The 144,179-nt window shown below is 38.9% G+C and overlaps 1 protein-coding gene, 1 long non-coding RNA gene and 1 pseudogene across 2 annotated transcripts; 2 read left to right on the plus strand and 1 right to left on the minus strand.

Moving 5' to 3' along the window:
• Positions 1–1,479: 1,479 nt before the first annotated feature.
• Positions 1,480–71,142, minus strand: APPBP2 (amyloid beta precursor protein binding protein 2). The gene is made up of 13 exons (XM_037026850.2): positions 70,740–71,142; positions 47,104–47,192; positions 38,989–39,140; positions 35,668–35,791; positions 16,978–17,146; positions 14,079–14,168; positions 12,824–12,891; positions 12,639–12,744; positions 11,836–11,960; positions 9,306–9,391; positions 7,498–7,688; positions 6,386–6,551; positions 1,480–6,027 (listed from the first exon to the last, which is right to left on the minus strand). Exons 1-13 carry the CDS (start codon positions 70,875–70,877, stop codon positions 5,774–5,776), a joined length of 1,758 nt encoding a protein of 585 aa, XP_036882745.1. The 5' UTR covers positions 70,878–71,142; the 3' UTR covers positions 1,480–5,773.
• LOC108410210 (uncharacterized) lies at positions 71,129–73,892 on the plus strand. The gene is made up of 3 exons (XR_012130633.1): positions 71,129–71,255; positions 71,503–71,582; positions 73,461–73,892. It is a non-coding gene; the product is annotated as an uncharacterized lncRNA (long non-coding RNA).
• A 63,020-nt stretch (positions 73,893–136,912) lies between these two features.
• The window catches only part of LOC140849088 (protein phosphatase 1D-like), a 107,257-nt pseudogene continuing 99,990 nt past the window's right edge, over positions 136,913–144,179 (plus strand).

Below are 144,179 nucleotides of genomic sequence, written 5' to 3' on the forward strand. Positions count from 1 at the left end.
TCCATATATAATAGTGTGGGAAATGGTCATGATAGGAATTAAAATTGGGTATCAGAACATATGTAAGTGGCATCGGATGGTATTTACTCTCTCCCCTCCCTTTTGTGCCTGGCTTGGATCACTTAGCATAATGCCCTCAAGGTGTCAGAAATTCTTTTTAAGGTTTAACAAGTCAATTGTATGTTATGTATCACACTGTTTTATCCATTCACACATGGATGACATGTGGATTACATCCGCCTTTTGGTTGTGAATAATGCTGTTATGAACATGGGTGTACAAGTATGTTTGAGACCCTGCTTTCAATTCTTTTGGATATATACCCAGAAGAGGGACTGCTGGATCATATGGCAATTCTGTTTTTAATTTTTTGAGGACCACCTTACTATTTTCCTTAGCAGAGGCACTATTTTATATATCCATCCATAATGTACAAGGGCTTCAATTTCTCTACATCCTTGCCAACACTTACTTTAATAGCCATTCAAATGTGGGGAGTTTATCTTAAATTTTCAAACTATAAAAATAAATGTATATAAAGCAAATGGATATGGTTTGCTAACAGTGGTGTTACAGAATAAACAGGTCAAATTTGTTAAATGCACAAATCAGCAAAATTTATGAGTTGGAAATGGCTTAAATCTGGTAAGCAATATGATCAAATGGTAATAGCTTTAGCAGAGCTTTAAATAAAATGCTGCTTAAGTACTAAGAAGCAACTCAACCTTTAAGGGAAGGCTTTTCTTGACCTTTGAGCTTGACAGATGAGTAAAACTCTAGAAATGACATTTCATACAAAGGAGGGAACAGCATGTTCTAAGTCATGGAGATGTAGAAGGAAAAAATCTGAAAACTCAGTGTCACTCAAGGTGGCAGGTGATGAAGCCAATGCTATTCCAAGTGAACATGGTTTTGTCTACATGTTAACTTTTTTAATAATCTTTTTAAAATTCGGTTTCACTTTCTGTAAACTGTTTTAACTGAAACAAACTGTTTAAGATTCATGATGTTTCACGGTGGACTTTTAAAAAGACCTCATTTGATCCTATTCCTGTGAGGAAATGAAAAACAAAGATGCTTCTAATGACTTATCTCAAATTCCTACTGTTGAGAGGCAGAGGTGGAACTGGGCCAAACCCAGAGTTTTCTGTGCTATTGCCAGCAGAACTTCCACCAGGTATCATCACCCATTTGCGGCCTTTTAGAGTCAGAAGACTAGGGAAGAGAATGGTGTAGTTACTTTATAATACAGACTACAAAGTCCCTTACAGTAATGCAGTACTTTGTCTTTTCCAAAATATTTTCATGAGTACCACCTCCCAATGTTAAGTGTACTTCCTCTGCCATCTTAACCTTTCCTGAACAAGAGTACTTCTGTTCTTGTTCTAAGTTTCTCCTATACTGTTCTCTAATAAAAAGTCTGCAATGTTTAAATAATCCCAGCTGGTCACACTAAATTGGAAACAGATACACCAGGAATGCAGGAACACTGTATTTATTAGGTCAATGACTCATTTTTAGCAATACAAGTACAGAATATATCACAATGCTGGTTACAAACATACTTAGTATGATTTAATGGTTACAAATAATGGTGGGCACTACAAGTTTGTGATATGAATGATACGAAAGGTCATTCTGACACAATCAAGAACTGTCTTAAAAAATCTATCAGTGACCTTAGATTATAGCTATATAAATTACTGTGGCACTATTAGTGGGGATTTTCATGTAAAGAACTGTTTGCTTTGTTTTATTAAGAGCTTTTTATTTTGAGTCTATTAAACTAAAATCCCCTGTTGCTTAATAAAGTACAAAAATAGTACTGACCTGGTAATATTTAATAAAATGTTGCATTCATTCACATCATAAAAGTAAAATTAAATTGAAAAGTTTTTAGTTACCATGACAACATATCTTTCCATAAATGAGTAATGTTACACACATGGTACCTGCAACAGTTATTTAGTGATCCAACACTTGTGTACCACAAACTGAGTTTTCTAGATATCTATATATAGCGTATATTTTTAATCTTAAATTTTACTTTTGAAAAAAATGTGCACTTCAACAAACTCACTAAGGCCACTCATGCTATAGATACCTAGGATTGCAATTAAAGAATAGTATTATTTCATAAATCCTAAAGCACACTCCTTCAGATCACCAACAGGGTAAAACCAGTTTTCTGCCTAAAACATTCCTGAGATTTATGGACAATACAACTATTAGTGTACAAGCTGGAGGTTAATCCAAATGCAGATTTAAGAAAAAGAAAAACAAAGAATATTCTAGCAAGAACAGAAGTCCTCCAAAAAGCCAAGAGGTGAAATATATATATTTTAAAGCAAGAATAAAACTCGTAAAAATGTCTGTACTTATATTTATTTTACCAGTAGTAACTTTGCCACCCAGAAAAAAAACAGGTTGGAAGCAGCAAGGTTACAAATTCTGGGAAAAAATGAAACCGAGTGGTGGTTAACAATACCTGCTACTTAGCAAATCGCTTTCAATTTGTAAAATATGGACTAAGTAAATCACATTTTAGGCATGTGTTTACTGTTCAGCATTGTTTGCACTATAAAGAGCAGTCAAGTGGCACTCTCATTATTTTTAAGATTGCAACCTCTGTACTTACTTTTCACAATATTATGAACTGTTCTCAAAACAGGATAGGAACAAAGGTCTTTGTCAAATCTTTTATTTTAAAAAATGAAAGAAAGCATAATTGCACAGGGGTTACTATAAAGCAACAGTGAGTTAATTTTTACCAAGCAGAGACAAAACCTTTGATGCTAATAAGGGTCATAATGCGTGGGCAAAGTCATTTGAGGACCCATAAAAATTACAGTCTAAAAAACCCAGTTGGCTCTATTAAAATGAATGCAGGAGTGACTGACCACCTGTGTGGCAAGTGAGCGTCACAGAGCTCCCTGCTGCACCCAACTTGAGTAGCACCAAACTTTAGGAAAGAGACTGGGTAAGAGAAGAAACCAAAGTCAGGGAAGGATGTGACCAAAGGCCCCTTATTTAACACTATTTTGCTGAACTGCGAGAAAAATCTTTAAGTTAGTCTAGGCTTCCTACACACAATTCCACCGCATGTGAAAAGTTTGTGCAAGCTACTGGTTATTTATTGTGAGGTAAATTTTATTCTTCAAGATTAAAAAAAACACACACCATAAATCATGGTGACATTCACCTCTCTGATGTATTTTAAACATCTCTATGAAAAGGACAAATCTCTCACACTTAAAATTATTAAGGTATTATTCTTCATTAGAACCACAAATAATAGCATATTGTTACATCACTAACAGAAACTGGCAATCTCTTTTCTCAACCTAGAGCATTTGCATTAAATCAAAGTATATGGATTTACAGAATACTACCTTAAAGCAATAGCAATAAGGGGAGACTATCAATAGTGATTTTTTTTTTTAGAAAAACTGGCTGCCACTTAACATTATCACCCTGTAATCCTAGGCTTCTAAATACCATGTTACTTTATCACTTAGTAAGAGCTATGTTCAGTTCAAACTGAATAGAGAGGATTAGGCCTTAAGTCATTTGCTTGATTTTTATCCTAGAAATGCTATATATGTGCACAAAACCAAAAAATATAGGTTAAAAAAAAAACTTCATATGGAAACATAAGTTTCAAAATATTTATTGAAAAACAATTTACCATGACATTCCTATTCCACAAACATACCACAGGACTCTAAATGACCAACAAAAGTACACAAAAGCCTATCCTGAAAACATCTTTGGAGGTATTAAGTATATAGACCCATAAGGATAGAGCTGCGTAACTTAAAAAATATTAGTCCTTGGTCACACAGACTATTTGGTAATTTAATAAAGAGATGCCTCTTGGCATTAGACTGCAGTTAACTGATAGGGAGAGGTGCATGTATGCCAATGTATTTTCTGCTACATTAAAAATAAAGTGATTCTGTTTGAGGAATAAATTCAGGTTTTAAAATCGCATGGTTATAATCTTAGGCTTTGGGCTTGCTTCATCTCTTTAGGTACCTCCCCCAGTCAATCCCACATTGGGGACTTAAAAATACTGACTCAACTAACAAGACAGCAAATAAGCTTTAGACAAAGTTATATTTGGGAAGTTCAAAAAAGTGTTGAAAATCAAGTTTGTCTGAAATTTCCAATTACTTTTTCTGCATTCAATGTGGTGTTCAGTTTAGACTTTTTCACCCTCTGACCCTAACAAGCATGTTAAAAGAAAACCAAAATTCAACATCCATCCATTCATACCCATAGACTACTCCAAGCATTAGTCAGGAGCAATAGCTCTAACAGGTGAGTCATGAACCCCTGAAAATAGGGGGTAAAACCCTGATTCTTAACTATAGAGGCACCAACTAGGCCACTATAATAAGAACTGAGGTAACAGCAAAAGACCTTTTTTGTTTCTTGAATTGCTACATGTCACAATTTCTCAAATTTGAATTAATACCTCAACATTAAATAAACTGACTGGCTTAAAAAAAAAAACCAAAACCCAATAAAGAGATTTATGAAATAGATAAATCATTAGGGGATCTTTGCATTTGACTCTTGAATTTCAAATAAACATTACCTAACTGTACTAGTTTTTATCATACAAATGAATAATTTCTAAGAAGACTTGCTTATTTTGGGCATTCATTTTTACATTAATCCCCACAAACAATATGTGAGTCACTTCATGACTCTCAACCAAAATAGTTGTAAATTGCATTACTAGGGTAATATTTAAAATGAGGGGGATGGATGTGGCAGTATTTGTAGACTTGCTTATGACAATGCCATCTGTGTACCTTTACTAAAGCTATGCCACTAAAATTGCAAACATTCCCTAGTTTGGTGTCTATTAAATGAATATAAATTTTGCATTACCACTTTTCATTATACATCTAAATGCAATCATTTTACTGATAAAAGTATATGCAGGGGCTAAAATAATAACCTAAAGCCTCTGGTCCAAACAACCCCTTTCTACATTAGACTGGTCCTTTTAGATCTTCCTGGTCCTGCTAGCAAACACTATCTGAGCATCTTGCACTGTTGTACCAAAAACAAAAACAAAACACAACCAGAGAGTTAGCCAAAGAGTTAAAATAGCAACTGCTGGTCTATCAGCTTTTCTACTACTTACAGATCAACACTGGTCCAGTTCAGATGAATCTGACAGTCTTTCCCTTGTAATAGCGCTCTGGGGGGCTTATATCCACTTCTCTGGGTAAGGCAGCCAAACCTAAGCCAGAATGTCCCTCTTCTATTGGTATTTGAGTTAACTTTTCTATACTGCATATAAAGATTTTCCCCATTAAAATTTCTTTACAATACAGTATTGAATACCTCCACAAGGAAGAATTATATGTTAAAAAGTTGTTAAAATCATCCTTACATAATAAGAATGCAACTCTTTTAAACTCTGAAATAGTTTTATTAGGGTTTTTTTCCTTTCAGACTTTCTGCAAAATTAGTTATTTTTTAAAAAGAAAAACAAAACAAAACATTTCTTATTGTTCTACTAGGTTGAAAGTATGGGCCAGACTACTTATACATGCGGTACATGCTAAATATAACTGAATATATGCTTATTCCTACAGAGACTCTGCAAGATAGGGATCACCCAAATAGGGTCAATGGACTGGACCAGTGTTTCAATGCAAATTCCAGCCCCAAAAAACAACATGGTTTTGATTTCACAGTATGAATTCCCTGGAATCTGGGAAAAGGTAAATTAGTTAACTGAGGTCCTCCCTCAGCAGCTCGGTCCTTCAACATTCTGAGAAATCAGGAACGACTGCACCACTTCTTCAGTGGACTGGGGGCTGGTGCTGACATCTTCAAGAGCATCGGTCACTGAATACTGCCGATCTCGCAACCGGTTCCAGTTAGACAGAACATTGTGATATTCAAACACTTTCTCGTAATTTCCAATGGAGTTGTAAAGTTTAATGAGACCTCGGTAGTCATATTCTAGTCCACTATAGCCTTCACCAAAAAGTTTCTTCCCTGAAATAACCAAAGTAAAAAAAAGAAAGCAAGCTCAAATAATGAAATAACAACAGGTTTTTACAAGGCAATACAAGATCAATACTTTAAATAGGGTGGCTTGGTTTTATTCCCTTGAAAGAGATTCAATTCTTGTATCAGCACTCCCCCCAACTCGGCCATATCCATAAGCTATCTCTTAAGACTTTAAAAATATTTTTCTCTTATCTAAAGTATAAAATTATGAAATTTTACAGTTTGAAGGGACTTATTTAAAGAGATCTAAAAGTAAAGAATGACAGCACCTCCAATAATAGAAAAGACATGCTGAGATGATGATCTCTAATCAAATGACTAGGATAATTTTAAAATAACATACCAATTGCTATAGATCGCAAATAAAGTTTCTCAGCATTTTCAAACTGATTCATGTCATAATTATATAAAGAAGCCAGATGTCCCACTGAAAGGGCTACTTCATAATCTTCTTGACCAAGAAGTTGTTCTTTAATCTGAATTGCTTTGATGTGCATTTCTTCAGCTTCCTGAAAAATAATTAAGCTGTATTAACCACTGGATCATACTTTTTCTTATTTCAACAATTCTTACCCAATAAGCAAGGGTCTTCTAAATGCTACAGCTATCTCATGGATGGCATAAGGTAATCATATCAGAGAACATACTATGCTATTCCAAAAGATGACTATGGGTTTGGAAAACTATGCACATAAAATGATAACAGTAATGGCGTCCTATGCCAGAAATGACAAGAGAAAACTTGTTGGGCTGATACAAAATTGTGAGAAGAAATTAACATCAAAACATTCTAAAATGAAAATTATTTCTTTCAGTGAACACACTCCAAAATTTAACTGAACCTCCTTAAAAAACTCCGTCCTATAGTATGTTCATTTACACAGAAGTACACTTTATTTTTTTGCAGTTTTGATAATTTCTACTCCAATAAACTAAACTCAGGGTATTTGAGGGATATACAGATTGATTTTCAGGTAAGAATGAATGTCTTAGGCAGTGACTGTCATCCTTTCCTATTCCGATCCTAAAATGGACAATACCAAGAATTCATAAACCAGAATTCTAAGAGAGAACTAATTCGGTACATTTTTATCATTACAATTAATAATACCTGCAATATCTGACATTTCTTGCATACCCACTATGTGCCAGGCATTCTGCTAAGTTAATTAATTAATTAAGGAGCTATGTTTTAAGTCTAACTGTAGTAACTGTGTTAGTCTTTATGGTTTGATATCTGTTTTTCCCATAGTCTGGATTTCTTAATTTTACTTACATTTTAACTATTTTGTTTTATATTAGCTATTTTCCCAGTTTTCCTATGGAATAAGGTAGAGTATAATAAATGTATACTTTATTATTTAAGATTACTGAAGATGTATTATTTAAGATTTATTAACAATTTAAGATTGCCTAAAACTATTTAGAGAAAAATATAGTAAAACATGCTTCTACCTTAAACTTTCTCATTGACTGATAAAGTCTTCCAAGGTTTCCATAGTGTTTTGCAGTCTGTACATTAAATTCCCCAAAAGCTTTTTTAGCTAGTTGAAGTGAAGACAGGTGCAAATCATGAGCTTCTTGAAGCAGCCTCTGTTCAGTTTCTTTATTATGACAGTCAATTGCAATCTCCTCTAAAATAAGTGCTGAATAAGAAAGCAATAAAATTAGTGCACCTCCAAATCATCTATCAAAGCTAATCAGAGCATATAATTTATACTTATATTCTATACATGTCTGTAGTACGTATTTATATATGGCTATGGTTTAGAACTGGTAAAGATAAAAGCATTCTACTTTAAAAAATACAAAGGAATCATTCTATTTTGCATAGTATAATGAATTTCAAATTTAAGAAAAACAATGTTATTCATCAAATTATTCTGCAGAATTTCTATTTTACTAGATGATTTCACTGAAGTGAATTTGTTTCTTCAAGCAAATGTAAGAAAGGAAGAAGGCAAAATTTTTAACATTATGCAATTGTACCAAGGAATACTTAAGCACTGCTGAAAATTTGAAACTATACTTTATAAAATATAACCTATAACCAAATAGAATGAAAAAAAATGGTTTCTTTCTACTCACTTGACCAACCAAAGACAGTTCTATTTCAAAGTCATACTCAAGACTTTCAAATTCCACTTAAATTCTTACAAATATTCTTTAACTGATTTTATTTCTAGGATGATGTCCATGAGCACAAAAGTAAAAGAGATTTTGTTCACTTTAGCATTTTTTAAAGAACAAAAGGTTAAAAACCATACAAAGGTCCACTAATAGAAGTGAGGTTAAATCATTAGAAAAAGGATATATACCTACATGTATTGAAATGTAAAAAATGTTCATTCATATATTAAGTGAAAAAAGCTGATTATAAAGCTAAAAAAAAATTCATTCATTTAATTATTTGAATAAAGAAAAGTCTAAAAAATATTTATTAAAATGTTGATTCTGTATTGGTGGGATTTCAAGTGACTTTATTTTTTTCTCTTTTTTATCTCACCTTTAGTTTTCAACATTAATCATGTGTTACTTTTATAGCCTTAAAAATGTAAACCTAGAGGCAAGGAACCTGACTTCCAGAATCAAGGTCCAACATAAGTAAAACTCATGCATGGCATTAACATATGGAAGCCCCAATCACACTGAAAAATAAATACCTCAAATGAAAAAGCCTTGATAGTGATTAGAACAAAAGTTAAAACAAAGAAGGAAATGGCATTTGGTAGGAACCTTACAACATTAAGGGTAACCTGCTATGAAGCTGAGTTTCAGAATACTGCTCTATAGAGCTGAAGGTGTGTGCAAAACCTATCTTCAGTTTGCTATTCACATTACTGTACAAAAACCATGTGTGCTGTTGTTCCATCTTCCCTTCAAAAGAAATGAATGATACATGAAAGAAAGAAGACAGGGAAAGGAGAGAGAAAGTAACAGAAGATATTCTGGTTTATTAACAAAGTTATATAAGAAAAGTGAACAACCTTTCATTGTGAAACACAGGAAATTCTTAAGCAGAGTTGCAAGTTCTTTAGATCAGTGAACTGGCTACTTTTGTAATGTGTAGATACAGTCTATAATCCTATGCTACTACTCCTGAGGAAACAAGTATCCCTATTTTCATATTATCAACAATTAAAAAACATCAGAAACTACAGATATCTATTATAACTGACAGCTAAAGAAATCTAAATAAATGTGTGTGTGTGTGTATTACATATATGTGTATATATATGTACAGACTAGAATACAAAGGGTACCTTTCACCCTCTTTGAAGAAGCCAAAAGAAGATGATCTTCAGGGAGGATGTGGGTAATGATACCAATAGCTCTTTCTGCATGAAATCTGCAATACAGATAGATACATTCTGGCATTTCTGTTTAGTTACAAATAATATAAGCATTTTTAAAAAATCACCATTTATAATACTGGTAGAATTTCTAAAACTATCTGTGGTAAACGGCCAGTTTTTTGTTTGCTTTCAATTTCCAATCTGTTGTGAACTGAGCTTTCAACATGCAATGGATTCCAATCATCCTCAGAATTAACTGTGAAGTTGTTATTACAGCCTACAGGACTTGAGGTAATCTTTCACTTGGTTACATCTCTGACCTAAACTCCTACCATTCTCAGAAACAATCCCCTTTCCCCTCCTCCAGCCACACAGGTCTGTTTTCTGAACATGCAAAGAAATGTCTTCACTTAGGACTCTTACATTATTTGCTTTACTGTCTCTCTGTAATGCTCTTCCCCTGAATACCTACATGGCTCACTCTTCACTGAAAAGCCTTTATAGCCTATACAGAAGTTGCCAAAATATCTATCATCACCCTCTAAACTCTTAGCCTACTTTATTGTTCTTCATAGCATGTATTCTCACCTGATGGGTTTAGTTATTTGTTTATGGCCCATCTCACCAAAAAGAAGGTGATCTATCTGCCAATTCCTCTCAAACAACTCCAAGCCTTCTATAGCCCCATCTTCCAGGTAATCATTAGGTTTTCTCAGATCTGTCTTCCAGTTCACTAATTGTCTCTTTAGTTCTTTATTTAATCTGCCGTTTAACTTATTTACTGAGTTTTAAAGTCAACAACTATTTTCCAATTCTAGCTTTTATATTTTATAACAGCTCTTACTAAGATGTATTTCATACCAAACAATTCACCCATTTAAAGTGTACAATTCAATGGTTTTTAGTATATTTATATTCAGAGTTATGTACCCATCACCACAATCAATTTCAGAATATTTTCACGATCCCAAAAAGAAACCCTGTACCCATTATCAGCCACTATCCATTTTCCTCCAACTCCCCTGCCCCCAACACCAATTTACTTTCTGTTTCTATGGATCTGCCTATTCTGGACATTCCATATAAATGGAATCATACAGTACGTGGTCCTTTATGACTAGCTTCTTTCCCCTAGCACATTGTTTCCAGGGTTTATCCAGGTTGAAGCATGTGTTTATTTTTAAATCTGCCTTTAAAATTTTTCCCTCTGAAATATGACTGATGCCTTCTTTTATGTCAGAATCTGTAAGTTTTTTTCTATAAAGGATCAGACAGTAAATGTTTTAAGTTGTGTGGGCCACACACTGTCCTAACTAGTCAAGAATGTGCTGTAGAATGAAAGCAGCTACACAGTAAATAAGCATTGCTATGTCCCAATAAAACTCATCTGCAGGCCACAGCTTGTTAATTCATTTTATAGCTTTAATAATTTAAGAATACTTAAAGTATCAACCAAAAGGGTCTGTTAATTGACATTTTTAGGGTTCTAATCCTGTTCATTATGTCTGCTGGCTATCACTCATGCAGGCAATATTTACTTACTTATTTTTAAATTTTTTATGGTAAGTTCATCTTAAGTAGAGTTGAATCTATGGGAAGTCTGTATGGTTTGGGTTCAAGGTTAACTATTTCCAAGAGTTTTATATTTTCACTGGAAAGGCATCCCAGGAAAACTAGTTGTCCCAAAGTGCTTTTTAATGTGCTTAGTTTGGGGGTTCCTGCTAGCATGATGTCCAAGCACAAGAACAGTAAAGGTCTACAGCTGTAAATTCCCATGAGGCTCCTTTTTTGTTCAACTGAGAGCCCAGCCTGAGATGACAGGTTTCCTTGTCATCTCTCTTGACAGTGGTCAGACGCTTTTTTCCCCCTAGTTTACCTGTCTCTTGAGGGTGTAGCCTGTGTCTTGGCTTCATATGAGGGTTCTAGTTCTAACTCGCAGCTGCTTGTGGGTTAAATGCCTTTTCTCTTAAGCCTAAGTTGTTCAAGTTAAGGTTACAGAAATTTTCATGCCTTCCCTGCCACCCAGAACAGTTGTACCATAATTCATGCCTACCCTTTGGGACTTAGTCCATTACTGGTTCTTGGGGATTTCTTTTCTCTCTTGCAAGCTCAGTTATGCATTTAAAAAGAAGACTGTTATATTTTATTCAGTATTTCTACAGGTTTTGAGCAAGAATTTTTTAGATTAGGTCTGCTATTAAACCAGAGGGTACTGTATTACTCAAAGAAAAACTATTGAAGGGAATATTTAAAAGATGTTATATTCTATACTATGAAGATAAACAAATCTCAGTACTATACCACATGAGATTTAAATGAATGGTTTATAAAATGGTATGGTTTTAAGACTTCAAGAACATTTTAGGCATCTTGTTAAAAGGTTCAGGAAGACAAATTTAATCCACAAAGTACATTAATATTATTATATCAAGAAAAACAAAAATAAAACAATAGCAACAGCATTTAATCCCTCACTAAAGAGGAACATGGAACTTACAATGCATTGTCAAACTTCCCAGAGCTATACTGGTGAACGTAAGAAGAATAAGCCAAGTCTTCATGAGCTGTTGCCACGTGGATATTTTTGCCACCGAACACTGACTGCCGAATGTCAAGGGCTGCCTGAAAGAGTCATGAATATAACTGATAATACCGTAAATCCTTAGTTTATTTAAGCATCTGAGTAATTTAAACATATATTCTACATACTCAATCCCATCAGTTTTGAAGAAAAGTTCTGCTATATTTAAATCACAATAGAACACAAAGGTCATCTTATAATGCCTGATTTTCTGAAGATTAAATGTGACTTAAAAGGCAATGGCTTAATAATAAAAATCATTATCACAATCAGTGTTTTTCTTTAGGTCCTCCTTTGGAAATGAACTATAACATCAAGGTTATCTGTGTCCTGGACAATGGCATAAAACATCATTTATCTGAGAATAACTAAGATAAAAGCCTAAAATAATTGCTGTCAACCCTCCTTGATATTACAAAGACAGCCAGTCAATTTGTTGTCAAGTCAACAACAAAGACAGGCCATCATTGGGCAAATGAAAAATGGAAAAGTACTCTTATATATGAACCCACAACTTAACGACTCTTTGCTTGATGATTCTTTTTAATTCCTAAAACATCAACTTTTAAGCCTTCTGGGTATTATTTAGTAAAATAATGTGGTGTGTCATATAAGGAGAGACTCACAGTTATTTTTAGAGAGTGGTTTATATACTACAAACAAATACAGGTCAGCAGTCAATTTACATGGAAAGAAAAAAGGTGTAACTATTAACATACCTGATAAATTGCAACCGATTGACAGATATTATCTACATTGAGTAGGTAGAACCCATAATCTAGCAGAGTATCAGAATATTTTGGGTGTTTGGATCCAAAATGATCCCTATAAAAAGATACAAAACTATTAGAATATAAAGTAGAGAAAGACAATCTGAAATGTTATTTTTCATACAATCACCTACCGTGCCAAATACACTGCATGTTTAATTAACTGTTCTGCCTTCTTAAATTCACGTTTTACAACACAAGCCTAAGGATAAAGTGGAAAACTGTTAAATAACTCTCAAATAGTTAATTAGTGTGCTAAAATAAGTACAGTTTACATATTCAGACTATAATGGTTGAGAAGAAAAGCAGCTCCCCAAATAGAAGTATTCTATTTGTAATTTCTTGCTTTCCACGTACTTGAAATTCTATTATAAACAAATCTGTACATATCCTGGGAAATTTGAAGTTTAAAATTTTGACAGCCACACCCAGTACAAACCTGCTATAACGGTTATTTTACAAAGTTTGTATACTCTCATCCTTCCATATTATTAAAATAAAATAGTGGAGGGTTTACCATTTTTATTTTCTACGGTACTTATTTATAGTTCAGTTTTAGAGTGGCTTACAACTATCTTAGAAGTTTTCATCTGATGATTTTTAAACACACTGAACTTCAAGAGTCTCTACTGCCTCTTAAAATATTTTGATTCACAAAATGAACAGTAGTTTTGAAACTCAAATATCACTTGCATACAGAAATATAAATCTTGCATATATTAACTGTCTTTATATTAAATGTATAGCCAATGTTTTAAATTCATTGCAAACATTTTAATATCCCTTCTGTAACTCTGACATTAACCTAAATACTTATGCTATTCACCTGTACTAAAATGGCTTATTTGGAATGTATATCAATGCTGTTAAGACTCAGTGCACCAAAGCCACAATTTTTAAATACTTGTAACTGGCTTCAAAGAGTTAATGCATTTATTATGGAGTAAGAAAAAACTAGAGGAAAAATCAAATATGCATTGTTCAAAAGGTCAAGTACAGAAAGCTGTCATACTGTGAGACTGCAATACTATGACTAAAAGATTTTATACTAGGCCCCTTTAGAAGAAAAGTGACCAAAGCCCATACAATTGCGGCATCAGCAATTCAGGTTGCTATAAAGGTTTAAGAAACCCAAGCCAAAATAGCACCAAAATAATACTTTGGTCTGTACTTTAGTTAGCTGAATTATCAAAATGAATTTTTTCACAGGTTTTCTGAGCACAAGAAAATTAGCCAAAGTCTGTATGTGAGACAGTTTTAGAAATCTTAGAAAATAGACCCTCTTAGTCCATGGAGTCCACCTAATTTGTTAGATAACAGGTTAATTAAAACAATTTTAAAGCTTGCTAAATCCTACAATTCATTTAATAATTTTATCATTATATTCACCTTAGAAGCTTGTCTTAAAACATCCACCACGACTTTGACTGGTAAGCCCACTGTGATTTCTTTCATTGCCTCAATGCACCATTTGTATGCCTAAAAATGTATTTACAGAAGAGCAAAAACTGATAAATCAAATGGACACCACTTAATAAAATGACTGATTTTTTTCTGCAGGTTTTCAAATACCTGAATAAGAACACACACAAAATACTTACACTTAATTTTCTAAGTTTTCTTGAAATTATGTTTGTTACATTTTCCTTTGGATATGTGACAGACACTCAGGAAATCAGAGCCACGTTCTCTTTTGCCCAGAAGCCTTTGTACAGAATATATTCCTCCTCTTCCTCTAATCCCTTAACCCACCTCCCCTGTCTTTCAGGTTTCAGTCCTAGGACAGGTTTCCTATGCCTTCCACCCCTGCTGTAATGCTTATTATTTTGTATCCTAATTGCCTCTTTAGTTGAGTGCCTACTTTGCACCAGTTATTGTTCTAAGCACTTTATGCGTACAAACACATTTCAATTGACACAACAGCCCTATGAGGTATGTACTATTATCACGAGAAACTAGGGTACAAAGAGGTTAAGTGCCAGGCAGCGTGCTAGCATTTAGGTATCTGGTGGGGAACAAAACACAAAATGTCCTAGTGTTTAGTGGGGGGAAAAAAAATTGGATACTAAAAACTGCTTCAAAGAAACAAAACAGTATTATGAAGGGATCACAAGGAAAATATTGGTTTTCCTCTGCAAGGTTCCTTCTCTTCCATCCCACCAAAAAGATGTAGTTATTCAGGAGCAATTTTGATACAAAAATATTTTATTTAAGCCAAAAAACCTGGTTAGTTTTTAAGATACTAAATAAACTGATTTTGTCCCAAAGTAAAAACATTTTAAAATCTTTAGAACTGTGGTAGACTGTAATGCTGCTTTAAAGTACTCACTGCACATCCTTCAGGAAGGCTATACTTCCACTCCACATTAAAGATGAGAGTGGTCATGTGATTTCCTTTGGCCAGTGAAAACAGAAGCATAAGTGAGATGTGCCATTTCTGAGGAAAAAGCTCTAAGAGCCAGGAGTACTTCTCCAACAAAGTTTTTGCCTCTGCTCCAAGGCTGGCACTGTTCTAGGTAGAGGATGCTCCACGACATGGTGTTTTGATCAAAGTATAGGCGGGCTGTTAAGCAGACACAGACATTCTGAGATAGGAAGGATGTAGCATGAGCAAGTAATGAACTTTTATTGTTCTGTGTCACTGTTATTTTAGGGTTGGTATTACCTCAGCATAGTCTTGTCCACACTGACTAGTATCAGAATATGGTGGTAATTCATCAAACTACATTCTCAAGAATTGTGTACTTTTCTGTAGATACCAACAAATTAATTTATATTTTAAAATAATTATAAAAATTATCCAAGAAACATCTAGTCTTTGCCATTCCTCATGAACGTGCTGAGAACTGCAGACCATGAATAAGATACAGTACGAACCCCCAATCCAAATGCAGAAAGAAAATAACTATCAAGTAAATAGTAACTCCCTAGTAAAGAAGTGGAAACTGGTACATAAAAGGCACTTTTGACCCACTGAATACACTGGTGGATCTGGACATATTAAGTTTAAGATGTCCTGGAGCTGAGTTGGATGGAATAAAGAATGGCAAGTTATGAATCACTCTATGTAACAAAAAGAAGAGTACTGCGTTCCAGAGGCAGTATGAGAAACAGGGATGAAAAGAAATGATAGAAGAGGAACCAGAGATGGCTAAGATGAGTTCTTATACAGAGATAAAAAAGACAGCGGGGTGCCCGAGAAGCTTTTAAGACAGGCATTTCTAATACTCAAACTGTTGTTATTTACCTAACCCTCAATTCTAGTGACGTCAGCTCTCCACACAAAGGCCTTCTGTGAATGGGATTCTTTGTTTTGGTATATGAAAATCACAGAAAGGGGCCAAGTTCTGTATCTGTGTGGATAAGCTAAGGAACATGCACACAAATGGTGGCAAAACAATCTGAAAGAACTAATTCAGCAGACATACAAATTCTGCATCAAAAATAACCAGAACATTCACGAATCTTTTGAGAATTGCAGGCTTGCTGATAAGGAGCTTAGACTTTTACACACAGGTACTAGAAGCAGGATGATCCTAGCATTGGGATTATACAATATTACTTTATAATTATGTAGAATTTTCTAGTTTCACTTCTAATTATAATTTTCCTTTCAATATGGAATATATGTATTACGTAATAATATATGTAAATATGTAATATATATTAGTATACATGTATGGCAAAAGTCAAGAATATTTTAGAATACGGAAGGTAAATGACATTATCTCACAGCATGAAATGATTATGATATTCGTCCATAAACAAAGCAAGCAAGTAAAGGAGTTAAGCATAATCACTTCTCAACTATGTGTTTATTAGCACCAAAGCATTAATTTAAGGGTCTATAAAGCCAGGAGTGAAGCTATCCTTTTCCTAAGGCAGAGGAAGGCTCAAATCAATGCAACGAAGTACAAATAATATTTAGCTTCCCATAAAATGAATGTCTTAAAGTTATGAGAATTCACCCAGAGCTACATATCCACTAAAAAGCATCTATTTAAGCTAATGAACTAAAAAGCTCATTTAACAGAGCATGCCATCAAAACAATTTAGGCAGAAATACATTTGGTCAAATTGAAAACAAAAATTGGACCTAAATCATGTATGTTTAAAATCCAGCTCAAAGAATACTCCTTTTGGCTGACATTAACTTTTTCATTATATATGTGCACTTTAAGTATATGTAGTATGTGAAAATGAGATTTAGAAATACAATATAAGATGATTTACCCTCTGTTTTACAGGTCCTTACTGTTCACAATGGAATGCACTTCAAAACACTCACCTCATCATAGTGACTTTTTGCAAATAGGAGTGCACACAATTCCCCATAGAGTGCAGCTTTGTTTGCTTGCTGGCCATGTTTTGAGAGTTTATCCATATACGTCTGAGCTAATTTAAACGTTTCTTCACCCAAATGATATTTGCAGTTTCCATTTCGCACATGAAGCAACCTGCAAAAGCACAAATAACATTCCTCTCTTTTTGATATTTCCAGCGAGGCAGACATGGTAACTTCTTACAGATCACTAGGTGGCCCCCAAATGAGCTAACTAAATGCTAGAAATGGGGCAGCACTGGAAACAACTGTCTAACCCAAACAAGGATTGACTAATGCACATAAAGCAGTATATGCTCTTCCTAGAAAACTACCCATGACTCATCTCATCTAACTTGGATTTCTTATCTTCTCTGAATATTTTGTATACATTGTGCACTTAGCGTATGCTACATCTAGCTACATCTAACACGTAACTCTTTTTGTTCCAAATCCAAAAATAATGCAGCCTCATAAAAAATTTGGATAACAATAAAGAAAATTAAAATCAACATGAAATACTATTACCTACCATTACTTTCCATTCTTTTTTCTAGTATATTTGTGCAACACTTGATCAGTGATCATTCATTTCATGTTGCTTCATAAATGCTCATTTTTTGCTTATCTTTCCAGTAAGATAAATTCACTGAAAATAGTGGTATTGTCAGCTGTTTCTTTTAAAATCTTTATCCTCTATGGTGGAAAAATACAGAGTTCTTTACACAAAGTTACTGTAATACCATGCTGATGATATACAAGATTAGTAAATGCTGTAGATTAGATTGAGGTCTAGATAGCAACTGACTATATATTTGTATAGACTGTACAAGACAGGAAAATAGTGTGAGATCTAGACATACATTTATGTATCTGTTATAATGCTGGCTAGAACAGTATGTCTATGTATGATGCCAATACAATTTTCTAAAAATGCTTAGCACCAACAGGGAGCAAGATAGAAAAATCATTTATAAAACAAAGTATGGAGAGGTTAGGAAGCATTCTTCAGGAGTATTAAAAAAACCGGACACTTAACATTTATCTTTCTACCTACACCAAAAATATTAAAAGATCAATGACCCAGGATGAGAAACATTCTAATAGTTTTCTAATCTCTATCATCCTTTTGTAAAGTTAGGAAAAACAGTAACTTCAAATGAACTACAACTATTTAGAGTGGCAAATATTACACAATACCAGCATTCATCTTCCCAACACCTGCAGTTTTCTGCTTTCGAAAAGAACCAAACCCTCAGGCAAAATAATATACTAAGGTTAATAAAAAATTTCGAATGGAATACCAAATTCCAACTTAAAGCAGAAATAAACATAGTAATTTATCAGGCTACTCTAGAATGGTGAGTTAACTAGATTTGTATCTTTAAATTTAAATATAAAAGTAGGAAAAAATATTTTGTTAAATAGACTACTTTTCATAAAAGTGTACTGATACAGAGTAAAGAGACAATGTCCCTTGACTGTCAAATCGCTGATCTAATGACCAAGCAGTTTGTAAAGACCTCTGTCACAGTGGAGACCATTCACAGGAAAACAGAATCGAAATTTAGTAAAAGATTACAGTAAAAAGAAGTATGGTAGTTCAGATGGTAACATTTTGAGAGACTTTGAGTCAAGTACTGACTCAGCACCAATTACATAATTTTTCTAGGGGCAAGGGAGGTAGGGGTAAATAAGTGAAAGAATCCACGACCACATGAAGCTTCATTCTGTGGGGAGAAGTATGTTAGGGTGGCAGACAGATAAACCAATGAGTAAGATTTTCATTTAAAGATAAATGCTATGGGGTATTGAAAAACAGGGTGGTATGATCAAGAGCTTTCTCTTGAGGTGACACTTGAGTTGACATCTAAACGCTGAAGAGGCAATCATGTGAAGGTCTGGAGAAAGACATGTTCCAAACAGAAGAAATAACTAGTGCAAAGGCACTGAGAGAGGGAAAAAAACTGTGGCATAATCATAGAACAGAAAGAAGGCCAATGTGTCTGGAGTATTATGAAAAAAAGGATTACACAGAGAGATGAAAGAGCATATAAGATTTTGTATGGCCTTGTTGGCCAATGGTTACAATAGCAAATGCGATTATTTGACCTATGCTCTAGAGCAACACTACCTAATGCCACTTGCAATGTTCTGCACCTGCTCTGTCCAGTGTGGTAGGCCACAGGCCACAAGCAGCTACCAAGTATCTAAAATGTGCCTGGTGTGACTGAGGACTGGTCTTTAATTTTAATTTTAATTAAATAAAACAGTTAAAGGTGGTTAATGGCTACCATACTAGACAGTACAACTTGAAAAAAGATTGCTCTGGCTGCAGAGTAGAAAACGGATTATAGTAAAGCCAATAATGGAAGTAAGTTAACCAGGACAGAAGACAGTGCAGCATCCAGAAACAAACAAACAAAACACTCAAGAAAAAAAGGACTGGTATTAGAAATTCAGAATTGATAGTTATACAATGGTTGAATGAGAAAAAGGTTAAACTCAGGCAAAGGTTGTAAATTTAGAAGATGAAAAGAACAGTGCTCTCATTTCTATAATACTAATTAAGAATTGCATTTCCAACATGTTCACTGTAGGAACTCCCCCTAAAAGTTAGTTTCTGGAAATTATTTAATGTTTGCATATAATGGGGGTAGCAACTAAATATGTTAAGCTAAAAAAAGTATAGCTTGATAGTTTCTCCATTCCCTTGCTGGTTGTCTATTAAAACAAAAGGGCAAATTAAACACGTGGAGACTCTTCAGTGTCTGTGTGTCTATCTGGGCTGACACTAAGCAGAATGCAGGACCCAAGGAACTTTTTAGTCCAAAGAAACCAAGAACTGAGGATTTATTTTTGACCCAATATCAGTTCATTGAAAAGGCAGGTTCTCCAAAGGTGGCTCTACCATGTAAAAAAGTATTTTACTTTATGCTTGTTCAGAGCAGATTTAGGTTCATAGTAAAACTGAGGAGAAGGTATAGAGATTTCCCATATACCTTCTACCCTGTAGTATTTTATTTTATTTTTTTTCATATTCATTGCAATTTATGCAAGCTCATATTTACAGTGCCAACAATAGTACCTGATGCATTGACATTAATATTTCTTAAATGAGATAAAAATAGTGACATAGGGCGGATGAAGTCTAAACTGTATTCAAGGACAATTAGCCAGCAATTAAAGAGTATTTTAAGGTTTAGCATGGTTGTCCTGTATTAAGAAAAGGACATTTGTCTTGTGTTTTTTCTCTACCTGGGGCACCAGATAGATTAAAATTGCCATTTTTATTTGGACTTGAGAATGGCACTTTGAGATATCTGATAGCAGTTGCCAATTTTGTGATTCACTGTTCTCTCTCTCTTTTTTTTTTGATGGGTATATCTTGATTTTTTTTTTTGAGAGGGCATCTCTCATATTTATTGATCAAATGGTTGTTAACAATAAAATTCTGTATAGGGGACTCAATGCACAGTCATTAATCAACCCCAAGCCTATATCTCAACAGTCTCCAATCTTCTGAAGCATAACGAACAAGTTCTTACATGGTGAACAAAGTCTTACATAGTGAATAAGTTCTTACATGCTGAACAGTGCAAGGGCAGTCATATCACAGACACTTTCGGTTTTGATCACGCATCATGAACTATAAACAATCAAGTCAGATATGATTATTTGTTTGATTTTTATACTTGATTTATATGTGAATCCCACATTTCTCCCTTATTATTTTTTTAAATAAAATGCTGAAGTGGTAGGTAGATGCAAGATAAAGGTAGAAAACATAATTTAGTGCTGTAAGAGGGCAAATGTAGATGATCAGGTCTGTGCCTATAGACTAAGTATTAATCCAAGCTAGACAAGGGCAACAAAACATCCACGGATGCAGAAGATTTCTCTCAAAACAGGGGGGGTGAGGTTCTAAGTCTCTCCTCTGTTGGTCCCCAATTTCTCTCCTGATGGCTCCCCTGCGACTGTGCCTGTCTTAGGTTGTTCCTCCCTTGAGGAATCTTACCCGTCTCTGGCTAACCAGTCATCTTCCAGGGCCATACAGGGAAATGTAACGTTGTTAAGTGAGAGAGAAGCAATATTCTTTGAAAAGGTTAGCTTTTTACTTTTTTGCAGATTTATGCCCTGTGGCTTCTATGCCCATTTGTCTTGAGGTATCTTTACCACTTGGAAGAATTACGATACTCGGTGATTTTCGATATGAGGCACTAATTCTACTAAAAAGTTGTAATTAGGAAGGAAGAAGAAAAGCTATAGAAGTAGCAGATGGAAAAAAACATGGGAAGATTGATTATTTCTTTGACATAACTTCTTGTAGAGTAACATAAGCATGTATAGGTTTTAAACTACTAATTAAATTGCACACATACATTAACATAATAGGAATACAGCTACATAACAAAAGCAGACCTACAATTACCAGCCATATCCAGTGAAACCAAGAAAACCAGTTAGGCACCCTAGGCATTTGTGAAAACTTAACAGTGATATGATGGATATTGTCTAACTGAATTTGAATAGTTTGAGAAAAATCAGACAAATTAAAACAACACATTCCTGGGAACTGTTCACATCCCGTGTGTTCTTTTAACAGTAGATAGTCTATAGTTGCACGATTTTGGAGCACTGCAACTCGCACTTCTCCTAATTCTTGGTTGAGTTCCGATAGTACAGATCCAGTCAAATTTGTTGTTTTTACTGTATGCACAGGCCAGCTTAGATATCTCCTTCTTCAATTCCAATGGCAAGTCCAGGAACCAGTGGGATGACTGCAGCTACAACCGCAGCAGCGCCAGGATCTTTGTGAAGTTTTTTGATGTTCATCTTCTTGACTGACTCTTCCAGAGGATGTTGACGTTGGAAGTTCTTCTTCATATCGTATCTTAATTCGTTTTCTGTGTAGTATTTTATTTTTATGACAACATAAAATCACATCTACTTGGCCAACAGCTATTGTCAAAAGCAATTACTATTTAATTGGTTAAACATTGTCTGAAACGGAAAATACATAAATTTAGAAGCCATTGGCTTATGAATATATTTACTATCAGAATGAACAAGAAGACTAGTTAGATCTTCATTAGATAGATACGACAAAAATAAAACAGTGAAAGGAAGTAAACCTAAAGGAAAACCATCTTTCTTTTGTTTACAACTGTATTTTTCCAAGGACTACTTAACAATTTTGGAAATAAATGACAGACTGAAAGGGGAGGGCTGGATAATAAAAATAAAGACTGATATGAGATTTTTTGTGAAATACATAACAAAATCTGCTATTATTAACCATTTTTAACTGTACAAGTCAGTAGTATTAATCATATTCACCAACTGTGCAACCATCACCACCATTCATTTCCAAAACCTTTTCATCATCCCAAACAGAACTATAACAAGCTTCCCATTCCCTCACAACTCCTGGTAACCTTTAAGCTACTTTTTTGTCTTTATAAATTTGCCTCTTCTAGATATATTTCATATACGTGGAATCACATAGCATTTGTTCTTTTACATGTAGGTCACTTCACTTAGGATATTATTTTCAAGGTTCATCTGTGTTGCAGCTGGTTGAATGATATTCCACTTTAAACATATGCCATATTTTGTTTATCCATCTGTTGAAAGATACTTGGGTTGTTTCCACCTTTTGGCTACTTTGAAAAATTCTGCAATGAACATTGGCATATAGGTTATCTGTTTATGTCCATTTTCAATTCTTTGGAGTATATATACCTAGGAGTGAAACTTCTGTGGATCATATAGTAATTTTCTGTTTAGCTTTTTAAGGAACCACCAATCTGAATCCCACAGCAGCTGCAGCATTTTACCTTCCCACTAGCAATGACAAGAATTCCAATTTCTCTATATTTTTGCTAGCAGCTAATTTTTTTTTAAGGTGTGAAGTGATATTTCATTGTGTTTGACTTGCACTTCCCTAATGGCAAATGATACTGAGCATCTTTTCATGTGCTTATCAGCTATTTAAATATCCTCTTTGGAGAAATGTCTATTCAAGTCTTTCACCCATTTTTTAAATTGCACTGCTTGTGGTTGCTGAATTGTAGTTCTTGATATATTCTTGATAATACCCTTATTTGATATATTATTTGCCAATATTTTCTCCTATAGGTTGTCTTTTCACTTTCTTAAAAATGTCCTTTGATACACAGAAGTCCTTAATTCTGATGTAAGATCAATTCACTTGTGAGCAAAGACAGTTCAACTTCTTTCTTTCCAATACAGATACATTTTCTTTTCTTTTCTTGTCAAACTGCTTTGGCTAGAACTTTTAGGACAACGTTAAATAACAGTAGTGAAAGTGAGCATCCTTGTCTTGTTCTAGAAAGCCTTCAGCCTTTCACCATTGAGTATGATGTTACCTGTGGGTTTTTCATAAATGCCCTTTATCATATTGAGGAAGTTTCCTCCTAGTCCTAGTTTTCTGAATGTTTTTATCATGAAAAGGTGCTGGATTTTGTCAAATGCCTTTTATGTTAACTGAGATGATCATACATTTTTCTTCATTCTATTAATTTGGCATTGCATTCCTTGATTTTGTTGTTTAATCACCTCTGCATTCCTGGAGTAAGTCCCAGTTAATCATGGTCTATAATTCTTTTATATGCTAATTGGATTTGATTTGCTAGTGTTTTGTTGAGAAGATTTGCCTCTATATTTATAAGGGACATTGTAATTTTCATTTGTGTTTTTTTTTTCTTGTTGAGATATCTAATACTGATCTCATAAAATGGATTAGGAAGTATTCCTTCCTCTTCAATTTTTTGGAAGACTTTGAGAAGGATTGGTGTTAATTCTTTAAATGTTTGGTAGACTTCACACTGGTGAAGTTTTCTGGTCTTGGGATTTTTCTTTGTTAGAACGTTTTTGATTACTGATTCAATCTCTTTACTTGGTTATAGGTTTGTTGAGATTTCCTGTTTTTTCTTGGGTCAGTTTAAGTAATTTGCATGTTTCTCAAAATGTGTCCATTTCATCTATATTATCTAATTTGCTGGCATACAACTGTTCACAGGATTCTCTTATGACTCTACTTTGGGAAGGTTGGTAGTAATGCCCTCATATTTCAGATTTTAGGTATCTGTATCTTCTTTTTCCTATGTCAGTCTAGTGTGGTTTTAATTTTAAGTGGGGGAGCAAAGTATTGTGAAATGTAGCAGATACTGTTGGCTTCCTAACAGTCATTTTATGCACCTCATGCTATTTGGCAGAACCCTGATTTTGTTTAGGCACTGACCCCTTTTCTCATAGGACTTTGGAGTAAATCAAGATTAGTTTAAGCCAATTATAGTAGTGATCCCATTCCATGCCAGTGATTGATTCAGAAGTCACCAAATAACCTAGCTCTGACTAATGAGACTCAGTGGTTAGGTTAGGTGGTTTCTGAGACAGGTTCCCTGTCATTAAAGGTAAATACTGTGGTTGGGAAGGAAGTCTTTCTTCTGCTGGGTAATGTGGAATCTGCATGTGATACTTCAAATCATAGCAGCATTCTTAAAACACTGGTGAGCAAGCCACAGATGAAACAGCACACAGAGGATAGAGCATCAGACACATGGAAAAAAATATAGCTCCTTTATAACCTCAATGAATTATGAATCAATCTACCCTGGAGGCACCTTGACATGTACTGATTACCTTTTTTATAAAATTCTTTGTATTTTTAGGGTGCAATGCTTATATAAATGGGTGCTATCTTATTTGCTATAGATGAGTTTATGACCTTTTTATGGACTGCACATTTTATCAATATTCTTTTTTAATTTTTCTTATTAAGGTATCATTGATATACACTCTTATGAAGGTTTCACATGAAAAACAATATGGTTATTGTTAAACATATTATCAAGTCCCCCCTATACCCCATTGAAGTCCCTGTCCATCAGTGTAGTAAAGTTGCCATAGAGTCATTACTTGTCTTATCTATGCTACAGTCTTCCCCAAGATCCCCGCTACACCATAATACTAATCATAATACTCCTCAAGCCCCTTCTCCCTCCCCCACCCTTTCCCTTTGATAACCACTAGTCCCTTCTTGGAGTTTGTGAGTCTGCTACTGTTCTGTTCCTTCAGTTTTGCTTCACTGTTATACTCCACAAATGAGAAATCATTTGGTATTTGTCTTTCTCTGCCTGGCTTATTTCACTGAGCATAATACCCTCTAGCTCCATCCATGTTGTTGCAAATGGTAGGATGTTTCTTTCTTGTGGCTGAATAGTATTCCATTGTGTATATGTACCACTTCTTCTTTATCCATTCATCTACTGATAGACACTTAGGTTGCTTCCATATCTTGGCTATCTGTAAATAGTGCTGCGATAAACATAGGGGTGGCATATGTCTTTCTGAATCTGAGAACTTGTTTTCTTTGGATAAATTCTAGGAGTGGAATTCCTGGGTCAAATGGTATGTCTATTTTGAGCTTTTTGAGGAACCTCCATACTGCTTTCCACAATGATTCAACTAATTCACATTCCCACCAGCAGTGTAGAATGGTTCCTCTTTCTCCGCATCCTCCCCAGCATTTGTTGTTCCTAGTCTTTTCAATGTATAACTGGTGTGAGGTGATTTCTCACTGTGGTTTTAATTTGCATGTCCCTGATGATTAGCAACGTGGAGTACCTTTTCATGTGCCATCTGAATTTCCTCTTTGGAGAAGTGTCTGTTCATATCCTCTGCCCATATTTTAATTGGCTTATTTCCTTTTTGGGTGTTGAGACATTTGAGTTCTTTATATATTTTGGATGTTAGCCCCTTGTTGGATATGTCATTCTCCAACTGTGGATGCCTTCTTGTTCTACTGATGGTATCCTTTGCTGTACAGAAGCTTTTTAGCTTGATGTAGTTCCATTTGTACATTTTTTATTTTCTTTCCCTTGCCTGAGGAGATGCGTTCAGGAAAAAGTTGCTCTTGTTTATATTCAAGAGATTTTTACCTATGTTTTCTTCTAAGAGTTTTATGGTTTCATGACTTACATTCAGGTATTTGATCCATTTCGAGTTTACTTTTGTGTATGAGGTTAGGTAATAATCCAGTTTCATTCTCTTACATGTAGCTGTCCAGTTTTGCCCACACCAGTTGTTTAAGAGATCAACATCCCTTTTGTATCAACTAATGTTTTTTATCCTGAATTCTGCTTTGTTGTTAGTATTATCATTAGGGAGTACTTTAATAATATATAGGGCCAAATTTCATTTTTTAACTCTCTCGGCAGTTGCTATCTTTAGATATAGGAATTGAGCCCACTTACATGTACTATGATGACAGCTATGTTTGGTTTTAATCTTTTCATATTATCTTTCACTTATCATTACTTAGCTGTTCTTCATTTATTATATTTAGTCATTTCCTCTACTCTCTTTGCTTATACCTAGCTTGGACAGGTTTCCAACCATTTTTACCTACTTCCACTTCCCTAATTTGGAATGTCTACCATATTCTTCCATTATACAAGTCATTATATATTGACTCTTAGCATTGATGATGTTTGAACATTTAATGACAGCCATTCCTACTCCACTCACCAAAATGAGACCTTTGCCACACTTTTGTGTCTTACTACTTTCCACAAATATGTATTTTAAAAATAAGCTATCAAATATGACCAATAAAAAGCAACCTGAACATAATAAGAGCCTCCATTTTCCATCCAAAAAACTTTCTGGCCAACTTGATTACTTCAAGTTGAAAGGATGCATGTGATAACATTTTTAAACTTATGATATTTAAATACTCTTTGTTATACATATATATTTAATATCTTAATTAAACTTCCCAACACTGTTTTTTCCTCCTCAGAAAAATGAAACAATTTTATCCAAACTATTCACATGTACCTTAGAATATTTATCTCCCATCATCACCATAACTACTTTTTGGGTCATTTAAGAGTTTTTCAGACTAAAAACATTCCTTTTTTTTAAATTGAGCATTTCTTGAGTATGATATCATCTGAAATTTTATCCAAAGATACCACCAGCAACCATTTGCAAAAAGCATTAGGACTGTTGGGCTTTTCCATTCCACAAGAAGACATCTATAATCTCCACAACCAAACCACATACTATATCACATTTAAAACAGTATTTTAAAAGCTGGTCAATAAAGACATGTAACACAACTATAAGGTTATAACTTCCAGAATAATTCTGAATGTGTTAAATTCCTTTACCTCCTTAAAAAGAAAATTCTGCCATGTAGTCTTTATGAGCTTTTCAGACATTGGCACTGGCTGAGTTTTCAGGTTAACATTTCTTCCCTAAATACTACTTCGCTGTTCAAAGTAATAGACTTAAGAGAAAAATCACATAACACATGAGGGACTTTATAAGGCAACTGTCTTTACTGAAGGATAAATTAAGGGCGGGAAAAACTCTTACCTTACATTTAATGGTATGTGGTAACTGAGGATTTGTTTAGGTTACTTCAAAATTCCTTTCATTTCCAGTTTGTAAAATATTCTTAAGACATATTTCTTTCTTTTTTAATCCATTTACATATAACGACATATCTTTGTTATACATACATATTCATTGCTTACCATCATTTGTGTATCATCTACCATTTTGAGATTTGTTGTTACTGTACTTTTATTTGGTTAGAGAAATTGCTTCTTGAGTATTTTCCTCAGATAAAGTACATGGAGGTAAACTGAATCTTTGTATATTCTTTATGTTAGAATAAAAGTTGGTAAGGCATACTACTTCTCTCAATAACTGAGCTACTGGGTTTTTTTTTAGCTTCTAATTTCTACTTATTCTTGGATTTCAGCCAATTCAATTGCCTAGCGCTCAGGGTTCTTTTTCAATCTAGATGCAAGTCTTCTCCCACAAGTTTAGGAAGTTACTCTTCTCACTTAAAATTCTCAAAATACTCCAATATAGTGATTATAGTTATTTCTGGGCAGCAGGGTTATAGATATTATTATTATTATTATTTTTTGTTTGGCAATAGACAGATAAACAAAAATACTAAGTTACTAAACAGAATATGAGTATTTAGAAATAGCAGGGTCTTCAAGGAATACAGTAAGGGTTGAGAATGGTACCAGGTTTAACAAGAAGATTTTCCAACATTCACTCTATATTGCTTCTATGCTAGCCCCAGATTAGCCAAAGAATTTCATGAGTATCTGTTCTGCAAAACACTTATTTTCAAATTCAATTAAACACATGGTCAATTAATCCCCCTAATTTTTCTGGCTTAAAAAAAAAGCTTAGAAAAATTCTATCTTTTTTCAAATAATACTAAACAGATAATAAAACGATATAGTATATATAAATTATGTTAAATACATCTGTGATGACCATGACCAAGAATTTGGCAAGTGTAGCTGTGCAGAAACAAATTTTATTGTGAAACTTCAAATTCATTAAGAACAAAATGTCTTGGTATACAGGTAGTAAGTTGGTATTATAAACTGTTTTGTTTTTGGTCCAGACATTTTTCTAATTTCATCTGTGCCTTTTCTGAAGACAGCCCAAACAGTCACTGTATTGTTAGTTACCTATCCAATATTACCTCCCTCCCCACCTTCCTTAACTTAGACCATGAGTTCATTCAGGGCAGAAATATGCACAATTAAAAATGTTTTGTTCCCCAGACCACTTTACATGGGTTGGAGAGTATGAAAAACGTGTCCTAGTTTCTCAGTTTCAAATAAAAGTAAGCAAACAGAACTAGGGTTAGACTTCTCAGAAAGCTTTTTTTTTTCTGAATGGAAAAAAAGAAAAATAAAAGGCAGACTCATGAACCTCTTGCCCTTCTCCCTGCCTACAACACTTACAAACACTATGATGTGAACTACATACTAAAGATGACAAAATAGGAATGAGAGAGAAAGCCTTGCCCCTGTGAAAAAACTAAACCTTTTGGTTACAGTAAAGCAACATGTACACAGGAGGCTTAAAATCTGAAGAAATGCTATCTGGGTGAAATAAATTTTCTGATTCTATAAATAAAAAGCACATGTAAGAAGAAAATATTTTACCTTTTGGTCAAAAAGACTGCTAAAAAGAGGAATCTAAAAGAGAAATCATACAAAATATCTTTTCTGTTCCAAATTAACTATTTCACATGCACAGAAACATTCAACTAGTCCCTGAAATTCCATGAGATAGTCTAGTCTATTCTTACAGACAGAATAGGCGGAAAATGAGAGGGAAAATGACACAGATTTATTTTTATCAATACTGTAATTTATAGACCCAACTACAGATACTACTCTCTTTATAGTTTCTGCACACAAGTATTTCTACAATTTATAACATACTTCTAAAATATCTGTAGGGAATTATCATAAGCTTCTAAAATATTATTTATAATGAAGTTCACATTACAAAATTAACTTCAGGATTTGTATGTTTGTCTAACAAAAGGTAAAGCCCTGTATGAAACAGGATGACAACCTCAAAAGACTGAACATCAACTGATTAAAAAAAAAATTTGAAAGGTTAACTTAATATTAGCTTCAATCAACAATGGTTTTACATAAAAAAGTCTATGTCTTAGCTCTGAAGGGATTCAGTTTTAATTAACTCACCTCTAAGGTACCAAAGAAATATGACCCTTTTTTCAATAAAAATAGAAAACTATAAATTTAACAAATAGACCAGACTTCACTTAACTTGGACAAGGAATATCTGCTTCTTTTTTTTTTAACTTTATTTTGATTTCCCTTAAGTTTCCCTCAAATAATTATTTTTAAGAAAACTTATTTTAAGAAGCCTCAAATCAAACTTGGGTAAGAAAACCCCTAAAACTAAACGTTACAAATGCAGAAAAAATAAGGACAATCAAATCACAGTTACGTATAGATTTGTGCTCCTTCCCTTTAAGTACATCTATTAAAAAATGTATTTTTTTAAAATTTTATTTTGGTATCATTAATCTACAGTTACATGGAGGACATTATGTTCACTAGGCTACCCCCTCACCAAGTTCCCTCCACATACCCATTCACAGTCACTGTCAATCAACACAGTAAGATGCTGTAAAATCACTACTTGTCTTCTCTGTGTTGCACAGCCCTCCCCATGCCCCCCCCAACACTATACATGTTAATCGTTATGCCCCCTTTCTTTTTTCCCGTCCTCATCCGTCCCTTCCCACCCATCCTCCCCAGTCCGTTTCCCTTTAGTAACTGTTAGTCCATTTTTGGGTTCTGTGCTTCCGCTGCTGTTAAAAAATGTATTATTAACGAAAACATTTAAATGTAAAATACTAATCTTATTATGCATGATTTTAGAAATGTTAATAAAGTAGGAGTAAAAAAATTAATACTTACTGTGACCAATCCAAACAGAACAATATTCACATTATAGGAGTACCAGAAGAAGATGAGAGACAAAAAGGGATAGAAAGTGTCTTTGAAGAAATAACTGCTAAAAACTGCCCCAAACTGGGGGAGGAAATAGTCTCTCACACCACGGAAGCTCACAGAACTTCCAATACAAGGGACCCAAGGAGGACAACACCAAGACATATAATAATTAAAATGGCAAAGATCAAAGACAAGGACAGAGTATTAAAGGCGGTCAGAGAGAGAAAAAAGGTCACCTACAAAGGAAAACCTATCAGGCTATCATCAGATTTCTCAACAGAAACCTTACAGGCCTGAAGAGAACAGCATGATATATTTAATGCAGTCAAACAAAACGCCTTGAACCAAGAACACTGTAACCAGCATGATTATCATTCAAATATGGAGGGATTAAACAATTCCCAGACAAGCAAAAGTTGAGGGAATTTGCCTCCCACAAACCACCTCTACAGGATATTTTAAAGGGAATGCTTTAGATGGAAGCACTCCTAAGACTAAATAGATGTCAACAGAGAAAATAAAATCACAACAAAGAAAGCAGGCCAAACAAATAATGACTAAAGGCAAAAAATAAAATCAACTATTAACAAAAGCAGTCAAAGGAAATACAAAAGAGCACAGAACAAAACACCTAACAAATAAAGAATGGAGTAGGAAGAATAAGAAAGGAGAGAAATAAAGAATCATCATACTGTATTTACAATAGCTTAATAAGTGAGTTAAGTTAGATGGTTAGATGGTAAAGAAGCTACCCCTGAACCTTTGGTAACCACGAATCTAAAGCCTGCAATGGCAATAAGTACATATCTTTCAATAACCACCCTAAATGTAAATGGACTGAATGCACTATTCAAAAGACACAGAGTAAAAGAATGGGTAAAAACACAAGACTCATCTATATGCTGCTTACAAGAGACTCGCCTCAAACCCAAAGACATGCACAGACTGCAAGTCAAGGGATGGAAAAAGATATTTCATGCAAACAATAGGGTGAAAAAAGCAGGTGCTGCAGTACTTGTATCACACAAAACAGACTTCAAAACAAAGCAAGTAACAAGAAATCAAGAAGGACATTACATAATGATAAAGGGGTCAGTACAACAAGAGGATATAACCATTATAAATATATATGCACCCAATACAGGAGCACAAACATATGTGAAACAAATACTAACGGAATTAAAGGAGGAAATAGGATGCAATGCATTCATTCTAGGAGACTTCGACACACCACTCACTTCAAAGGACAGATCCACTAGACAGAAAGTAAGTAAGGACACAGAGGCACTGAACAACACACTAGAACAGATGGACCTAAGAGACATCTATAGAACTCTACACCCCAAAGCAGCAGGATACACATTCTTCTCAAGTGCACACGGACCATTTTCCAGAATAGACCACATACTAGGCCACAAAAAGAACGTCAGTAAATTCAAAAACATTGAAATTCTACCAACCAACTTCTCAGACCACAAAGGAATAAAACTAGAAATAAATTGTACAAAGAAAACAAAAAGGCTCACAAACACATGGAGGCTTAACAACATGCTCCTAAATAATCAATGGATCAATGACCAAATTAATACACAGATCAAGCAATATATGGAGACAAATGAGAACAACAGCACAAAGTCCCAACTTCTGTGGGATGCAGCAAAGGCAGTTCTAAGAGGAAATAATATAGCAATCCAGGCATATTTAAAGAAGGAAGAACAATCCCAAATGAATAGTCTAAAGTCACAATTACTGAAACTGGAAAAAGAACAAATGAGGCCCAAAGTCAACAGGAGGGACATAATATAGATCAGAGAAGAAATAAATAAAATTGAGAAGAATAAAACAATAGAAAAAAATCAATGAAACCAAGAGCTGGTTCTTTGAGAAAATAAACAGAATACATAAGCCCCTAGCCAGGCTTACTTAGAAAAAGAAAAAAAGAGAATCTATACATATCAACAGAATCAGTAATGAGAAAGGAAAAATCATGACAGACCCCACAGAAATACAAAGAATTATTAGAGAATACTATGAAGACCTATATGCTAACAAGCTGAAAAACCTAGAAGAAATGAATAGCTTCCTAGAAAAATACAATCTTCCAAGACTAACCAAGGAAGAAACAGAAAATCTAAACAGACCAATTCCCAGCAACAAAACTGAAATCGGTAATCAAAAAACTATTCAAGAACAAAACTACTGGTCCAGATGGATTCACTGCTGAATTTTAACAGAGATACAGAGAAGAGAAGACATAATACCCATTCTCGTTACAGTTTTCTAAAAAATAGAAGAGGAGGGAATACTTCTAAACTCATTCTATGAAGCCAGCATCACTCTAATACCAAAACCAGGCAAAGACTCCACAAAAAAGAAAATTACAGACCAATATCCCTGATGAACATAGATACAAAAATACTCAACAAAATATTAGCAAGCTGAATTCAAAGATACATCAAGAGGATCATACACCATGATCAAGTGGGATTCATCTCAGGTATACAGGGATGGTACAACATTTGAAAATCCATCAACATCATCTACCACATCAACAAAATGAAGTACAAAAACCACATGATCATCCCCATAGATGCTGAAAAAGCATTTGACAAAATTCAACGTCCATTCTTGATAAAAAACTTTCAATAAAATGGGTATAGAGGGCAAGTACATCAACATAATAAAGGCAATATATGACAAACCCACAGCCAACATCATACTTAACAGTGAGAAGCTGAAAGCTTTTCCTCTAAGACTGTGAACAAGACAGGGATGCCCACTCTCCCCACTGTTATTCAACATAGTACTGGAGGCCCTGGCCATGGCAATCAGACAAAACAAAGAAATACAAGGCATCCAGATTGGTAAAGAAGAAGTCAAACTGTCACTATTCACAGATAAAATGATATTGTACATAAAAAACCCTAAAGACTCCACTCCAAAACTACTAGAACGAAGAATATCTGAATTCAGCAAAGTTGTAGGATACAAAATTAACACACAGAAATCTGTTGCTTTCCTATACACTAATGATGAGCTAGCAGAAAGAGAAATCAGGAAAGGAATTCCATTCACAATTGCATCAAAAAGATTAAAATACCTAGGAATAAACCTAACCAAGGAAGTGAAAGCCCTATACCCTGAAAACTATAAGACACTCTTAAGAGAAATTAAAGAGGACACTAACAAATGGAAACTCATCCCATGTTCTTGGCTAAGAAGAAGTAATATTATCAAAATGGCCATCCTGCCTGAAGTCATCTACAGATTCAATGCAATCCCTATGAAAATACCAACAGCATTCTTCAATGAACTGGAATAAATAGTTTTAAAATTCATATGGAACCACAAAAGACCCCGAACAGCCAAAGCAATCCAGAGAAGGAAGAATAAAGCAGAGGGGATTTCGCTACCTAACTTCAAGCTCTACTACAAAGCCACAGTAATCAAGACAATTTGGAACTGGCACAAGAACAGACCCACAGACCATTGGAACAGAATAGAGAGTCCAGGGATTAACCCAAACATATATGGTCAATTAATATATGATAAAGGAGCCATGGACATACCAGGGGAAATGACAGTCTCTTCAACAGCTGGTGTTGGCAAAACTGGACTGCTACATGTAAGAGAATGAAACTGAATCACTGTCTAACACCATACACAAAAGTAAATTTGAAATGGATCAAAGACCTGAATGTAAGTCATGAAACCATAAAACTCTTAGGAAAAAACATAGGCAAAAATCTCCTGGACATAAACATGAGCAACTTCATGAACATATCTCCCTGGGCAAGGGAAACAAAAGCAAAAATGAACAAGTGGGACTATATCAAACTGAAAACCTTCTGTACAGCAAAGGACACCATCAATAGAACACAAAGGAATCCTACAGTATGGGAGAATATATTCATAAATGACAGATCTGATAAAGGATTGACATCTAATATATAAAGAGCTCACATACCTCAACAAACAAAAAGCAAATAATACAATAAAAAATGGTCAGAGGAGCTGAACAGTCAGTTCTCCAAAGAAATTCAGACGGCCAACAGACACATGAAAAGATGCTCCACATCACTAGTCATTAGAGAAATGCAAATTAAAACCACAATGAGATATCATCTTACACCAGTAAGGATCACCACCATCCAAAAGACAAACAACAACAAATGTTGGCAAGGTTCTGGAGAAAGGGGAACCCTCCTACACTGCTGGTGGGAATGTAAATCAGTTCAACCATTGTGGAAAGCAGTATGGAGGTTCCTCAAAAAACTAAAAATAGAAATACCATTTGACCCAGGAATTCCACTCCTAGGAATTTACCCTAAGAATGCAGCAGCCCAGTTTGAAAAAGACATATGCACCCCTACGTTTATCGCAGCGCTATTCACAAAAGCCAAGAAATGGAAGCAACCTAAGTGTCCATCAGTAGATGAATGGATAAAGATGTGGTACATATACACAATGGAGTATTATTCAGCCATAAGAAGTAAACAAATCCTACCATTCGCAACAACATGGATGGAGCTGGAGGGTATTATGCTCAGTGAAATAAGCCAGGTGGAGAAGGACAAGTATCAAATGATTTCACTTATTTGTGGAGTACAAGAACAAAGAAAAAACTGAAGGAACAAAAACAGCAGAAGACTCACAGAACCCAAGAATGGACTAACAGTTACCAAAGGGAAAGGAACAGGGGAGGATGGGTGGGAAGGGAGGGCTAAGTGGGGGGGAAGAAAGGGAGCATTATGATTAGCATCTATAATGTAGGGGGGGCACAGGGAGGACTGTACAACACAGAGAAGACAAGTAGTGATTCTACAACATCTTACTGCACTGATTGACAGTGACTGTAATGGGGTATGTCGGGGAACTTGGTGAAAGGGGGAGTCTAGTAAACATAATGTTCCTCATGTTATTGTAGATTAATGATACCAAAAATAAAAAATTAATACTCAAGATAAATGTATATTACTTTTCCTAGCACCTTGTGCCTAGCACAGCTCCTGGTACATACTAGGCATTCAATAAATATGTATTGAATGAACAAACAAGCTCAATGACAAAACAAAAAGAAATATAAAATACAGGCTTTTTCATAATACTCAAATCTAAGCTAAGATGCCTATAGGAAGTTAACAATATTTTGGGGATGAGACAAGAGACCAGGCTAGTGAAACCATGACATATAAATATCACCTTGGAGGTTTATTCCAATGTTGGAGTATGCTTAGAAGAGCTAAACCTATAAAGCCACTAAGTACTATTACAGCATGTAATTGTTGGATTTGTTCCAACTTACCTCACACAACATTCTACAGCACGAAACCAATGAAGCATCTCATCATGTAGAGTACATAACTGAAGGCAGGACAGGAAAACTTTCTCAGCATCACTGTACCAGCCTGCATCTGAAAGAAAGCCACCTAAAGGACAAGAAAAGCCAGTAACTTTAAGTAATTTAATAAATCACTTGAAAGCTAAAAGGACATGCTTACAATAAATATTCTCGAAAACAAAAAACCAATAATACTAAAGTACTATGCTTAGCCCAAAATAAAAATATTACTAAATTGTGAAATTAAAAACAAAACAAAACAAAACTTTTAAACTAGGGGAATTAGATCTAAGATCAGACGTTGAGTAAGGGGTCAAGAGTTTACCCCTCTAAGAATACTCCATGGCCTTAGAGTTGCCATTTTCTACTTAATTAGCCACTATATTTGAATGATTCTAACATTTTTATCTTGCAGGGTAAACTTTTCAATCTCTCCATTCCCAATCTCAAAAAAGATAAAGAAATCTGAAAAAATTAATCTTAGTATAGTGTCACATCTTAGGAGATACACAGATCAAAGAGATGTTGATGTTTGCTCATCTAGTATTTTTAGCAAGAAATTAAACTGCCCTCCTCCAACAGTCCTAATGCACTGGCATCATTTCCTTAGAATACCATCCAATGTTTTTAGAAGCTCTTGATTGCCACAATGGTTAATACATTTTTTAATATTGTCAATGGTGTCTTGAGTTGTGAAAATCTATTTTGCTCAGACCCATGTTTTATATTTAATTAAAGTGATAAGCAAACCAAATATTACTTTAATTGGACAGATATGTGCTTTAGAACATTTTAGGGCCCTCACCAAGTAACTGGAATAAAAAGGCTAATACACATATTCATACTAAGCAACAGTCTATTCATCGTTCCAAAATACTATGTGCTGTGCAGGTTATTAGGCTATTGTCTCTCAGCTTCAAATCAACCCTTCTATGCTCTGTTTTATGATGCTGGGGCTAGGACTCTACATACATTTCTCCTTTGCCAGGTAGCTCCCTGTCATCTGTGCCAAAAAGAGGGACTGTGGGAGGAGGGAGAGGGAAGCGGGGAAAGGAAGGAAGAAAGGAGGTGGATTTCAAGCAAGAGACACTCCTCCCTGCTAGCTTCCAGTTTCTGTCAGCAAGGCCCAGGGTAGCTTCTTTACTCTGGCAGTGGCAATTTACTCCAATAAGCCAATTTCAGTTGCTGTTTTCCAAAACTTGCAAAACCAGATTCACAGAACCCCATCAGAGTCAGCCAGGTGCCACTCCTAGAGGTCTAGGTTCCAGACCCATGGGCCACCTCGTCAGAGACCTGAGGCACCAGTACCAGCCTAGTAGCATCCCATCTCTGTGAGACATCTCAAGCTTCTAAATTTTAATAATTTCAACCCCATCACTTGGTTCCCCAAGCCCTAGAGGTGGTTGATTTTTGCAGCTATGTCCATAATGACCTATGGGTCACTTTTTGTCCTTTCATACACTAGGGTTCCCTTTCTGTCTTTTCCACTGTCTAATACCTGTTTTAAAATTCTTTAAATTCTATCTTTACAATATGGATGGACTTGAAAGCATTATGCTAAAGGAAAATGCGAGTCTCAAAAATCATCTATCTTATGAGTCCTTTTATATGAAATATCCAGGATAGGTAAATCTAAAGGCAAAAGGTAGGTAGATGGCTACTAGAGCTGGAGTTGGAAGGAATGAAAGTGACTACTAATGGGCAATGGTTTCTTTCTGGGGTGATAGCAATGCTCTAAAACTAACTGTGGTGATATTTTCACAACTCTATGAATATACTACAGACCTTTGGACTGTATACTTTAAATGGGTCAATTGTACGGCATATGAATTATATTTCAATAAAGCTGTTACCTAAAAAAAATTACCTCCATCACTGTATACTTTTGGCATGACGTTTTTTCATTGTTGTGGAAATTTTAGGATCAAGACTGATACCACAACTACAAGTTGTTAGGACGTGGGTTCCATTTTCATGGTATTTCTTCAGAATGGAGTATTATACTGGCCAGATTGGTAAAAGTGTGGAGATGACAGAAGACTGTTAATGAACACTAGCCTTCCTGCCTTTCCCCTTCCTTGATACTAAATTTCTCCCATAGATTTTTATATGACCATCTAGGACTGAACAGATATCAGCCTTCACATTTATCAGGATTACACACACTCTACTGTTAGAAACATTCTCTGGTCATATTCTTTGCTGCAATTTATATTCCAGGGGACCATCAACAGATAAAACATTGAAGGTTCTTTTCAGAAAACAATTTTCTGAAGTTCCTCCAGCCAACTTTCTATAAGCACTACAATGATTTATTCTAAGAGTGAAGGAATTGATTATGAAAATTTGTTGGCAAAGAAAGTGCATGTGCATGTTTAAGACACTGAGAGAGAAAACACATAAGCATACATTAATGTGAGAAGTTAAAGATGAAAGGTAGTATATGGTAATGCAACAGTTCTGTATCCTCATGGTAATAACCATTATATGAACCTTTACACAGAATCAACTGCATAGAAACACACATACAACTGAGTATGTAAAAATTGGCAAAAATTAAAGGTCTGTTGTTTACTAAACCAGTGTCATTTCTGGGTTTTGCTATTGTCTGAATCTACAATCATTTCAAAATTTTAAAAAATTTTAAAAGAAAGGTAGTAACTTTAACAATTGAAACACACATACCTATGTATATCCATGCAAACCATATTAAATGTTACACAAACATTAAACAATATTTTTCTGTATGTACAGCACACAAGACCTTCTCAGAATCCTTTTCCATTTATGTTTTCAGTATTCTAATAACATTCCCAAGAGGAAATACAAAATTACCCTTATTTTAGAGATGGAAAAACTGAGGCCCAAAAGGATTAAGTCCCATGTCACAGCATATAGTAAGGTGATGAAAGAGGCTGATAGCAGCAAGACATGGTAGAAAAAGATGTGGTTTGGAATCATACAGATGCAGGATTCTAAATTTAGCTCTACTACCAGCTATGTGACTTGAGCAAGTTACTTCTCTGTTTCCTCATTTGTAAAATACTATTAATACAATCTCAAAACTGGAATATCATGAGGATTTAGAAAGATATTATTTAATTGCCTACTATAGTCACGGTACAGGTAATGTTCAATAAATCACATCTGGTTTTTCTGATGTTCTCCTCATAACTTCCTTTTGTAGGCTAAAGGGAATGTCCTGGGAGAATCTTTTATTGTTACCAGGTTTAATTCTGAGTCATGTCATGGGACAAAACACTCCTTTATTTTACTATTACTTACCTAAAACAAAGCCAACCTGAATGGCTTTTTCCTTTACTGCAGCATCTGATTCTGCTATATAAGAGCACCGTCTACTGAATGAGTAGGCTAAGACTGAAGCAACTTTCACACCATGATCCATCAAAGCCTGGAAACAATGGTGAAGCAAATGTCTGAAAGAGAAGGAAAAGACTATTTTATAAAGGTAACATATTTTGTCCTGTTAGAAAGTGCTGCCTTACTTCTTAAATTAACAATACCATTCTTTTACAAGATGGAATAAGAAAAAAGGATTTTTGCCTCATGAACTATGAGACGATAATAATTTACAATGTAGCCTAAACGTCTTTACTCAGTGTTAACTGAAGGCAATTAAGATAAAACTAACTTTCCACATCAGTTTTAAAAACCAATTGTGTTACAATTCAACAACATAATGAGAAAATAAAAATGGATTTGAATAGAGATTTCTCTAAAGAAAATATACAAATGGCCAACAAAGAAAAGATGCTCAACATCATTACTCTTTAGGGAAATACAACTCAAGATCATAATGAGAGACCATTTCACCTGCTAGGATGGCTATAGTAATAATTTTTTTAAAAAGTGTTAGCAAGAGGGGGAGGAGCCAAGATGGTGGCATGAGTAGGGCAGTGGAAATCTCCTCCCAAAACCATATATATTTTTGAAAATACAACAAATACAACTATGCCTAACAGAGAGACCAGAAGAAGCAGTACAACAGCCAGGCTACATCTATATTTGCAAGAACTCAGCCTCTCATGAAAAGGGTAAGATACAAAGCCATGACCTACTGGGACCCAAGTACTCCCCCCACCTGAGTCCAAGTGGGTTGGGAGTGGAAGCACAGGACTGCTAAATACCCAGCCCTAGTAATCTTCACTGGAAGCACAGACACATATTGCATAGTGTACTGGATATTAGAGAAACGGAAAAGTAAATCTGCAAGCAGGTCCCCACAGCCAGCTCCCTGGGATTAAAGAAAAGTGAGTGCTTTTTGAAAGTCTTACAGGGACAGAGGATTCACAGGTGGACCATCGTCCTGGCCACAGCCCAACAGGCTGGGAATCCTGAGGAACTTAAGGCACCCTAACCCCCTGGGTGGCAACGCAGCACTGAAGTCCCTGATGGCGATAAGCAGCCTCCTATTCATTCCCCTGGCTGGCGCTGCCCCGCCACAGTGGCACAGCACCTGAAGAACAGACCCGCCCACAGCAACTGCCCAGAGTCTCCTCCCAGAGAGCAGCTAACCAGGCCAGACTCAGAGGCTGCTACCAGCGCGCAGAAGCCCAGCACAGAAAGAGGAAACTGGGGCAAGGCACAAAGGGGTGCCATTCTCACAGGAGAACACACGTGGCGTGCCTGCCACTCCTCACAGGGCTCTGGGCTACCTGGAGGGACACCCCGCGCATGGTAGTTGAGGGGATTAACCCAGAGGCTGCTCCTGGTGTGTGCGTAACTGGCACAGGCAGTGAAGAATGGTAAGGTGACCAGCAAGCAGGAAGGGACTTTGTTCTCCCAGCTGACACAAGTGCCACCTGCCTACGACCACCTCCATTGCCATGAAAAGGCAAAAGAATCTGACCCAGTCAAGAATCACCCAGACAACCCCAGAGAGAGGGCATAGGGAGATAGATTTAACCAATATTCCTGAAAAGAATTCAAAATAAAGGCCATATCCATGCTCATGGACCTGCAGAGAAATATGCAAACACTAAGGGATGAAGTCAGGAGGGAGACTACAGAAATGAAACAATCTCTGGAAGGACTTAAGAGCAGACTGGATAAGGTGCAAGGCACTGTTAATTGAACAGATATCAGAGAACAGGAATACAGAGAAGCTGAGGCAGAGAGAGATAAAAGGATCTCCAGGAATGAAAGAACATTAAGAGAACTGTGTGACCAATCCAAACAACAATATTCACATTATAGTGGTACCAGAAGAAGAAGAGAGAAAAAGGGTTACAAAGGGTCTTTGAATAAATTATTGTTAAAAACTTCCCCATACTGGGGGAGGAAATAGTCTCTCAGACCATGGAAGCCCACAGATCTCTCAACATATAGGACCCAAGAAGGACACTAAGACATATAATAATTAAAATGGCAAAGATCAAAGACAAGGACAGAGTATTAAAGGCAGTCAGAGAGAGAAAAAAGGTCACCTGCAAAGGAAAACCCATCAGGCTATTATCAGACTTCTCAACAGAAACCTTACAGGCCAGAAGAGAATGGCATGATATATTTAATGCAATGAAAACAGAAGGGCCTTGAACCAAGAATACTGTATCCAGCACAACTATCACTCAAATATGAAGGAGGGATTAAACTATTCGCAGACAAGCAAAAGTTGAGGGAATTTGCCTCCCACAAACCACCTCTACAGGATATTTTAAAGGGAATGCTTTAGATGGAAGCACTCCTAAGGCTAAATAGAAGTCAACAGAGAAAATAAAATCACAACAAAGAAAGCAGGCCAAACAAATACTGACTAAAGGCAAAAAATAAAATCAACTATTAACAAAAGCAGTCAAAGGAAATACAAAAGAGCACAGAACAAAACACCTAACAAATAAAGAATGGAGTAGGAAGAATAAGAAAGGAGAGAAATAAAGAATCATCATACTGTATTTACAATAGCTTAATAAGTGAGTTAAGTTAGATGGTTAGATGGTAAAGAAGCTACCCCTGAACCTTTGGTAACCACGAATCTAAAGCCTGCAATGGCAATAAGTACATATCTTTCAATAACCACCCTAAATGTAAATGGACTGAATGCACTATTCAAAAGACACAGAGTAAAAGAATGGGTAAAAACACAAGACTCATCTATATGCTGCTTACAAGAGACTCGCCTCAAACCCAAAGACATGCACAGACTGCAAGTCAAGGGATGGAAAAAGATATTTCATGCAAACAATAGGGTGAAAAAAGCAGGTGCTGCAGTACTTGTATCACACAAAACAGACTTCAAAACAAAGCAAGTAACAAGAAATCAAGAAGGACATTACATAATGATAAAGGGGTCAGTACAACAAGAGGATATAACCATTATAAATATATATGCACCCAATACAGGAGCACAAACATATGTGAAACAAATACTAACGGAATTAAAGGAGGAAATAGGATGCAATGCATTCATTCTAGGAGACTTCGACACACCACTCACTTCAAAGGACAGATCCACTAGACAGAAAGTAAGTAAGGACACAGAGGCACTGAACAACACACTAGAACAGATGGACCTAAGAGACATCTATAGAACTCTACACCCCAAAGCAGCAGGATACACATTCTTCTCAAGTGCACATGGACCATTTTCCAGAATAGACCACATACTAGGCCACAAAAAGAACGTCAGTAAATTCAAAAACATTGAAATTCTACCAACCAACTTCTCAGACCACAAAGGAATAAAACTAGAAATAAATTGTACAAAGAAAACAAAAAGGCTCACAAACACATGGAGGCTTAACAACATGCTCCTAAATAATCAATGGATCAATGACCAAATTAATACACAGATCAAGCAATATATGGAGACAAATGAGAACAACAGCACAAAGTCCCAACTTCTGTGGGATGCAGCAAAGGCAGTTCTAAGAGGAAATAATATAGCAATCTAGGCATATTTAAAGAAGGAAGAACAATCCCAAATGAATAGTCTAAAGTCACAATTACTGAAACTGGAAAAAGAACAAATGAGGCCCAAAGTCAACAGGAGGGGCATAATACAGATCAGAGAAGAAATAAATTGAGAAGAATAAAACAATAGAAAAAAATCAATGAAACCAAGAGCTGATTCTTTGAGAAAATAAACAAAATACATAGCCAGGCTTACTAAGAAAAAAAGAATCTACACACATCAACAGAATCAGTAATGAGAAAGGAAAAATCATGACAGACCCCACAGAAATACAAAGAATTATTAGAGAATACTATGAGAATCTATATGCTAACAAGCTGGGAAACCTGGAAGAAATGGACAGCTTCCTAGAAAATACAACCTTCCAAGACTAACCAAGGAAGAAACAGAAAAATCTAAATAGACCAATTCTCAGCAATTAAAATTGAATTGGTAATCAAAAAACTACGCAAGAACAAAACCCCCAGGCCAGATGGATTCACCACGGAATTTTATGATACATATAGAGAAGACATAATACCCATTCTCCTTAAAGTTTTCTAAAAATAGAAGAGGAGGGAATACTTCTAAACTCATTCTATGAAGCCAGCATCACTCTAATACCAAAACCAGGCAAAGACTCCACCAAAAAAGAAAATTACAGACCAATATCCCTGATGAACATAAGATACAAAAATACTCAACAAAATATTAGCAAACTGAATTCAAAAATACATCAAGAGGATCATACACCATAATCAAGTGGGATTCATCTCAGGTATACAGGGATGGTACAACATTTGAAAATCCATCAACATCATCCACCACATCAACAAAAAGAGAAAAAGTACATGATAAACTCCACAGACGCTGAAAAAGCATTAGACAAACTTCAACGTCCATTCATGATAAAAAACTCTCAACAAAATGAGTATAGAGGGCAAGTACCTTAACATAAAGGCCATATATGACAAACCCACAGCCAACATCATACTTAACAGTGAGAAGCTGAAAGCTTTTCCTCTAAGACTGTGAACAAGACAGGGATGCCCACTCTCCCCACTGTTATTCAACATAGTACTGGAGGCCCTGGCCATGGCAATCAGACAAAACAAAGAAATACAAGGCATCCAGATTGGTAAAGAAGAAGTCAAACTGTCACTATTCGCAGATGAAATGATATTGTACATAAAAAACCCTAAAGACTCCACTCCAAAACTACTAGAACGAATGTCTGAATTCAGCAAAGTTGCAGGATACAAAATTAATACACAGAAATCTGTTGCTTTCCTATACACTAATGATGAGCTAGCAGAAAGAGAAATTAGGAAAACAATTGCATTCACAATTGCATCAAAAAGAATAAAATAAAATACCTGGAAATTAACCAAGGAAGTGAAAGTACTATATATACCCTGATAACTACAAGACACTCTTAAGAGAAATTAAAGTGGACACTAACAAACGGAAACTCATCCCATGCTCTTAAGAAAAATTAATATTGTCAAAATGGCCATCCTGCCTAAAGTCATCTACAGATTCAATGCAATCCCTACCAAAATACCAATAGCATTCTTCAATGAACTGGAATAAATAGTTTTAAAATTCATATGGAACCACAAAACACCCTGAATAGCCAAAGCAATCCTGAGAAGGAAGAATAAAGCAGGGGGGATCTCTCTCCCCAACTTCAAGCTCTACTACAAAGCCACAGTAATCAAGACAATTTGGAACTGGCACAAGAACAGACCCACAGACCACTGGAAAAGAATAGAGTTCAGGGATTAATCCAAACATATATCGTCAATTAATATATGATAAAGGAGCCATGGAAATACAATGGGGAAATGACAGCCTCTTCAACAGCTCGTGTTGGGAAAACTGGACAGCTACATGTAAAAGAATGAAACTGATCACTGTCTAACACCATACACAAAAGTAAATTTGAAATGGATCAAAGACCTGAATGTAAGTCATGAAACCATAAAATTCTTAGAAAAAAACATAGGCAAAAATCCCTGGACATAAACATGAGCAACTTTCATGAACATATCTCCCTGGGCAAGGGAAACAAAAGCAAAAATGAACAAGAGGGACTATATCAAACTGAAAAGCTTCTGTACAGTAAAGGATACCACCAAGAGAACAAAAAAGCGTCCAACGGTATGGGAGAATATATTCATAAATGACAGATCTGGTAAAGGGTTGACAATCCAAAATATATAAAGTGCTCTCATACCTCAACAAACAAAAAGCAAATAATCCAATCAAAAAATGGTCAGAGGAACTGAACAGACAGTTCTCCAAATAAGAAATTCAGATGGCCAACAGACACATGAAAAGATGCTCCACATCGCTAGTCATCAGAGAAATGCAAATTAAAACCACAACGAGATATCACCTCATACCAGTAAGGATCACCACCATCCAAAAGACAAACAACAACAAATACAGGCGAGGTTGTGGAGAAAGGGGAACCCTCCTACACTGCTGGTGGGAATGTAAATTAGTTCAACCATTCTGGAAAGCAGTATGGATGTTCCTCAAAAAGCTCAAAATAGACATACCATTTGACCCAGGAATTCCACTCCTAAGAATTTACTCTAAGAATGCAGGAGCCCAGTCTCAAAAAGACATATGCACCCCTATGTTTATCGCAGCACTATTTACAATAGCCAAGAAATGGAAGCAACCTAAGTGTCCATCAGTAGATGAATGGATAAAGTATATGTGGTACATATACACGTTGGAATATTATTCAGTCATAAGAAGAAAACAAATCCTACCATTTGCAACAACATGGATGGAGCTAGAGGGTATTATGCTCAGTGAAATAAGCCAGGCAGAAAAGACAAGTATCACATGATTTCACTCATATGAGGAGTATAAGAACAGAGAAAAAAGTGAGGGAACAAAACAGCAGCAGAATCACAGAACCCAAGAATGGACTAACAGTTACCAAAGAGAAAGGGACTGGGGAGGATGGGTGGGAAGGGAGGGATGAGGTGGGTTGCGGGGGAGGGGGGGAAGAAAGGGGGTGTTACGATTAGCAGGTATAATGTGGGGGTGGGCACGGAGAGGGCTGTGAAACACAGAGAGGACTAGTAGTGATTCTAGAGGATCTTACTACACGGATGGACAGTGATTGTAATGGGGTTTGTGGCGGGGACTTGGTGATAACGTGATTCTAGTAAACACAATGTTTCTCATGTAATTGTAGATTAATGAATGATACCAAGAAAAAAAGTATTAATTTCTGATAAAAGAAACCAATAAACCTTGAAAACATTATGACAACTAAATGAAGCCAGTCACAAACGACCACATATTGTATGATTCCATTTATATAAAATGTCTAGAATAGGTAAATTCAGAGACAGGTAATGGTTAAATGGTAGGCAAGGGACTGGAGGCAAGAGGAAATAGGGAGTAACTATTAATGGGTATGGGTTTCTTTTGGGGATGATGAAAATAAAATATTCTGGAATTAGAGGTAATGTTTGTAAAACCCTGTGAAGACAGTAAAAGCGACTGAACTGCACAATTTGAAATGGTGAATTTTATGGTATGTGAATTGTATTGCAAAAGAAAAAATGTAAAAACAAAATTTTAAGTAATGGGAGTCACTGCAGTGGATAAAGCAGAAAAAAGTCAGACTACTTCACAAACATATTAAACTGGTACCAAGGCATTTGGCCTTGGTAAAAGATAACCTGAGAGATGAAAGGGAGATATTCCACTAAATCTTTTCAATGGCCATATGAAGAACTGCAGAGAAACTCAAATCCCAGAAAGCTAGAATAATTTTCTTAAAGAATGTTTTTAAAAGATTTTCTATAGCCTCTTACCAAAATGAAGATCTCATCTATTCTTTTTCTGCAAATTTATTGTAATTAATCAAGTAACCAAGAAGTTTCTCTAGAGTTGGCTTAGTACACAGGCTACATTTCAAAATTATCCTTGGACAGTGAAGTCATGTTAATTATTTACTTGTTTACTATCTTATCATCCTTCTCTAAAATATGAAAACTATAAGGAAAAGATTTTGTATATTTTATCTACTGCTGTAACCACAGCATCTAGAAGAATACCTGACATAGAACAGGCATTCAACAATATTTACTTAATTTGCTGAAGAAATTAAACATCCTGGCAATACTTATATCGGAGATAAGCAGTATTTTGTAAAACTATATTCTATGTTCCCAGAAATGTGGGTTAAGGAAAGAAATGGCATTTAAAGCAAATTTAGGGAAGAATGCTAAAGAACAACAAGTACAACCAAAAGCCATGTCACCTACACCTCCATGTGGCTCCTATTACATAACCACCACAAGGGGGAAAATGAAGTTGACCTGCAATGGTGGTAATGATGGTTTCACAACAACATGAATGTACTTAATGCCACTGAACTATAGACTTAAAATTGATTACAATGGTAAAATTCAAGTTGTGTATAGTTTACCATAGTTTAAAAAACATGAATTTACCTTTTATCCAAAGCTCTCAATACTTTTGCAAAAACTTCCAATTCACAAAATTCACTGCCCAGCTGACATAAGCGTCCCTGTTGGTAAAGCTGAAATAAAGAAAGAAAAAAGATTATTTTAAATGTTTTAAATTTAATTTCAATTTCTAATTTAATCATGCTTATGAATATAATTTGATGGGCTTAGTATTTGATGAATTTAACGGATACTACTCAAGTTGGTATGATGACATAATAATCAGGGAAGATGCTTATGCTAAGAGAAATGTAACCCTAAATTTCTACAAACCATATAAAATAGCCTAATAGTTGTATATAATAGTTAGAAATCAGTATTTCTAAAACTATCTAGTATGTACATGGTAAGTACTACAAAATGCAATATATAAGTACTTATTTATTAAATAAACATAAAAAAGTTCTATTCAAGAAACTTTAAAAATGAAGTTTTTTCCTTAAACAAAACTGGATATAGTTAATGTGATATTATCAAAATGATAGCAAAGATAATGTCCAGAAGCTAGAACTGGTGAATATGCCCCACAAAGGACTCTTCAGACACCACAAGAACCTTCAGCTCAGTTCTGGGCATGACACTTCACAAGCTGACAACAGTAGATCACATCTAAAGTAAACCAGGAGGGCAGAATTTCTAATCTCACAATCATTTATTCATTTTGCCTGACTTTTTAGAACTTCTATTTAAAATGGTATTTTAACAAATACGTTAGTTGATCACAAATAATGTGTGCACAAAGTTAAAAAGAAGACAAACACTACTGCCCATCACCCTACCCACTTCAGCAAATGCTTTAAATTTTTTTTATTACTTTTTAAATTTTTCTTACATATTAACTTTTTTTTTATTAAGGTATCATTGGTATATAACCTTATGAAGGTTTCACATGAGCAACACTGTGGTTACTACATTCCCCCCTATTATCAAGTCCCCACCACATACCCCACTACAGTCATCAGCATAGTAAGATGCAAGAGTCACTAGTCTTCTCTGTGTTATACCGCCTTCCCTGTGACTCCCTACATTTTTTGTGCTAATCATGACACCCCTTTATCCCCTTCTCCCTACCTTCCCGTGTGCTCTTCCCACCCCCTTTCTCTTTGGTAACCACTGGTCCATTCTTGGGTTCTGTGAGTCTGCTGATTTGTTCCTTCAGTTTTTCCTTTCTTGTTATACTCCACAAATGTATATGAAATCATTTGGTACTTCTCTTTCTCCACCTGGCTTATTTCACTGAGCGTAATTCCCTCTAGCTCCATCCATGTTGTTGCAAATGGTAGGATTTGTTTTCTTCTTATGTCTGAATAGTATTCCACTGTGTTTATACGTACCACTTCTTCTTTATCCATTTATCTACTGATGGACACTTAGGTTGCTTCCATGTCTTCACTATCGTAAATAGTGCTATGATAAACATAGGGTTGCATATGTCTTTTTGAATCTGGGATCTTGTTTTCTTTGGGTGAATTCCCAGGAGTGGAATTATTGGGTCAAATGATATTTCTATTTTTAGCTTTTTGAGGCACCTCCATATTGCTTTCCACAATGGCTGAACTAATTTACATTCCCACCAACAGTGTAGGAGGGTTCCTTTTTCTCTGCATCCTCCCCAGCATTTGTTGTTTCTTGTCTTTTGGATGCTGGTCATCTTAACTGGTGTGAGGTTATCTCATTGTGGTTTTGATTTGCATTTCCCTGATGATTAGCAATGTGGAGCATCTTTTCATGTGCCTGTTGGCCATCTGAATTTCTTCTTTGGAGAAGTGTCTATTCATATCCTCTGCCCATTTTTTAATAGGGTTATTTGCTTTTTGGGTGTCGAGGTATGTGAGCTCTTTATATATTTTGGATGTTGACCCCTTCTCAGATATGTTGTTTATGAATATATTCTCCCATACTGTAGGATGCCTTTTTGTTCTACTGATGGTATCTTTTGCTGTAGAGAAGCCTTTTAGTTTAATGTAGTCCCATTTGTTCATTTTTGCTTTTGTTTCCCTTGCCTGAGGAGATGCATTCAGGAAAAAGTTGCTCATGTTTATATTCAAGAGATTTTTGCCTATGTTTTCTAGGAGTTTTATGGTTCCATGACTTACATTCAGGTTTTTGATCCATTTCAAGTTTACTTATGTGTATAGTGTTAGAAAGTAATCCAGTTTCATTCTCTTACATGTAGCTGTCCAGTTTTGCCAACACCAGCCGTTGAAGAGGCTGTCATTTCTACATTGTGTATCCATGGCTCCTTTATCATCTTTTTTTTTTAATATAATTTTTTTGGTAAGATAGGTGCTTCACAAAATTTCGTTAAGGGCTAGCATGGTACACCAAGCCTAACTTATTTTGGAATCCTTTATCATCTTAATTGGCCATAAATGTGTGGGTCTATATCTGGACCTTATATTCTGTTCCATTTATCTATTTATTGGTCTGTTCTTGTGCCAGTACCAAATTGTCTTGATTACTTTGTAGCAGAGCTTGAAGTAGGGGAGCATAATCCCCCCAGCTTTACTCTTCCTTCCCAGTATTGCTTTGGCTATTCAGGGTCTTTTGTGGTTCCATATGAATTTTAGAACTATTTGCTCTAGTTCATTGAAGAATGCTGTCAGTATTTTGATAGGGATTGCACTGAATCTGTAGATTGCTTTAGGCAGGATGGCCATTTTGACAATATTAATTCTTCCTATCCATGAGCACAGGATGTATTTCCAGGAGGTAGAAATCTTATCTTCACATAATGGTTGGATATTAACATTAACAATAACCTTCTTAAGGAAAGATATGCCATTTTTGGAGATGATTATATTTTCTGCTGTAATAAGAGCTTTGGGAATATATAAAGTAAAATTCACTACTTATTGTTAATCACTGTCATATTTCCTTTGCTATTAACTAATATAGAATAACTCAGGGAAAATAACAAATTTATGACCAAATTCCTATTTTAGAACTTAGCAATGTGATAAATTTCTGACTTGGGTTAGAAAAATAAAGGCAGTTATCAAAATAAATATATTTCCTAAACAGTACAGAGCAAAAAAAAAACCTTCTTACCAAATAACTGTCATTAGTAAAACTTAAGGCTTAGGATTTCTTTTTAGATAGAAGAAATGAAAACAAATCATACAAGTTTTTTGCTTGAACTCATTAGTCAAATAAAGACCAACTTTATGTGTTCTACAATTGTGTCCTTTTTTAATAAGTATAGTTGATATACAATATTACATTCATTTCAAACAGTGATTCAATAGTTAACATTTAATTATATGTGATATATAACATACTTTATATATAATACAAATAATAATGCTTACCCCAATTAGTGTAGTTACCATGTCACCAAGAAAGATATCACAAAATTATTTACTATATTCTCTATGCTGTACAACTGCCCTTTAATGACTGAAATTCAGTATACTCTACTAAATAGGAATTGAAACTAAAATTTAGGATAGTTGCTGCTTTAGTTACAATTGTAAATATATTGAACACAAATATAACAAACTTTTTTTTATTCAGCAGTTCAAATTTCCTATCTAAACACGAGTTTCCATTTAAATTCTGGTGAGAAGGTAATGATATATTTTTTTCAAATCATCCTTACCAGGTTTATCCAAAAAAAGCAAATTTATACATATTATGAATAGGCTTTTGGGATACTGATCCAAAATAAAAATAGCATTTCATTTACAGGGATCTTATATGTACTATGTACTGTTCTAAGTGCTTTCATTCATCCTTCCATAGATAAGGTAACTGAGCCACATAAAATAAAAAATCTGCTCAAAATCACACAATTAAGAACTGGCAAAGCAAGAATCTAGCCTCAGGCCGTCTGTCCTTATGTCCATATTCTTAATAACTTAAGACTTACTGCTTCTTGAGGATTATATATTGGGAGGTAAGAAAGAATATAAGATGGGTAATTTTTAACATTTTTATATAAACAATAGACATGTAAAGATTAATTCTTTCATAGATTCAAACATTTTACAGAGTAGAGCTTAGAGGAAAGGAAATGGAGGCTTAGGTTTCTTGGTAATGATTCTCATATCACATTTTTAAAAATATGACTTACTTTAAGTTCATTATTACAATGTTTCATACTATATTCTGCATCCACTGCATAATGGGGCTATTAAAGGACTCTATCAACTACTTTTAGAGACTTATTAGCTACAAGTCTCTAAAAGTCATCTGACTCCTGCCTATCTTTCAAACCTCATCTTTTGCCACTTTTTTCTCCCCATCCCCTACATTCCTGCCCATTAGCTTTCGTTTAGCTCTGTCTCACCTCGTAACTTTTTGCATATATATGCTGCTGCAGCCAAATGAAGCACTAGTACCATTATTCTTTGTGCCTGGTTAATCTGTAACTCATCCTAATGGTTTCAACTAATGTCACTTCCTCACAGAGACCTTCCCTTGGCTCCCCAACCTAAATTCTGTTTCCTGTTTTATTTTCTCAGAAAACATTTTTTTTCATCCATAGCAGCATAGACACACATGCAAACATTCACTTAAGTGATAATTTATTAAACAGTTTGTGGGTAAAATTGTAACATTTTCAGATTATCTCTCCTAGCTTTAGTTCATTTGCATATCCTCAGGCATGGAGAGTTCATCTCCATGTCAATGGGTAATTACCTGGGCAATCAAGGGCGTGCCAGAACCTGAGAGTTTAAGGGGAGGGGCTTGCTTGCTTGCTTCTTCCAAAGCAGGAGAGATTACACTGGACTGCAGTTTGTAAGCAATAAATGGGTTTTAAACTTTATTTCTCCCTTTGATTGATTATGGTTTTTAGAGGTATTCTGCCCCAGGATTTCCTCTCCCCAGACTTACATCTGGCGGCAGTCAGCAGGGTGCCTCTGAACCCGAAATCTGTTATAATGGGTGCAACCTTTGGGAGGGCTGCTCCTGTGGATGGTAGGGAGGCCCCAGCGGATGCAGCGGCAGAGGGTGCTGCTTTACCTGTTATTATCTCCCCAGCTGTGGGGCTTCCAAGTTGGAAACCCCTAGTGGGGAATTAGTCTAGGGTAAAGTACCTCTTAGAGGGGTGGGGCCTTCTCCAGAACTGGGGAAGGGTAGAAACACCAGAAGCTGCAGAAGCCCTCCATGAGGTGGAGGACTGCTTGGAGACCTTAAGGGACTGTGTAGCGAGGGGCTGGCATGGTAGAGTGTCTTTTCATTAAGATAGTGGAAAATGTTTTATAGGAGAAAGAGAGGATTATTGAGAGGGTTAGCAAGGAGAGAGAGGGACTTAGGCAGGAGAGAGACACACTTCAGCATCACTTGGAGGACCTGGGCAATAACCTACGGGATGCTATTAAAGAAGATAGACAATTACTGAAAAGACAGGTCACGGTCCTAGAAGGCCCCTTAGCAGCAAGGGAGGAGGCAGCAGGAAAAGCCACGTTGCAGGAGGCCATGGGAGAGGGGGAGGAAAGATTAGTGCCTTCAGCCCTGGAAATGGTGGAGGAGGAGCCGTTGGTGGAGAAGCCCAAGGGAGAAGAGGCGGCGGGGCCACTGGGAGAAGAGGGGCCTGCTACCCAGGCCACTGCCGCAAGTACCATCTTCTCATGTTTTAAAGACCCGCCCAGCTGTAATTAAGACAATAAAAATGAAACCGCGGGCTCCTCAGGGGGAGGAGCAGTCCCCTCCCCAGGTTGTGGAGCACTCCATGCTCCGCCCCTATACCCAAGACGAGCTGGTGGACATGAGCGTCCAGTATAGGCAGAGGCCATCAGAATCTCTGCCTATATGGCTTTTACATCTCTGGGATATGGGGGTGGAGAACATTGCTATGTCAGGTACTGAGATGAGTAGAATGGCTTCTCTGATGACTCACCCTTCCCTCCAGCAGGGGTTTCAAAATGACCATCATGCCTCAGGGAATCAGACACTCCTGGAATGGCTGACAGCTGCCATCAGGGTAGTTTGGCCTAATCAGGGTGATTTACCATATTTTCTCAGTAGTTTGAAAACGTATGCAGAGCTCCAACAGGTACTGTAGGAATTGGGTATGAAAAATATTCTCTATAATATGGACCCTGAGGGCCCTGATGAGGTGTTCACTATAGGAATGAGAAACCTGGTGCTGCATACAGCTCCTACATCTCTCTTTGGGTCCCTAGTGAATACTCTTGCCCCCAACCTAGGGCAACCCATAAGTGAGGCTACTGTATTTTAGCAGATCTGGGGGAGGTTGAAACAATAAGGGCATGGAGGAAAATACAGGCCACAACTGAAAGGAGTGCAAAAGGCCCCATGAAGGTCTCGAGGACCCAGATGTGGTCTAATTTAATAAAGGCTGGGGTAGTGAAAGAAAAACTCAATGGGCAGCCCAACAGAATATTGTTAGAACTGTGGCACCAATTAAAGTCAGAGCAGCAGTTCCAGCCGCTGAGGACCAGGACACAGAAACCAGAGTCAAGGCCTCATGCCCAGCCTGTGTCCCTGCAAAACTTCATGGGAAACAGTACTCAGGATTCGCCTGAGCCCTCACCCCCACAGGAGGATGACTGGGCATTGCGGTTCAACTAAGGGAGGGAGGTCAAAGTTCCCACCTTGGGGGACATGGTGGGGACCAGAGGCCACATGTAGAATTAGCAATTCATTGGTCCCCTGTGTTGTACAACGTGTCCTGGCACTGGTGGACACAGAAGCTGAGTGTTGATTCACGGCAACCCTGAGTGTTTTCCCAGGATCCCTGCTGTGATAGATGGTTATGGGGGTAAGGCAATTAGAGTGAAGAAAGCCCAAATCTCATTGGGGATAGGGTGTTTATCCCCAAAGGAGTATACCATGTACATTTCGTCCATCCCTGATGTATTTTGGGGGTAGAGATCCTGCAGGGCCTGTGGTTACAGACCATTGCAGGTGAGTTCAGACTGAGGGTATGTGTAGTAAAGGTAGTTCTGAGGGGACATGCTGAGCACCCACCTGTAGCTCTGCCTGTACCTCAGCTGGTGACAAATACTAAGCAGTATAAATTGCCTGGGGGCACAAGGAAATTGGAGAAACTCTACAGGAGTTAGAGAAGGTGGGCATCATAAAGTCCACTCATAGTGGCCAGTGAGAAAGCCAGACGGCTCCTGGCATATAACTGTAGACTACAGGGAATTGAATAAAGTCACACCCCCTTTGCATGCTCCTGTCCCCGACACAACAGACATTCTGGACAGCCTCAGCCATGAACTGGGAATGTATCATTATGTAGCAGACCTTGCTAATGCTTTCTTCTCTATTGATATAGCACAGGAAAGCTAGGAACAGTTTGCCTACGTAGGAAGGCCAGCAGTGGACATTCACTGTCCTTCCACAGAGATATCTCCACAGTCCCACCATCTGTCATGGACTTGTAGCCCAGGACTTGGACACATGGAAGAAACCACAAACAGTGCAGTTGTATCACTACATTGATGATATTATACTCACGTCTGATTCTCTTTCAGATTTAGAAGGGGGTAGGTTCCTAGACTGTTGCAACATGTACAGGAAAAAAGGATGGGCTGTGAACAGCACCAAGGTTCAGGGACCCGGTTTCTCTGTAAGATTCTTGGGGGCTGTCTGGTTGGGTAAAACTAAAGTTGTTACCGAAGCAGTTATAGACAAGGTCCAGGCTTTCCCCACCCCTACCACTGTGGCAGTATTACAAGAGTTTTGCGGTCTTTTTGGCTACTGGAGAGTGTTTACCCAGCACTTGGCACAAATTCTGAAGCCCTTATACTGGTTGGTATGAAAGGGCATCAGGTGGGACTGGGATGAGACATGTACAGTTGCTTTTACTGCTGCCAAGCGGGCAGTCAAGGCCGTACAGGCCTTGAATGTAATGGACTCATCAAGGTCCTGTGACCTAGATGTTCATGTAACCAAAGATGGTTATGGATGGGGTCTTTGGCAGTGGCTTGATTGGACATGCCAACCTATTGAACTTTGGTCGCAACTACGGAAAGGAGCAGAGGTCCGATACACCTTGACAGAGAAGCAATGGGCTGCTGTGTACCACGCCTTGCTGGCAACGGAGCCCATCGCCAGAACAGCTCTGACCACTAAGGTAATAACCACCTATCCCATAGTGGGGTGGGTGTGAGACTGGACCCAAAGGCCACAGAGTGGCGTGGCACAGACACCTACACTGGCCAAATGGGGGCGCATATTTACAGCAGCACAGCACCCTCTCTACTAGCCCCTTAAGTGGAGAACTCCAACACTTATTGGGGCCAGTGACCTATACCAGTGGAAAGCAGGAAGAACTTGCTTTTCAGCCACTGGTAGCCCAGACTCCTTATCAGGAGGGAAAAGCCCCTATACCTGAAGATGTTTGGTACACAGACAGCTCCAGTCATGGGCAGCCCCCAAAGTGGAGGGCTGTGGCTTTCCATCCTAAGACTGAGACAATATGGATGGAGGATGGAAAGGGGCAGAGAAGCCAATGGGCTGACTTGTGGGCAGATGGCTCATAATCACCCAGGAGCCTTCCCCCATAGCTGTCTGCCCTGACACTGGGCCACCTATCAGCGTTTAACCCTGTGGCTACTGACATGTGGCTACTACTCATGCCAACTGAATGGTTGGTCACTGGCCCCTCTGGGGGGAAGAGTTGTAGCAAGACCTATGGGCCTCTGGTCAGACTAATACTGTTACTGTATATCATGTGACTGGCCATTTGCCTTTAGCATCCCCAGGGAATGATGAAGCAGACACATTGGCCCAGGTGCACTGGTTAGAAGGAAAGCCTGCCTCTGATGTGGCCTAATGGCTACACCAGCATTTGTTGCACGTGGGGCAAAAGACAATGTGGGCTGTAGCCTGTAAGTGGGGCTTGCCACTGACCTTTGAACAAGTCAGCAGAGCCCGGAAGGAGTGCCCTGTGTGCTCTAAGAGGAACTTATACCAAGTCCCACAGCAACATGGGACAATAGTAAGGGGGCCAATACCCCTTTTCAGGTGGCAAATACACTATATTGGCCTTTGTCCATATCAGAAGGACATCGGTATGCCATGACTTGTGTGGACATGGCTACCGGACTATTGGTTGCTTTTCCTGCACATTGTGCAGTTCAGCAAACCACCAAGGGGCCTGGAGCGTCTTGTTGCAGCCTATGACTGGCCGCAGGTGATTGAGAGAGATCAAGGCACCTACTGTTCTGGACATGCATTACAAGAATGGGTGCAGCAATCAGAAATAAAGTGGAAATTTCATGTACCATATAATCCTACTGGGGCAGGCATGATAGAGAGGTACAACAGTTTGTTGAAATCTGGCCTGAAGTTGGACACCAAGTCTATGGAGTTGGTCAGTTCACCTATGTACAGTGCTGCGGCGTTTTAAAGAGAAGCCACATAAACGAGCTTTGAGCCCTGTGGATATGCTCACACACCTTGCTGCCTCTCCTATGCAATTGTACGTCCAAACCAAAGAAGAGTTATTGAAGCTAGGATCTGGCCAGCAGAGCAACATCCTGCTGTCAGTCCCTACACTTCATTAAGCCCTGGAGACACTGTTGAATGGACCTGGACCTGGACATTTTGACACATGGACCAGCGATGACTGGCCTTTCTGGCACCTTGGGGGAAAGGCCTGGAAGCTAGCCTCCTGTGTATTCCTGGAATAACAACTGAATGACCCTCAAAGGTCACAGTGTTTAGTCTGTCAATTACTCTCTTTGGTCATTTCTATATTCCTAGAAACATAATCTCAGCAAGGTTTTCAGACTGATTAGCATATAAACCTACAAGCTTTTCAATATCTGAAGCCCTTTTTAAAAAGCTATTTTCCCCCTTTCCATTACATGTATAGTTGTTTTTCTTTCTCATTCCTAATTTTGAGAATGCTAGCTTTCAAGTTTCTTGATCTGGCTATCTAGTGAATTAACTATTTAATTAGCTGAATTCCTGATTTTTCTTTTTAAACAACCACTCAGACTTTCTTCTCATTCATACTGACAAATTTAGAATATCAGTTTTTAGGCTGTATCTCCCCTTAGTATAAGTTTGTGTACCATATATCTTATACTTAAGATTTTAATCTTACTTCTTTTATATATCAAAATAATACACAGTCATAAAAATCCAAGTATTGAAAATAATGACTATACATACCTGTAAGTAAAAAGCCACTGCAATCCTACCCCTTGAGTAAACATCATTAAAATTTTGTGTTCCTCTAGGTTATTTTTTTAATGCGAATACAAACATACACATATATTCTCCACTTAAAAAAAAAAACAGGGGGGAGGAGCCAAGATGGTGGCGTGAGTAGAGCAGCAGAAATCTCCTCCCAAAACCATATATATTTTTGAAAATACAACAAATACAACTATCCCTAAAAGAGAGACCAGAAGATACAGGGCAGCATCCAGGCTACATCTACACCTGCGAGAACAGAGCACCTCACGAAAGGGGTAAGACACAAGCCGCAGGCCAGCGGGACCCAAGCTCCCCTCACCCCAGCTCCTGGTGGGAGGAGAGAAGTCGGAGAGGGAAGGGGGAGGGAGCCCAGGATTGCTAAGCACCCAGCCTAGTCATCCGCACCGTAGTGCAGACACACAGTGCGTGGGGTGCTGGATACTAGGGAAAGGGGACAATAAAACCTGAGACTGGGTCCCCACAGCTGGCGCCCCTGGACAAAGAAAAGCGAGTGCTCTTTGAAAGTCTTAAAGGTACAGGGACCCCACAGCTGGACAGAAACGTCCCGGGACACTTAGCCGAGCAGCTGGGAATCCAGGGGACAGCCTAACCCCCTGGGCAGCAGCACAGCTTGGAGGCCCCTCACGACAATAAAAAGCCTCCCGCCCGTTCCCCCTTCGGCGTGGCTCTGCCACAGTGGAGCAACAGCCTGAGGACAGCTGTGCCCACAGCAGCAGGGCAGAGCTTCTTTCACAGCAGTGGGGCAAGAATCAGAGACCCCCATCTGCACACAGCTGCCCAGCACAAGCCACTAGGGGTCACCGTTCTCCCAGGAGAGGAAGGCCACAAACCAGCAAGAAGGAACGATCTCCCAGCCAACACAAGTGCCAGCTCCCAACAACTACCTCTATCACCATGAAAAGACAGAAGAATTTGACCCAGACCAAAATAACCGAGACAACCTCTGAGAAGGAGCTTGGAGAGATAGACCTAACCAATCTTCCTGAAAAAGAATTCAAAATAAAGGTCAGAACCATGCTGATGGAGCTGCAGAGAAAAATACAAGAGCTAATGGACAAAGTAGGGAGGGGGACTACAGAAATAAAACAATCTATGGAAGGATTTATAAGCAAAATGGATAAGATGCAAGAAACCATTGATGGAATACAAATCAGAGAACAGGAATGCATAGAAGCAGACCCAGAGAGAGATAAAAGGATCTCCAAGAATGAAACAGTATTAAGAGAACTGGGTGACCAATCCAAAAGGTACAATATCTGCATTATAGGGGTACCAGAAGAAGAGAGAGAAAATGGGTTAGAAAGTGTCTTTGAAGAAATAATGGCTGAAAACTTCCCCAAATTGGGAGAGGAAATAATCGCTCAGACCACAGAGGTACACAGAACTCCCAACAGAAGAGACCCAAGGAGGACAACACCAAGACACATAATAATTAAAATGGCAAACATCAAGGACAAGTACAGAGTTTTAAAGGCAGCTAGAGAGAGGAAAAAGGTCACCTACAAAGGAAAATCCATCAGGCTATCATCAGACTTCTCAACAGAAGCCTTACAGGACAGAAGAGAATGCTATGATATATTCAATACAATGAAAAGACAAGGGCCTTGAACCAAGAATACTGTATCCAGCATGATTATCATTCAAATAAAAAGGAGGGATTAAATAATTCCCAGACAAGCAAAAGTTGAGGGAATTTACCTCCCACACACCACCTTTACAGGGTATTTTACACAGACTGCTCTAGATGGAAGCACTCCTAAGGTTGAACAGATGTCTCCAGAGAAAATAAAATCACAGTAAAGAGAGCAGACCAACCAAATACTAACTAAAGACAAAAAATAAAATCAACAACCGACAAAAGCAGTTAAAGGAAACACAAAAGAACACAGAATAAAACACCCAACATATAAAGAATGGAGGAGGAGCAATAAGAAGGGAGAGAAATAAAGAATCACCAGACAGTGTCAATAATAGCTCAATAAGCAAGTTGTTAGGCAGTAAGATACTAAAGAAGCTAACCTTGAACCTTTGGTAACCACGAATCTAAAGCCTGCAATGGCAATAATACATATCTTTCAATAATCACTCTAAATGTAAACGGACTGAATGCACCAATCAAAAGACACACAGTAACAGAATGGATAAAAAAGCAAGACCCATCTATATGCTGTTTACAAGAGACTCACCTCAAACCCAAAGACATACACAGACTGCAAGTCAAGGGATGGAAAAAGATATTCCATGCAAACAACAGGGAGAAAAAAGCAGGTGTTGCAAAACTAGTATCAGACAAAATAGACGTCAAAACAAAGAAAGTAACAAGAGATAAAGAAGGACATTACATAATGATAAATGGGTCAATCCAACAAGAGGATATAACCATTATAAACATATATGCACCCAACACAGGAGAACCAGCATATGTGAAACAAATACTAACAGAATTAAAGGAGGAAATAGAATGCAATGCACTCATTTTAGGAGACTTCAACACACCACTCACTCCAAAGGATAGATCCACCAGACAGAAAATAAGTAAGGACACAGAGGCACTGAACAACACACTAGAACAGATGGACCTAATAGACATCTATAGAACTCTACATCTCAAAGCAACAGGACACACATTCTTCTCGAATGCACATGGAACATTCTGCAGAATAGACCACATACTAGGCCACAAAAAGAGCCTCAGTAAATTCCAAAAGATTGAAATTCTACCAACCAACTTTTCAGACCACAAAGGAATAAAACTAGAAATAAATTGTACAAAGAAAACAAAAAGGCTCACGAACACATGGAGGCTTAACAACATGCTCCTAAATAATCAATGGATCAGTGACCAAATTAAAATAAACATCAAGCAATATATGGAAACAAATGACAACAAGAGCACAAAGCCCAAAGTCCCAACTTCTGTGGGATGCAGCAAAAGCAGTCTTAAGAGGAAAGTATATAGCAATCCAGGCATATTTAAAGAAGGAAGAACAATCCCAAATGAATAGCCTAATGTCACAATTATCGAAAATGGAAAAAAAAGAACAAATGAGGCCTAAAGTCAGCAGAAGGAGGGAAAGAATAAAGATCAGAGAAGAAATAAATAAAATTAAGAATAAAACAATAGAAAAAAATCAATGAAACGAAGAGCTGGTTCTTTGAGAAAATAAACAAAATAGATAAGCCTCTAGCCAGACTTATTAAGAGAAAAAGAGAATCAACACACATCAACAGAATCAGAAACGAGAACAGAAACATCACGACGGACTCAACAGAAATACAAAGAATTATTAGAGACTACTATGAAAACCTATATGCTAAGAAACTGGAAAACCTAGAAGAAATGGTCAACTTCCCAGAAAAATACAACATTCCAAGAATGACCAAGGAAGAAACACAAAATCTAAACAAACCAATTACCAGTAACGAAATTGAAGCAGTAGTCAAAAAACTACCCAAGAGCAAAACTCCCAGGCCAGATGGATTTACCGAAGAGTTTTATCAGACATACAGAGAAGACATAATACCCATTCTCCTTAAAGTTTTCCAGAAAATAGAAGAGGAGGAAATACTCCCAAACTCATTCTATGAAGCCAACATCCCACTAATACCAAAACCAGGCAAAGACCCCACCAAAAAAGAAAATTACAGACCAATATCCCTGAGGAATGTAGATGCAAAAATATTCAACAAAATATTAGCAAACCAAATTCAAAAATACATCAAAAGGATCATATACCATGACCAAGTGGGATTAATCCCAGGGATGCAAGGATGGTACAACATTCGAAAATCCATCAACATCATCCACCACATCAACAAAAAGAAAGACAAAAACCACATGATCATCTCCTTGGATGCTGAAAAAGCATTCAACAAAATTCAACATCCATTCATGATAAATACTCTCAACACAATGGGTATACAGGGCAAGTACCTCAACATAATAAAGGCCATATTTATAAGCCCACAGCAAACATCATACTGAACAGCGAGAAGCAGAAAGCTTTTCCTCTGAGATCGGGAACAAGACTGGGATGTCCACTCTCCCCACTGTTATTCAACATAGTACTGGAGGTCCTAGCCATGGCAATTAGACAAAAAGAAATGCAAGGAATCCAAATTGGTAAAGAAGTTAAACTGTCACTATTTGCAGATGACATGATATTGTACATAAAAAAAACCCTAAAGACTCCACTCCAAAACTCCTAGAACTGATATTGAAATATAGCAAAGTTGAAGGATACAAAATTAACACACACAAATCTGTGGCTTTCCTATACACTAACAATGAACTACTAGAAAAAGAGATCAGGAAAACAATTTCATTCACAATAGCATCAAAAAGAATAAAATACCTAGGAATAAACCTAACCAAGGAAGTGAATGACCTATACACTGAAAACTATAAGACACTCTTAAGAGAAATTGAAGAGAACACTAACAAATGGAAACTCATCCCATGCTCTTGGCTAGGAAGAATTAATATTGGCAAAATGGCCATCCTGCCCAAAGCAATATACAGATTTGATGTAATCCCTATCAAATTACCAACAACATTCTTCGATGAACTGGAACAAATAGTTCAAAAATTCATATGGAAACACCAAAGACCCCAAATAGCCAAAGCAATCCTCAGAAGGAAGAATGAAGTGGGGGGCATCTTGCTCCCCAACTTCAAGCTCTACTACAAAGCCACAGTAATCAAGACAATTTGGTACTGGCACAAGAACAGAGCCAAAGACCAGTGGAACAGAATAGAGGCTCCAGACATTAACCCAAACATGTATGGTCAATTAATATATGATAAAGGAGCCATGGAAATACAATGGGGAAATGACAGTCTCTTCAACAGATGGTGCTGGCAAAACTGGACAGCTACATGTAAGAGAATGAAACTGGATCACTGTCTAAGCCCATACAGAAAAGTAAATCAAAATGTATCAAAGACCTGAATGTAAGTCATGAAACCATAAAACTCTTAAAAAAAAACATAGGCAAAAATCTCTTGGACATAAACATGAGCGACTTCTTCATGAACATATCTCCCCGGGCAAGGGAAACAAAAGCAAAAATGAACAAGTGGGACTACATCAAGCTGAAAAGCTTCTGTACAGCAAAGGACACCACCAAGAGAACAAAAAGGTATCCTACAGTGTGGGAGAATATATTCATAAATGACAGATCCAATAAAGGGTTGACATCCAAAATATATAAAGAGCTCATGCACCTCCACAAACAAAAAGCAAATAATCCAATCAAAGAATGGTCAGAGGAACTGAACAGACAGTTCTCCAAAAAAGAAATTCAGATGGCCAACAGACACATGAAAAGATGCTCCACATTGCTAGTCATCAGAGAAATGCAAATTAAACCAGAATGATATATCACCTCACACCAGTAAGGATCGCCACCATCCAAAAGACAAACAACAACAAATGCTGGCGAGGTTGTGGAGAAAGGGGAACCCTCCTACACTGCTGGTGGGAATGTAAATTAGTTCAACCATTGTGGAAAGCAGTATGGATGTTCCTCAAAAAGCTCAAAATAAACATACCATTTGACCCAGGAATTCCACTCCTAAGAATTTACCCTAAGAATGCAGGAGCCCAGTCTCAAAAAGACATATGCACCCCTATGTTTATCACAGCACTATTTACCATAGCCAAGAAATGGAAGCAACCTAAGTGTCCATCAGTAGATGAATGGATAAAGTATATGTGGTACATATACGCATTGGAATATTATTCAGTCATAAGAAGAAAACAAATCCTACCATTTGCAACAACATGGATGGAGCTAGAGGGTATTATGCTCAGTGAAATAAGCCAGGCAGAAAAGACAAGTATCACATGATTTCACTCATATGAGGAGTATAAGAACAGAGAAAAAAGTGAGGGAACAAAACAGCAGCAGAATCACAGAACCCAAGAATGGACTAACAGTTACCAAAGAGAAAGGGACTGGGGAGGATGGGTGGGAAGGGAGGGATAAGGGGGGTACAGGGGGAGAAGAAAGGGGGCATTACAATTAGCATTTATAATGTGGGGGGGCATTGGGAGGGCTATCCAACACAGAGAAGACAAGTAGTGATTCTAGAGCATCTTACTACACTGATGGACAGTGACTATAATGGGGTGGGGGTGGGGGACTTGGTGAAGGGGGGAGCTTAGTAAAGATAATGTTCTTCATGTAATTGTAGACTAATGATAACAAAGTAACAACAACAAAACAAATACAGGATTACGCCATTCATACTACCTTGTATCAAGCTTTTTATTCTCCCCACTTGATGTGCTTTGACATCTTTATCCCAGTATTCTTTATAAATGCAGCATGATATTCTATTCCTGTTTGATTAGCATGTATGTAGCTGTTTCTATTTTTTGCCACCATAAACAATTCTGTATTGAACATCCCAAAACAGAATTTTCTACATACTCAACAAGCATTTCTATAGGAAAAAATCTTTAAATGGTATTATGAGTTAAAGGGTGTAAGTGATTAGAATCTTTAAACATTGACAACATAAGGTAAGACGGATGTTACCTTTTAAACCTTTTTACGGAAATATAATATACATACATAGAGTGCATAACTCATATTTAAAATGTAAAGTCAATTCTCACAAAGTGAACACACATGTGAACATGGATCCTGAAACAAGTATTTTCAGAATCCCAGACATCTCTCTTCATATCCCTTTGTAGTCACCATCCACCACCACCAAACTCACCTGACTTGCAACACTTTTGATGAATTTTGCCTGTTTTTGAACTTTACATAAATGGGACCAGATTACATACCCCCAGTTTCCAAACTGCACCATGGGTGCCCTGGAGCACTATAATATATTTTCAATGTGAGAAAAACAATACTCAACATCTTTATTGCACTCTGACAACTACTAGATGGTTATATTCCCTTTAATGACATATTTGTAAAGCCACATTTTCAAAATTGCTGTGATAAAACATAATAGCAAAAATACATGGGAACAGAAAAAAAGCATAGTGGTGTCCAATCTGATTTCAGGATTTGACAATGTGTACAGTGCCCAAAAACTATACACACACACATCCCACCGTAGTAATTGTGGCTATTTAATGAAGGAGAAACAACGTTTCTCTTTCAGTTTTTGTGCATTTTTTTAAATGGCTCTTAAGTTGTTTGGAACCAAGTATGTTAGGTATGTCTTTTGGCCTAGGGGTGCCATAAACCAAGTGCTAGGAAAGAAGTCTGGGAGACTCTGATGTATATTTCTGGGACTATTTTTTTTCACTCAATGTCAACCCCATATTTGTGAGAGTCAACCCTATTATTTCAAACAGCTGCAGTTCATTCATTTTCCCTGTATACTATTTCACTACATGACTATCCACATTTATTAATTCTCCTACTGATGGGTACTTGGACAGTTCTTACTTTTTGGTTATTATGAATAGTGTTGCTGTGAACATTCTCTTGTGTTTATATCTTGGAGTGGAATTACTGGGTTATTATGGTCTGTGTAAATGGTTGTTTCAGTAGACAATGCTAATTTTCAAAAATGGTGTATCAATTCATACACTTACTAACAGTGTATGAGAATTTTGATTACTATGTATCTTTACTATCACTTTTTTTCTTTTTCATTTAGTCATTCTGAGGAATGTACAGTAGGACATAAATTTCCCTGAAGACAAAATGAAGCTGAATCCTTTTCCAAAGGTTTGATCAGTTCTTCGATTATCCTCTTTTTGGATGCCTACTCAAATTCTTTCTCCATTAAAAAAAAAAGTGAGAGGTTATTTTTCATTTTCTTAGTTTCTAATTCTTTAGATGCAGGGTTAAGTCCTTTGTCAGATGTATGTCCTACAAATATCTTCTCTCTTACTTTGTCACTTGGCTTTCTACTCTCTTTATGGTATCTTTTGATGAATAGGTTTATCTTAATATAGTCCAATCTATCAAATTATTTTTATATTTAGCTCATTTTGTAATTCTATTTAATAAATCATTGATGACACAGGGCAAACCTTTTCACATTTAAGTCAGCAATCCATCCAAAAATGATTATTGCACATGGTATAAGGTAAGGTCATCATACTTTATCCCTGATATGGATATCTAATTGACTAACACCATTTATTTGATTTTCCTTCCTGCACTGTACTGCTTTGTCACTTTTACCATAAATCAGGTGACAGTGTATGTGTCGATCTGTTTCAGGACTATCTTTTCCTATTGTCTATTTGTCTATCCATGTGCCAAAACCATATTATCTTAATTGTTACACCTTGATATTTGGTAATTTAAGTCCTCTAGATTTTCTCCTTGATTGCTTTGGCTTGATATTGCATATTAATTTGCATTTCAGTTAAGCATCTTCTGATGTTTATTAGCCATTCATATTTCCCTCTTCTATAAGCCAGCCCTCCAGGTCTTCTGGAAAAGAGATGGTTACCCTTTACATACTAACAAGCATTCTATCTTCCTGTATTAGGGAATCCATCCCTTACCTGTCAAATGTTGTCATCTGCATAGTCTTTTTAAAAAATGTGCTTACATTTTCCCCCCTATTTTTTATGTACTCAAAAGTATTAATTCAATTTGACCCAGGAATTCCACTTCTAGGAATTTACCCTAAGAATGCAGCAGCCCAGTTTGAAAAAGACATATGCACCCCTATGTTTATCGCAGCACTATTTACAATAGCCAAGAAATGGAAGCAACCGAAGTGTCCATCAGTAGATAAAGAAGACGTGGTACATATACACAATGGAATATTATTCAGTCATAAGAAAAAAACAAATTCTACCATTTGCAACAACATGGATGGAGCTAGAGGGTATTATGCTTAGTGAAATAAGCCAGGCAGAGAAAGACAAGTATCAAATGATTTCACTCATACATGAAGTATAAGAACAAAGAAAAAAATGAAGGAACAAAAAACAGCAGCAGAATCATAGAACCCAAGAATGGACTAACAGTTACCAAAGGGAAAGGGACTGGGGAGGATAGATGGGGAGGGAGGGATAAGGAGGGAAGGAAAGAAAGGGGGCATTACAATTAGCATGTATAATGTGCGGGGAGAGGCACAGGGAGGGCTGTGCAACACAGAGAAGACAAGTAGTGATTCTACAGCATCTTACTATGCTAATGGGCAGTGACTGTAATGGGGTTTGTGGGGGGGACTTGGTGATGGGGGGAGTCTAGTAAACATAATGTTCCTCATGTAATTGTAGATTAATGAGACCAAAAAAAAAAGTATTAATTTCTTTTTTTCCTCCAGGGTTTTGGTTTCATGCTTAGAAAAGCCTTCTCCATGCCAAGATGGCATTACAGTATTGGCAAGATGAATAACAGATGATTTCACCTTTTACATTACTTATTTTTATATTTGACATTATTTAAATTTGTAAATTACCCTAAAAATAGTTTCTTTAGAGAGGAAATTTCAGTCATCTTCCACTGCAAGATAGTGACCCTATAATTTATCTAATATTTTTATGATTTTATTTGCCAATTTAAAATTTTTATTCATAAAAAGAAAAAATACATAAATATTTAATTCACCTGGTATTCATTTTGGTATAAAGTGTGAAGTTAAGGCCTTTTTCTCCAGTCAGCTCCCCAAGGTGTTTTTGGATATTTTTCCCATTTATTTAAAATGTGGCATTACCTCCTAACTTGATCATATAATGAATTCTTAAATATGCTTTGGTTTCTATCTAAACTGTCTACTATGTTCTAGAAATCAAATTCTCTCTGCTGTTATTGTGCCAGTGCTACACTGTTTAAATATGACTATCTTATAATGCATATCTCTAAGTATTGTGCATCTTCAAAATTTCCTTGGCTCAGTCTCATGTAATTAATTCCTCCAGATGAACTTCGTTATTTAATTAGTTTCTTATACCCAAAAAAATTCTGAGAGTCTGATTCATGTTGTGATAAATTCACAGCTTTAACTGAGGTAAGTTGACATATTTATAACATTACTTACACCTTCTCATCCAGATACATGGTATGGCTGGATATTTATGTTCTTTCATGTTCCTCCCCCATAAAATTTCACTGTCAATTTACTAATCATAAGAGCTCTTAACATGAAAAGATACTAATTCTTTGGCTGTCAAACATGTTGTAAGAATTTTCTTCAACTTGTTACCAGTCAATTTCAAAAGATTTTCAGAGTTTTAGTCTGTACATAGCTATACAACAGAAATATACACAGAAAAAACTCTTAATACTAAATCACACATTAAATTCATATGGTTTTCAGAATGAGACTCAAAATAATAATAAAAAACAAAATCATTCAGTTTAAGACTGAAAACAGAAATAGAACACATTACTGAAAAACTTGACCTAGCCAAAACTTAACTCTATGGCAAAATTTTATTTATAAGTGGAACAGGATACATAATGGGCAATTCAGCAGTTTTAAAAAAAAAGGTCATAGCCTTTCTTCTTAAAAGAACCCAGCCCTGTGTTCTAGCTCTAGTTGCTTTCACTTGGGATACAATTTTACAATTCCTTTTATTCATCTTACTCATTTCTACTATCAGACTGTTGAAAGCCCTTGGGAAAAAAACCATTTAGATTCGGACATTATTTTGCACTGAACCATCCTTACTACCTGTCGACTTTTTTTTTTAAACTTATTTTTGGTGAATTTCTCTTCCTATATACCTCAGCAGTCATTTTCAACTTCAGTTTAGGCTTCCTACGTAAAAGCTACCATTTCTATCCCTTGTTCTCAGCAGATGATCTTACCTCCTTATTTGTGATCATGATTTTTTGCAAACTTACATTGATATTTCATGTCTCTCTTCCCATCTGATCTTAGAGGAAGAAGTATTCTTTTCCTAACTTCAATTTAAGACTCGTGTCTTGATTTATCCAGTGAAGGAAGGGGCAAGACTCATTAATTAATGCTCCTGCTCAGGGACTCTATTCCACAATTTATTTCCCACCTTATTTGTATATTCAACTTCTAATTCTTTTGGCTTCTGCCATTTAACCAATCAATATATTCTAATGTTTTCCATTCTTTAAAAAGAAAAAAAATCCCTTCACATTTCACCCTTTCTGTTTCAACACCTCTCTTCCTTTCTTAGGGAGTAGTCAGCGTGCCTACTTTATCACCCTTATTCATTCCACAAACCCTATCTTCTAAAGCTTTGAGTGCCTTCACCTGAAGCTGACAAAATTAATAGTGACACTAAAGTAAAAAAATCAAAAGGGATGGAGGAATTTTTGGTTCCATAAATACTACAATTTTATCTCTGACTATGCCTACTGATGGAAGTTGGGACTGCTGGAAGGATCTGATTATGAGTTTCTCCTTGGCTCTAAATCAGAGAAAATCGGGAACTGTAAATAATAAGCCTCTTAAAATTTTTACAAATCGGGCAGGGTCTGAGTATCTTATATTTATGCGTTGATACATTGTTTAAAAGCAAGAAAAATTCCTTCTTGTATTTCCATTAAAGTCTCAAGTTCTAGGCATTGACTTTCACTGTACCTCAAGATTTCATCAAACATTAGTTTTACAGTGTCTACCATCAAAACGATCTAGTACCTAAAGATGCAAAAGCTTTCCGAAAGCAATGAATTTAAGAAGTAAATACTAGCTATGAGACTTTGACTAAATGATTTAACTTTCTCACCTTTAACACAGGGTTATACCCTACTTTACAGTTTAATTTTGAGGCTTAAAACAAGCCAACATGTGTAAAAGCATTAACACAGTTGCAGGCACCTTTAACTGTTAAATACCTTCCTTCTCAGTGGAAGTGCCACACTCCCAAAAGACATACAACTATTAAGGACATTAAAACTGTGAATTACGTGAAACAGAAAATGTAACAAAAGCACTATCTGTTCACACCAATAATAACCTTCTTCAAATGAAAAGCTTCCATTAGAAGCAAAAGTTACTAGAAAATAGCCAAGTATTTTGAGAGAATTCAACTACTAAATATACTTCGATTAAATTTCCAATGATTTTCTCTAAAAAGTGTAAAAGATTACATTAAGATTTAATCACAGCACACACACAAAGCTGCAGTTTCCCAAATTGCGAAAAACTAATCTAACTCATCCTTCTTTGGGAGTAATAAATCTTAAATACACAAAATTCCTTAGATATACACAAAAGTAAATCAACGCATCAAAGGGATCTGGAATGAAGGAAAGTTTCCTCTACACCCTCGACCCCGCACCCCCACAGTAATATGAATGACCAAAATCAATTTTCTTCAAATATTTAGGGGAGAGAAAAAACCCCACATTTTCACTGTTAGAAGTGTTGTAAAGCAGCTGGATTTAGTAGAATGCTGCAAGTCAGCTGTTTTCTGAAAAAATATGCTGGGGTGGAGAAGGCGGGCAATCTTCCCAATAAAACAACTGCCATAAAACACCATATATATATAAGAATATACACATCTGTTAAATATCAGTTCAGTGTTCCAGCCAATCTGCAGACCAAGAGGAAGTATTTCAGATCTAAAAAAGTAAATCATATTCTACTTCTGGTCAAATTTTGCATGAGTGGCTACTGAAGGACAGGAGTTATCGACCCTATTCAAGGCAGGGGGTACTAAATAATAAATCCACTGTTCACATTCAAATGTGGGGGAAGAGGAAAAGGGAGGCTCCAAGTCCATAAAGTTCTCCTCCCTCTCCAAACACTGCAAAAAATTGTCCACGTCTGAAGACACTTAACCTTGAAACTCCTTGGAGAGTGACTTGGATACTTTCTATTCAGATTTTTGAAGGGGAGCAATTTAGGAACGCTGCAGCATTGCAACTTTCAAATACATGAACGTAATTTAAATTCCAAAGTATTTTTTCTTTCAGGAAAGATTTTTTTTACCTTCCTTTCAAATAGTTTATCACCACTCCCATATTAATAAACACCTCAAATCATCCCCAAGTATAAATAACAACCAAAGTTTTAAGGAATGTGCGAATAAGGCACAAGACTACAATAATTCAACTACCTCTCGATTTGGCTAAGAAAGGAAAAACGAAGGAAAACGAAGCAGAAAAAAAATACTTAGGAGGGTGGCAAGGGAAGTAGGAAGGGGGTGGCTGGCGGGGCAAAAAGTTCAGCTGATGCTGACAACTGGTAAGAGAGGTAAGAAATATCTAGACGACACCGGCTAGAAGGGAAGGACTGAGTGGGACGCGCGCAACAGAGAAAGTCCACGCAAAATGCCTACCCAGGGGTGCTACAGTGCAGGAGGAACACCAAAAGGGGGGCAGACACTTTAGGAAGATACCAATCGAGGCCCGAGAACCTGAGAGACAGGACCCGGAGGCAGGATATTTCTATCCTGGCAACCCCGAGGCCACACCAGATGTCTCGGGAGGCGATCCTGCTCCGAGGGGTGAGGGGTTAACCGTGGGGCTTCGCAGACGTGGAAGGGGGTGCGGCCCCAGGGTTGCGGCAGGAGAGCAGGGAACAGGCCCACGGTCCGTACCTTGTAGTAAACGTCGAACTGGATGTTCTCGGGCAAGGAGCGGATGTCTCGCCGGGAACGGATGTAGTTGTCCACGACAGCGGAGATGGCGGTGTTATAGAGAGTCTCTGGAATCCACTCTAGTTCCACGGCCGCCATCTTCCTTCCCTCCTCCTCCGCCTCCTCCGCCTCCTCCTCCCGAAGGCCCCCGCCTCCCTCCGTAGCGAACTCCTCTGCGGCCCCGGAGGATTCGGAGGGGCGGCAGGAGCCACGCGGGCCCGCGGAAGAAAGGCGCGGCCGCCCTGCCTCCTCCACCGGCGAGCTGTGGGCAGCGGCGGCGGACGCAGGCCCGGGTAAGCACACGCGCGGGGAGCAAAGAGAACCCAGCCGCGGCCTCCCACTCCGGGTTTGAGAGAAACCCAGGTTCCGTCCCAGCGCCGATCTCTGCAGGGGCGGGACTGCGTGTGCAGCGTCGTGACGTCAGCGGGCGCCGACGCGCTGGAGGGAAGGAATGCGGCAGGAGAAAAACTTGGGAAGGCAAGAGCGGTGATCTTTCCACAGGGGACGTACTTTCTTTCCAAGGGGTCTGGGGTTTGGTGCGTGGGGAGACCTTTTGCCCTGGGACGAGTTATTCTGAGTTTTTACCTGCCGGTCCCGAGTCACTGGGTACATCAGTCCCTTCAACAAATCCTGCATTGGGGTCAGGAGGGAAGGGAGACCTGCTTTTCATTGTATAATCATTCCCACTTTTTAAACTTTTTACCATGTTTTCTTTTCCAAACAGAATTTAGAAAAGAAAGAAAGAAAGAAAAATCTTGCTGTAGAAGAACTGCCTAGGAACTGACTGTGGAATTACAAATAGTGGTGAGAGGAAAAGAGCTAAAATGTGGCCAATCATAGGACTTAATGGTCAAATAGAAATTAAGATTTCAGTTTTCTATAGTTCTAGTCCTGATCCCAGGGGATTGTTGAATAATTGAGGGTAGTTGTTTCAGCTCTCTTCCTTCCTCATCCTGAACATCTGTTGTTTATATAACTTAACTTTCCAAGTCTGTAACTGCAAGAACTTTATGCAACATCTTTCTGCTCTAGGAATTTACAAAGAAATAACTGGCCATAATTGGTGACACTGTCAATCTCATAGCCACTCTGTAAATATAAAACCTGAAGACAGTAATGATAATAATGTCCTAACATTTAGAGATGAAGGAATTGGAAGTGGTTCTTCCAGTTCACCTTGGTATTTCAGTGTTAAAGGGTTAAATAATCTGGTAAAAAAGAAACACACTTAGTCCTTAGTCTATTACCAGTTCTTACTCTATAATCCATGAACTAGGAAAGCTGTGATTGACCTTAAGAAAGGGTTGCCAGATTTAGCAAGTAAAAAAAATAAATACCCACTTACATTTGAATTTCAGATAAACAACAAAGAGTTCTTAAAGTATTGTTATATGCAATAGTTTTCCAAGTCACTCAAGCACACCATCACTCCAGCAAATCGTGCATCAGGAGTTCCTTGACACAGACCTTTTGAGACTATTTGAACCTCTTCCCACAGAAATACATAACTATCCATGCAAATATAGCATGGGACAAACTTACACTAAAAAGCTCTTCATTGTTTAACTAAAATTCAGATTTAACTGGGCATCTACACTTTATCCAGCAACCCTACCTCAAGGGATCCATGAATCCCCTGAAATCGAATGCAGATGATCTAGGACATTTGCCTGAATCAGGAACTGGGCTCAGGTCCTATAAACAGTTTAAGTTGTATCAGACACACTTATTGATTGCTCTATGGTCTTTAGATGCTGCTGGGCATAGTTAGACATCCAAAACTATATAGACAGAGGAGTCTCTGGACAAAAGGGTGTCTTACTTCTTTCTTCAGTGTTTTGAGAGTGAAAGTTATTAAAATGTGTGATAGACTGGGAGGCCTTAAGAGCAGAAACACTGCCCAAAAGGACAAGACCCCTGAAAAACAATTCATCAGGAGGGTTGGAGGAGTCAGGATCAATGGGCTGTCAAAGGACCAAAGGTCAAGGAAGAGCACTGACTCCAGAACTAGAACCCATCTGCAGGCTTAGGCAGCTCAAGAATTAACTGAGCAGAGAAATGAGTGGAAACTAGGCCATTTTTGTTGTACACCAGCCTCAACTGAGACCTTGTACCCTAGGAAAAGAATGAGTCCCAGCAGAGCTGGGATTTAAATCAGTAATTATATAAATACTGCCTTTCATATTTTGGATAATAGCATAGCCATCTGAGTTTTCAGTGGTCAAGGCCAAATCACAGAGGAGTTATATGTGATGCTAATAGCCTTAGACTTTATCTTGGAGATGACAAGAACTCCTTAAAAGATTTTTGTAAGCAAGTATGTAAAAGGATCAGATTTGTGTGTCAGAAAGAAGACAGTAGCCATGTATGACCAGCAAAGCTGGAAGAAGTACCAGAACTATGTACTCCCAGCTCTAGAAGGGTAAAAACAGAAGAGGCCTGCTAAACTGTCATAGCCATCTATACATTTTGGTGGACAGAGGTCCCTTGTATCACAAAGATCCTGCTGCAGTTCACCAGACTCTCTTTAAGCCTTAACTACTGATAGCCTCAAATTTGGCAGAAGGCTTGCACTGTTCAGAGCTATATGAGATCTGAACCTGGTCCAGAAGGAATTCTGAGAATCCTAAGAGGCAGTACACATTGTGACCATTTTAAAACTGCAATTTCTTCCTTCATCAGATGTGGGGTCTAAGTACCTTCCTCTTGAAGCTGGTTGGAATATGTGTGCTTTGAAAAATGGAGTACAACAGAAGTGATGCTAGGTCATCAGAAAAAGGACTCTCCAAGAGTCCGCCTTGTTCTCTGGAATACTCTTGGATTCCTGTCCACCATGTAAAAAGATGAATTACCTTGAGGACACCACGCTTCCAGAAAGCCTAAGCCACATGGAGAAGCAATCTAGTCAACAGTCGCAGCTGAGTGCAGCCTTTGAGTCATCCAGCTCAAGTACTGGTTATTTCAGCGAAGAAACTGACAGATGATTCCAACTCCAAGACACTTGAGTCACCCTCCCAGATGAGGGCTCAAGCATCATGGAACTGAGACAAGCATCCCTGCTCTGCTCTGAGTTCATGACCCACAGGAGCCTAGTAAAGTGGTTGTTTATTTATATCACTAGGGTTGGAGTGATTTGTTATGCCACAAAAGATCACTGGAGCACACCATTCCAATCCCCTAAAGTGCCCAGGAACCCATCACTTTAGACTCCATATTGAACCTATTCCCTCTCAGGGCCACATGTTACTGAGCATACGAATTCAGTGATGAAAATAATACCTGCATTGGACAATTTTTCTAACTGGCTCTGCTACACTAGTTCTAAGAGTGAACTTCCTAACCATAGACTATGAGAATGGAGACTGATTTTTGTCCTAAATTTGAAGAGTCGTTTTCAGAGCCCTCCATGTCTATATCCACATATTCAACCCCTATTAACCACAGATGAACAATCATATGGACCTCCTAAATAGGGTCATCAAGGAACACTTACGATACCAGACATAAAATGACTGGTTCCTATGACTTGCAATCACCAAAAAACAGAAAAGGGCTTTACCAATAAGTTCTCACTTGGGGAAACAGTGCAGATAGAAATCCAGCTCAATTCTCATCTCTCAGTACCATAACCTATATTCACAGAAAACTTAAACGAATTTCCTGGACATGTTCAGAGTTACTGTCCCTCTTGTCACAGCAGCTTTAAATTCACCCTGCTTGCTACACACGGCATTCTATCTCCCAAATTAATCCATATTGCTACCTACTAGAATGCTTCCCCTATTCTTGATATTTATTGTCCTCATTAACATACATAATACCCCCATTTGTTCTTAAGAAGCTGAGGAAAATGTACCCTATCATTTGCCAGTTCTTACTTTGAGGAAGGTCACTTGGAACCTGCCCTGGATACAGTCAACCTACTTACCCTGACAATCAAAAATAGAGAATCAGCACGGAAGGTCTGAGTGGTTTTGTATTTGTGCTGCTAATGCTGGTCCAAGATGTGGAATAAAGGCATAAAGGTCATTCTTGAAAAGACAAACATGTAATCAATAACAACAATGCAGTGTGAGAAATACTGATAAGAGTTGGCACAGGATATTATGGGAGTACTGAAAAGGAGATAATGAGTTAATTTAGATGTAATAGTGTTGTAACAGTTCCAAAATAGGTCAGTTCTCAAATTTTTAGTTGCTATGAAGTTCATGGGAAAATAAACAGATTTACCTGAACAATTCTAAGTGGGCTCATTTTACCTTGATACTACACTTCCAATTTCTGGGAAATTTTCTAATTATTAGAATGTAAAAAATACATGGAAAATTGTGAAACAAAGTTGTTCTTTGTCATAGTGAAAAGTTATGACTTTTTTTCAATGAGAGAAAATAGGAATAAGATAAAGTATATGCAAAGTGATATAATCATATAATTCATGAGCATCCCATCCACTTCCAACTCCCCACTAGACATTTAAGTTAAAATATACAAATGACACAGACGTTTAACTTAGAAAACAAAATATACGGTGAGACTGTTTACTGAGTTTAACAAGATATTGAGGACTTTGGATCCAGTTTTTAATTTTTTTAAGGATGATGGATATAAATAAGATACCTAGGCAGACTTGGGTTTTAAGAGCGGAAAAAGAAAACCTTGATAATTGACTATAGTTAAAACAAGAGAATATATTTTAAAAAGAGAAATAATGTGAATTCAAAAAGATCACATCTACAATCTGCCCTGAAATATCTATTATAATGATGTCTTATGTTGTAATTTATTTTTATCATATGTGGATGCTTTAACTCCCCAACCACCCATAAACATTTTGAGGAGCAGACAAAAGAGTTTGTATTTCAGATGCCAAGGCTAGCACAGATATAAGATGAGCATTCAGTAATTGGATTAATGAATGATTAATCCTACCTCTCTAGGGGGAAACAACACACTGTTGCTACATTTCAAAATATTTACTTCCTTTAAACTCAAAATTTCAAAAACACACTTTTAAATATTTTGTTTCTTTTTTAAAAATTGTGCTAAAACATAACAAAATTTTCTATTTTAACCATTTTTAAATGTACAATGCATTGGCACTAAGTACATTAACAATGTTCTGCAACTATCACCACTACCCATTTCCAGAACTTTTTCATTACCCCAAACAAAAACTCAGTACCCATTAAGCAAAAATTCTCCATTTCCCCCTTCTTCCTTTCCTCTGATAACCTTTAACCTACTTTATGTCTATATGAGCTCACCTATTCTAAGTACCTCATTAAATGGAATCCTACAGTATTTATCCTTTTGTCTATGGCTTATTTCATGTAGAGTGTGTTTCCAAGGTTCATCCATGTTGTACCATGTATCAGAACTTCATTCCTTCATAAGATTGAATAATATTCCATTATATGTATATAACACAGTTGTCTATCTATTCATCTGTCTATGGCCAGTTGGGTTGTTCCCACCTTTTGGCAATTGTGAATAATGCTACTATGAATATAGGTATGTAAACATCTCTTTGAGTCCCTGTTTTCATTGCTTTTGAGTATTCCTAGGAGTGGATTGCTGGATCATATGGTAATTGTATGTTTAACTTTTTGAGGAACTGTGAAACTTTCCACATCAGCTGTACATTGTATCTTCCAACAACAGTGCACAAGGGTTCCAATTTCTCCACATCCTAACACATATTATTTTCCATTTTTTAATAATAGTCATCCTACCCTATGTCTTCTGATTGGTGCATTCAGTCCATTTACATTTAAGGTAATTATTGATAGGTATGTACTTATTGCCATTTTATTAATTGTTTTCTGGTTGTTTTTGTTGCTCCTCTCTGTTCTTTTCTTCCTCTCTTATATTCTACTCTTGTTATTTGTTGGTTTTCTTTAGTGCTGTGATTTGATTTCTCTTTTTTAACTCTCTGTGTATCTTTTTTATGCTTTAGGTTTGTGGTTACCATAAAGTTCATGGATAGCTTTCCAACTATATAACAGTCTATATTAAGTTGATGATTGCTCTGTTTCAAACACAATCTAAAAGTATATTTTTTCTTCTTCTTCTTCTTCTCCATACTGTATGTTTCAGATGTCATAAACTGTACTTTTTGTGTATCCTTGACTGATTTTGTTTATGGTTGGTTTTACTACTGTTGTTTTGTTTTAATTTTGTTCTTGATTGGCTTGTAATTGGTCTACCACATTTACTATAGGTTTATTTTCACTGGAGAAAACTATTTAGGCTTAAGAACATTTCTATCTACAGAAGTCCCTTTAACATATCCTGTAATGTCAGTTTAGTGGTTATAAATTCCTTCAGCCTTTGTTTATCTGGGAAACTTTTAATCTCTATTTCATATTTGAATGATATTCTTTCTGGGTGGAGGATTCTTGGTTGAAGGTCCTTTAGTTTCAGTACATTAAATATTTCATGCCATTCCCTTCTGGCTCCTCAGGGTATTTTGTATTTCCATATAAATTTTGAGATTATTTGTTCTAGTTCACTGAAAAATACCATTGCTATTTTGATAAAGATTGCATTGAATTTGTAACTACTTTTGGCATCAAAACCAAGAGTTGGTTCTTTGAGAAAATAAACAAAATAGACAAACCCCCTAGCCAGAACTATCAAGAAAAAAAGAGAGGGGACACCAATAAACAAAAACAAAATCAGAAATGAAAAAGGAATAATCACAGTGGATAACACAGAAATACAAAGAATTATTAGAGAATTCTATGAAAAATTATATGTCAATAAATTGTACAATCTAGGAGAAATGGAAAAATTCCTAAAAATACAACCTTCCAAGGCTGACCCAGAAAGAAACAGAAAATGTGAACAGACCCAATTACCGAAACAAAATGGAATTGGTGATTAAGAAACTCTCAAAAAACAAAACACCAGGACCAGATGGCCTCACAGCTGAATTCTACCAAACATGTAAAAAAGAGCTAATACCCATCCTTAAACTATTCCGAAACATAGGAGGGAATACTTCCATACCCATTCTATGAGGACAGCATCACTCTAACGCAAAAGCAGACAAAGACACTATGAAAAAAGAAAATTTTAGGCCAATATCCCTAATAAACATAGATGCAAAAATCCTCAACAAAATACTAGCAAACCAAATTTTAAAATACATGAAAAGAACCATCCACCATGACCAAGTAGGATTTATTCCAGGGATGCAAGAATGGTACAGTTTTTGAAAATCAACCAATGTCATGCACTTTAACAAAAAGAATAGCATCATGGCCATTTTGGCAATATTAATTCTTCCTATCCATTGGCATGGGGTAGATATCCATTTATTTGTGTCTTCTTTAATTTCTCTCATGAGTGTCTTATAGTTTTCAGAGTTTAGATCTTTCACCTCCTTGGTTAGGCTTATTCCTAGGTATTTTATTCTTTTTGATACAATTGTCAAGGTAATTGTTTTCCTGATTTCTCTTTCTGCTATTTCTTTGTTATTGTATAGGAATGCAACAGATTTCTCTCTATTGATTTTGTATCTTGCAACTTTGCTGAATCCAGTTATGCATTCCAATAGTTTTTTTGGTGGAATCTTTAGGGTTTTATATATATATCATGTCATCTGCAAACAGGGACAATTTGATTTCTTCCTTACAATTTGGATGCCTTCTATCTCTTGAACTTCTATGATGCCATGGCAAGGACCTCCAGTAGTATTTTGAATAAAAGTGGTGAGAGTGGGCATCCTTGTCTTGTTTCTGATCTTAGAGGAAAAGCTTTCAGCTTTTCACCATTGAGTGTGACATTAGCTGTGGATTTGTGATATACAGTCTTTATATGTTGAGATACGTACTTTTTACACCCATTTTGTTGATTTTTTTATCATGAATGGATGTTGAATTTTGTCAAATGCCTTTTCAGCATCATTTTTATTTTGCTATCATACTACTTAAGGAAAAAAAGAGTCTCTGCTGATAGGTGGTTTGCCTCCTCAGAATGGTATCAGTCACTGCACTGTTCTGTTTCCTCTGAGCTAGGCCTCCCACTCCAAGGCTGCAGTGTTCTGCTGGCAGGCTTTATCCTGGTGAGATGCCTGGGTAAGGAACAGGCCTCAAAGTGAAGACACTTCCCAGAGCAAGAAAGCAAGGGAGATGGTGGAGGCTTCAGGGATTCACTGATGTTATCTGACTGTTTGCTGAGCCTTTTTATTATTTTTTTTATTCTTTCTTTCTCTGTTTGTTGTGGTTTGCCTAAAATTAGTGGGATCTCAGTTAATCCCTCTGACTGCCTCCATAGATTGCCACTTCAGAAAGAGCCAGCTTTGGCCATCTAGAATCATGATCCTTTTCCCTTTAAAGTTAACACTGCTTCATTGTCAATTTTTATCTACTGTTGCAAAGGAGAAAGCGTGGAAAGTTAAGTTTCTTTTAATCTTTGGAATATAGAAAAGTTACCAGAGTTCACTTGGAATCCTCTTTTGAGTCCCTTTCTCACACCCCATGTCTTACCCACTAGGAAATCTTGTGCTACCTTCAAAATATATGCAGAATGTCATCACTTCTCACCACATTTACTACTACCACCCTGGTCTAAGCCACCATCATTTCTCATCTGGATGACTGAGACAGTCTCCCAGAATAAATTCACTGTATTCACTCCTGTCATTCTTCTACTCAAAACCCTGCAATGGCTCCCCATTTCAAAGTGGAAAAAAAAAGTCTTTACAGTGGCCAACAAGATTCCACAGGATTTGTATTTCCCTGACCCCACCTTACCTCCCTTACCTGCTCTACTGCTTTCCCCCTCACTCTGTTCCAGCCATGGTGGTCACCTTGCTCTTATGTTCTCTCTTCTCAGACCATTCTTCCCACAGGTAACTTCACTACTAATTCTCTCAGCTTCAAGTCTTTGCTCAAATGATACCTTTCAAATGAGGCCTTCCCTGACCCTCAATAATGTTGTAACCAGCCCTCCCAGCCATTGACTCCAGATCTTCTCCTTTCTCTGCTTTATTTTTCCCATAGCACTTCCCCATTTTCTAACATGCCACATAAAGACTAGTAATTGTTGTGCTTATTTTTTATTGCCTCTCCTCCTGCTGGAATGTAAGTTCCACAAGGGTGGTATTTTTGTTTCTTTTGTTCACTGTTTATCTTCAGTAACTAAACCAATACCCAGCACATAGCAGGTATTAAATAAATATTTGCTGAATTTAATGAATAGCATATATTTAGATGTGGCTCATCTTTCAGTAACCTAAAATAAAGATAGTGTCAGTGAGACAGGGACCAGGGGTGTAGTCAGAGTAGGGTGAGGGCCTCTGGGAAAAGCAGGGCAGAATATTTACAGTCAGAGCAATGTAACAATGGGCAAAGAAGTCCCCAGTGAAACTCTGTTAAGCATTATGCAAAGTCAAGGTCACACTAATTCTCTAGGGAAAGATACCTAAGAATATAGACATCTTCAGTGAGATCAGTTAAAGGTCAAAAGGCCAGAAGCAACTTGGCCTGGAATGTTTGAGTGTTCTGCAAGGGTATCCGCATAACCCGTGACTCCGCTGTCAGCCCTAGCAGTCAGACTATGACCCATCCCACCTTGAAGACAGGGCAGGTGATGCAAGTCCACACCCCTAACGCAAGTCTCATGTTCTCGAAAAATCCTCAACTGCCTATAAAACCCCCTAGACGACGCACCACTACGGGCTCTCTTGTCTCCTCCTGGAATGAGCCAGGAGCTCTATTCTCTCACTTTATTTCTAAATAAAAGCCTGTACCTTGCTCTCCTACCTTGACTCTTTGTGAAACTCATTCTACGGCTCTGCAAACAAAAACCCTGGCATCATCAGCATATATTTTTTCCCAAAGAGATATAATCTTTGGGAAATTCTCAATGCACAAGCCTTCTTTTTCACCCCCAATGGAGATAATTGCAAGCTTTAAAGAAATTGTCTATGTACTTGCCTCTCTCCTCCAAATCTTTCATCTCACTTAGCTCCAAGGAAATTACTTGAACACTAAGGTGTGACAAGGGTTCCTCTTTAGTTTCCAGAAGCAGGAAAAACTGTTCCTTTTACAGTTCTTGAATCATTTCATCAGGAAGTTGGAGAGGAAGTAGAATGTGTATGACTTGCTTACCACATTGGCCAATTTAACATCTATTTTGTATTAATTTTTTTACTGAACAGAATTTAAAATATTCCTAACTTCTAGTTAAAAAGGTAGTTTGAGAAGAAATTCAGATGGCCAACAGACACATGAAAAGATGCTCCACATCGCTAGTCATCAGAGAAATGCAAATTAAAACTGCAATGAGACATCACCTCACACCAGGTAGGATAGCCAACATCCAAAAAGACAAACAACAACAAATGTTGGTGAGGTTGTGGAGAAAGGGGAACCCTCCTACACTGCTGGTGGGAATGTAAATTAGTTCAACCATTGTGGAAAGCAGTATGGAGGTTCCCCAAAAACCTAAAAATAGAAATACCATTTGACCTAGAAATCCCACTCCTAGGAATTTACCCTAAGAATGCAGCAGCCCAGTTTGAAAAAGACAGATGCACCCCTATGTTTATCTCAGCGCTATTCACAATAGCCAAGAAATGGAAGCAACCTAAGTGTCCATAAGTAAATGAATGGACAAAGAAGAAGTGGTACATATACACAATGGAATATTATTCAGCCATAAGAAGAAAACAAATCCTACCACTTGCAACAACATGAATGGAGCTAGAGGGTATTATGCTCAGTGAAATAAGGCAGGTAGGGAAAGACAAGTATCAAATGATTTCACTCATCTGTGGAGTATAAGAACAAAGAAAAAAGTGAAGGAACAAAACAGCAGCAGACTCACAGAACTCAAGACTGGACTAACAGTTACCAAAGGGAAAGGAATTGGGGAGGATGGGTGGGTAGGGAGGGATAAGGGAGAAAAAGGGTCATTATGATTAGCATGTATAATGTGGGGGGAGCAGACATGGGGAAGACAGTATAACACAGAGAAGACAAGTAGTGATTCTATAGCATCTTACTACGCTGATGGACAGTGACTGTAATGGGGTATGCAGTGGGGACTTGATAATAGGGGGAGTCTAGTATAATGTCGTTCATGTAATTGTGCATTAATAATAGCAAAATAAGAATAAAAATAAAAACAACAACCAAAAAACAAGGTAATTTGAACAACTGTGGGGTTTTTTTCCAAAACGTTCCCTCTTGCCAAAATCCATTATAGCAAAATTGAATTTAAAAAAGTCATAAAAAGCATGAATTAAGACAATAAGAATGGAGACAACAGAAACAATATTTTGGCTATTGGAATGTGGATGGATGGGTATTAACTGACTCAGTAGACTAAGAAAGCACAATCTCAAGCCAGCAATGGAGAAACCAGAGAATCAATTTGATTTATGTCAGAAATTCATAAGAGGCTCAGGAATTGGCACCAGGCACTTGTGGAACTGTGGGGAAAGGATAGGCTAAAAACAGGAAGGTTAACTGAAATTTAATTGGTAAATTTTAGGCTCCCAGGTGCCCACCTACACACATACTAACAAACAATTCTGCTTCTTCCATCCTGGCAGAAGAATGGAAACTTATTCTTTAGGGAGAGTAAAGCACCAGGTCTTTGGTCTGAAGGATACCAGGTTCAGTTGAAGGTAGGGGTTCCATACTAAACACAAGTATACTAAGTGAAAACTTCACAATAAATGTTCAGATACTTCCCCTACACCCTAGCCTTCTTCCAGCCCCAGCTCCCAGAATACTGACAGCCAGGTTTGCACACACAATGCAGGAGAAGCAGCTTCTCTAGGGAGTCTGATCAGCCCAAAAGAGCTAAAAAAAAGAGTGAAGTCAAGGGTCCCTCAACAAAACAGCTAAGTCAGGTTACCATATAAAAAGGCCACAGTGAATGAGTCCACCCACAAATAGAACCTAGAGGCAGCTCAATATTATATATGAACATACAGCCACGCATGACCAGACATTACACAAAAGCTTCTAACATAAGACACACTAACCAAAACAAATAGAAAAAGCAACATGGAAGAAATCTGTATGATAGGGGAGAAGAAAACAAACAAAAAATGATTTCTTATATTGTCAGATACTTGACCTTTAAAACAAGAGTAAGATGTATTTTAAAAAGGGAATTTAAACTTGAAATCTTTGCAAAAAGAGCTCTCAGAAATTAAAAATATGATCACAGAAATTAAAATTTCAAAGCAGTTTTAGAAGTCAGAGTTGAGGAAATCTCCCAGAAAGATGAAGAAAAAATTAAAAAATTAAAAAGATAGGAAACAAGATAAAAAAAGTAGAGGATTGGGCCAAGAGGAATGATATTTTCAAATATGAGGTTTAAAAAAAAGAGAATAGAAAAAATAGATGGGAGAAAATAATCCAGAAATAATATGGGATTATTTTCCCAAAACACAGGACATGAGTTTCTGGACTGAAAGGGCCAAGTGCCTAGCCAAATGGATGAAAATGACTTCCACCAAGGCTCCCTCCTCACTTGTGAAATTTCAGAACACTAAGGACAAAGAATAAATCCCTCCAACAGTTTAAAAAACAATCAAAATGACATCAAACTTCTCACTAGCAACACTATTGTGAAAATATTTATATATGTATGGTCTCAGGAAAATCCTTTGAGAAAATTATTTCCAACCCAGAATTCCCTATTCAGCCAACTTATCAGATAAGAGTGAAAATAAAGTAAAAATATTTTCAGACATAGAACATCTCCCACCAAAAAAACTGCTCCCCATTTACCTTCTCTCAAAACAACTAGAGGGGAATGGACTCTACTAAAATCAAGGAGTAAACCAAGGAGGAAAAAAACTGATGGTCCAACCAAAATAGAGCTGAGGTCAACCTCTAGGATGAGGGTAAAATGTAGATATCAACAAAACAGTGGTACAGGTTTAGAGAGAAACTAGTGCAGACTGGAGCAGATCAAAAAGGCTCTGGAAGAGATGCCCAAAAGAACACCAAATTGATAGAATATTACTGCTTAGAGTACCAGTGTTTCTTAATGTATCAAGAGCAGATTATATAACCAGAGGAAGATTGGGGCCAAATTAATAATACATAAATAGAAAGCTGATAAATGGAAAGCCAGAATAACCCCACAGAAGACAAAATGTGAAAGGAGAAGGAATCATAGTATGTAGTGACATTGATAAGAATAGTATTTACATAGTCATAATAAACTAAATGCTGTATGTTGCTCTACTGACATTATAATTTCATATATGAGAAGGATAAGGAAATGAAATGGTGCATATGTGACATGGTAGAGGATGGCAAAAGAATTAAGTTCTCATCTTCCACGAAAGGAAGACCATAGATCATGCCTGAATTTGAAAAATAAGAAGTAACAATGTATTTTAGAGACAGGGAGGTAAATTCCAAAAGAATCACCCAAGAAGGTGAAAATTGGTTGCCTTTTGGGAAAATATTTCATAAAAAGGATAAACAACAAAGGTATCAAATTTCTCAATAGGAATCCATTGTTGGGAAATTCCTAATTAGTGTATAGACTAGGTGAGTGATCTTGAGGGAAAAATTATTTCCAATCTAAAATATTCTGAGAACAGAAAATGGTAAATAAGACTGCTTATTTACATAACAAAACTTGTAGAACTATTTGATCTTTAAATTATGTGAATGTATAACTTTGAAAAAACTATAAAATCATGTAATTCTATTTGGGGTGCTATACTAAAAATTAAATAACATGACTAAATTTGCTGGTTAATTATCACTCTTACATGGACATTAAAAGCTAATCTACTTGATAAAGTAACAAATGACTAAGTTAAAATGTGAAAATGTTTATGAATGTATGGATTCATTGAATTCCTTTGACCCACTTAAAGAAAAGAACATGACATTCATGAAGTGGTGACTTAAAAGCCTTTGAAACAGCTCTTCTGTGGTTCCCCATTAATTTAGCTTTTCTTTTTTTATCATGACCATTTTGAGACAAAACATCTTTCAAGCCTAGGAAAAGGGAATGAATTCTTTCACCTTGAAGCCCTATCTAGTGCTGAAGTCACCTAAGTGGTTGGAGTTTAAGTGGGAGCCAAGAAGGGTCAAAAAGTTCTGCCCAACCAAAGATATCTTTTCCACCTGGCTGCCAAGATGTCAGAAAATTCCCCCTTTTACTTTTTATATGTGGACATTAGGAACTCCTGTTAAGATGAAAACAGATTAACTAGGAGTGAATTTACAAAGTCATTATTACCTATTAACAATTTAGACAATCGGGTTTTTTTTTATAGAATCTCTTAGCAAAATCCTGGTGCTCAAGGACACAATACTTTCCTCTCCTTGAAGAGGAGAGAATTGTTGTGGGGAAGTTGGGGTTCCTATGGCCAGGATCCTCACTGAACTTAAACCACCAGATGATGTAACTGGCCTGTTGCTAGGCTACCACTTCCACACCTTTAGGCATTAAGCTATTATTGCACTATACAGAGAGCTCGGTCCAGAGAGACGGCAGTGCTCAACCTACCACCGGGAGAACAAGCTGGGTAATAAACCCTTTCACCTCAAAGAATGTTTTGCTGTCAGTTTCTTTGGTCACACTGAATCCATAGTGAACTTGCCCAGGTCTGAAACCCATTGGCAAGACAATTGTCTAAATAAGACTATTCAGTAGAATATAATACAAGCCACATATGTTAATTTAAAATTTTCCAGTAATCAGTAAGTAAAACAAAGCAGGTAAAATTATTTTTAATGTATTTCCTTTAACCCAGTATACCTAAAATATTATTTCAACATAGAATCCACAAAAAAAATTACCAAGAAGATAGTTTATATTATTTTATTTGTACTAAGTCTTTTTCTTTCTACACTTACACACATCTTAATTCAGACTAGACACATTTGACGTGCCTAATAATCACAAGTAGCTAGTGGCTACCATGTTGGACAGAATGAGTCTAAATCAGTGTTTCTCAAAGTGTGGTCCCTGTACCACCAGTATCAACAGCACCCGAAAACTTGTTAGAAATCCAAATTCTCAGTTCTTACACAAGACCCATTGAATCAGAAATCCTGACGATGGAACCTAGCAGTCTGTGTTTTAACAAGCCTTTCAGGTGATCCTGATACATGCTGAATTTGAGAACCACCAGTCTAAATCATGGACAACTGGTGGGAGAATTTTTTTTCTCTTTACTCTGTTAAACAAGCTTTTGTATTAACTTTTGAATACTTTAACGTGATTCAAAATTTTTTAAAGTACAAAAGCATACACAGTGAAAAGTTTCCTTTCCAGACCAGGCCCAAACTATTCATTTCCCCTCCCCAGAAGCAATCAAAATGGTAGCAGCCTCCAGGTATTTACTCCTCTGATAATGTGATATAATAAGTATATATTTTAGTCTTCATATCCAGTCCCTGACCAGAACTTTTAAAAAAATCTTTGTAATTTTCTAAGTGTTATAAAGGTACTAGGAGCATCTTTTGTTTTAATATTTGGTCTTTGACCCTGATTCTTGACACAGAGCTCCTAAATCCCTTGAAATTTCCTGAGTGATAGGAGCATCTTTTGTTCTAATGAGGTGACTTTTGATGTACTCCTGGATAGGTTTGAATGGGAGCTGGTCACTGTAAACACCAAGCCATGATTAGTAGCTTGAAATTTTCAGCCCCACCTCCCACCCGAGGGGAGATGGGCTGGAGATTGAGTTAATAATTATACTTACATGATGAATCCTCCATAAAAATCAGTGAATTACAGGGTTCAGGGAGCTTCCAAGTTGGTGAATACATTCACATGCTGGGAGAGTGATGTACTCCTACTCCACAGGACAGAAACTCTTACACTCAGGACCCTTGCAGACTTCACCCTCTGTATCTCTTTGGCTGTTCATCTGGGTCTTGCCAATGGGTTTTAGCCCCAGGCAAGTTCACTATGGATTTAATGTGACCAAAGAAATGACAGTAAAACACTCTTGGGGTGAAAGGATTATACCCAATTTTATTTCCATGGTGGCAGGTCAATCACTAAAATCCCATTCACTCAGAGCGAGTCTGCATGCAGCAAGCTGGTCTCTGCCTCTGGGCCTCTGTCGTCGGTGCTGCGACCACTCCAGCCTCGGCTCTGCTCCCTAGCAGCCTTGCAGCCATGCCACCATGTTACCCAGAGCACTGGGCGGAGCTCTTTATATACAGTCAATAATAACATATTGCCCACATGTGTGTAATGAGCTGGCCAACCAGGGCCAGGTGAGAATCCTGGCCACAGGAACTTTCATTTTATCCACAATCTGTATCTTTCATCATCTCCTTTATTATATAATACAATGGTAAACATAAGAAAGTATTTCCCCTAGTTCTGTGAGCTGTTCTAGCAAATTATCAAAGCTGAGGATGGGGTTGTGGGAACCCCAATTCATAGCTAGCCAGTTATCAGAAGTACAAGTGACATCCTGGGACTTGGAATTGGCATCTGAACTGGGGGCAGTCTTATGAGACTGAGCTCCTAACTTTGAGATCTGACACTAACTCCAGGTAGATAAAGAACTGGATTAAATTTTAGGATACCCAGTTGGTATTGGCATGTTGGTCAGAGTGGGAAAAAGTCCCCATGTATTTGGTGACCAGAAATAGAATGAGAGAGGAAAGGGAAAAAGTGTGTTTCCTAAATAATTCATCAGTATATCTCACAACATACCAGCATTAGTCTATGTACCAGTAGAATACGGAAGTAGTGATGGTATGTCCATTCTGAGGCTAGAGTATAATAAGATATTATAAATTTTGCCTTTTTCTCTGTTGGATCACTCAATTGCAGTGGGAGGAGGGGCAGCTGCTTTGGTGTGAAGACAATCAAGCAGCCCTATGCAGAGGTCCATGTAGTAAATAGGAACTGAGGCCCTCAGCCAACAGCCAAGAAGAGACTAAGGCCTCCTGCTAACAGTTATGTGACTTGACAATCTTGGCAGTGGATTCTCCTGCTCCAGTAAATCTCAAAATGACTGCAGCCCCAATTGATATTGGAATTGTAATCTCATTACAGACCCTAAGTCAGAACCACCAGCTAGGCCCCTTCTGAATTCTAAACCCACCAAAACCATGAATTAAGAAATGTTTGTTATTTTAAGCTACCAAATGTTGGGGTAATACTCTGCAGTAATAGATAAGTAATACACCATGTCTAGGAGAATTTTAGAAGTGTTACTTAAAGTCTGTACAAGTGGTAAAACTGAGCCTAATGAACCTAAACTGCTGATTTAAGAATATGTTATTTGTGCTAACATTTGTGAAAACAAAAACAACGCAATTCTTTCTTAATGTTTTTAAAATTATGAACATATTATCTCCTCCTTGTTATACACAGAGTATAGAATTATATGAAGTAAATAGGATAACTCCTTCATTCTCTGAAACTGCCCTGATTCCATCATTCCTGAGTATTAATTCTTCAACTTTTCCTTTCTTCTCATGAAATACAGCATATCTTTAGTATATTCTCATTGCCCCCTTCTAAGTCACCCAGAGTCTGTTTCCTTTACTTGCAATTGGAATAATCATAACTAAAAAATGGATGTACCATACTTTAACCTGTCTTCTCCTTGGACATTTAAGTTATTTCAAGTTTTCAATATTATTAATAATATTACAACATCTTTGCATACCCAGGTGCTATCTTTGCATACCCGAGTGCCATCTTTAAGATGAATTCCTAGAAATGAAATTGCTGAGGGTAAGAGTATATGCATTTAAATATTTGATAAATATTGCCAAATTTCCTTGAAAAAAATGATATGTCACTGTACATGCCATGAACAGTACTGTTGGAAATTTTGGATACTCCTTTCCCCACCTCCACTCCAATTATGATTAATGAAGAATATACATTTAAAAAATTGGTTAAATAAGAACTGAAGTACAATTCCATTAACATGGGCAAGATCCTAGTACTCCAACACTACACTGTAATTTAGCTTAGATCTGAGATAAAAACAGAGACCCTTATTGTAATTTTGAATCCAGATCTGTGACACACACATTCAGACATTCTTATAGAGAAATCAAAGTAAAAAAATGAAATTCCTTTCTTTTGTAAATTAAAGACCCAAACTGTATCTATCCTCCCCACTTTCTACCGGATCTGATGAGTCTGGTTCCCAACAACATTCCAAACCCCTCACTGCCAAAACGGAGAAGTTCCTTTGAAATATCTCCAACGTGGAACTAGTCTTCCCTGTCACAGATGAAGGAGATACTCTAGTGATTGATGACCAAGAGGGTCATGTGGAAAGGCAGTCCTGAATGATTGTTTTTGTTGAGGAAGAAGACTGGGGTCTGTTTCTCAGAGTTCATTTGAAAAATAATTGACTGGAAACTGGAAAGGCTCTTTCTACTTCATGGTTGGTCTCTGGTCCACTGGATGGATGGGGAAGTAGAGACCTGATCTCTGGTGCCAATGGTTATATTAAGCTATGCTGCTTGGGACAAGCAGCTAGAAAGGTGGGATGTTGGCTTACTGTTACATAGTGGCTAATACCAGATATAAATACATTGTTTTGCTTCACTGAATCTCTGGTGATTCATCATTGCCCAGAAAGTCTACATTTCCTAATTTGGCTTTTAAAACCCTTCACAATCTAATCCAAAACTACATTTCCACTTCTTCATCACTCCTACCCTACCTCTTATTCCTGTTTCTTGAAATCAGGTCTTTAACTATACCAAAACTGGCCATTGCCTCATCAGACAACACATGATGAATTATGCTCCCCAAGCTATTGACACATCTTACCAATATTGAGAACACCTATTTACTCTGAATTACTCAAAATATATTCTGTTTGGGCTGTCAGGAAGCTCAAAGTTAAATTTGAGGCCTACTCACCAAACTCTTACTACTAACTCTTAATAGCTAATGATTTTTTCCATTTCCTTGGACCAGATCTCTGTCTTTACATTTAAGGCTTTACTTATTATTATTATTATTATTATTATTACTATTTTAAATTAAGGTATCATTGATATAAAATCTTATGATGGTTTCATATGTGCAACATTATGGTTTCAACATCATCTATATTATCAAGCCCCCACCACCTGCCACCCCATTGCAGTCACTGTCTGTCAGCATACTAAGATGCTATAGAAGACTTTACTTTTTAAATGATAAAAATTAAAGGAAGGGAGATTAAAGATGGTGGCATGAGAGGAGAGACAGGCTTCCTCCTAAAACCGTATACAATTAGAAAATATAGTTGGCACAACTAATCCTGAGAGAGCAATAGGAAAGAGGATGGCACCAGACTGCATACACCTGGAGAAAAGAGCAGAACTCACCGAATGGGGTAATGTACCAGAGCTGTGGATCGGGGGGACCTGAGTCCCTCCCCAACCCCAGCTCACCAGTGGGAGGAAGAGAAACTGAGCAGGGAGGGAATGGAAGGCTTGGGACTGCTGAATACCTAGCTCTGGAGATCTGCGCTAGGAGCACAAACCTACATTAGATGGTGCTTTCATCATACTCTTCTGATTATGGGGTTGGAAAGATGGGTAGGCAGAGTTCCTGGGGAGACTGGGATTCTGGCCCCTTGTGGAAAGCAGGGATCCATATCCGGCTGCTCTGGAACAACTTTGGGACAAAAGCTTATACCTGTGTGCACGGCCCACTGGTTCAGGCAGTGGAGACAGGCACAGCAGCTGGGAAGTGGGGAACAGCTCTTTCCTCCCCCTAGGCACCAATTCAGCTCCCCTGTGACCCCTGACATTGCTTCAGGGGCTGAGCAGCTCCAGAACAGAGCTTCTGGACACTAGAGGGCATCATATATAAATATGAAACGACAAAGAAACCTGGTACAGAGTAAAATTATTAATACAACTCCTGAGAAAGATTTAAATGATATTGACCTCGTGACTCTTCCTGAAAGGGAGTTCAAAATAAAAATCATCAACATGTTAATGGAGGCACAGAAAGACATGCAAGAACTCAGGAATGAATTCAGGTCGGAGATCCAATCGTTGAAGAGCACGATGGAGAGTATTAAAAACAGATTGGATACGGTGGAGGAGACGATAAATGAAATAGAAACTAGAGAAGAGGAATACAAAGAAGCTGAGGCACAGAGAGGAAAAAAGGATCTCTAAAAATGAAAGAATATTGAGAATACTGTGTGACCAATCTGAACGGAACAATATTCAGATTATAGGGATACCAGATGAAGAAGAGAGAGAGAAAGGGATAGAAAGTGTCTTCCTAGAAAAATACAACCTTCCAAGACTGACCAAGGAAGAAACACAAATCTAAATAAACCAATTACCAGCAAAGAAATTGAAGCAGTAATCAAAAAACTACCTAAAAACAAACCCCCGGGCCAGATGAATTTACCTCAGATTTTTATCAGACATACAGAGAAGACATCATAATACCCATTCTCCTTAAAGTTTTCCAAAAAATTGAAGAGGAGGGAATACTCCTAAACTCATTCTATGAAACCAACACCACACTAATACCAAAACCAGGCAAAGACCCCACCAAAAAAGAAAATTACAGACCAATATCCCCGATGAACATAGATGCAAAAATACTCAACAAAATATTAGCAAACCAAATTCAAAAATACATCAAAAGGATCATACACCATGACCAAGTGGGATTCATCCCAGGGATGCAAGGATGGTAAAACATTAAAAAATCTATCAACATCATCGACCACATAAACAAAAAGGACAAAAACCGTATGATCATCTCCATAGATGCTGAAAAAGCATTCGACAAAATTCAACATCCATTCATGATAAAAACTCTCAACACAATGGGTATAGAGGGCAAGTACCTCAACATAATAAAGGCCATATATGATAAACCCACAGCCAACATCATACTGAGCAGTGAGAAGCTGAAAGCTTTTCCTCTGAGACTGGGAACAAGACAGGGATGCCCACTCTCCCCACTGTTATTCAACATAGTACTGGAGGTCCTAGCCATGGCAATTAGACAAAACAAAGAAATGCAAGGAATTGAAATTGATAAAGAAGAAGTTAAACTGTCACTATTTGCAGATGACATGATTTTGTACATAAAAAACCCAAAAGAATCCACTCCAAAACTACTAGAACTGATACTGGAATACAGCAAAGTTGCAGGAAACAAAACTAACACACAGAAATCTGCAGCTTTCCCATACACTAATAATGAACTAATAGAAGGAGAAATCAGGAAAACAACTCCATTCACAATTGCATCAAAAAGAATAAAATACCTAGGAATAAACCTAACCAAGGAAGTGAATGACCTATACACTGAAAACTATAAGACACTCTTAAGAGAAATTGAAGAGATCACTAACAAATGGAAACTCATCCCATGCTCTTGGCTAGGAAGGATTAATATCGTCAAAATGGCCATCCTGCCCAAAGCAGCATACAGATTTGATGCAATCCCTATCAAATTACCAACAGCATTCTTCAATGAACTGGAACAAATAGTTCAAAAATTCATATGGAAACACCAAAGACCCCGAATAGCCAAGGCAATCCTGAGAAGGAAGAATAAAGTGGGAGGGATCTCTCTCCCCAACTTCAAGCTCTACTACAAAGCCACAGTAATCAAGACAATTTGGTACTGGCACAAGAACAGAGCCACAGACCAGTGGAACAGAATAGAGACTCCAGACATTAACCCAAACATATATGGTCAATTAATATATGATAAAGGAGCCATGGAAATACAATGGGGGAAATGACAGTCTCTTCAACAGATGGTGTTGGCAAAACTGAACAGCTACATGTAAGAGAATGAAACTGGATCACTGTCTAACCCCATACAAAGTAAATTCGAAATGGATCAAAGACCTGAATGTAAGTCATGAAACCATAAAACTCTTAGAAAAAAACATAGGCAAAAATCTCTTGGACATAAACATGAGCGACTTCTTCATGAACATATCTCCCTGGGCAAGGGAAACAAAAGCAAAAATGAACAAATGGGACTACATCAAGCTGAAAAGCTTTTGTACAGCAAAGGACACCATCAATTGAACAAAAAGGTATCCTACAGTATGGGAGAATATATTCATAAATGACAGATCCGATAAAGGATTGACATCCAAAATATATAAAGAGCTCATGCACCTCCACAAACAGAAAGCAAATAATCCAATTAAAAAATGGTCAGAGGAACTGGACAGTTCTCCAAAGAAGAAATTCAGATGGCCAACAGACACATGAAAAGATGCTTCACGTTGCTAATTATCAAGGAAATGCAAATTAAAACCACAATGAGATATCACCTCACACCAGTTAAGATGGCCAACATCCAAAAGACTAGGAATAACAAATGCTGGTGAGGATGAGGAGAAAGGGGAACCCTCCTACACTGCTGGTGGGAATGTAAACTCGTTCAAACATTGTGGAAAGCTGAATGGGGATTTCTCAAAAAATAAACATAGAAATACCATTTGACCTGGGAATTCCACTCCTAGGAATTTACCCAAAGAAAACAAGCTCTCAGATTCAAAAAGACATATGCACCCCTGTGTTTATTACAGCACTGTTTACAAAAGCCAAGATATGGAAGCAACCTAAGTGTCCATCAGTAGGTGAATGGATAAAGAAGATGTGGTACATATACACAATGGAATACTATTCAGCCACAAGAAGGGAACAAATTCTACCATTTGCGACAGCATGAATGGAGCTAGAGGGTATTATGCTCAGTGAAATAAGCCAGGCAGAGAAAGAGAAATACCAAATGATTTCCCTCATTTGTGGAGTATAACAATGAAGCAAAACTGAAGGAACAAAACAGCAGCAGACTCATAGACTCCAAGAAGGGACTACCGGTTACCAGAGGGGAGGGGTAGGGGAGAACGGATGGGGAGGGAAAGAGGAGGGGATTGAGGGGTATTATGGTTAGTACACATGGTGTGGGAGATCATGGGGAAGACAGTGTAGCACAGAGAAGATAGGTAGTGACTCTGTGGCATCCTTACTACACTGATGGCCAGTGACTGCAATGGGGTATGGCGGGAGACTGGATAATATGGGTGAATGTAGCAACCACGTTGTTTTCATGTGAAACCTTCTTAAGAGTGTATATCAATGATACCTTAATAAAAAAAATTAATGGAAGATAGAAAAGAAGAAAAATATTAGTTTTTTAAAAGAGAAATAATGTTATTTTAAAAACAGTAAGTACTTAAGTGTATAAACTATACAGCTCTCCATTCTTCCCTCATCCCACTCACCAGAAGTACCTATTGTTAGAGCTTAATAAATATACTTTCAGACTTTGTACATAAGCAACTGAAAGTCTCAGAGATTTATGACAACATAAATAGGCCCAATTATTTTGGAAAACTGGAAGCATCTACTAAAACAATAGACACATAGACACACAATAGTCTTATAGCTATATATCTAAGAAATGTAGATATATGTGAACTAAAATATATACAAAAGAAACATTTCAAAGACATTGTTCATAATAAGCCAAAACTAGAGACAACCCAGGTACACAGTGGATACATACATTTTGGTATATTCCAGAAGAATACTATAGAGCAATAGAAATTAACAAACTATAGCAAAATTCGGTGTGAATGTACCTCACAAGCAATGACCAAAGAAGCCAGACACAAAAGAAAATATACTGTATACATTTCAAACAGGCAAAACCAATCCATAGTGATAGAAATTAGAAAGTGGTTGCCTCTGGAGAGGGTGTGTGTGACTAGGAGGGGACATCTGGTCTATTAATGGGTATAATTTGCTTTATGATAATATTGAAGTGAACACTGATGCAGGAAAAAGACAAGCCCTTTTTACTGTCATGTAACCCTGCAAAAAAGTTGTACCAATTTGCATTTTTGCTAACAGGATATAACTGCTTAATTTCTATAACCTGGGTAGTATTGGTCTTTTATATTGCTGACTCTCCAAGTAGATGAAAACATTTTCTCACTGATGCACTCATTTGTACTTTTAAATTACTGGTGAAGTTGAAAAACTTTTCATATTTTAGATATTTGTTTATTATATTTTATGAGCTGCCTGTTTATGTTTTTCTCCTTTTTCCCCCCAAGGGAACGGTTTTTATTTTTATTCATTATTCTAACAATATATTAAGAATACTAACCATTTATCAAGCAGTGCAAAACATTTTTCCTGGTTTGTCATTTGGAGTTCATCTTCATTTATGGTGATTTGGGGCCTTAGAAGAACTAGCTAGAATTTCTATGTATTCTGTTTGAATTTTTAATGTTTTAATGCTTGAAGTCCAGTTGGCAAGATTTTAAAAATTTATCTTGTGCTGACCATTTTGTATCAGTTTTTCCTGGAACACACTAGACCCTTTGGATATTCCAGGAGAGGAGATCAAGGTAATATCAGACGAATCCTGTCCACACATCCTGGACTGGCCTCCCAGACACTGGTCTGGAGCAAATAAGTCTAGCTCCTCAAGGCTTTTATGAATGCCTCTTTGATTCTGTCCTCTGAAGCCTTTGAAACAGGTCAAGGCAGAACATTTGCTTTTTATCCAACAGCCACATTATATACTACATGAGATGTCACACCTTATTGGCTGCCCAGTTGTATTTTCAAATCTAATTTATTAGATGACACCACCCAAATAATACTATGATGGCAATTAAAAAAAAATCATAACATTTGGAACCTAACAAAATGATCTCTTTCCCTATATTTTAAAGAGAAATTTATGTCCCCAAAATGAATCTCTCCTCTCTGAGCCCTAAAGAAGAATTAAAATCCCTAAATTTCCCCTTTCCCAATCCTTCTTATTGGGGGGGGTTTCATTCAGGTGCCTTATTTTAGGGTTCTTTCTTTGAAAAATGCAGCTCTACCATCTTCTACTAGATCCACAATGGTTCTTCCAGCTCCTCCCAGAGTGTTCCAACTCGATTCTGAGTTATAGGAGAATACATGAGAATGTTTCAGTACAATTCCCTTGCCCACAAAATTTCATTTCCTCCTAAGCAAGAGTGATTATCCGTAACCTAACAGCAGTCTAAATCCATGGGTTAGGTGCCAGCCTAACAGAATTGGCATTTTGAGGGCCAGAGAGTAGAGACAAGAAAAGTGCTTCTTTGCTTTAGATCTGCCATGAGTCTTATTCCATTCCAGATATTCAGAGCAACCCACCTGCGGAATTAAAACTTAACTGGGAGAAGGTCCATAAAAAGAAGTTAGGAGCAATGTCAAGCTTCCCATGGCCTGAGAAGAAAAATTAACCTCCCAAGTAAACTTCCACTTCGCAGACAAGCATCTGAGTTACTTTTGTCTCTTTAAAAAATGAAAAAGGAAAAAGAAACTTGTAATGGTTATTCCTAAAACCGAGGATGGTGGGCTTTTTTGTTTGTTTGTTTTTTGTTTTTTTTCTGTCCATCATCCAACCAACCTCTTTCATGGTGAGAAATACAGAATCCTCCCACTACAGAAACCAAAGAGGCGAATCCTCCCTTCCTATTTCTACTTCCTGGCAGCCAGAATGCAAGCCAAAACAAAAGCTCCTACCCAGGAATTTGAGTCTTGAGGGAGTTGAGGAAAAGATGAAGTGATGGCCAATTTCATTCACAAAAGGGGCTACAGTGGCATGACAGGCACAATAAACACTTCTTGCTGTTGGCAAGCTTGTTTTCTGCCTCAGGCAGGATGGATACTCGAGGTCAGAAATTATAACTGAATTAGAAAGCAGTTATGTTTTACACCCACCCTGCACTCACAGGAGCTGAGAGTGCTTGCTTAACTGTGTGCACAACGTGCCACACTTAACTACCCTAGTACTAGCTCTGCTCTTCATTTACTGCTTTCAGAAGGTGACTTTCAATGAATTCTTTAACTTTGGCTGTTATGGGGAGAGATCCTGAGGTCATTCCAGCTACTTCTGGGATTATGACTTGACTCCTTCTTTGTTAAATCTTTTGGGGTCCCAACATCCTCCCTGAAATTAAAACAGCTAATAGACTGCCTATTTTCCAAGACTGTTGTACCTGAGTAAAGGCTTTTTCATATGACCCTTTCACTTGTAGGAGCACAGCCTTTCTTAGATAGGTCCTCCTTTTCCCCCACATCCTGATAAGCCCTAGTCTATGCCCTGCCAATTGTGCATAAAAACTGTTTGTTTCTTTGTTTAAAATTTCCCACAGTCACTCTTCTTTAGATCCTTTCTCCAGCTCTACCTAACTGGAAAGCTGAGGATTCCAAATGCAGCTTCTCTTTAAATGAAATTTCATAAACCTGAAGGCCAGAAGTGGCATTCATTCTTCTCCCACCTTTTTTCAAGAAGCCACATGCAATTTTCATGGATTCTTCTGTCCATTTTTGTTGAGCTGACATTGTGGATCTCTGAAATCCACAAATACAAGGGCTTATCTTATGACCACTCAGGATTCCTTATCAGCAAAGAATGGGAAAGTGGTTGTGATGTATCAGTTAAATTCCTTTGAATGTAAACATAGAAAATGACTGCTACATGCTAAGGGAAAAAAGGAGAAAAGGAATTAGATGTTGAAGTAGTTCACAAATCTTGGAAAAAGTAGTAGTCCTGTTTTTGACCATTTTTAAGTGTGCAATTCAGTAGCACTAATTACAATCACAATATTGTGCAACATCGCCACTACTTATTTCCAAACCTTTTTCATCACCCCAAACAGAACCTCTTCACTCATTAAGCAATAGCGCCCCATTCTCCCATTCTCCCAGCCCTGGTAACCTCTATGCTACTTTCTGTTTCTATGAATTTGACTACTCTAGGTACTTCATGTAAGTGGAATCACACAATATTTTTCTTTTTGTGTCTGACTTATTTCACTTGGCATAATGTTTTCAAAGCTCATCCATGTAGTACACATCAGAGCTTCATTCCTATTTATAGCTGAATAGTATTCCATTATATATATATATATGTATATATATATGTATATATATATATACCACATATGTTTATCCATTCATCTGTAAACGAGCACTTGGGCTGCTTCAACTTTTTGCTGTTGGGAATAATGCTGCCACGAACATGGGTGTACAAATGTCTGTCTGAGTCCCTGTTTTAAGTTACTGTGGGTATATATCCAGAAGTGGACTTGATAGATCATCAAGTAATTCTGTGTTTAATTTTTTGAGGAACCAGCATAACTGGCCTCCGTAAATTCATTTTTAAGTAACATTTATTTTTTACTGATTCCTATGTGACTTAGAAAATATTTCTAAAGGTGATCATATTGGAAAACTTAGAATGGATAAAATAATCTTCCCTTTCCCCCATTTCTAAAAAAAAAAAATCCATTGGGATTTTGCTAGGGATTGCATTGAATCTACAGATCATTTGAGTAGTATTGATATCTTAACAATGTTAAGTCTTTCAATCCATTACATGGCATGTCTATTTATTTAGGTATTTAATTTTATCCAGCAATGTTTTATAGTTTTCAGTACATAAGTCTTGTACCTTTTTGGTTAAATTTTTCCCAAGTATTTTACTCTTCTTGGTATTATTATAATTGGAACTTTATTCTTTTTTCTTTTTCTCTGAAGAAGCTTACTTTCATTAACAGTGTATATATACAAACAGTCTTTTTTTATTTACTGAGATATAACTGACATATAACATTATATTAGTTTCAGGTGTACAACATAACAATTTGGTATTTGTGTACATTGGGAAATGATCCCCACAATAAATCTAGTTACCATTTGTCACCATACATAGTTGCACATTTTTTCTTGTGATGAGAACTTTTAAAATTTACTCTTAGTGAGTAATGCTTCCAAATATGCAATACCCTATTATTAACCAGAGACTCCATGCTATACACCACATCCCCGTGACTTACTTGGATTTGTTTTTTTAACTTCTTTTTATATTGTTGGTGGCTAGTGTACAAAAATATAATTGATTATTGTGTGTTTAGTTTTTACCCTGTAATTTTACTAAAATCATCTATTGCTCTAACAGTTTTGGGAATTCTTTAGGGTGTTCTACATACTTGTTCCTTTCCAATTTGGATGCCTTTTATTTCTTTTCCTTGTCTAATTGCTCTAAAAGATTGGAAAGAATAGACAGTAGGGCAGCCCAGGCACATCACTGAACTTCTTGTTAGGATGTTGCCATAAGGCATGCCCATTCTAAACTGTTTCTGTATGTTTCCATTCAAGATTGCAATTCCTGGGACACAGAAGCTACACAGGCCCATGACCCCTGGTGGCCTAATCCTGTGGTATGATGTTATGATTAGCCTAGCCTGATCACATGCCTTCTCTCTGACGAGAGGGTGAGTCTGCTACCAGAATAAAGGGATGGCAGAGATGCCAAGCAGGTAAAAGCAATCAGTGCTTGAGGATCCCACAAACAAACCACTGATCTATTCTGCATAAGGTTGATTATGTGTCTGTTTTCTTGTCGATTTGCTGGAGAATAACAAGTTCAATGTTGGTACTTTCCTGTCCACTCAGGGTGGTTGAAGATTTCTGTGAAGCAATAAGGAAATTCTGTTTTGGATCAAAGTTTTAGACATAATGTCCCAGAGAGAAGGGGGGAGCTCAGAAACTCCTAACCAAACACAGCCTGCCTATGATCCTAAGAAATTTCAGAATCTTAAGTCTACCATACACTAAGACCTAGTACCCAAATGTCACCTGAATTCACTGTGGACTAGCAACAAAAATCTCTCTAACATCTGGACAATAGGTAGTATCTTTTCTACTAATAAGTGTCCTCAAAAGGCCTGGTTTCTTCAGAAGGGGCACACGCTCTCTGAAACTGGATGTCAGCGTTTAACTTTGGATCATTCCTCAGTTAGGCAAGAGTGAATCTTACAACATAATTTTACAGTCTAGTTTGAAAATGCCCCCTGGTGGACAGTAGTAGGATGGTTTCTATTATAACTACCATTGGAAATAAAAGTGGGCTCAAGGGGTGAACAGACCCTCCACTTGGGGTCACTCACTACGAAAACCAGCCAAAATGGCCTTTGGTGACTCCACCAGCCTTTCCCTTGACTTTTCTGCTTCCCTTGAAATGAATCATGACACAATCATTAAGAGGAAAATACTGTTGTTTCAAGTTCATATTATCATGCTGTCCAATCTTAGAACAAAAATTACCTGAAACTTGTGGAAGTACTTGGTTCTTCAACTTATCTGCAATTTCACATTGACCAAGTCCCACGGCATCCCACTACAGCCCTTTTCTGTTTCTTCTTTCCTGTTGCTCTATCCTGAATTTAGTGGAATAGTACATTTCTTCCCCTCTGCCAACCAGAAATTTCACATTTGAATTTCAGCTAGAGGAAGTGACACAAATGAACACCCATTATTAATTATGTGGTCAGTAATGGTTTCTGATGAGAAAGCTTTTAAAATCAGGGGAGAGGCCTGTGGCAGACGCTTTGGCCTCCGGAGGTATGTCCCTTACACCCAGCTCTGCTTTCAGATGCAGCTGTGGTACACAGTTCTGTGAGCTCAGACTCACCAGTTCTGATAGTGCATCTTACATATTCTGCCCCAGGACATTCTCCAATGCCACAGGGTCTGCTTGACCCATAGAGAAGTACAGTCCTGAGGCAGGTTCATCCACAGGGGAATAGCAGCAGATGATGATCCAGCCTATCCTTCAGAAGGATATCCTTCCCTTGCTAACTGGAATCCCAGTTTTTCCAAACATCAACCTCGATAATAACCCTTGTATGACCTTTTCCTTCTCTATTCATTATCCTTAGTCCTTCCTGTGATCATCTTCCAAATAAACTACCTTCCTTCAGTTCCTTTTCTCAGACTCTGCTTTCTGGTGAACCCAACAGTCTTCATTGGTATTTGAGTTTTCTGAACAGGGACATGGACATCTTGGCACCTGGCCCCTCTAGGGAACTATAGCTAGAGACTTATGGGAACAAACTGATGGTTGTGAGTATGGGAGAACACTGCAGAGAATAGAGACAGATAAGGGAGGAGAGAAGAGAATTCAGACCCAGACATGGCAGAGCAAGGGTTTGATGGTATGGGGAAGAGGGTTCCGTTCAGGTTCCCAAACCCAACGTGTGTGTGTGAGGGGGTCTTCCCACCCATAACATCAAGCAGTCCTCAAACACCAGAGGGTGTCCAATAATTTTGCTCAGTTCTGATGCTATCTGCCAAGTGACAACAACAGATTCTGCAGGTTAAGGGCTCTGCCTACAAGACTGCCAGCCACTGGACTCCAGACACCTGTCACAAGCCCCAGGCTGTTACCTGTGCTTCTGACCAACCAACTGGCTACAGACTGGAAGTTCTAACAACCTCCCCCTTAGGTTTGATTAATTTGCTAGAGCAGCTCACAGAACCCAGGAGAACACTCAACAGTTTACCAGTTTAGTAAAGGATACCATAAAGGATACAAGTTAACAGCCAAATGAAGACATACATAGGGCAGGGTCCCAAATAAAGGAACTCTATCCTCCTGGAGCTTGAGGCTTGGCATATGGAAGCGTTCTGGTTCCCCAAACTTGGAAGATTTCTCCACAGAGAAGCAAGATTGAAAACAGAGAGTGAGCAAAATGTTCTTCTCAGGGGTTTCTGTGGGGGCTTCATTGCATAGTCATGATTAACTAAATCACTGGCCATTGGCTGATTCAACCTCCAGCCCCTGCCCTTGGGTAGGGTTCTCTCATTAACATTGCAAGACACCCATTTCTCTTTTATGGCTCTAAAGCATTTTCAAGAACGTGGATGAAGACCACATACACCTGAGAGACTATTTTGGTCATCTGAATGACCAAATATATATATGCATTACTTATAACTCATGTTGCAGGGTGAATGGGGATCCTAGGCCATGTGACAGGGAGCATCTACCTTCACTCTGGAGAGGAGACTAGCTCAAGACTGTGCAAGACTATGTTGACATTATCATTCCTGCATTCCTATTTTTCCCCTGATTCTTACTTTAATAGCTCCAATGATTCTGTGAACCCCAAACACATGCAGGAGCATATAGTAATGGCTACTGTCTTCATTCCAGGGATGGCATATAACAAAAATGAAAAGTCTAAGGAGAGAAGAGAGTGCATGGTTCAGGCCCTATTGCCCAAATCCCTGGGAACATCCTTGGGGTTGTCCCTTCCTACCCTTCTTTCACCCCTTGGCTCCCTGCTTTTCTTGATACCCACAGTTGGCCATAAGGTAGACTTTCATGATAGATTAAAGGGAGACAAAAGCCACTGAGCTCTTCATTTTCACTCTATATATTTGAGTCTTAGGTACAGGAGTTGTGGCCCAGTCTCACTGCCAGGGTCACTTTTGTACACTTACAGGACCATACTATACTATTATATCACTTTCCCTTCTTCCTCTCTAATTTGTCCAGAGGAGCAATTCCCCTCTTCTCACACTCGTTGGGAATGGGATTCTAGGTCCTGTTACCTCAAACTTATGAAGAAAAGTTAAAGTCCAGTCCATTAGGAACAGGAGGTACCCTTTACTAGAGATGTCTGTCTTCCACCCTTTGCCAAGGGAATGTGTGTGAGAAGGCATGCCTTCAAACTTCAGGCAGTTTACAATACAGCCTTAGCTTTCACTTTCCATTTAAAAAGAGCCTTAAAGTCAGCCAAAAATTAGTGTCTATGATCTTCTCCTTCCCATATCTCTCCTGGGCAAGTGCACAGCTTTGTGCATTTCCACAGCCTTTTAGATCTTCTGGAACTTGCTGGAGCTTTTCAGAGTCCCCTGTGGTTACCGAGTTCTCTAGGATGTACTCTTAAATTTCCAGCCTGTCTCTTGCTAACCCCAGTGGAAAGCACAGCCTTAGGCAGCTGCAGTGTTGCCAGTATATGGCTATTGTTTTGATAATACCTTGGGAATAGGGCTTTTTTTTTTTCTACTGAGCTGAATTCTGAGTCAATGGCCACAACCCCCTAAAAATAGAGATTTTTCCAGGGAGTTCCAAGTTCAGACAAAATATTGACTGTGTTCTGGGGAAATTGCTTTTAACTGAGCTTCACAAGAAGTCGGTTCTCTCCATTGGCTGTGAGAACACTTGCTGGCTTTTGTGGCTACCATGTAACTGGGTGGGGAGGGAGGGTGGATCGGAATAGCATCCCATCCACAAGTTAAAATATCACAGATACCACTTTCTAATCAAAGTTCAGTAGTTTCTCTTGGATAGATGATTTTTCAGTTTGTTCTGTGACTTTGGTCAATATCCAAAGTTCTTAAATGGTTGATTTTAGTCACTTTGCCAGTATTTCCATTGTTTTGGGAGAGAAAGCTCACAAAGGTCCTCACTCAGCCTTTCTGAAAAGTGATCTCCAGGCAAACTCATTTCTAAACATGGTTCTTCTCTCATACTCTATAACCCTCCAGCAGAGTCTTTACTTAAAGTTTGTCTGGCTCAAGGTCCGACTGTGTGTCTTCATCACAGTGTGATTTCAACTTATTCCAATGTGGACTACCCCAGTTATCCTAAGGTGTACAGTTCTCCTAAATAGAACTGCCAAAGGTCACTGGAACATATTTCTTCAAGGGCATCCACTAGCTGCCGTGCAATGGAAGACTGCTTATGATACAACACCCTGGACAGAAGGGGACAACTTGAGCTTATAAGCTTGATAACTTATTGAGCTCTCTGTACAGCTGCCCTGGCTAGAACAAATCCCAATAGAGTCTTAAGGTTCTTTTGTTCACCTATCCTGTCATCCAGGATATGTTCTTTTTAAAATTAGGGTGTCATTGATACACAATCTTATGAAAGTTTCACATAAGCAACATTGTGGTTACTACATTCACCCATATTTTCGAGTTCCCCCACATCCCACTGCGGTCACTGCCCATCAGCGTAGTAAGATGCCACAGAGTCACTACTTGTCTTCTTTGTGTTACACTGCCTTTCCCTTGAACCCCGACACACTGTGTGTGCCAATCATAATGCCCCTCAATCCCCTTCTGCCTCCCTCTTTCCCCACTCTCCCCGATGCCTCCCCTTTGGTAACTGCTAGTCCCTTCTTGGAGTGTGTGAGTCTGCTGCTGTTTTGTTCTTTCAGTTTTGCTTTGTTGTTATACTCCACATATGAGTGAAATCATTTGGTACTCGTTTTTCTCCACCTGGCTTATTTCACTGAGCATGATATCCTCTAGTTCCATCCATGTTGTTGCAAATGGTAGGATTTGTTTCCTTCTTATGGCTGAATAATATTCCATTGTGCATATGTACCATATCTCCTTCATCCATTCATCCGTTGATGGACCCTTAGGTTGCTTCCATATCTTGGCTATTGTCAGGATGTGTTCTGGATCCATCACTGCTACCTGTGGGGAAGGGAAAAGCATCATGGGCTATTTGGGATGAGGTGCTGATCCTTCTTACTTAGCTCTGGACCCTTCATCTGGCATTAGTGGAGGTAATAATATTGTCTTTGCTCCAGACTTCTCAATCCTCCCCCTATGAATCAGTTCACATTGTCTCCATCTCATTCATGACTTTACTGCTGGGGCATGAACTGTGCCTTTTTGGGGTTCCAGATGGTAGTCCAAAATATGCTTTCTTTCTTTAATGAGTTCTTGTTATCAGCCAATGATTGAGTGTGGATGAAAGAAATTCCTATTCCTCTATCTCCATGTAACTGATTTAAATAATCAAAGAAAAATAAACATCAGTGATGAAAATGTACATTAGTGAAGAAATGGTGAAAGGGAGAAATAGATATATGCCACAATCATTGAAGATTTTTTGCTAGATAACAGTCACTTAGGACTCAATATAAGATTAAAACCCATACATACTATTTCCAAGAGAATAGTGCAGTATCATGATGACTAAGTTGCAGAGATCCTGGTAGAACCCCACTAATACCTACTAATCAGAGAAACAAAATCTTCCAGAAAAAAACTGTTATTTGGAAGGATGGGGGGGCCATTACTACTTGGAAGCTCTTGATGCTACAGATCAAGAGCATCTGAAGGCAGCTGCAAAGAGTTTAAAAAAGAACAGGAGGCCATGAAAACAGAAATACCTGTGGAGAGGACTTTCTCTGATTGTACATCTCATTAGAGCAGGTAACTCACCTCAACAGTGAGAGAAGATTCCTTATTTTAGGGGGCAACTTACCCCATGAAGCAGCTACTCTCAATCCAACTTAAAAAAAAGCTGGGAAGGAAGCCATACACCTAAAGCAGAAGCCAGGCCAAACCAGAAATCAAATACCAAAAATGGTTTACTTGGGCAGCAATTTGGACAATGGGAAAAGGTCCCACCAAGATCAACTTCTGGATAAGATGACCTATGACTCTGCATTCCTCTCAACCCTGTGCAGGAAGCTTAAATGCTAAACTGATGATTTAAACCCACATAATAAAGGACTCCAATAGCAGCCAGGTAAAATAGTGAGGGACCTAAGGAAAATAAATGCACAATATTTTTAGCCAATTATCATGTCTATCTAAATCAGCTGGTGGCAAGGTTTTTCTTAAAGGACCACATAGGCAAACACTTTAGGTTTTGTGGGCCAAGAGACCAATTAAGGCTATTATGCAGATATTTATATAACCATTTAAAATGTCATCATTTAAAAATGTGAAAGCCATTCTTAGCTGTGAGCTGTAAAAAAAACCCAAAAAACTGGTGGCTGGCCAGACATGGCCCACGGGCTACAGTTTGCTGATCTAGACTTACCTCACTCAAATATGAATAATGAGGAAAAACAGGGTCTGTGACTCCTATGAAACATAGAAGAAAAAGATAAACATGATACACAAGATATAGATATATTAAGATACTTTCTGTCATGACAGAAACCCAATTCAAACCAGCATAAATAAAAAAGAATTATTGACTCAAATAACTAAGGATGGGTGGATCAAAATGGGGAGCAATATGGTCTTTTTCTTTCATTTCTTCTCAGCTCTTCTCTGTGATTCAGTCATTTTCATTCTACAGATGTAAATTAAAAGGAACACGTATTATATTTGAAATCTGGGTAAAGTGAAAGATTTAGGAAAAATAAAAATGACCACAAGTGACCAAGAATGAAGATATATGGTACAATATGAAAGTGATTTAAAAACTAAAGTGAGCTAAGAATGTGTAGCTCTGGACTTAAGGGAGTGTGAGGCAAGTGAGGGAAGCTTGGACGGTGGTAGAGAAGAGTTAGAAGAGGAATGGAATTGGCAAGGAAGCAGAATAAGATTGTTGAGTATTACTCTGGGCCTGCAGATCCAGAAATTTGTAGCAGCACTTCTCCTCATAGCATTCCTCATTGTTCTTGGTACAGGGTCTGAGAAGAGGGCACAAGATTTGTTCTGGGGCTAGTGGCTTTATGTCCACGTTGACAGAAGAAAGAGACATATGAGGTAGGTCAGGGTGCTCCTGCAAGTGGAGGTGATAAACTATGGAGGTAAGAGTAAAGAGGGAAGGAAAGTGAAGCAGTGATGGGGCAGACAATTTGAGAAAAGAAGATCAAGAACCTATAGGTCTCTTTTTTATTTGTCAGTCAATCCTCAGTAAAGCTGGGTGTGGGGTGGGAAAGAACCGTTAGGTCTCTGTATGATCTACCAACAGTAGTAATAAAAGTTAGGTCATGGAAGAAGTGAAAGATAGGGAGTGGTGGGTACATTGGAGTTGAATATTTCTAATGTGGAGCAGTTTCCAGCATGGAACTGTGTGAGTCTGGTTGACCTAGAGTGCAAATATGTGTCACTTGAGTCAAGCAAGTCATAAGATTATGGAATTTGCTGGTTCCTCCAAAGGAAAGTGAAGCTATCAGGATGCTGGCATACTATGGGTATATAGAAGCCAAGTGCTACAGGCTCTTATAAATGTAGAACAGTAACCATAAACTGGTCAGTAAGAAAGAAAAGTGGTAGAGGGATTTTTACCCATTTGAGGAGCATTGGCTTGCTAATAATGGAAATGAGAAAATTTTTAAATTCCCTCCTGTCCCTGTGATGTGTGGATCATGGGAGACCATAAGCCCCCTAAATTCAAAAGGATGGATTTTCAGAGAAAGACAAGAAGGGAGGAAGGAAAGAAAGGAAGAATGTAGAAGAGAACATGGGGGAATTTGTTTATAATGGAAGGAAATATCCAGAAGGCACAGTAGAACAATATTTTAGGGAAGGAAGCAATGGGAGGATAAGTCAGTAAAGAGAGAATAAAGTGGCATTGGTCTGGAAGTATAGGAGAAAAAAAATGAAAAGAGTGAGAGATAGAGAGGCTAATTGATAAGATGTCATATTTTCGGTGAGATCCAAGAATGACAGGTGATTCCACTGACTCCTAGAGGAAACTGTGGTATCCTAATCAGGTGATCTCCTGAGACGGCTGTATTAAGGTAAGGTCTCAATAGATTCTGCACCGTGATATACAAGCTGAGGAGATGGGATGGTCATGTTGCAGCAGGTCAAGTTTGGCTGTCATTCAATACCTTCAAGCCATTATATGTAGTGGGTGTTCAGTGTGTATTATTTTTGTCCAGCGAATGAGGGACTGGGTGTAACCAGAGAAAACAGATGAAGCCTCCACAGGAGTGAAAAGCCTAGATCTCAGCGGCTCTTTCTTCCTTTCCCATTTCAGGAGACATAGGACTGAGGAACGGGGTGGGACTGGGAGTCAGCTGCCTCAGAGAACTGGAATGACAGAGAGACTGTCCTGCCCAAAGGCAAGGGTATTGACCAGGTGAGCTGAGTATTGGGTAGGAAGGTGTGTTTACTGAGGAGGAGTTGAAGGAGGAAGGAAGAATTCATTGTACTCCATCCCATGAAACATGTGCAAAAGAGTCACTCACTGAAATACCTATGAGACTCAAGCTTTTGAAATGAATATAGGGAAATCAATCCATTGCCCGATAAGGGGAAAGAAAATGCCTTTCTTGTAAAAAGAGAATTTCCCTGTCCCCCTCACTCTCTACCATCATCTCTATCCAAGTAATCTACAATTCCAACATTTCCTCACCTTCTGAATTCTTTTCCACAGAGTTAATCTCAGTGACCTTGTCACTTGTCCTCTGGGGGTTTCATTATTTTTGTAATATATGTTTGTTGATTGATATGTTTCCTTTTCTCTTTACTATCTGCAGTAGAGGTGTCTAATAGGATTATTATTAATTACCCAGAACCAGATGTAAACAACATATCACAAACTGAAGGTGAAGACTATTAGGGGGATTGACAGACCCCAAAGTTGTGAAAGGTCAATATACACTACTTTGTTTTGAAATAATTATTATCATTGTAAAACTTGGGAAATAGCAAAACTGTCTTGACTTCCAGCAAATTTTTAACTTTAGATTCTTATCTGCAAAGTGGAGCTATTACTATTTACCTTTGAAGAACTGTTGTATTAAGGCTATTGTATAAAGGGATCTGGCATGAATTAGACACTCAACAAACAGTAAACTATTATAATTTTCAATCCACATAACTATACTATTTAAGTTTTATAACAGCTCAACTAAATAGGAATAATTTATCCATCTAAAGAGAAGCCTTTAAAGAGAGTTTGTGTAAAGTAGAATGCTTAAAACTAATCTCTGGTTAATTGGCATCACACCCTAGTGGTCAACACAAGGTCATCTTCTTGGGATCTGAGTAAGAACAGAAAAAATTATTCCTAAAATGATCTCCTAGATTCTGGAATCTTGAAACCCACTAATACCTAATGACAGTCACCTCATCTGATCTGCTGATTTGACACAGAATTTGAAGTGAATTAACATTACAGCCCTAAAGAGGTTTTACTATGTATGAGACGGTTTAGAAAAAAGCCCTGGAGTTAGACTGTGTGTGACCAAAATCTACCACTTGTTTCTTTGTGACGTTGAGTAAATTATTTTCTTCAAGGACCAGTTTCTTCATCTAAAAAATGAGGATGATAATAGTACCCATCCTGAGCCGGGTTCTCGATTCTTGAGTATTACTCTGGGCCTGCAGATATCGAAATTCGGCAGAGCCAAAGAATGAACTTCGCAAACACTCAGAGCAGGATTGCAAGGGAGAGGCTCTTATTTAGAGAGAAAGTGAGAGGACAGAGCTCCTGGCTTGTTCTGGGAGGGGACAAGAGAATCCAAGGTGGTGTATTGTCTAGGGGATTTATAGGCAGTTGAGAGACAAAGGGCTAGGGATGCAGACCTGCCAGATGGTCCCCAAATGTTTATCTTTGAAGAGACACTAAGTTTCTTATCAGTCCCCTGGGTTATTTTGCAAAGTTAGCTTAATACAAGAGATTTACTGCTTTGATTTCTTTCCAGGATAGCAGCTTCTTGGTCTGGGAGCATATTAATTAAGACTGCCTGTCCTGCTCCCAAGGTGGGCTGAGTTATTGTCTTTTTGTTAAAGAATATGTTAAGAAACTTACTTTTTAATTTCTTGGGTTTTAAAATGCAATCTTATCTTTAAGATGGAATTCTTTATGTTTTTACTATGTTTTTTATGACTGGGCTTACTTGCTAAATTAATTGCCCAGGTTGCAAATTATTTGATTAGGGGTGGAGGAAGAAAAGCAGTACCTGGGTAAAGTCAAAAAATAAGCTGGGCCTTTTAGCATGCTAAAGTAAATCTTGCAATAGCATGATTTAATTGACACAATAAAGGCATGGGCTATACAGAGGTATTTTCTTATCTGGGGGATCTTTAAAATATTCCAGGCCAAATTACTTCTGGCTTTTTAGTTTTACCTAATTCCACTGAAGAATGGCTATATTCCTAGTTTGATATCTTTACCTTAGAGAATTAATGTGACTTTGACTTTGCTTAATGTTTAACAGGGAATTTTGGTAGGAGTTTCTGTACACATTGTTACATTGTTCTGGATGTGATAAACCTGCTTTGCTTTTTCCTGGTGGTCCTCACCCTACTCTGTCTAAACCCACAGTCCCTGTTTCAATCTCATGTAGCCGTTGTGAGGATCAACTGAACTTATATGTATAAAGTGCTCAAAAAAACAGCTGGCACACAAAAAATGGGTCAATAAATGTTGGCTATCACAGTAATATATATATATATATATGTTTTCTACAACTTCACGTGAAGATCACCTAGAATTATGCATGAAGATGGGTGTGGCTTTAGAATCATTTTAATTCAATCTACTCACAAGATCTTTGTGAAACTGAGACTCAAAGAGAGAAACTGTCTTGGCAAAGTACTTGCTGTGATAGGCATCATTCCAAGTGCACACTACATTATCTCATTCAGTTCTTCCAACAACTCTGTGAAGTTATTGTTCTCATTTTACAGGTGAGAAACTGAAGCTAAGAGAAGTGAACTCATTTGCCCAAGGGATCAGAGTGGTATGTGGTAAGGCAGGATTAGAAACCAGAACCGCTCATTCTAGAATCTACCTCCTCATAAATTCTATACCGTTTTGCCTTTTTAAAACCAATTGAAATTCTAAATTTCTATGTCAGTGCACATATTCAACAAGATTTGGGCTTGGAAATTTCCAAAGTGGGTGTTTCTAGTTACCAGCCAAAGGAAAACTTTAGTTCTTCCACCGCAACCCATAACTTCCTTGTCAATTTGTCTGGATGAATTCACTGCAAAATATTCCTTTAATAAGTAACAAAACAGATTGACTTTTGTGTGGTATTATAAGAAGAGCTAATTGGAGGCCAATAAGGCTTCACCTAATATTTATAATTCCTTATGCATCATCCTCTCCCTTGCTCTCAGCTGATGATTTCAGTTCTATTTCTCAGAGAGGATATAGGCCAACTGGCAGGAAATTCTTCAGCATCCTGCCTCCCTGCAAACCTATCAATGTTTGCCTTTTTCTGGTCTTCTCAGTGGTGAAGTTCTATCTCTTCTTATAAGGTGATTTTTTTCACATGGACACTAAAATCAATGACTCTCAGAGTGTGATCCATGGACCAGCAGCTTCAGGAGCACCAAAGAGCTTATTAGAAGTGCAAATTTTTGCACCCCATCCCACATGTACTGAATCAGAAACTCTCGGAGTGGGGCCGAGCAACCTGTTTTAACAAGCACATAAGGTGATTCTGATGCTCACTTAAGTTTGAGAACCACTGCTCTAAATTCTTACTATTCCAAATAGGACCCATAGACCAGCATCCCTGACATCACTAGGGAGCTTGTTAGAACTGTAGGCTCTTAGGCCCCATCCCAGACTGAATCAGAATATGCATTTAATAGAACTCCACAGGGAATGCTGCGATCCCCAGGTGATCCATATGTATATGAAAGTTTGAGCAGCTGCTGCAGATTAGTGTTCTCTTCTCAGAGATTAGTGTTCTTTTCCCTTCTTTCACCTTTCACTCTCTTGTGTCTTTCTGCTCAGCATTTAAAAAATGGAACTGTTTCTTCATTATTTAAAAACAAATTATTCTCTTGACCCTTCAGCTACTTTTCTGTCTGCTTGCATTCTTTTTTTAAATTAAAGTATCATTGATATACAACTTTATGGTGGTTTCATATGCACAAAACAGTGGTTCAACATTTGCCCATATTAACAGGCCCTCACCCCCTCCATAATGGTCTCTGTCTATCAATGTAATAAGATGTTATAGAGTCATTAATTGTGTTCTCCATGCTGTACTACCATATCAGTGACCTACCTATGTTGTGATTAGAAGTACAGTGCCCCTTAATCCTCTTTTCCCTCCCTCCCCACCCTCCCCACCCTCCCCAACCCTTCCCTTTTGGTAACCACTAGTCCCTTTGTGGTGCCTATGAGTCTACTGCTTTTTTTGTTCCTTCTGTTTCATTTTGTTTTTATACTCCACAAATGAATGAAATCATTTGGTATTTGCTTTCTCCACCTGACTTATTTCACTGAGCATAATACCCTCTAGATCCATTCATGCTGTTGCAAAAGGCAAGATTTCTTTTCTTTTTATGGCTGAATAATATTCCATTCTGTATATGTACCACCTCTTCTTTATCCATTCATCTCCTGATGGACACTTAGGTTGCTTCCATATCTTGGCTATTGTAAATAATGCTGTGATAAACATAGTGGTGCATATGTCTTTTCAAATCAGGGATCTTGTTTTCTTCACATAAATTCCTAGAAGTGGAATTCCTGGGTCAAATGGTATTTCTATTTTTAGTTTTTTGAGGAACCTCCATACTGCTTTCCACATGGTTGAACTAGCTTACATTCCCACCAACCGTGTAGGAGGCTTCTCCTTTCTCCAGATCCTTAACAACATTTGTTGTGTCTTGTCTTTTGGAAAGTGGCCATCCTAACTGGTGTGAGGTGATATCTCATTGTGGTTTTTATTTGCATTTCCCTGATGATTATCTGCTTGCATTCTTGAATGTCTTGCCCATGCTGTAGTCAGAGTTTCTTGCCTACCACCTCTCACTGCCCCCTTAACTCATATCAGTCTCACTTTAGTCCCTACTGAACTTTTTGCGCAAAGGTAACAAGTAAGCACTGTAGAGACAATTTTCAATCACGAACTTATTTGACCTCACCACAGCATTTGACACTACAGACCATGTTTGCCTTCCTAAATTCTCCTTCTTTGGCTTTTGACTGGGGCATTTTCTCCATCTTCCCCTACCTCTCTGACCACTAATTATCAGTCTTTTTCTGGTATTTACCCTCTCACACACCTAGCCTGGGTGCTTCAGAGGAGTGGGCCTGCCTGATCTAAAACAGGGTTTCCCAGTCTTGACATTTGTGGGTGGATAATTGTTTGTTGGGGAAAGCTATCCTGTGCATTGTAGGATGTGGAAAACATCCCTGACGTCTACCCACTAGATGCCATAGCACCCCCCACCCCAAGCTGGGACAAACAAAAGTCTTCCTACCCTGGGGGTGGGGTGGGAATCACCTATGGTTGAGAAGCACTTGCCTAAAAGCAACCCCATGTGACCTAGTTCTGATAAGCACTAAGAGAGGCTTGCTGGAGGTTTCTAGGAAAGTTCTTCACTTGAGACAGGATGTGGAAAGCCATTCTTCTTCTCCTACCACGTGGAGGAAGCATGAAATGTTGATTGCTACAGCCCATCTTTAAGTCTGAATGAAGAGGTAGATCTCATGATGTCACTGAATCACTGGATCAACCATTCCTAACCAATCCTATGCCCTTCTTCTGGATTTAATATTGAGCAACACACCTTTCAAGCTTGTTTAGCCATCTTGTTGCCTCCTGTTGTCTCATTTCCCTGAATGTGTTTTTGTTTCTCAGCCTGCTCCCTTCAGACTGACATTTTAATGGCGCTGCTGGTTTTCTACTTCAGTTTCCCTTTGCCCTCCTTCGCCTTGTTTTGCATGGAGGCTGGCCATTTCTGCGCTGTTATGATGACTCTCAGCTCTCAGGCTTCAACCTGAAAACTCAGGAACAATTCTCTGCGCACGGCTGAGGGGCACCAGGACGCAGAAATCAGAAAAGAGGTCTGCTTGGCCTCTAGAAACCCTCTTTCACTGTACCTGAGGCTCAGTGGTGCTCTCTGCTGATCTTGGGACTAGGGACTGAGCCCCTCCAACCAATTTTCTTTAGAGTTTTAAGATTAAGTTCCACTTAATCCTGTAGAAGAATTGGAACTGGGAAATAGAAACAGGAAATCTGAAAATTATGGGTCCTTGGAATTAAAGGGACATTTAGACTTGGGGGGCTGGATGAATGGAACTGTTGGATTCTCCCAGAGGAGGACGCCGCCCCAAATCACTCACGGAAGGCGTCTCTTGATGCAATAAGCAAGAGGAATTTATTCAGGAACCAGCTAGCTGGGGTCCAAGTTAGCCCGAAGCAGCGGGTCTCAACAAGGACCCTGAGCACACAAAGCCAGAAGGTTTTATAGCATTTTCAAAGGGGGCAACATTTTCCACAATCACAATACAGTGTTTTTTCATAGACACATAAATCTTTGCCTGGGGCCACATCCTGGGGTCTGGTTAGATAAGATTACCTTCGGAATGTTTAGGGTGGTTCTAGCAAGATAAGCTTGGTGTGTATGATTAACTGATTTGAGGTCAGCTAATTAAAGGTCACTACATTTAACACTGGTTGACTAACTTGTTTTTCAAGATTCTAATAATTTTCCTCCTTCTAGGTTAGGGGGTGGTATTTAAGCCTTTAAGATGGCTGTACTTATGCTAACTTTTGATTCTTCAGATCCTACAGAACATGATCTTTGTATGTTTGATTCCCTTTTCTATCCCCAGTGCCTTGGAACACTCCTAGTCTACGGTAATACTCAGTAAATATTTGCTGAGTCAGTGTATGCTGATAAGCAAGCAAAGGCATATTTGAAGCCTTTTAGACTGGTCTCAGGCCTTTGAGCACTGAAAGATAAAGAGAACAATCGCCATAGCTCCTGACAAGTCCCTGTCAAGTTTCCAACAAGTTCCGGACAAATTCCGGACAAGTCCTGGACAAGTCCCTTTCAAGGCTCAGGCCTTTCAGACCTGAAAGATAAAGTCCCTGTTCAAGGTCTTCATCAGGCCTGGTTAGGCTTCCTGCCCTCAGGTTCTGTGAGATACTCCTGTAGTTGTTTAACAAATCCTTTTTTACTTTTGCTGTAGTGAGAGCTTTGGCATTCCATAGTTTTTATCTGCGTGGTGCCCCATTCAGAAAAAGGAATTCACTTCCCAGCTTCGGTGAGTTGGGTGTGGCCACGGAAATAAGATCCGGCTGATAGGACGTAATCAGAAATGTTCCAGGGCAGTACCACATGACCCACATGCCTTGGATCACACCTAGGATAGCTGCGCCTACCACAAGGACTGACCTGGAAAGACCTGGTTCCCAAAGAATGAAGAGACTGGTAACCAATCATTTCTAGAACATCTTGGATTTTATCTCAGAGGTGACCCTTTCTATAGATCTGACATTGCCCTTCTACTGTCACATGTTATTTCCTGACCCAATCCCCACTATAACAATCATTGCCATTTTTCAGTGATATCTGCTTCCATGAATGGCTCATTCCCTTCTAACCATTGCCTTCAATTTAAAGCCAAGATTTAGAAGTGAAAGCAGAGAAACCCTTTATCTGCAGAATTGCTAAGGCAATAATTCCCTCTGCCCTTGAGTAGCCAACAGAGAGCTGGCTCAGCAGGACTCACCTGGCTGGAAGTCCTACAGCAGGAAGGACTCCAACATTTCTAGCCGACACCAGCACTAGTGTTTGAACTACTTTAGACAACTGTCCCATAGTATGTCCCCCTTATATTCATGCCATTCCTCTAACTAGAAAACTGTTTGATGAGTGTTGTCCACTCCCATTTTCCTGGAATACATAGAGTAGCTTGGGGCAGGTTTCTTTTTTTCCCTGGAGTACTATGTGTAGAATGCCCTGCTGTGCTTGATCCAAGCTTGCCATTCCACAGAATAATGAGAGCTTGGGGGACTGCATGCACTCTGCTGGCTCTTCTATAAACTTTCCCCATGATATATTTTGTGCTGTGCCTGCATCACATGTCTCTAGTGTGTTTCCCACAGCCCTATACCTAACAACATCTTAGAGATTCCACTACCCATCAATCACAGAAATGAATGACCATGCCTATAATTTCAAATGGCTTCTCAAGTAATGCAGGTGTTTCTATGCTTCTCACTGGGAGTATGACAGATCCACCAATACTGCCAATACAGGGATTCATGGTTAGCAAATTACTACACTCCTCTAGGCAGAATATCTTATTTCACAGTAATTAAGGCTTTCAATCCTGCTGTTTTCTCTGTACCCTTAGGATCATTTAAATCTCTGGAAGCCCCCCTCAGAAACTGGATAAACTACAAAACATCCAGGACAGCTACCTTCAAGACTCTCCAGCAAGACAAGGTACAAGAAAAACATATCTGACAGTAGGACACAGTGCTGAACTTCTCTCTCTCTCTCTCTCTCTCTCTCTCTCTCTCTCTCTCTCTGTATGTGTGGACTATCCCCTCAAAGCATGGAGACCACAATAGTGGGGTTATCAACAAGATATATAATTTTTTGACCTTCTGTTTTCATATAGTGATTCCCAAAAAAGGTTAAAAAATTCCTTTCCAATTGCATCAATAGAGAAACCTTATTTGCTAAGGGAAATGCAAAATATCAGAGCAGAGGATGCTTAAGATGGCAAAAAAAAAAAAAAGAAGAGAGATAAAAGCAAGAACCTATAGAGTACATCACAAAAACTTACCTAGTATTTTCTAAAAAAGTCCTAGAGAGAATCAAAGATGTCTAGATGTAGTGAGCATGCAAACTCAGGTCTGCAAGAGATACAAACTTGTTTTCTATAATTAGGTTTATACTTAATACCCCCAGTTTACCAGGTTAATGAAAAATTAATAAATTGAATGATCTTACAAATAATTCAGATGGGCTGATTCCTGTAAGATAAATTTTAGCTGAAATAAGCAGGCGAAGAGAGGCAACAAAGGGCCAGGTAGTTTATTTGAATGCCACCCCCGGGTGATGTTCCGTGGTCTGGGTACTACAGGCCAGGGAAGTCACACCCGGTCAGGGAGGTGGGGGCTTATAAGGGATTAGGAGGGGGAGGAGTGGGCCAGCTATCCTAGGGGGTGTGGAGAGGTATGATTGGCTAAAGGTGACATAATAGACAACTAAAAACTTTTTTCCTTCCAAGAGGAAGGAGGCTGACATCCCGGTCTTAGTTGGCACATCAGAAGGATGGAATTCAGGAAGAGCTGTCCCCTTTCCATATAAGGCATGGACATTGGGGTCTGGTCTGTTCTCCCCCTATGGCATCTCTCTGTTCTGTTTGCATGTCCTTGTTTTTCCTTCATCCAGCCTAACAATTCCATTTGGGGTCTCCCATTTGTGGAGCTTTATTTTTTAATTTTTTCTTATTTTTATTTTAGTATCATTAATCTACAACTACATGAGGAACATTATGTTTACTAGACTACCCCCTTCACCAAGTCCCCCCCACATACCCCATTGCAGTCACTGTCCACCAGTGTAGTAAGATGTTGTAGAATCACTACTTTCTTCTCTGTGTTGTACAGCCCTCCCTGTGGCCCTCCTCCCCACATTATACATGCTAATCATAATGTCCCCTTTCTCCCCCCCCACTTATCCCTCCCTTCCCACCTATTCCCCCCAGTCTCTTTCCCTTTGTTAACTGTTAGTCCATTCTTGGGTTCTGTGAGTCTGCTGCTGTTTTGGTCCTTCAGTTTTTTTCTTTGTTCTTATACTCCACAGATGAGTGAAATAATTTGGTACTTGTCTTTCTCTGCCTGGCTTATTTCACTGAGCATAATACCCTCTAACTCCATCCATGCTGTTGCAAATGGTAGGATTTGTTTTCTTCTTATGGCTGAATAATATCCATTGTGTATATGTACCACATCTTCTTTATCCATTCATCTACTGATGGATACTTAGGTTGCTTCCATTTCTTGGCTATTGTAAATAATGCTGCAATAAACATAGGGGTGTATATGTTTTTTTCAAACTAGGCTGCTGCATTCCTAGGGTAAATTCCTAGGAGTGGCATTCCTGGGCCAAATGGTATTTCTATTTTGAGTGTTTTGAGGAACCTCCATACTGCTTTCCACAATGGTTGAACTAATTTACATTCCCACCAGCAGTGTAGGAGGGTTCCTCTTTCTGTGGAGCTTTATTTAACTGTAGTGGTGAGAGAGGCAAATGATCATAAGTCACCACTCATTTGTTCTGGCATCTGCTGAAATTGCTTTTTCTGCTGCTTCTCATGATGCCCTGGGTCTTGTGGGGACCATGAAGCTCCTGGAATGCATCCTACCAAATCTGAAAAGAAGCCATTTCCACTCCCCTGATGCTCACCATGCCTGGTAAGTGGGGGTGAGGCTTAGGACCTGTGACTGACTGCCTTCCCAAGAAAATGAGGCACACCCCCTGTTGCATATGATCCTCAAACCATCTGGAGGAGTTCAACTGACACCCCCAGGCTTAGCTTCAAATAGGACCAGGCACAGAATAACCTTCTCTTACACACACACGATGTAAATTCTTTAGTGACTCCTTTAGCATTCCTTCTCATATAGCCTGTAGAAACATTTGCTTTTTCTCTCTGTGAAGTCTTTTTTTAATACAGAAAAATCCAGAGAATAAAATGAACATCTGTATGCTCACTACCAAGGACTGAAGATAGTTAACATTTTTGTTATGTTTCTTTGTCTTACTGTGAATAAAATAAATAAAATATCACAGATAAATTTGACATCCTTTTACCTCTCATACAACACCCAAGTCCCATTGTTCATCTCCATTCCCCAAAGGCAATTACTACCATAAGTATGTTTGCATTTTTCCAGTACATATTTTATATTTTAGGCACATTAAATTACTTTATATTACCTATGTATTACCTAAATTATATTACTTTAGCAATATCAAGTATTGCCTGACATACATTTAAATTTTTATAAACATATATATTTGTATAAAATTGACCATATAAATTTGTATAATTTTGACCATATCAAAATGTTTTCATTTAACATTATTCATTTAATATATTGTAACATTATTTTTGAGAAGTATCCGTATTGACATAGTGTACCATTTAAGAATGCTTCTGGCTGAAAATATAAAATCCAACCAAGAGTGACTTAAAAAACATGGTTTATTTTTCCTCTCACATAGCAAGTACTCTGTAGGTGAATGCTGTTGGCATTTTTTAGATGGTTTAATGATGTCAGGACTAGATTCTTTACATCTCTTGGCATTTCCTTCATAGTTGTATGCTAGGGGAAAAGCATGCCAGCTGCATTTTTCTCCAGAATACCCCAACAAACATTCATTTGTATCTCATTGGTCATTATTGTCCCATGACCTAGGTGCAATGGAGTTTAGGAATGAGAGTAGACTTCTCCTCCTCTATAGAGAATGTGGCAAATGGAGAAAGGAGTTAAGAAAGGTTGATGGGCTGGTAACTAATGTCAGTGCCTAAAAGAACTTTCCTTCCAAGTGCAATCACAGTTGTATGAATGTACATTTCCTTATCTATTCCACTATTGATGAATGTTTTTGATTTTTGCCATTACAACCAATGGTGCAATGAAAATCCTTGCATATGTTTTCTCGTCAGTTTGTAAAATCTTCATCACTTTCATTGCTTAAAAAGACTGGCTGTAATGAATTCTATGTTTTTGCATAACAAGGATTTTTGACACAAAAAATTAAATATTTCATTTTTTCTCTACCATCACTCTCCTGATGTATAAATTCAAAGTGAGTTTATGAGTTTATGAATGAGGAAAGGTCATGAGGTAATAGATATTTGAGAGTGGAAAACCAGTAAACATATGAAAATAATTTCCTGCTACAAATAAATCAATAAATAAAGTCTCAGGATACAAAAACTGTAATTGGAATCAGTACATAAGCAACAGCTAGGACATATCAAAGAGGTACACAAAGAAGCAGAAATTTCAGAACAGAGCACATGAGATGAAAACGACACAGCAACACAGAAGCATGTAGAACAGTTCAGAGTCCAAACAATACCAACCAAAGTAGCTACAGGCCATTCCCAATTTCCTATCAAGGAGGAACAAGAGATTCCTGTTTTTGTCAGTGAAGATTCTTTATGTTACAAGTGAAAAAAAATACAAGGTAAAATGGTTTCACTAGAAAGGAACAATGAAAAGACCCTTGGTGAGCCCACAGATAGTCATGCCTTTATTCAAAGTTCAAATGATATCACCAGGACCTCACTCCCTGCTGTTCTTGCTCTGAGTGTCAGCTTCATCTTCAGTCTGAAGGGTAGCAGAAAGGCTGCAGCACTCCCAACTTCACATTTGTAGACACCAAGGCCCGAGGTGAGTGTCTCTTCCAGTAGTTGCATTATTAGAGGGAAGCTTTTCTCTCCCAGAAGCCCCAGGAAATGTCTCCGCATACTTCATTGGCTTCTGACCATTAATGAGCTTGTTAATGAAGCCCTCACTATGACCGCAGAGATGGGGAATGTTGATAGGCCCAATTCACTGTGAGTTGTCTCCCAGAGCTGGGGCTGGGATCAGTGCTACCCAGGGACATAACTGGAGAGTACGGGAGGGAATGATGCCCCAGAGAAGATAAATCATTGTATCATTTTACTCAAAGAAGGGTGAATGGAGGCTAGATGGGAAAAAAAATATCCATGTATATTAGAACATATTTTATTCAATTTTTAGTTTGTTGTATGTAAGTAGGCAGAGTAAGCTATATTATTCTTATTACAAAAATAGTCATTTCTGTTAATTCTTTAACTTCTTCAATTCATTTTTCATTAAAACCCTTCCAAGAATAATTATGCAATAGAAGCTCTTTCCACCAATCACCACTTAAATGATTTACCTGATTAACCAGTACTCTCCATTGCCTCTAAAAAAGACTGATGCCCATTACATGCCGAAACTTTGTGGGACTAGACTTCAGTCCTCTAATACATACACACACTACTGCTCCCACATGTTGAGTCAATGCTATTTCACAAACCTGTTCGTTCCAGTAGTTCCTGCTTAATTACATATTTAATTAAATGTTATATAACATGATACATGAGTGGATGAAAAAAAGATTCTGTAAAAACTAAATTGAATGCTTTAGGAAGATTTAATAAAGGCAAATCTATTTAAAAAAGCTGTTGTGAATTAGGTATATGTCAGACTACTGTAAAAGACTGATGGTGGGTTGGGTAAATCATAAAAGCCAGAAGGTTTCTGCACTGAGAGCATTTTGAGTATGTTTTTAAGTTTGTTCCATTTAAAAGAATCAAAGCTGAAAGTTAGAAATGTTATACTATTGGTGTGGTTTATGGAAAAAGGAGGGATGCTAAACTCCAAATAGTAGACTGATATTCAAAGTAAAGGTCTTGGCCCTACATCAAAAGATTGATAAATGACTATACATAATAAGTTAAAATACAATGTTTAAGGTACATATGTATGTATATATGTTTATGTGTGGTGAAAGCTACAAATAAGCAGAGAAATCAATGATCAAGAGAATTGGAATTGAATTTGGTAACTGGGAGGGAAGAAGTGGATGGATGGTTCAGGGTGGTAAAGAGCGCGGAGGCCAAATTATAGGAGAATGAAGTAAAAAGTAAAACTACAGAGAAAATTTATTCAAGAAGCTTAATAGAAATAAACAATTAATAACAATGATAAAAGCTAACATTTATTGAATGCTTTTTATAGGAAGACACTATTTATTACATATTCCATCCATGCACTATCTATCTTTTTTACAACTAAGGAGGTAGGTACTAAGTAACTAGTGCCAAGTTAAACAGCTGGAAAGTGAACTAGATTTTTCTGTGAAAGCCCATGCTGGGGGGAAAAAAAACTCAGGATTTTTCTGAGGAGAGAATGTCTTCGGGAAAAAAAATGAAATGATTAAATCAAAAGCCAACGGTAAATTATTAAGTGTTCTTGCTGCTTGACCAATATTCACCTAAAAATACAAGCTTACCCTCTTTAAAAGTAAGTTCTGAGGTCCTTCTAAGTTCACTCAAGTTCCACAGAATGGATAGAGGAAGAACACGTGGGGAAAAACTTGTTATGCCTTATTATGTCAGCACAGAGGAGGCAGTGAGTGTTCTAAAACAATATGCTCCTGCCCTAGCTCGGAAACCAAAATTATCTTGTTAGCACCTAAAAACAAATGCAATGTTTAAATTTCACTAGTTTCTATCTTAAAGGTTGCCTTCTGTGATTTTGTCTCTAATTCTGAAGGGCATGCTGTTTGGGACTTAGAACTTTCTCTAACAGAAGCAGAGTAAACAGTACTGCTGAGTAAAACTAGAGCACAAAGAGAATAATTACTTCAAGAAAACAAAAATGCTTTTTCCAAATTATTTAAACAAATAGCTATTGTTTAATTTTTCAGAAAATGAGAACAATGGAACTTTTCATCAAGGAAAAGCAATAAAAATCACGAGTAGGCCAGATCTCTTTAGAAAAAAATGCTACGCTAAGTATGTAAGTAGAGCTATCTGAAGAGAAAAGGTATGAATATTCTTTCCACATTAATGACTCTGAAACCAGTTATCTGTAGAAAACAGGAGAGATTGAATTTTTATGGCTAATTAAGAACACGTACAGGTTTGACACCTTCGGGACTCTGGCATCAGTAATTCTAATTTTGTGTCTCCTACTAATTTACATTTGAGCACAATGAATGTGATAGCAGCAGCCAGATTAAACTGATTATTTTTGTTAAATACTGAGTTGCAGAAACAACAGGGTCAGAATAAAGGCAGGGTTTCAGAATTTAACCTCTTGAGACATATGACCTCACAGTTCTAAATACACAGGCTAGCTTTAATAGATGAACAATGGACCACTACTTCATAGACGTTACTGATATTTTCCAGTTAAAGTAACAATAGCAAAAATAATGAGGTTCTTGTTTCGTTTCTAAGATTACTTTTTACAGAGTATGTTTGAAGATTTTGAACACAATAATTAAAAGCAAGATATGAGTCCCAAAGCAACAAATCAGGGGATAGGAATAGTTAACCCTGAAACAGACTCAGGGTATATAAAAACTTTCTATCTAAAAATGGAAGTATCAGTAACCAATAGATAAAAAATGAATCATTCCACAAAAGACATTGGGAAACATACCTATTAGAAATGTAAACTCACTTCATGCCAAAATAATTCTAAATGAACTTAAATGTAAAAACACATTTTATCCATAAAAATAGAACATGAAATTTTAGTCCTATTTAACTGATCTCAGAAGTAAAAAGGGGACATGTTAAGCATAAACCATATTTGAAGCATGAAATACAAGAATAGAAAGTTCAGAGGGTTTTTTCAGTATATTCTATCCCATGTTTTCTTCTAGTATTTAAAAAAATATTCATTTACTATGATAAGCAATGCTGCTTCAAAAGTCCTTATTTATATATATACCCTTTGCAAAGATGCCCATATGGATAATTCATAGCAGTGGAACTAGGTGAAAGTATATATGTAGTTTAAATTTCAGTTTATACAGATTGATGTAAAAATACCAAATTACATTCCCACTAATAGTTAATGAACATGCTTGTCTCTACACATTTTCCAGCCCTACATATTATCAGATTTAAAAGATGTTTGCAAATGTGATAGGTAAGAAAATGTCATTGTTTCTTCTTCCACTCTTATATTTTTTCTTAATTTAGCTCTTTAATCCACCTGCCATTTTATTTTAAAGCTGCCATTTTATTTAACATTAAGGACTTCACATTTTTCTTCCCCTCAAGGATGGAGTTGTCCCAACAAAGGGATACCAGGTGTCCTAACATTAGTTAGTGAATAATAATAAATCCTTTCCTCAATTGTTTGAAATGCTATATCCATCATATCTCCTTCACATGTATATATTGATCCCTTTCTGGACTCTATGTTCTATTCCATTGGTCCATTTGGCCATTGCCAATTTTATAAAATATTCTGATATCAGCAGGACAACTAACCATTTAAATATCCTTTTTCAATAACATTTTTGTCTATTATTATCTCTTTTCTGGATAAATTTTACAATCAACTTGTGAAGTAAAGAAATAATCTAGTTGTGATTTTTATTAAAAGTATAGTAAATTTGTAAATTCGGAACAAATTAAATTTCTCATCTCAGAAGGTAGCATGTTTTCTAGTTATTCAGGGATTTATTGTTTCCATTAGTAAAGTTTCATAGTTTTCTTCATACGATTTTACACATTTCTTGCTAAATTAATTAATCAATTCGCATAACTGCTTTTTGTCCTAGGATCATGGGATGAACAAGACATGTTCTCATGGAGCCTATTTCTGATCAAGAGAGATAGTAAATAAGCAAACAAACGAAAAAGATCAGGTAGTGAGAAGTCCTTTACAGAGAGTTGAAAGAGATTATATGATAGAAATATTGGGTGGCTTCTTTAGACTGGATGATTAGGAGAGTCCCTTAATATTTAAGTGAGATTTGAATACAAATATTAATCCAGCCTTGTAAAGCTGTTAGAGGTGGAAGAACACAGCTAATGCAAAAAGCCTTAAGGTCCCTAACAGCTTGGCGAGTTCAAAGAGCAAAGAAAGCCAGTGAGGATGGAGAGTAGTGGGGAAGGGGGAAACTGTTGTGAAATGTTAGACAAACATTTAGGGACCAAATAGATCATGTAGACCTTTGTAAGGAGTTTGCATATTATTTTAAATGTGATGGGAAGTCATGGAGTATACCGAGTAGGGGGAATGATTTGATCTGATTTGCAGTTGTGAAAGCTCCCAATAGTAGTGGAAAAAGGATTACAGAGGGCCAAGAATGAAAGAAAGTAGTCTTGTGAGGAGATTAAAGTACTGGTCCTAGTGAGAGGTAATAGTGGCTTGAACTGGGATGGTAGAGGTAGAGACAATAGAAGTGATGGATTCAGTATTGATTCTGAAGATGTAGTCACAATGATCTGCTGATGGATTAGAAGGATTAGTGGGGACAGGGGAGTAGAAGGTAAGATGGGAACAGAGTTCCTATGTTTCTTGGCTTGAACAGTGTGGTGCCTGGTGAAGCTTACTGATACGGGTAAGACTGATGGAGGAGGAAATACGGAGAAGAAATCAAAAGTTTGCTATGGCCATGTTAAGATGAAATGCCTATTAGACATCTGTTTGGAACTGTTAAGTGTGCAGTTGCATATTGGGTCTGCAATTCAGGGACTAGATATATAAATATCTCAGGACTGGAGATACAAACTTGGGAGTCATCAGCACATAATTTTTAAGCTATGGACCTAGTGGCGTTACCTAGGGAGAATGCATAGGAAGAGAAAAGAGCCCATGACAAAGCTCTGAGCACTCCCAACAATCTAAGTAAGGTCTAGCTGGGAGGAAATCAGCAAATGAAAATGAAGAGTGGTCAGTCAACCAATTTGGAAGAAAACCAGGGAAGTGTGGGCTCTCAAACCAAGAGAAGAACATTTCAAGAAGAAAGCAATGCTTTGACCTGCTACTAAGTTTCAAGAAGGTAACAGTGGTTCCACTTGCTGCTTCAGTTGGAACACACAGCAGTAAGAACGGTCAAGTCATCACTAGCTTTGGAAACAGAGGTTTGGTTATGCCATAAGAACAGTTTTACAGTATGATGGGAATGGCTGCTTGACTAGAATGGGCTAAGGAGAAATTGTCAAGTAGAAATTGGAAGTAGAAATCTAGTTAGAGGCAACTTCAAAATTTTTCCTGAGGAGAGCAGAGAAATGGGGTGGTATAAAGGTTCAAGGCAGTTTTTTTTGTTGTTAAAACGGAAGGCAAATTCTGGCATGCTAAGACCCCCACCCCTTAAGATCCAATCACCAACGGAGAACACACCCTACCCCTACTCCTTAAAACCATGCTTCCTCACCCATGAGCTGCTGCTCCCTCTCTCTGGGGGCAGCCATTTTCTCATTCAGATAATAAAATCTCTTGTGTGTGCCAGTGTCTCCTGAGTCGTTCTGGGCTAAGGAGGGTCGCGGCGAGATACCCTTTCAAAAATAGGAACCAGAACTGGTTGCACATAGATGGAAATGATCCAGTAGAAAAGGAGAAATCAATGAGATAGGAGCGAGAAAGGATAATCAGTGGAGCAAAGCTCTCAAGGAGAGAGGAGAGATTATCTAGAACACAAATGGAGGGATGGCCATTTGTAGCAAGTCCACCTCACTGTGAAGAGGAGGATGAGGAATTGAGAAGTCAAGGAGTTGGATGAAAAATATGGATAACATTTTGAAAAATGAAGTGGCTGAGAAGTGACAAGAATAGTGGAGGAAAGAAAGACAGTGAGCCATGAACAAATGAAGGGGGAAGTTACTAGGGATCAGTAGGTGACAGCATCTTGGTGTAGTGGCAGTAGGCATTAAATTTAAGAGCTAGGGTTTTTGAAGGAGGAAGAGAAATGATTTGGAGGCAACATGAGGAGATAAGAATACCTGCGGGAGGAAAAATAATCTACACTTGAAAAGTTGCAAAGGAGGTAGTTTTGCTAGCTGATAAACAAGTTTTCAGTTGGAACAGGAAGTTGATGGGAACTTTTAAAGAAGAGCTGAAGAATAAAGGGGAAATGGCTGATAACATGTTGAAATCTGAAGTGTGGAGTGAAATGATGAGGATGGTTGGTGAAAGGAATAAAGAATCAGGTTAATAGAAGTGGAGGGTAGCATAGAGATGCTAATCAGGGTGATAATGGTGGATGACCTGGAGGCAGTTGGTTGAGACTGAGTGGAAAGGAGTATAAAGTATGATGAAATTGTCTTTTTGTAATCTTTAGGTAGGGAGGGGAGATGGGTAAACTGTTTAAGATGAGTTATATAGAGCTACACAAACTCTTCTCTCTTGCAGGTCTTGTGGTATAGAGAGGTAACTGGATCATGTGTTAATAATTCATTTAGGATTTTTGCATTTATAATTATGAAATACGGTTTATAGATTTCCTTCTAGTGTTGTTAGGTTTTTATAACAAGATTATGATCTCCCTTCAAAAGAAGCTGGAATTTTTTTTCCCAAGTATTTTTTGAAGGGCCCCCACCAGTAAGATGGCAAACTTCCGGCTTCTCTTGGTGGGGGGCGGGGGGGTGGGGGGAGGTCCTCGGTTCCCGCCGGCGCCACCTGAAGCCCAATCACCTCTCACCCCCTCCCAATCCCAGCAGCTAGCCACCAGCCACCAGCCCTGTAGAAGTAACACCACAATTGAAGGGTCCCCACCAGTAAGATGGCAAACTTCCGGCTTCTTTTCGGGGTCCTCGTTCCCGCCGGCGCCACCTGAAGCCCAATCACCTCTCGCCCCCCTCCCAATCCCAGCACCTAGCCAACAGCCACCAGCCCCGTAGAAGTAACACCACAATCACCCTATGCCCCATCCTATATAACCCAGTACCTTTCCCTAATAAAGCGGAACTCTCCGGTGAATTGCTGTTGTGTGTCGCTCCTTTCCTTTCATTGGTGCCGAAACCCAGGAGACGGGACACCCCAACTGGGCCCCGTCTTCCCCCAACACCAGCAGCAGCTTGCCCTCGTCCTCTTTTTCCGGCGCTGGCTCATCACACTCACCACTCCTCTCTGGCCTTTAGGTAAGTTCCCCCCCGCCCCCCCCCTGGGGTGGGCCACTCTTCCCTGAGCTATCACAGTGCCATTGACCGTGATCGTCACCCCCTGACGCTCGGGGACGAGGAGGGAACGCTCCCCGCCTCAGGCCTTCACGGCTGCGGCGGACCCTCAGGCCCCTCCTCCAAAAGCCATAAACCCCCGCCTCAGCTGAAACTTTTTAAGCAAAATTTCCCTGGGGTGGGCCACTCTTCTCCGAGCTATCGCAGTGCCATTGACCGTGATCGTCCGGCAAGGCCCTGACGCTCGGGGACGAGGAGGGAACGCTCCCCGCCTCAGGCCTTCACGGCTGCGACGGACCCTCAGGCCCCTCCCCCGACAGCCATAAATCCCCACCTCAGGCCTTCATGGCTGCAGCGGACCCTCAGGCCCCTCCTCCAAAAGCCATAAACCCCCACCTCAGGCCTTCACAGCTGCAGCAGACTCTCAGCGCCCTCCCCCTCCAACAGCCATAAATGAGGTGACTCCTTTGCGGATGAGAACGCTCCCTTTCCCGCCCCCTCCTCCTTCTGTTCCGTCCGCCGAAACCTGTTCGGTCTGCCAAAAACGCCTAGCGCTAGGTACCCTGTGACTCCGGCACTCTGCCTTCTTAGGGAAGTCTGGGTGACGACCCACACTTCCCAAGAAATTCCGACTCGTATACGAGTTTCTGCAGACCACCAAGGATCATCGGGGACGCCCTTTGTCTCCTTGTGGTCTGTCTCCAGTCCGAGGATCCCCGTTCGTCTTCCCCTGTTTGTCTCCTTCTCTGTCCTTTAGCCATTTTGTCTCCTTGTGGTCTGCCTCCAGTCCGAGGATCCCCGTTCGTCTTCCCCTGTTTGTCTCCTTCTCTGTCCTTTAGCCATTTTGTCTCCTTGTGGTCTGCCTCCAGTCCAAGGATCTCCGTTTGTCTTCCCCTGTTTGTCTCCTTCTCTGTCCTTTAGCCATGGGAGCCTCCTCATCCCTCCCTGAAAGTTCACCTCTTGAATGCCTGCTTAAGCATCTAGCTACCCTCTCCCTGACGCCTGATATAAAACCAAAACTTCTCCGTAAATATTGCTCCCAAGATTGGCCGACATACCCCCTAGACAGTAACAACCAATGGCCCGCAGGAGGAACTCTTGATCCTAACATCACTCGCAATCTCTTTAACTACTGCCAGCGCCTGAAAAAATGGAAGAAGATTCCCTATATCGAAGCTTTTCGCCTCCTAGCTCAAAATCCCAGCCTCTGCACCACCTGCTCCCCACCCCAAGTTCTCCTAGCCTGCAAGCCGTCTCCCTCCCCTCCACACACTCCCAGTCCCTCTTCCGCCATACAGACTTCCCCCTTCAGCCCCTCCCCCTCCTACAACCCCTCCATCCTCCGCTGCCACCTCTTTCCCCATGGCAGAAGCCTCCCGTCCTCTCCCTTCCCCTTCTTCTCCTACAACAGCCCCTCCCCCTTCCTCTATCGCCGCCACCGCTGCCGCTTTCCCCTCGGCAGAAGCTTCCCATCCTCTCCCTTCCCCTTCTTCTCCTACAACAGCCCCTCCCCCTTCCTCTACCGCCACCACCACTGCCGCTTTCCCCTGGGCAGAAGCTTCCCATCCTCTCCCTTCCCCTTCTCCTCCTACAACAGCCCCTCCCCCTTCCTCTACCGCTGCCACCGCTGCCTCTTTCCCCGCGGCAGACGCTTCCCATCCTCTCCCTTCCCCTTTTCTCCTACAACAGCCCCTCCCCCTTCCTCTATCGCCACCGCCGCCTCCACCCCCGCAGAAGCCTCCCATCCTCTCCCTTCCCCCTCCTCCACCATCTCCTCCTGCACCTCACCACCTCCTCCTCCGTCCCCCTCACCTTCCCCCCTCCTGCAAATCGAGCCTGAGCCTTTCAGCCCCCCTCTAACTAAGTTCCAAGAGCCTCGTCCGCCTTTGCCCCCTCAGATTCGGTCCCGAGAGCCTCCCAAAATTATCGCGGCTTTGCCCCCATCACCTGTTTCCCCTGCACAGACTGAGCCAGAACCCTTCAGTCCCCCTCAGACTCGGTCCCGAGGGCCTCCCAAAATTATCGCCCCGCTCCGGGAAGTAGTAGGATCCGAAGGCATCTTGCGCGTTCACGTCCCTTTCTCCTTAGGAGATTTAGCCCAACTAGAGAAACGCCTAGGTTCCTTTTCCACTGATCCCACGACCTACATCAGGGAGTTTCAATGGACCCTCCAGTCTTACAGCCTCACGCATCATGACATTTTCATGCTCCTGGCCAATACTCTCCTCCCTGAGGAGCGTAGACGAGCTTGGGACTTCGCCCAAATGCATGCTACCGAAACCCACAGGACTGACCCCACCTGTCCCCCTGGTCCCACTGCTGTCCCCGAACAAGACCCACACTGGGATTATAACACCGCTGTGGGTCTCCACTCTCGAGATATTTTTGCCTCCTGCTTAATAGCAGGTCTAAAAAAGGCAGCTCGTAAAGTAGTCAATTTTCAAAAGCTCCAAGACATAATTCAAAAGAGAGACGAAACCCCCTCCGAGTTCTTAGATAGACTCACTCAAGCCCTATTACAGTATACCAGCCTGGACCCAGAAACACCTGAAGGAAGACAGGTCCTTATGACATACTTCCTAGCTCAAAGCTACCCCGACATTAAAGCTAAACTCAAAAAGTTAGAACAGGGCCCCGCTACCCCACAGACTGAGATCCTAACAGTGGCCTTTGAAGTCTTCCATAACCGGGAGGAGGAGAAAGAACGCCGTAAACAAAAAGCTGATCAGGCCAATTTCCAGATGTTGGCCCAGCTGATAAAACCACAACCTGGGCGCCCCTCTACAGACAAGCCCCCCCCAGGAGCTTGTTTCAAGTGCGGAAAAGAGGGACATTGGTCAAGGGCTTGCCCCTCCCCCAGATCTCCTACCACCCCATGCCCCAGATGCCACAAAAAGGGCCACTGGGGGTCTGATTGCCCAACCACCCGAAGGGGAGGCTGGATGAACAACCCCCATCCTAAGCCCACCGTAGTGGGGCTGGCAGAAGAAGATTGACGGGGCCCGGGGGCTTCTCGCCCGACCATTTCCATCACCAAACAGGAGCCCAGGGTTACTTTAACAGTAGACGGTCGCCCCATCTCCTTCCTCCTAGATACAGGAGCCACCTTCTCAGTCTTGCGAGAATACCGGGGCCCTACCACACCAGCCATTACTCCTATAGTCGGGGTAGGAGGTAAACAGATTTTCCCATTAAACCCCCCCCCCTTTTATGCACAATCCTAGACAGTCCCATACCTTTCTCCCACTCCTTCCTAGTTATGCCCCAGTGTCCCATCCCTTTACTAGGACGGGACATCCTTTCCCTCCTCCACGTTTCCATAACTATATCCAATCCCACAGCCCCCAGTACTCCCTTTCTGATGGCCCTCATAGCCGACAACCCCCCTCTACCCAATGAAAGCTCCAGTTCTGCCCTTATACACCCTGTAAATCCCAAAGTTTGGGACATTACAAGCCCCTCCACGGCCCTATGTCCCCCTGCCTCTATCAAATTACGTGACCCCTCTCAGTATATCTGTCAGGCCCAATACCCCCTAACCACTTCAGCCCTCATAGGCCTCCAACCCATCATTCAAGATCTCTTAAACAAAAACTACCTCAGACCCACTCACTCCCCATTTAATACCCCCATATTAGCTGTTAAAAAAAACAACAGATCTTTCCACCTTGTCCAAGACCTTTGCCTCATCAACATAGCCGTTGTCCCTATCCATCCCTTAGTTCCAAATCCATACACCCTTTTATCGCAGATTCCTGCTTCTGCATCCCACTTCTCAGTCCTAGATCTCAAGGACGCATTTTTTTCTATTCCTCTAGACCCCTCCTCCCAAGATTTTTTTGCCTTCACCTGGACGGACCCATACACCAGACATTCTGTACAACTTACTTGGACAGTTTTACCACAAGGCTTCCGAGATAGTCCCCATATTTTTGGACAAGTCCTAGCTCAAGACCTCAAACAGTTTCACCATGATCACCCCGAGTCCACTTTATTACAATATGTAGATGATCTTCTGCTCTGCAGTCCCTCGTGGGAACAGTCTCAACTTGACACTGCGTCTCTACTTAACCTTCTAGCTTCCAGAGGTTACCGAGTATCCCCTGTCAAAGCTCAAATCTCTTCCCCTTCTGTCACTTACCTTGGATTCCTTCTGTCTCAGCAAAGAAAGTCCATTACCTTAGACAGAAAACAACTCCTCTCTGACCTGCCCGTTCCCAAAACCAAGACAGAAATCCTTTCCTTTCTAGGCTTGGCTGGGTATTTTAGAGAGTGGATCCCTAACTTCTCCCTGTTGGCAAGACCCCTATATGACCTCAGCAAGGGCCCCCCTGAAGAACCATTATCATCCTCACCCCGACACTCCTTCATTAAGCTCCATCAAGCCCTTGTAGAAGCTCCAGCTCTCCATCTCCCTGATTTGTCAAAACCCTTCTCATTATACATTCATGAGAGGTCCAGTCAAGCTCTAGGAGTCCTAGGCCAATATTATGGCCCATCCTTTGCCCCAGTAGCTTATCTCTCCAAGCAATTAGACCCCACAGTTCGGGGATGGGCCCCCTGCCTACGGGCATTAGCCGCTGGACAGCTCTTGCAGAAAGAAGCTCATAAATTAACATTCGGAGCGCCCCTTACCATTCTGTCCCCACATCACCTAAAAGATCTCTTAACCTACAAAAGTTTACAGACTCTCCCTCCCTCCAGACTCCTGACCTTACTGTCCTCTTTCCTCCAAAATCCAAACATTTCTTTCCTCCCCTGCCCGCCCCTAAATCCGGCCACTCTTCTTCCTCTGCCCTACTCTCCTCATACTCCCTCGCATGATTGCCTGGAAGCCCTTCACAACTTCCTTCCGTGCCACTCCACGATCTCCGAAGGAGCCCTCCCACACTCCGACCTCATCTGGTTTACTGATGGGTCCTCCTTTAAACATGAGGGCATCCACTACTCAGGATATACAGTAGTCTCCCTCAAAGATGTAATTGAAGCACGAGCCCTACCCCCTGGTACAACCAATCACCAGGCTGAACTCATTGCAGCCACCAGAGCTTGCACTCTGGCCCGGGACACGTCTCTCACATTGTACACTGACTCCAAGTACGTATTCCACATTCTCTTGTCCCACGCAGCAGTATGGAAAGAACGAGGCCTCCTCACCACAAAAGGGAATTCCATAACTAATTCAGCCTTAATTACTAAACTTTTAGAGGCTTCACAACTCCCACACCGACTAGGCATAGTCCACTACAAATCACATCAAAAAGATGACTCCCCCATTGCAAGAGGTAACAACAAGGCCGACAGAGTAGCCCGGTCAGTTGCCCTATCAGAAAACGCACCAGACAACAATCCATCTGCCCTTGCAGTTTTAGCCTTATCACAAGACGCCCTCTGCTCTCAGGACAAAGAGTCTCTCTTCCGCCTCTTACATGACCTGTTCCATCCCAGCCCCCAATCCTTAATCCATTTTTTAGAATCTTTTTTTCCTCTCTCTCCTGAAGACAAAACCCTACTTAACCAAATCATCTGCAAGTGCACCATCTGCCAACGCACTAACCCTAATACCCCCCTCAAAGCCCGACCCTTCCCGGCTCATCAAGCAAGGGGTAATGTCCCCGCTGCAGATTGGCAAATAGACTTCACTAACATGCCCCCTGTACGACGTACCAGATACCTACTCGTGCTAGTAGATACATTTTCAGGATGGGTCGAAGCTTTCCCCACCACTAACAAACGAGCATCCATAGTTGCCTCTATCCTCCTCACCCAGATCTTTCCTAGGTTCGGGATGCCCACTTCCCTCCAATCAGATAACGGCCCTGAGTTCACTGCCCAAATTATCCAGAACCTCTCCAAGTCGCTCTCGCTCCCCTGGCATTTACATTGTCCTTATCGACCACAAGCTTCAGGAAAGGTAGAAAGAGCCAATAGGACTCTAAAAGGCATCCTGACCAAACTATCTCTAGAACTACACCTTGACTGGGTTCGCTTACTTCCCTTAGCTCTACTCCGCATTCGAGCCCTCCCAAAGAAACCTTCCTTCTTGTCACCCTTTGAGATCATGTACGGCCGCCCGATTCTACCCCCGGAGCTCCCTTCCCACAAAGGACCAATTCCTCCCAATATAGCCCTTCCACTACTCTCTCTCCTCCGCACTGAATTGTGGAAATATCAGGATTGGCTCCTTCCTGATCCATCCGCCTCCCAAAATCCTCCTGTCTCACAGCCCGGCCAACTAGTGTTTTATAAGCCACCAGAGGATCAGCCCTCTCTCACCCCGAAATGGGAAGGTCCACACCCAGTTATTCTCTGCACCCCCTCGGCTGCCAAGCTCTCACTGCCTGATAACTCTGTCACCCCTTGGATTCATATCTCCAGGTTGAAACCAAATACCCAAGACTCACCTTCTCTGGACACCCAAGACCCATCAGTCACAATCCAGAGTCCTTCGGATACAGCCCAAGATGCTGTCTACTCTACCACGCCTCATCCCTCTGATCCCTTGAAGCTCCGCATCTCCCGTGCACCCTCTTTGCCATCCATACCTGAATCATGACTTTTTCCTCCTTTACTGCTCTCTCGCTTTTTTCCTTCATTCCTATTGTCTTCCCTGCCACCCCACCCTCCTTTGTATGGCGATTCAAAGTCAGACAGACTTACACACAGCATCAAACAAAAGTTACTGCCCTCATTGCCACATCAGACTGCCCTCTGAAAGGCTGCTCTGAGCCTTTGTACCTCCACTTTCCTCCCTCCACTGAAGTATTCATTTACAGCTACCTTTATTCTCCCTACCTCTGCTTCCTCTATGACCAAAGACAAGCCTATTGCAGGCGATGGCAAGACACCTACGGGAGATGCCCCTACTGGTCTTGCACCATTCACTACATGGGTGACTTCCAGTACCCACAGTATTACTCCTCCAACCGTTTCATGAAATATCCCAACGGCTCATTCTCCTTATCAATCCCAGATCCCTGGGACTCTCGATGGGCTGCTGGAGTAACAGCCTCAGTTTACTACAAGGGGTCCTCGACCCCCCATGGTACCCTTCATATCTCTCGAGAGTATGTTCCCTCTCGCTCCCAGATCTCTCAAGTTGCATCAGATATCAGACATTCCGAAAAAGTCATTATCCAAACTCTTGACGGCGCCTCTTCATCTTCTTATTCCTCCTACTCTTGGTTACAGCTCATTCAAGACACCACCATCTTTCTCAACCACACCCTCAACACCGCCAATTGTTTCTTGTGCGCATCACTACAGCGCCCACTGCTGGCCGCCGTGCCCCTTAATATTTCCAACTACTCCTTCCATGCAGAAGGACAACCCCTCCGTCCCCTGGCAGACATACCCCTATGGGAACCAGAATACCCAGATAATCTCACCATCCACCACTGTGTAGGCCCAACTCCACCCCCCTCCAGTGCACTTCACTGCCTCTTTATCTACACCCCTACCTCCGGCTCTAAGACTTTTACACAACCGGGACACTTCTTTTGGTGTAATGGCAGCCTTTTCAACTCACTACCTCTCAACTCCGATACACCCTGCATTCTCGTCACCCTAATCCCACAGCTTACACTTTACAGCATGGCAGAATTCCTTGAGCTCCAACCTCCCTTGCACTCGCGCACAAAAAGGGCTGCTTTCCTTCCCATCATGGTCGGTATCTCTTTAATCACCTCAGCCATTGGGGTGGGGTTTTCAGGAGGAGCCTTGGGTTACTCTCTATGGGCAGTTAGAGATCTCGACGCCAAACTTGAGGGAGCCCTGACATCCACTGCCGATTCCCTAGCCTCTCTCCAAAGACAGGTCACTTCGCTAGCTAAAGTCACCCTTCAAAACCGGCGGGCCCTAGATCTGCTTACAGCCGAGAAGGGCGGCACCTGCGTCGTCCTCCAGGAAGAGTGCTGCTATTACATCAACGAATCCGGCATTGTAGAAACTGACATCACCAAACTCACTGACCTTGCCTCCAGCCTCCACTCTGCTTCCAATTCCAACCCATTCTCTTCAATACTAACAAACCCCCTCCTCACCTGGCTCTGGCCCATTGCAGGCCCCATAATAGTCATTCTTCTCGTCTGTCTCTTCTTACCCTGTATAATAAAGTTCATCAAATCCCAAGTCGGAAAAATCTCTAATCAAGCTTTCAACCAGCTTTTACTCAGGAACTACCAGCTTCTGGCCAGGGAAGACCCCTCACCCTCATGTGACCTCCTCACCACATGCTGAGATGGACCCCTCTCTCCGCTGGAAACTGTTCCTGGAAACAATGGCCGCAGACGCCTGGCTCCTGACACCCATATCCTCTTGGCACCATTGGAATCAACAGGTCCTCAACCTATGGTTACAGGGAACCTTCATTGATTTCCAACCTGAAGAAGTCCACATCTACTCATCCTTACTGTGGGGAGTCCTATCAACCCTTTCCTCCCAATCCTCAAACCCTCACTCCCTTCTCCGCCCCTGTTCAGCAGGAAGCAGTCAGAGAGAAAGCAACATCCACAAACCCATAGAGGAGAAAGGGGGGAATGAAGGGTCCCCACCAGTAAGATGGCAAACTTCTGGCTTCTTTTCGGGGTCCTCGGTTCCCGCCGGCGCCACCTGAAGCCCAATCACCTCTCGCCCCCCTCCCAATCCCAGCACCTAACCAACAGCCACCAGCCCCGTAGAAGTAACACCACAATCACCCTATGCCCCATCCTATATAACCCAGTACCTTTCCCTAATAAAGCGGAACTCTCCGGTGAATTGCTGTTGTGTGTCCCTCCTTTCCTTTCAACAATCACCCCATGCCCCTTCCTATATAACCCAGCACCTTTCCGTAATAAAGCGGAATTCTCCGGTGAATTGCTGCTGTGTGTTGCTCCTTTCCTTTCATTTTTACCCTGGGACCAGCTGGTCTAGTGCATTTTGGTGTAGAGGATACCTTGCCTACATTTCTAATTCAATATATCTATTCATATTTTCTATATTTTAAGCTTTTTGTTTATTTGTATTTTTACTGGTATAAGGATTTTTTTCTAATTGTATTTTTCGTGTCAATTGCTTGTGTGAACATTTTTGCCATTCCCATGTCTGTACTAGTATTCCACTTGAAAATCTTGAAGACTTTTATGGGCAGAGTTGATGGTGACGCTGCCAAAAACTAGTTAACTTTAAACTGATTGACAAGAATGTTTGCTGCTAAGAACATACCAACATGCCCACTGTAATGCTTACTTTAATTATGGAAATCTCTGCAAGGTTCTAACGCTTAGATTGTAACCTGCTGAACGGAATAGAAAGATACCCAAATTGTTAAAGAGTACTGGAGGGACTGGCAGTTCTTATAAGCTATTTTCAAGTGGTGCTGCCGAAGGGGTAAACAAACTGCTGTACCCAGGGCTCGTCACTAAAAGTATTAACGCTTGACAATAGCGGACCTGTTTAAAAATTAATTGAAATAAAACTCTTTTTAAAAGTCTCCGACACACCTAGTTGTGGGAAACGACACTGTGCAGTGCAGCTGATGGTGGAAATTTCCCAAGTTTTCTTAACTGGATTGCCTCACTCAACTCCCAGTCGGATACGTCCCACCCGAATCCAGCTCAAGAGTGCCACTTTTCCAATTCACCTTTCAAAGTGAGGTTTTTTCCCCTGCCATTTCAGTCAGTACCGGCAGGTCTTTCCCCCAGATTGTCCATCCTGGTGGGAGGCTAGAGCCTTCAAACGCTTTCCCTGCCAGGCGCAGCGGAACGCAAGGGCAGGAGGCAGCATTACGATCCCTGGGACTGAGCCAAAAAGTGACAGACCAAGTTGCTTGAAAAGGGCTCAGAGTCCGCAGAAAACCCAAGGGCTAAAACCCTCACCCCTAGAGTAAGCGAACCGGGTTTCGCGCGGCTTGCGCACGGGATCAGCGCCCGCGCCGCGAGGAAAAAGCTCGGCCGTTGCAGGGAGGAGCGCGCGTTGGGGGCGGAGGGCGGGATCCCGCAGACTCGACTCCGGATTGGTCGGGCCCCGAGAGCCGAGTGACGACAGCCGGGGACAACGTCTCATCTGTGTGGTGGGCACGGACGGGTGAGGAGGCGCGTTGTGCAGGCGCAGCTGCTCGGCTCCTCGTCCTGGCGCTCCAGTCCAGCTCTCGCGGACAAGTCCCGACATCGCGCGCCCCCCCTCCGGTGCCGCCCCCTCCCCAGCCTCGGCGTCTTCGAAGATAAACGATAGTTGGCCGGCGAGCGCCGAGTGTGTCTTCCGCGTCAGGGTTCGGCGGGCTGCGTGGGACCGGCGGGATCCCGGCCAGCCGGCCATGGCGGGGCTGTACTCGCTGGGAGTGAGCGTCTTCTCTGACCAGGGCGGGAGGAAGTACATGGAGGACGTTACACAAATTGTGGTGGAGCCCGAGCCAACGGCTGAAGAAGCCCTCGCCGCGGCGGTCGCCCTCGCAGCCGTCGCCTCCGCAGCTGTCACCGCCTGCTGCCGCCAGCGAAGTCCTGGGGAAAGGCCCCGCGGTGGCAGCCCGAGAAGCTCGCGCTAGCCGGACCCCGGGCCCTCGCCAGCCCCCGGGCCCCGCTGCCGCCGCCGTTCCTCGGTGGCGTTTTTCGCCGCCTGCGACGGGCACGGAGGGCGAGAGGCGGCACAGTTTGCCCGGGAGCACTTGTGGGGTTTCATCAAGAAGCGGAAGGGGTTCACCTCGTCCGAGCCGGCGAAGGTTTGCGCTGCCATCCGCAAAGGCTTTCTCGCTTGTCACCCCGCCATGTGGGAGAAACTGGGTAAGTTCCCTGGCTTGTTTGGCGCCCGCCTCTTTTTCAGTCAGTTGAGGGCTTTTATAGCATCAGCACCGCATGGGCCCCCGACACCGAAAGCCCTATCAAAGTGTACACGGGTGGAAGTGAAGACTTCTCGGGCTCACAGTGCTTTCCGGGGTGCAAGTCTGGACATACAGAACGTCCTTAGGAACACAGGATCGTTTTCTCCCTGCACCTGCTCTTCGCTTTATTTCTGTCCACCGTGGATCAGTGGGAAACAGTCTTCTCCCTTGGCGGCATCGCTTTGCTGGCAACCAGCGAAACATGTTTGAAACCTGGCGCCAGAGTTTGGCCAAAAGGTGTATTGAAGACTTATTACTGTCCGCCACGCGAAGGAAGCGGGAGATGGTACAAATTACAGTGTTTCCTTAAAATCTGTCATAATTTTGCTCTTGAAGAACTTGTCCCTGTCGGTTGCCTCCTACGGTGGTGTCAGTGCTTCAGATTGAGCGCAGGAGCTGGTAGTTGGAGTAAACTGTAAGCTTACTTAGAAAGGCTAAAATGTAATCTTCCAGCGACTTAATGCCTGGGAAGGAATTGGGTTACGGTGATTATAAAATGTTATTAGGATCTTTATGCTTGAACTGCTTATGGAAAATAAATGCGCGTAATGCGTTGTTACCTCTTTAAATTGGCCCCATGTTAGGGGTATGTTTTAAATGTTTTTAGGGCGTTTTAAAATTATACTTTTTTTGGAGGTAGTTGCCGTAGCTAATTGCTGTCAGATAGTTCTCAACATTTCCTACTTAAAAGTATTTAGAATTTGTAACTGCCGGTCAAAGTTGCAGAAGATAAGGAATAACTGATACGGTAAAAGGAAATAGAGACCTTTATTTCTAAAAATTTGATGTAGTTTCGTATAAGCTTTAATGTTTTCTAAAGAAACCAATGTATCTGTACCCACTATGTTACCATACAGAGTTGTAGTTGCTTGTCTTCGCTATGAAATGAATGGCACGAATCTTTCTTAGAGAAAAGGTAATCTGTCATTAAAGAAATCCTGTTAATGGTAGTATAATGTTCCTTTATTTTCAGCAAAGGGAGAGAGAACATAGAGAAGACTGTCAAGATTGTAAAGATTGGTTAAATACAGAACATTTAAAAAAGATATTGTCAAAGAATTGAAGACCAGCTTCTTTAAAAGCCTGTTTTCTATTTGCCTGGCTTTCTGCCAAGAATTATTTGATTGACTCAGAGAACAACCAGTCTGCCCGTGGGAGGCGTTTCTTATCCAATCCCCGAGGCCCCTATTATTGATTTGTTTTGTTTTTGTGTAGGCGGAGCAGAGTTGAAAGCACTGCAGTATATTCCAGAAATATGTTATTTCATTGCCTGCAGGGCGACTGGGAGTGAACAGCCAGACAACAAGATAGAGGCTGATTAGACACAAAGAACTAGTTAGAGTCCTGTTTATTTTGTAGTTCAGTTGGAGCAACGTGTATTTGCCATATGTTTGAACTAAAATGATCAAGTATAAACCCTGTTACTTGAACATTTTTAATAAAGCAGGGACTATGCTGTTAAATGTGAATGTGTGTTATTTATTCTAAGATATAGATAATAAGGTTTCTTTTTAAAAATTGTACTTCAGTCACAAATTCATGGTTAGCTCCTCATTTTCTGTAAAGTAAACTGCAGTTTGTAATCTACACACCAAGTCCTTCCCAGTCCAATTTACGAGTCCCTATTCAGTTTTATCTGTTACTCACATTTGTGTCACGTTAGGCTATTCACCTTTTTCCCAGGGCACGTGGAAACATCCCGGTTTTTTTATTTCTCCCTCTCAACTTAAAAAAGAGCTGAAAAATATACTCCTTAGGCTCTAAGACAGTATGTTTTCTTCTGTGGGGAATTTTGTTCATTTTAGCATTAAGTATCCTGTGTTTCTACTTTTGTAGTGCTCATTGGGTGACAACAGTGGTTCTCAAACTTTCTACCCTCAGCACCTTTTGTACTCTTAAATGATTGAGGACCCCAGAAAGCTTTTGTTTCTATGGCTACACATATCTACTACATGAGAAATTTAAAAAATTATAATACATCAAAATATAAATTTATTATATGTTAATATATTTTAAAATGAAAAATGACATTTTTCCAAAATAAATACTGAAATAAATAGTCTCCTATCTGCTTCTGCATTCTCTCTGTTGTGCTATGTTGTCTGTTTGAAGTATGTAAAGAAAAGGTAGCCTCACACATACACATACTAGGAAAATGGTGGAATGGTTTATTAGTCTTTTCAGACAATTGTGGGTATTCTACATCAAAAGTTTCTTAAAGTTTAGTCAAACTGGAATCTGAAACCTTATCAATAAACTTTTTGTATTTTTACATTAAGATCTGTTGGTCTCTCTTGCACTTTGAATGAATCTTTTACCCATGTGTGATTTTGTGACAGGGCGTATTAGTCATTTGGAACATAATGGTTCACTGAGTTACGCAGAAATTTCAAATATTGATGCACTTTATTATACAGTATCAAAACACATTTGTTAATATCACTGATCTCATCAGAGAGTCTTTAGATTGGGAAACTGTCTAGTTCATTGTAGTGGATGCATATTTTCCAAAATGGGAGTTTTTAAGCCCCAGTTAAAAATTAAAAAAAAAAAAAAGTGAAAATGGTGGTCCATGAAAAATGTGGTTTGTTCATTTCATAACTCATACAACCACAATACTTTTCCTCTGGACAGCCATAGTATGTGAAGAGAAGCCTGTTGTGTATACTTCCTTTTCTGTCATACAGAATATTAAAAAGATGTGAATTCATGGGTAGAGGTTTTCTAAAATTAATTTTTATTGCATGATCAAGGACATTCCTAAGTGAAACTAGTTTATCTTTTTTTGTGTTTTTGACTCTGAATGGCTGTGGAGAATACAGTGACTACTAGTTCATTTTGGTGCCACTGCCTTGATTCCTAATACACCAGCAATTCTACTAACCATTGCTTTTGAACCATCAGTGCAAATGTTAACACAGTGAAAAGGGAAAATTATTAGAATTATTATGAAAATAGTTTTGGTCTTGTGAAATCCCTGTAAAGATCACAGAGCACAATGTGAGGTAACCATTATATTTTGTCTGCCTTGCAGCTAAACCTTGAGAAGTCTTTGGGGACAAAGATACTGCCTTACACATCTTATAATTATTCTCTTAGGGCTGACCAATTCCTTGTGCAAAGCAACTGCTAATTTAGTTGAATTTTTGTGGCTTTCTTGAGCATTTTTAAGGCTTAATGTTAAATTAGCTTTCTTACCTGTTTTCTAATTAAATTTTTTTTTCTACTTTTAAAAACTGGTAAAATACACGTTAGATTTACCATTCGGGAGTTTTAAGTGTACAATTCACAGTATTGTGCCACTATCCATTTTCAGAACTTGTTCATCATCCCAAACAGAAAACTCTGTACCCATTAAACAATAATTCCCCATTACTGTGTTCCACAGCTCCTGGTAACCTTGATTTTACTTAGTGTTGCTATGAATTTGCCTACGATTAGGTACCAAATATAATTGGAATGGTACAAGATTTGTTCCTTTGTATGCTTTCAGTTAGAAAAATGTCTTTAAGGTTCATTCATATTGTAACATGTATCAGAATTTTCTTCCTTTTTAAGATTTGAGTAATATCCTATTGTTTGTATCCCGTTTATCCACTCATCTGTTGATGGACATTTGGGTTGTCTGCAGGTTTTGGCTATTATGAATAAAGGTGATGTAAGGCTTTTCTTTACAGTGAAGTCCACTAGTAAATGTAGAAAGAATAATAGAACCACAAAGTCACATTTGATAACCATAATAATTGATTCAGCCAAGAAACATCGATGATTGCTGAAACTAGTGGGTGAAAATTTGAGGAACTGAATTATATTATGTTCCCAGATATGCTCTAACAAATTAACACAAATTGGCTGACTTAAAATAACAGAAATTTATTCTCTCCTTGTTTTGGAGGCCAGAAGTCTGAAATCAAGGTGTTCGCAGAGTTGATTCCTTTTTGGAGGCTCTGAGGGAGAATCTGTTTCATGCCTCCTTCTACTTCCTAGTGGCTGCCAGCAATCTTTGGCATTTCTTGACTTGTAAATGCATCACTCAGCCTCCACTGTCTTTTCCATCATCTCCCCTGTGTCTTCTCTTCTAAGGACACTTGTCTTTGGATTTAGGGCCTACTCTAATCCAGGGTGATCTCTTCTTAACATCTTTAACCTAATTACGTCTGCAAAGACCCTTTTCCCAAATAAGGTCACATTCACAGGTTCTGGGTGAACATGACTCTTAGTGGGGGAGACACCATTCAACCCATTACAAGCATATTTACATTGTTTCAGATTATCTCCCTATGTAATACTATTTACAAAAGGAAAAAGCCTATAATGAAGAATACTGATAGATATCACCATAATCGAGTGATCAAAGGTAGCATGACTTTTTATGGGGCAGATTGAAATTGTATACTGTCTGCAATGATATTATATTTAACACTTTGTGATATTCCTTCCAAAAATGCATAATTTGAATACAAGCATGAGGAACTTGAAACAAACCCAAATTGAGGGGTGTTCTTGAAATTATTGGCCTGGTAGAGCTTCTAAAACGCATGAAGGAAACAATGAGGAATTGTTCCAGATTGAGAGGCTAAAGAGACGTGATATGTAATGTAATAAGGGATCTTAAATTTTATCCTTTTATTATAATTACAGAATAATTTATGAAATTTGAAATTGATGGGTTAGATGGTAGTATGGTATCAGTGTTAATTTCCTGATTCTGATGGTTAACTGTGGTTATGTAGGAGAATGCCCTTGCTTGTAGGAATTAGGGTACTATAATGGTGTTTGGAAGTGATGGGATATCTTGTTGGCAGTTTACTGTCTATTGGTTCAAGAAAAAGAAACTCTTTGATTTAGTCCTGCAACAAAGAAAAAGTAAAGTTGAAGAATCAGGTTTCAGAAAGATCAGAAACCTGGGTGCCCCCAGGAATCTAAGCAAATTTCATAAGGGTCCTGCTGCTGGATGCATCCCAGATAGCCAAGGCAGTGCTTTATTTGTTTCAGTAAAGAGAATACATCAGAAACAGCAGCTGCATTTAGCATCACCATTTGATTATAATCCACTGTCATTTTTTGAAGAGCTTTCAGACTTTTGCTATGCTCAAACTATAGAATGCAATATGTAGGATCACTGCTGCTTTCGTGTTGTAATGGTGACATGAGTCTTTGATCTTTTGAGATGTGATGAAGTTTTTCATTTTCTTGGAGGAGAGTATCATTGGTGGAGTTCTCCAAAGTCTTGAACTTGTCGTTTTCTACCAAAATAGGCTTCCTGACCTGTCAAGAGCTGCGAAGGGAAGTTATTCAGTACTGTGGTTATTGAGGGACTAACCTAGCTTTGGGATAGGTTTGGGATTCCACTGGGTCCAAGGTAGACTGGATTCAAATTCCTGTTTAGTATTTCATCTCCATGAGCCTTAGCTGTGAACCAATGAACTGTGCTTAGGTTCTGTAGCCCCAGAATTATTATCTTATAGCCATCATTCAGTAATTACTCAATGTTGTGGGTATTTCTCTTTCCTTGGTGTACAGCTACATGTGAAAATGGGGACATAGCACTTTGAAGAAGGTTAACATCTCCTTTTGCTAAACTTGGAAGATTTTTTGAATCAAATAAGTCCTGTGGATGACTATCATGGAGATCCAGTTTTTCCTCTGCCCTGTTGTCAGTTAGGTAACCCTATCAACTTTGCTTTGGTAATAAATGCTCTTACCTGATCTGTGCCATCTCAGGGTTCTCCCAACCCCACAGAGATCAGGGCACTCATTTTAGTTGCAGCCTCTTTCATTAGTATTCCTTGCCTAGAGAGAAGAGTCAATAAAATGTATTTAAAAGATTTTGTTGTTTATCTAATTGCTTCCTTAAGCATTAAAGTTAGTCTTCTGAACCTTTCTTGAGGTGGGTAAGTGGGATACATATTCTTATTATAGATTTAATCTAAGGTCCATATCCCCAAATCTTTGAATTGTTTCCTTTATGTCATTGTGTTCATTTTCTACAGCTGCTTTAACAAATTTCCAAAACATTGGTTGACTTAAAATGAGAAATTTATTTTCTCTCAGTTCTGGAGGCCACAAGTCCAAAATCAAGGTGTTGGCAGGGCCATGCTCTCTCTGTACTCTTTAACCTCTAAGGGAGAATCCTTCCATGTCTCTTTTAACTTCTGGTGTTATCTGGCCATCCCTGGCTTGTAAATGCATCGCTTCAGTCACATCGCCATCTTTTCCCAGTGTGTCTTCACATCATCTTCCTTCTGTCTATTTGTCCAAATTTCCCCTTTTTATTAGAACCCAATCCTATTTGATTAGGGCCCACCCTACGACCTTATTTTAACCGAGTTACCTCTGTAAAGATCCTATTTCCAAATAAGGTCATTTTCTGAGTTACCTGATATTAGAATTTCAACATACCTTTTTTGGAGGGACACAATTCAACCTATAGTCATATCAATCAGTCACATCACATTATTTGTGGTTTCTTAGAGTCATATGTCATCTTAGGCCAGAGTTGGGTCTCTGTATTAGCTGACCCAGAAAAGATTTTTGACCACAGTGCTAACCTAGTGTGCTGACTACAGACTATGTGTACTGTTCTTTTAAATTGA

This window comes from Manis javanica, chromosome 4 (genome assembly GCF_040802235.1).
Source record: "Manis javanica isolate MJ-LG chromosome 4, MJ_LKY, whole genome shotgun sequence".
Taxonomy (NCBI): Eukaryota; Metazoa; Chordata; class Mammalia; order Pholidota; family Manidae; genus Manis; species Manis javanica.

Coding starts and splice junctions, on each gene's coding strand:
- APPBP2 (XM_037026850.2), bottom strand. CDS start 70,877: ATGGCGGCCGTGGAACTAGAGTGGATTCCAGAGACTCTCTATAACACC. Junction 47,193..70,739: donor AGTTCGACGTTTACTACAAG/GTACGGACCGTG, acceptor TCTTTATTTCAG/CTTTACCAACAGGGACGCTT. Junction 9,392..11,835: donor GGGAAGTTTGACAATGCATT/GTAAGTTCCATG, acceptor TCTGTATTGCAG/ATTTCATGCAGAAAGAGCTA.